General features: G+C 39.7%; 1 protein-coding gene across 3 annotated transcripts; it reads left to right on the forward strand.

Moving 5' to 3' along the window:
* Positions 1-44,390: 44,390 nt before the first annotated feature.
* Positions 44,391-121,630, forward strand: phf14 (PHD finger protein 14). 3 transcript variants are annotated; one of them, XM_062409754.1, is made up of 18 exons: positions 44,391-44,498; positions 45,955-46,065; positions 48,994-49,733; positions 50,458-50,590; positions 55,661-55,820; positions 56,656-56,767; positions 58,200-58,337; positions 59,326-59,472; positions 61,099-61,369; positions 62,715-62,821; positions 67,502-67,597; positions 72,391-72,497; positions 73,068-73,199; positions 76,672-76,822; positions 82,214-82,276; positions 82,799-82,920; positions 101,953-102,070; positions 120,447-121,630. In XM_062409754.1, coding segments are annotated over exons 1-18 (2,787 nt in total). In that variant the 5' UTR covers positions 44,391-44,497; the 3' UTR covers positions 120,525-121,630. The 3 variants fall into 3 exon arrangements, with proteins under 3 accessions (XP_062265738.1, XP_062265739.1, XP_062265740.1); XM_062409755.1 differs by lacking the exons at positions 101,953-102,070; positions 120,447-121,630 and adding an exon at positions 89,539-89,667; XM_062409756.1 differs by lacking the exons at positions 101,953-102,070; positions 120,447-121,630 and adding an exon at positions 84,913-87,139.
* Positions 121,631-127,726: the final 6,096 nt, after the last annotated feature.

Here is a 127,726-nt window from a genome sequence, read left to right on the forward strand (position 1 = left end):
CCTCAAGGTTGCTCACATGTTTTTCATTCTAAGATTATTTGTGTTCACCACAGTTAATATATCTCTAGAGGGGCCTTGGAGTTAATTTAGGAATGTTACACACAGTGTAGTGGAGGCGGAGGTTGTTTTAGAATATAAGGATAATGAAAGGGATTTTTGAAAACAACGCTTTACTTCATCCTAGATGCAAGAATCTTTCAGCAGCTTGGGAAATCCTGTCTATTGAGTTGGGTTGGCTGTTGCAAAGATCACCAACCTAAACTGAAGTTCATGTGTTTTGTCCCCAGCTAGGTAATTCTCAACCTACCTTTGGATATGTCTTTCATTTTGACCTTGGACTTCAGGCCCATGCTTGGTGCGGATGTTCCTGAACATTATGCCATACAAGTGATTCCTCTGTCCCATGTATCTTACACCCTGCTGTTGGCTGCATCTTGGCATAGTATTCACCTGGGATTCTTCCTGGTGTGGTAGGCACTATCGATCCTGGGCTCAGCACCTGTACTTGTGCTGTCATCATTAGTGAGTTTCTGCTTTCTTACAGACCAGCCTTTCTAGTCAATGGTATGATTTCTCAATATCTTCTACAGCTTCTATCTGTTGGTGGTACACACCTTCCTTATCCTTCTATTATGTTTCCTCCTCCTCTCCCCTCCGCCTCATCATCACGTTCCTCCAGTCCAAAGACATGCAGGTCAGTTGGACACTCTAAATTTCCCATTGGTGTGACTTCTTTGTCTCTATAGGCCTATGCAAGGCTTGCAATATGGTGACCCCACCTCTTGTCCAATGTCAGCTGAGATTGGCTCCAGAAGAAAGGACCCTCACAGGAAAGGCTGTATACAGATAATAGTTCAACTTTGGGTGTTGTTGTTTTTGCTCCAGTATAACCTCAGCTTATATCAGTTTTATTCTACAACAGCTCTTTCTGGAACAGATTGCTTTCACCCCTTCAGAGGGACTTGGACAACTGTCTGAATTTTACTTTCTGTCTACATCCCGCTGATTTTTCCTTTGAAGTGAGGTGTCTGATTATGTCTCAATCAAACACATCCATTGTACAGCAATCAATGCTGTGATTGCAGGAGAAACAGATCATTTATTTTGCAGTTTTTAATAATGGAGTAGAATTCATCAGGGGATATTCAGACATGGAAGTTTGTACACCCTGCAATCCTATCACAACTGGATCACAATGAGTATCAGTGGGTAGTTTGATTTGGCAAACAATCAAAATTGAAGAAATAAGCACCTCAAAGATGCTCATCACTGAAAGGTCTGACCTTGATTGAACGGAAATATAAGTGTAATATTTTCTTGAAAAATGTTAAAGCTTGTCATGAAGAATAGTAAAAACATATATGTATGCCAAACATTCAAACATTCCCACATAGACTGTCTGAACCACACACAATATAAATGACAAAGTGTATAAATCAAAACAAATAGGTAAATGTTCTCATCATATATGTAACTGTTAGATTGTTTAGTTTTGATTGTTTAGATGAAAATATTTAAAATCCCACCAGTGCCCCCTTGAGGCTGCTGCGTTATATTGGGTGGAACATAGCCCTGATCTTGCTTTTATCATTAGTGAGTTGGTTTGCAGTGTCTCGCAAAATACAAGGACACATAGAAATACAATTCCAATTCCTTTTGTTCATTAACATGTTTACTTGTGGTCTCATTTTGTACAGAAAGCCTGATGATGGGAGGAAAACGATGTTACGATCCATCCTCTGTTGATTAAAAAGATTCAGCAAATTTTGGGATAATCCAGCCATTGGTTTCCAAAATACCTTGTCATAAACCATAGTGTTGATAATGGGAATTATTTGTCCTTGATGGAGGGTGAAAAGAAAAAACAGAGGCTGAAAATATAAGTAGGAGTCATACAAACTGCAGATACTTTGGCCCTGGTGCTACTGGGACAAAAAGTTTAGCAATGTGGGTAAGAACTAGGGCATGAGCCGAGATCCAGAAACGATGCTCTGGGATTGGGAGTGATTATTTGTGGCCTGTCAATGTAAATAAAATCTGACTTTTATTTTGCCTCTGTTTATCAGGGGGAGGGAGATGATTAGATAATCCGGATTGTGAAAATTGCTGGATTACTCAGAAAGTCATCACAATAGGAGGTGATTGAGACTTTGCAAAACGCAAAGCGCCTTTCTGTCTGACAAGGAGTTGACGCAAGTACAGATCATCTAGCCAGATATGGCAAAAAGTAATTTAGACTTTTTGAATTTTAACAGTTCTTCCGTGCTAAGAGCTGTAACAATGACTTCTGTAATCCTCACCCTGTCTTCATTCAACATGCAAGGCATACATGATTGAAAAGATTATGGTGCAAGTTATTTGATGAAAAGTGCTGGCATATGTGTGCTGGAGAATAACCACATTGGTTTGCTCATGTGCAGGATATGGACAGTGTTTAACTAGAATCTTGAAGCTTGAATTATGAACAGAAATCATCTCCATTATCACCGCTCCTTTCATCTGTACAAACCAACAGAATCCTTTCCATCTCAAGCTCATCAGCTCATTTGTGATATGCTGGAAATTAATTTCAGTCCAGTCCTGCTGACAGTGATAGAGCACATTCACTAATTACATTGTTACCATAGTGACAGTGTCGGACAAAGCGCGATGCATGTCTAATGAACAATTTTTTCTTTCCAATGATATCTTTTCCATCAGATTCATTTAGCATGTGAGTATTCCAGTCTATGAGGTATGGTGTTTACACTGGTCTTGCACTTGGCTGTGTACAGTAACAAGTCTACATGAGACTTTTTTTCGCACAGGGTTGCTGTAGTTCATCTACAGTACTTTCGGAAATTATTCAGACCCCTTCTGCCCACTTAGTTACCTTCTCCAAGGAGGGTCTGTTATATTCTCCTTGGTCTGACTGTTACCAGGATTTTGTAGAATCAACTGGTTAGATTCCCACAGAATTTGGTGAAAGTATGTGGTAAGGGTCTGGACAGCCCCTTCAAATTTTAGTGAGGAAGATCCAGGAATTTCATTCAACATTTTTTGCAGCGTTTGCGAAATAATTTTTTCAATCAATAGCGGTAGCAGGGTTGCACCTGCAAGCACACAAACATCGCTCTCACAGGCACAGGATACTAAATGATTTAATGGTCAAAGGTCAAGGTCACAATGACCTTATGTTCAGGTGAATGTGATATATAGGAGAACGCATAGGGTCTGTAATGTCATCTTGAACAAACATTAATTTTGATAGCCTGATTAGAATTTGGAGGTCAATGGACAAGGTTTTTTTTTTTATCTAAAAAAAATGTGAAGGTGTATTCTTATGGACACCTTGAAAGAAAGTGTTCTGGGTGGTAGCAAGTCAAAGTAACAGTTTTCCAGCAAAAATGTTTTGGCCTCACATCTGCCTTCAGGAAATTTCTCAAAATTAGGACCAGGTCAAACATCACAGTGACTTGAAAGCTGTATGAAGATGAAAACTTAAATGTTTAGCAGCTACAACCTAATTGAACGTACTTAATGGCTACTGATGCAGACAGGATTTTTTTCCAGTGCTGACGATGATCAGTCAATACACATGTATATAACACAGAATTGAAAGGTTTATTAACAGATTGTTAAGAGCATTTCATCTGTCTAATACTGGAAAAATCTCTCTCTGTCTGTCGTCTGAGTCGAGCTTCACTGAACTTGAATAGATCTTTGAATTGCTCTTTGTGCAGAACCTATAGTGCTTCTTCAGCAGATTGATACCTGTACCTTTCAATGGCTCAATTACTATCAGTCACTATATAGCACAGAGCCTCAAGCTTTGCTTATCATCAAACATAAGGAGGCACACATTCCTGGCACATTGCGTCCTTATATGAATGCTGTATTTCTGCATGACATTTGTTGTAAAGAAAGGTAAAATAATTGCTGTCTAGAGTTGTTCAATCCTGTTGTTAAAAACTCTTTTGCAATGTTTTATCTTCTAATAATCCTTCAATTTATGAATCTAACACATTCACTCTCTCAGGCTTACACTCAACACTGGAAAATCTCCTGGTATTCCTCCGAGGGGCTATATGTGAGAACTCAAATGTCCCAGTGAGAGGCTTCGGACATGTGATATTTCAATAGGAAATCCTAGTGAGCGTGTGGATGACTTTTTAAGACCCGGTGGACGCAAGACAGAAAACTAATTGAAAACCAATATCTCAGGAAAAGATAGATGTGAAGAAGAGGAGTCACACATGTAGAAAACACACACAGAGATGTCAAGAGAGCTGTTGGTGATAAGGGAAAATGCAGCTGTTGATGTGCTATATACCAGTGTTAATTTCGTTGATGAAAACTATGACGAAATATATTCGTTAACGACCCTTATCCCATGACAAAGACGAGACGAAGACGTAACGAAAAAGAATCTTTGAAAATAAAAACTATGACTAAATCTATTTTAACTTTCGTTGACGAGACGAGACGAAAATGTTGGTGGTTGACTAAGTCACAATAATTTTTAAAACATCATCGTATCATGAAGTAAAAGGAGCGGGCGGGTGAGTCTGTGTGTTTGTGTGTGTGTGTGAGTGTGTGTCCTCCCAGATAGCGCTCCGGTCCGTAGCTCCACCCCCCGCCCCGCGCACTTGCTCAGAGAGACACAGTGAGAGCAGAGCTCGTTCACGTGGAGCAGCCGCTCAGTGACCGACTGCTTCTTAACTATGGAAACAGTGAAAACACAGAGTTTCTATGGTCTCTGCTGATCAGAGTTCAGCGCCTCAGCTTCTTGATCAGAGCAGAAGCTGCAGTTGGTTTCTACCGAGTTGCAGTAACTGTGTTCGCCTCCAGTCTGACCTGCTCTCCCTTTTTGTTTTCACATTTAAAATTAAATATATATTTTGAAGCTATTAGGCTGCAGCTATATGTTTTTATAGAAAAGGAGTTTAATGTGGCTATTAAATGTGACTAAAACTAGACTAAAATGTTCTGAGTTTTCGTCGACGAAAACTAGAGTAAAACTAAGAAGGATAAAAATTTCTAAATGTGACTAAAACTAATATGCATTTTCGACAAAAGACTAAGACTAATACTAAATCAAAAACTGCTGCCAAAATTAACACTGCTATAAACTAAAACAAGTGCTCTCCACAGTGGAATTTATATGTTCCCTGCCTCTGCATGCTTTGCCACAGTTTAGCTGAACACTCCAACTATCTATTGGTTGTTGAAAACAAGTCTCTGCATTTTTCATATGTGAAGGGCAAACTCCAGAGAAAGTCCGGACACACATTCTGTGGAGTTATTGTTGTTAAATAGCTGACAGCATTATAGCCCCAACACTAGATTTCTGTGTGAACAAATAAGACTGACCTCAAGCAGTGCAGGTTCTGACTGGCTAACACGTTTTACCTTTTAGGAGCTGCTGTGTGACACTGTTCAGTAACCATAACGTACAAATCAAGCCATATGAAAAGGGTATTTAATGAATTATATTTTGACTATATCATATTGTGAATATTGCAAAATGTGCTGAAAATGTTAGAAAACTAATAATACTCAACGTGAAATCATTTTGCTATTCATGTCCTTATTGTCTTATTATTGTTATTGGTGTAGTTGCACAATAAACAATTATCTTTTACTCATTAACTCACATTACATTGTACTTGGCATTATTTGCAATGAAAATGGTTAGCATGATCAGGGTTGTTGTTGCACATTAGCACATGAAATCACTTGTCTGAGGTTCACCAGCACTGAGGACCTTCTGCATTTCTCAGATTAAGTAACTATATCTTTCAAGGTTCCTAACTGTGAGTTTAAACTCAAAACAACAGATAATACAGCGGAAAAAATGAAATGAGAAACACAAATAATAATCATCACATAAAGGGTTATTTCACCTCAACAAAGTGCAATTATAAATAAATTAAATGTTTCATTTGTTCTCCCTCTTTTGTTTTAAGTGCACAGCAATTGTCTTACACAGAACCGTCATCATTTACCATTATGCTGATGGCCAGCTCTCTCCAGAAAAATTTAAAACAACGCTTGTGTCATTTATATGTATTTATGTCATTCATGTGTAATTTGATTAACACAAACATTCATAAATAAAACCAAATGAATTCATGTGTGAATATGTAGTGGTTTCATTATTTTTAATAATTGTCCCACATGACATGTTTTTTAATGCACACATGACTCTGATCCTTTTTGAAGAAAGGTCAAACACCAGACTAGGCTAAACGGGCCCATGCTTTTTATAAGCTTTTAGATATTATTAGATTGTAGCTGATGGTTAAGTGTGTGTTTGTGTGTGTGTGTGTGTGTGTGTGTGTGTGTGTGTGTGTGTGTGTGTGTGTGTGAGAGAGTGTGGTACTGTTTCTGGAACTGGAGTGCTTCTGCCTCCCAGTTAAACACTCTCCTGATAGAAGGGATAGAGTAGGAGTGGAAACAGATATTGAAATGGTGGAGCTGGGTGTGAGAACTAGAGCTACAACTGAGGAAGCCCTCCCTTGGACAGCTTTTTCAGGGGGTGTGGGGAGATAAACAGAGCAGCCCAGGGCATGATGGGAAAAAAGCTTTGTAATAGCAGAGCATATTCTCCTGTCCTCAAGTGCAGCTTACCATATTTGCATCTCAGCTGCATGTGCTTTGAAGATTCAAGGATTGCTGTGGTTCTGGACATGTAGCAGGGCTTTCTGTTCCTTTATTGACAAACAGGGGTGTATGTTCATGTTGGTACTACTGTACTGTATATGTTTAAACTGTGATATGTACAGCATGAATTATGAGTCATGCGTTAAATGGGTTTTGCTTTATCATCATTTCACCTTTTGTTCCTGCTGTAAATGGTCACACAGGCTGTGCTCTTGAGGATATGTGGAGCATTGAATTTGTTTATTTGCCCTGTCCAATGCGAAATATAATAAGAGCAAAGATTTAGCTGTTGAGTAATTAAAATGATTAATTATTGAAAGACTCATCGTCTGCCATACAATGACAAATCTCTAAACCTAAGGAAAGCAAAATATAGAGTACCTCCATGTGGAGGGCAAAAAAATCAAAGCAGTAAAATGAGGAATGTTACCACCATGCAGAAAATGTGCACATTTTATGTGCGCAAGTTAATTATGCCACTTCAGAGGAGCTTGTGAAAGGATAAGGAAAGCTGCATAAATTTAGCTGTAATCCAGGCAGGCAGAACTCATTTGCAGGGATGGTCTTATCTGGGCACTGCAGCTTTCTCACAAAATTAACCTTGGATATTTGGGCCCAATTCAGCCAGCGTTTGATTCTCTCTCTCTCTGTCTCTCTCTCTCTCTCTCTCTCTCTCTCTCTGTGTGTCTGTCCCGACCCTCCATCCCCCCACATTACTCACACACATTGCTTGCATAAACCCCTTCCCGTATGCCACTACACACTCCTCCCCTTCATACTCCCTTTTTGTTTATCTCTCTCTGTATGTTACAATGTGTGAGTCAAAAGTTTATTGTTTCAGTTTGTGTTGAAACAAATACATATGTAACAATAAACAGATATATTCTCCAGGCATATTATAAATATAATAACAAAAAAAACTTAGTTGGGTAATAAAGTAGAAAAATAAGTAATAATCCATATGATGACAAAGACTTAAAAAGGAAGGACCTAGGAAAGAGCCATGTGGAACTCCATATTTATTTCACGCTAAATGTATGTGTGTGTGTGTGTTGTGTGTGTAATATATTATTTTAATAAATAGGCTAAACAGCAATTAACTGCTGCCTAGCAGTCCCCTTTGATATTCTTTGGAGTACAGTCTGTTTATGTACAAGAAGTCTGTAACTGGTATCAGCAGACGCTAATATATTTAGTTAAACAGGTTTATAAGAGGTTTTTAAGGAGTCTGAATATTGGTTTCTTTGTAAAAGTAGTCAGATCTCACTTAATGTGTAAATAATCAACTTTATTAAAATCAGAGACAAGTCGAACAACAAATAATTTTTGGGTCTTTTTTCCTTATAGTGATTTATGAATCCTTATAGTGTGTTTCCTCTCCCTGACAGGAATAGGTCCCTATTGGGGCATATTGTATCTGCCTTACAATCAGTGCTATCATACAGTATGGTGCTGTATGCTGTCAACTGTATTTAGTACCAAAGTGACAGCAATCATAAAGCATAATAGGCCGTGAATAAGTCATGAGCTCACATGACGCAATAAATCTTGTCAGCATCTGGGTTTGGACCCAGTTAACTTATATTAGTTGCCTTTATCACTGTAATTGAGTTTTGCAAGAGAGAGACACTTTCAAGGCAGTCAAAATTATTGAATTATCATTTGTCTTGCTGCAGAAGTGTTTTTCCTCTGATGCTGACAAGGTAATCTTCCTCGAGGTGCTCTGAAAGCAAGCTTTTTTCTGATGCAACCCATAATCCTCACTGCTTGCTCTTCTCACATCATTTTGGCAGTGTGTCATCAGGAGACTGATGGTTCTGACAACGTCACCTGTCCCCATCTGTAACACTAATGTCCCTGTCAGGTGATGCCAGCAGAAAACATAAATCAGCCCCTCTGCCAGGCTGCTAATGGGACAACACCTAATGTATGTATATCCCCACTCAAATTCATTCTGTATGCTGGAAACATATGCTAATCATGGCTTGATGTCCTTGCTGCATGAGGCTTCAACGTCAGCTAAAAATCTAAATGAAAGAAATTAGCTCTCACATCACAGACATACTTTATACTCAAAGTATGTCTGTATGTCTTTGAGTGAATCTTCAATTTTGAATTCAAGATGTATCATACAAGTAGCCAAGTCTCAATGTCACTTGTTACCTGGTTTTAATGTGGAAGATTGTGTGAGAATTACCAATCAAAACATCTACCCATGTCTCATCGACGATCTTGCCGAGCTATTTTAGCAGTTTTAGCTCAGGTTTGGTGTTATGGCCTGCTACATTACCATTTTTGTTGATTCTTGGTGCTTTTATCAAATGTTTTCCAGCAACAGCAAGTAGCTGTTTTTGGTGAAATAATCAAACCATCTCATTTTCAGATTGTAGCCTCAACCAATTATCTAAATCTGATTTTAGCCTCACATTTCCACCTGTTTGTGCAGATCCAAGAAAATCAGGTAAAAAAGATCCATGAAACTATGTTATTTTGTTTTGTTGCTTTTCGATGGGTCTCATCTTTACTCCATTCACAGGTGTATGTAACCGCATGAGGACTGAGGTGAGGACTGCTTCCGGTGTTTACCAGATTATGTCTGCTAGCTGCCTAGCTGTTGCTACCTTATTCGTTTGGAACAGTCATGTGTGATTATTATTATTATTACAACCATCACTATTTGTCTTCACTAGAACAATATCATTCATGTAAGGTATGCTGCCCCCAAGTGGCCAGAAACAATAGAAAACAACTTACAAACGTGTCTTTATTTGGACAAAATATGTAGTAATGAGCACAACATAAGTCGCTTTTAGACATGACAATGTTCAGAGAATTGGAACTGGACTTTCTACTATGTTTGCCTTTCAGCACTGCTGCAGGAGGTTCTTTGCTCAGACGATTTCAGAACAACTCAGAGGTCTTCAGAAAGTTCAGGTGAGGGACTTTTTCATCCGAATTTTTTTCCAGAGTTTTGCATTTGTCGCGCGTAAGAAGCATTATTAACACCCCACCTGCTCTGTGTTCTTACATTGGCCCCAAAGTATTTTGATTGGTCTTCGGAGAGTCCACAAACGTCCAGAGACTCTGACTCAAACATTAATGTTCACACACACAGCCCCTTTCAAAGAATCTCCAGAGTTCTGTACAGATCTGGCTCTACAAATCATCCCAATACATTTGTTAAATCATATCAGCAATAGCTTTTGTAGTTTTGCTGCTTTGCTTCCTCACATACAATTGATTTTGTTATTTAGAGACTTACTCAGAAACAGACTGCTTTGATCCCACAGGTCAACCACTCACCTTTAAGTGGTTTGACATTTCAATTCGCCTCTTACCTCAGAAAAGGGTCTTCAATCGAATGGACTGTTCCAATCCTGTCAGGAATGTCTAGGTTTTTGTTTTAATTGCGATACACAGGCACTGCGGCTTCTACAATGCTGCCTTGTCTATGCCTTTTTCATCAGGGAGTTATTAGCCACCATATGAGCCAAACTTCATACTGCTAGAAGTGAAAATTAATTTATTAACCCTAACCCTTGTTGAGAAATTGTATAAACTCAAAAGAAGATTGTTTAGGACATAATGTTCGACATTGGAACATATTTGCTGAGCATGACTTCATGACAAAATGAAAGCTTGTCTGAAGAAAGATCCACCCATTAAAGATATTTTCTATGGAGGTACAGTACGTGCATAGCAATGAAAGGAATGAAGACAGTTCCTCGCAATTTTTTTCTCTAATTGGACTGAAATTAAGTGGAAGAATTGTGAGACAATTAACTGTGCTTTTTTATCAGGGTTGCACAGTCTGAAGGAGGTTCAGTGGTGGCCCGCCTGCGCTGCCAGCCACAATCTTTCCCACTGCTTTTCGCAGCCTTTGTTTATCTCATTTTTCAATTAACCTCCACGATTTAACTCCCTTCATAAAGCCGGGTACATGTTTGCTCCAAAGAACAAATAAAATGGTCTCTTTCTCTCTCCCTCTCTCTCACATGCGTTATCTTTTCTTTTTCTGTCTCCGTCTATCCCTCTGACTCCCCTCTCTCTTGGCTGCGGTGTTCTTTCAGCCCAGGATGCTGAGCTTCACAGCGCCTTGCAGGGTTTTAGCAGGCATGAGGCTGTATGTGTCAGATTAAAGAGAGGAAATCTGTGGCGTGCAGGGAGAGCTTTGTAGATATGGCAATTTGGTGATAACTTCCTCTTCTCTGCAGCCTCCCTCCTCCCCACCTTTCCCACCCCTCTACCGCGTGCCTTCCATTTGGAAGAGACCACTGGAAGGAGGGCGATCTGCTGCTGCTGCTGATGCTGCTGCTGGAAAGCCTGGACAATCTCTTCCCCAGATCTGGTCCATCCTGCCGGTTATCAGAGAGATTGGAATGCATGTTTATTTTATTCCGACTGTCTCCAAATTTATTTCGAACCAAACTGATTATGAAGTTTAAACTTGAAATAAAACTTGCTAAAGACAATCTGTCCAACAAAAAAATATTTGCAACTAAATAAGGACGTGTATCTTCATTACATCGATACCTTCAATCAAGCTTATGGATTTTTAACTGCAAAACAATGTCACCTAATCTCGGAGGTGAGGGATCACTCCTGCACCAACACTGGTTCAAAGAGACTGAACCCCAGGACACAAGTAGGCTGCTCTGTGATTCATCATTACTAATGAGGAAGGAGGCCCAAAAAATACACAGCAAATCAAAATGAATTAATTGCCTGAAGAACATACGGTAGTAGAATAATTGCATTGCTTGTTTTCGGTGTCACTTGGGTGCCATTCCCTTTTGCAATCAAAGGCCAGTTTGAAAATCAAATAGACTACCATCTTGGGGCTGCACCACTTCTGACAAGGCTGATTGAATGAATGTATTAACCAGTGCCCAAAGAAACGCACATTGTTTGTCACAGTGCCCCTCCCCATTTTTCCTCCACTGTAGGGGGATTGTTTATCAGTGCAGCAGGTCCATGGTTATGGATGATACAGGCTCGATGCAGCGAAGTCCCACCCAGAGGAGCCCGAGTGCTGCTTATTTCAGCAGAAAGCTTCAGTGGAGAGAAGGCATTTAGCAGCATAAGCACAGGACATGGTGGATGTGATGTCAACAGAGGGTATTTAATAGATCAATCTGATCCCCACAGATAAATACAGGGTTTTATGATCTTGAACAGTGCACCGGTCCTGCTCCCACAAGTCTGAGATTCTGGAGGAAATTGCCCTCAAGAATTAAAGTTGACGTGTCTGGTAAACATTCGCGGGTTGTGATACACAAACCATCATTCACTCTCAGCATGTTCATCAAATCATCCTCATTCAGTCAATATGATGGTAACATTTTGAGTTAATGTGTGTTTGTTATATCAATCAGCCTTTTAAGAACTCTGTTAAGCATGGTCATGACTGGCCATTGGTACAAGCAGGATAAATCCCAGCGAGCTGCTGCATCAAGTGGCTTGACCTGCAAGTTTGTTTATCAGGTTTCCTTAAGTACCCGTCATTCGGGTTGCCCAAGAGAGTGTGCTGCCAATCATAATCAAGTTTTAACCCCCACCATCACAACCTGATCATTGTTTTGGTAGCCACTCCATGTCCTCATTGTTGTGAAGACATGGGAATTCCTCCCTCACATTTATAAAGCGAGGTGGCTCCAGCTCTGTTCAGCAATTATGTAAATCTTTTAAAGCAGGCAAGTGACCCTCATGGTGCTGTTAATCCAGAAACACCAGGGCTGTGTCCCAAATCACCTACTAATCACAATAGGCCAATAGTCCTAGTACTATATAGTGAGTTTCACTATTTTGTAGTGGTGTCGGAATGTTTAGTGAAATGCTTTATATGCTATAAAGTGTTTCCCAGTGTTTCCCATAACATATCATGAAAAACAGTGTACAACCGATGGTCACTAACCAAGCGATATAGCTATACGAGGAGAGGAGAGCGGTACAGCCTGACCTGACGTACAAATGTAAATACGAGCAGAGCGTCAAAGAACCATCTGCGCCGAAAGATGTTGTTTTTACATTTAAAGATGGTCAATAAACATGTTTTTTACCTTAAAGTATTGTTGTGCAATAGTGCTTAAAAAGTGATACCATAGAATGGTTTGCCTTTAGGCCTTCAATAAATTTGGTCATCAAATAAAATTATAAAACATTAATATTTAAAATATTAATATTAGATCAAACTTTAGTTGGTTAAAGTTCTCACGGGGCATCACCCTTCAAAGAATGGAACAGATGGCCAATTTATTGATTAAGATCAGTCTCATTTAGATCTAGTCCAATTAGAAATTTCAATATTTTACTATTAAAGAATATATAATGAACAGTGAAGGTTATCGAGTTCTTAACAGTGTAACGGTTGGCAAAGTTCAATTATGCAACATTAATGACAGAACATTTGTGAAATAAGAACATTTATAATGAACATAATAAAGTATAAAAACACAAATTACTAAACAATCGAGCTAACTAACAAGGATATGTATTTGAGTGTGTGTGTGCATGTGAGTATGTAAATGAAGGTGCTTTCAAAATGGCTAACCAAGCTCACACCTTTGTCAGCATGCTTTCAAAATGGTGGTTTGGCCCACTAACGTTAACACACCTCTGTTTTATAAGCTATACACACAGCGCGCCTTTACTAACAATGCTAACTCGCTGCTAGCTGGTTTGCAAGTCCCCTGAGTGTGCTGTGCTTGAGGCAGGAATAGTGAGCGGAGCACTTAGGCTATTTTTACAGACGGCAATTAAAATGTGGTGTTTCTAACATACAATTAGAAACATCTCCTAATTTATAATGAGAAAAAAATGAAATAGTGCAGCTTTAAAGATAAAGTAATAGAGCATGTCCGAGTTCCTAACATAGTTCTGTGCCCCATAAGATTTTGGCATAATTCAAATTTCTCATGATATTGTTATAGCATATATCCCATTAAAGTTGTAGTTGCTTGGTGAAAGTGTCTGGTTACTGATCTGAGTGTTCAAAGTCTCCCATCTCTGTTCACACTGATTCTATTCACGCACAACCAGTGAAGAAGAAAAAAACTGCAGCTAGAGACTGATTACCACTCAGGCATAATCCCCTTTCCCTGATTTCCCCTGATTTTGCTTTAATATATATAGTTATATATATATATATATATATGTGTGTATAAGTATATAATAGGAAGGAAGTATATAATAGGAAGGAATTATTCAAATAAAACTGCTCAGTGGAAGTCTGTTCTGTTGCCACAGGCGTTTGGTGGAGAGGGGAGGAGTGATATTTTCCCTCTTCTATAGCTGTCCCGCCCGCCTTCTCTCTCTCTCTCTCTGCTGCAGTTTTTTCGGTTTCCTGTACGATGGTCGACATCTTAGATTCTTTAGCTCATATCCTAGTTAAGCTTGGTAATTGACTCTGGGTTGTTTGGGCTGATCTTCTTAATCAGACTCTTGAGCAGGGAGCTTTCAGCCAGCCAAGCTCACACCCCAGCTTTGAAGAGATGACTGATAGGCCGCTGTTAGTCGTCAGAGCAGTTTGCATTCATTTGTAGGAGCATCCGCCCCAGATCAACATGGTTCAGAAGATAGGGAGCTGATGCTTCACGTGCAGGTGTATTATAAATAGAAACAGCCCTGGAAGTGATGGGCATTATATTATTGTATGAATGTAAATATTTTACACCATATGAGAAGCATGTTACATAGACCAAACCTTATGTATCCTTGCCTATAGATCTGCAGTAGATATATTCCTGCTCCGTGCTAGGAACAGCTCCACCCAGCTGCCTTGTCTTAGTCGTGTTAGCCTGCATTACACTGGCAGGTAAGGGGCCTTGATAGTAGTGAAGAGGAATGTAAATTGTAAGGCAAATTGACACATACAAGAGAGTAAAATACATGAGAAATGCATCATTTCTATTTCTATTTTTTTTTTTACTTTATAAGCATGTAATAATTTGCTGACTGTTTTGCTTTCTTTGTGACATGACATAACTGTAGAGATCCTTGAGTGGCCATCAAGACTAGAAGAGCGCTATATAAATACAGACCATTACCATTTACCTTTATTACTATGAATGTGGCTGAGCTGAAGTGAAGAATGAAGAATTCCTCCTGAACCTTGTGCACATTTGTTTCATAGCTCTATTGGAGGAGCTGGTGTGAGGTTATTGCTGCCAAATAAAGTTCTACCAGATATAGAATCAAAGGTTTCACTTGATTTTTCCACAAGTGCTGTGAATGGATATTTTCAATAAATATACTTTTTACTTGTTGTTCATATCCCATTTCATGACAACTTCACACCTAAAAAGTAGGTCACTCTAAAGGGTTGTCTGAGTTTGTCTTGCCACTGTGTAATTCTTATTTATCTGTTTTCATGTCTGAATCTTCTGTTTATTCAGTAGGACATTCATTTATTTATCCTTACATGCATCAAAATTCATTGTATTCAACCATCCATTCACAATTTATTCATTTAATCATACATTCATCCTTGCATTGATTCAACCATTTATACATCTATTTTGTCCATCCATTTAAATGTCATTTACTTATTTTCATGTTTTTATAATGTCTTTGTGCCCAAAGGGCAAAGACACACACACAAAGGTGACAAAAAAATGTCAACTCCTCTGCAGTTCAGTGCACATTAACCCGAGCAGCCTCAGAGGTGTACCCACGTGGGTGTATTAAACCGTTAGTGCCTTCTGCATCACTTCATACAGGTATTGGTGATGTTTTGTGCATGTGTTTATACAATTTTTTTTTGTTTACACCTGTATATTTATTTACTTAAATTTATCTGCATAAATGAAACTAGTCCATACATCAGACGAAAGCATGTTGCTGCTGGGGCTGGGTCCATGCTGATGTCGTGTGGTGAATGGTGGTGATGCTGGGTGCATGGTGATGATCCTGTGAATGTGGTGATGATGCTGGGAAAGTGGTGGTGCTGGATTTTTGGTGGTGATGCTGGGTGTGTGGTGATGATGCTGGGAACGTGGTGATGATGCTGGGAACATGGTGATGCTGGGTGCATGGAGGTGATGCTGGGTGCGTTGTGATAATGCTGGGTGCAGGGCTGTTTCCTCCACTATCGCTCTCTCTCGCATATTAACACATTGACCTGTCACAGCTATACTTACCATTAGTGCCAAAAACTGCAATCTTGATGATGTTTTCCTACACCTGACATCTATTGCACTTCTGTCCGTCCTGGGAGAGGGATCCTTCACATGTGGCTCTCTCTGAGGTTTCTACTAATTTTTACCCTGTTAACAGGGTTTTTAGTGGTTTTTCCTTACTCTTGCTGAGCATTAAGGACATAGGATGTCACACCATGTTAAAGCCCTATGAGATGAAATGTGATTTGTGAATATGGGCTATACAAATAAAATTTGATTGATAGTGGCATTGGGAAAATTTCCACCAGCATTAGTGGTCAAATAAAACGTCCATTAAGTTTTTTTTCCTATCCTCGGTAGGCAGACTGGCAGGATTCAGCATAAATCCCCCCCGATCCCACAATAGGGGATTCTATGTAACAGATTTCAAATGTAATTCTCCGTTGACTTAATTTTAGATTGATATATCTATGTTATTTATTGAGTCCTCTTTTAGAGGCAGTAGATAAATAACACAGGCAGGATGAGACATTGCCAGTTCATGACAGATGTGTCCAGGGTCAGTTGCCGAGCACAGCACACAATGGAAGGCTCACAATGCTCACTGTATGTTTAGAGCCATTTCACTGATGTGTTGTAACATTGAAAACACTGCTGCATCTAATAAAAGTAATAGCTAATGGACGGGTTGGATTTAGGGAACATAATGAACAGGCATTTACAACAACAGTATTGTTTGGCAGTGCTTGCTAAAGTGATACAGCTTCATAAAATCTTCCCCTGGTTGATTTTATTAGCTGCAGCTTCGATCATGGACACATTTCTTTTTTTTAACACAAACTCATCCCGCCATTAACTGCATTTCAAAACAAGATAACAGTTCATTCAGTGTTCTAATTACACTGGTTATTAATAACACTGACAGACACCATCAAGAGATGCCTCTAGCTTCAACTAAAAATAACATGGACAAAGGATGATGTTAACCTCTTATTTTCACATGGGAAGGGGGTGGATGTCATGTGACTTGTGTGGACGAAATAATGTTCTACAGAGGAAAGCAAAAACAAAATATATCAGGTTTAACTCATTATGCTGACTGTATGATACACAATTTTCTCTTTCAGTTTGCCCTGTTTTTTTCATCAGTACTTTTCATGTAAGATTTGTGTGAGTTTTAAGGGGGGAGACAGCGTCATGTGACGTTACAGCTGCGGAGCCATAGGGAATGAACTCCGTTTAGAAGGGCTGTCAAACAGTCAGCAGATAAAGAGGGAAAACAAAGCTGAGGCTGAACCCACTGCCAGCACCAAGCTTTACTCCACCTGCCAATTTACTGATTGTGGGCAAGTGTTCAGCAGCGGCTGGCACCTCAACCACTTCTACATCTTCCGTGTCACAAACTGCTTAAGTCTGTTGTTCTCCTCACAAATACAAGTCGGCAAAATTTAGTTTCACTTAACACACATTTACGTTTCTGTTTAGAGGCAAACGCCGAAGTTGCTGTTCTTATCCACAGCAACTGACAGGTCCAGTAAACTTTAGTAAGTGACTAAACGAATATGAATGACACCACTAACATTTGTTATACGATACATTTCACATCTGGCCACTCATTTCTCTAGTTTTCATTCCATTCCCAGTGAACAAACTCACAAGGTACAAAGATAAGCAGTAAAAAACATGTGACAAGAATTATGAAATGGGTTCAATAGTTTTCCTGCAGCAGCATCAGTAAATGCATTCCCCGCAGGTGCCCCAGCTCATGTACAATCCCTCTGTCTGTACAAAGGCAGAGTTGGAACAGACTGTAGTAGATTTTCCATGAATCCTGTTTTTATTGCATATTTAAAGTTTGCGTACACGTAATCTTGAAGGGAAAAATCTGGAAATATCACATAAAAGATTTTTTCAGTGAGCAGGGGTGAAAAAGTATTGAGAACCTAAAAACAAAGTCAAAACATTCACATAGTATTACGAAAACCTAGAAGTGTTCACTATAGCAATGAATGAAGATAAAATAGTGCCAGATATGTGTCACGCTTTAAGGAAACTGGACTTTATAATTAATGCATAATAACAAAATAAATGTCACATTCCCATGATATTTTCTACATTGCTTTTCGCCATTGGATGTATGATTTGTTTACTGTCATAGAACATGTTCCTGCATCATTTTCTTCTTCAGTGGGTTTTATGGAATCTGCAACACAAACAGTTTCATTCTGCTATTGTTGACAAAACAGCAGTGGAGGGTAAAATGCTTTCATTCACATATTCTACGACTGATAGTGAACACCTGTCAACTGAGCTTGTAGCAAACTATTGTGATTTTGGTACATTGTAAAGACAAAGTTACAATGTAAAATGATTCCAGTTCCACTGATCAGATATCTGAGTAACAATTAATACTAATAAACATAGACCTGCATCAATAAAGATGTAGACACGACATGGCTCTCAAAATAACTCAAGTTTAAAAAATGGTTTAAGAATAAAATCCAAGTAAGACAACTCAGGTTTGAAATGTTAATTGCACAAGCAGAGCATAGAGATTGATGTCTAGACGCTGACTCCATCACTTCTGCAGTTAAGATTATATTAATATAATGAGGAGTGATGAGCAAATGTATTTAACCCCCCTGTTAAAGCCTACATGTGGATGTTGGGGCGGTGGAGGGGGGGAATGGAGAGGCAGCTAAACTGATGCAGGGCAACAGAGGCCTTGAAAGGGAGCGATGGGAAATGTTTGCAGCTTAACTAGACCACCAAATTGGGAGGGTTTGTAAGATAGAGGGTTGTGGACAGTGAGGCATGTCACACGATTAGAGCAGAGCAGATGGAGTTGCCTGTCTGGACTAGCGTTGTGGTTGTTAGGCCTCAAGAATGTATAGTCTGCCACACTAGCATAAACTGCTCCGCTTTGTAAACCAGCTAGTCACTAAGTGTGTCTGTATACTGGTGCTGAGCAGGTGGTGTACAGTGGGTTTATATGAGCTGCTGCGGCTGCTGCTGGGAACAAGTCGGAGACTGAGTTTGTAGTTGAAAACTGAAACAAAGAATTGTCAGTTGATCCATTATGATTATGAAAATATAAATGTGTGCATATTTGGGACCCAATGTATTTACAGCATTCACTTGTTTTTTTCTAATTGCATCTTTCATTCAAAATTATTTTCATAGAGATATTTCAGTAGGAGTATTTAATAGAGGGGGGAGCGGGCTAATGTGAGACATCAGGTAATGTGAGACATCCCCTGTATCTAGGCAACGGAACACATTTGTGGTCATGTGACCATTATGTTTTCAAGCCCCTCCCATCCCCCCCTTTCCATGAAGGAGAAGTTGGTGCTGGTGCTGTGGTAAGTATGTTTTTTCACCAAAATTAGTTTTTTGCATGTAAAGGTGCTTGCTTTGAACTTAATCAACTGTTGTCTCAAAACAAATTGAATCAGGTAGAAAAACTTAAATCATACATGTTGGTGAACTTCCAACATATAAAACCATGTGATTGATGCTAGCTGAAGATTAGCCTGAATTGCTAAGAGATGTTGTTCTTTCTAAAATGTTGGCTGTGGGATAAAGTGAGACAAATGGTGTGGGGTAAAGTGAGACATGAAGCACGAGTTAAGTTTAGTCTTAAACATATTGTAGTGTTGTGGAAATTGCGATGAAACACAAGAGGCAACTTCCATCAAGTTGGACACACAAATTGTGCTCCGTTTATTAGCATCAAAACAATAACAAACAAGATGGCTTTTAACATCCCAGCATGCCCTGGGGTCTCAGACGTCATTACGTTCCCATCATGCATTGGGAGCCTGACGTCATCACGTCACCCGGCATGCCCTGGGGTCGACGTCATCGCCCTCGTAGGAGACTGACGCCGACACATTAAGTAAACCACAGTGTGCCTATACTGAGCGCGAGGGTGAATTATGTAAGTCCCCTATTCACTACAGTGTTATATTACATTATATATGTTTAATTTTTAATGTCATAAACATTGTAGAAAAGCCATCATGCCAAGAAACTACACCAGGAAGACAACCTGGGGCCAAACACCCCTCGCAGAGATGGAGAGTGCAGCCGCTGAGGTCATGCAAGGAAAGAAGTCCTTAAGAAAAGCTGGAAGGGATAGAAATATTGACAAGTCAACCCTCAAAAGATTCATAAAGAAAAGAGAGAAAAGGAAAGTAAAATCAGTAGCCTGGGAAGCAGTAGCTGAGGCAAAGAGAATATTCACAGATGAGATGGAGGAGGAGCTTGCCAAACATTTGAAACAACCAGCTGACCAGTTCCATGGCCTTGCTCCAGTTAAGTGCCGTGAACTGGCATTTGAATACGCAGAGAAAAAAAATATCCCTGTCCCTGCCAATTCGACAGAGAAACAATGTGCAGGTGAGTTAGGGTGTGAGATCACATGAATCATAATAATCATAAATGTGCTTAAATGACCAATCCCCATGATTCTGTTACTATTCCAATATTAGTTTTGGAATGTGTGGTTGTCAATCTAGCTCTCAGGATTTTAACTATTACAACATGTGTTGTTATGGTAGTTTTAAAGTGGAAAAAGTATGTGGATCACTTTACCCCTAAGCTGGGGTAAAGTGAGACACAAGACCACTTTTTAAAAAACAATCATATTTGCTAGGAAACATCCTGAATTAATGGGAAATGTACATGTGACTGATATATCATTTTAGCTTGCCTAGAGGGGAGCAAATGTAAAAAATGTCTCACATTACACCACTCTACCCTACTATATTTATATTTATAAATGTTTCACAGTCCATCTTTTCACCCCGCAAATGTATCTGCAGAGCTCTTTGAAGGTCCTACAGTTAGAACAGTTAGATAAATAAAAAGTGACATTTCTGCACAAACTATGGGAAAATCATGACCCCAGTATTTCAGGACCCACATCAGTTGGACAAGGTTAAACGATTTTCTTAATTAGGGTTGGGGGTGGGGGGGACAAGGGTTTTTAGTCTTGTGTTGAGATAATTTAAAAGCAGCAATTTTTAAGCTTGTGAAAAGGTGGCTTCAAATCTGAGAACAAAACCATATTTAGGTATTATTTAACTCTCATGTGGCTGTTACAACTCAACTGATCTGACTGTCATCTTCTGAGTGTTGATACTTCCTGATCGCTGAACCCATCTTCTTTGTAGCCCCCAAGTCAAGTTAAATGTTGATGTCGTATTCATCTTCTCAGAAGCTGAGGAAATGTGTTTTTGTAGGCCTGTATGTGTGTGTGTGTTGGGTTTAATCAGTCCTGCCTAGTGAAGTGAAAATATGAAATTAACACGTGTGTGTGAGAGAGGATTTCGCCCCACAGATCAGTGGAAGAATGGCACCGTGTGTCAATTCTGTGATGCTTCACTCTCTATCAGTACGTTGAGATGTTGGGGTTTTGCTTTTTATTTGCTCTGGCTTACATCAGCCTTCAAGTTAGCTGTTAGTTCTACTGCCCTCTGCAGGACACCCGCACAAACCACATAAAAGCATGCACGCACACACACGTACACACACGCACACACACACTCTCTTCATCTCATTCAAAGTTCGGCACAGACCCATGACAATTAATCACACAATGCAACATAACACACGCTGCATGGTGTTCCTTGGGCCCCTAAATGGGGTAAATAACCTCAGCACTCACCATGCAGGGAGACGTTTCGTCAAACAAATATGATCAAAACAAAACTAATGACGTGTAAATTGTTTATGATGTATTCTGAAATGAGCAGGCCCAGCACAATGTTTGGGAGTAATCAGAGACACGAGAGAGACATAATCAGGAGGAAATGAATATGAACATAGGCGGAGTGCACTCTGACACTCTGCGCTGTGTTCGGAGCGGTCTGAAGGTGTGCGACACAAATGTGTTGTGTCTGACAGCGGGAAAACATGTGTTCCCTGCCATTTGTGCTCGGTGAGAAAAGCGCGGTTTGAGGAGCAAATAAGTGACAGATGTGAAAAGTGCTCGTCCATTTCATAAGAGAGCAATCACAACACGGAGGGAAGGGTTATTTGTAGAGTGGGGAGCTCTGCTGAATTTCCTGACCTGACTGATAGTGAACGGTGGCTCAGTAAATGAACTCCATTATTACAATACATTTCAGGTAGTTAACACACACTGGTTACCAACAACAGATTTGTACAAATCTCACACAGGCATGTACAGTTTATGCACAAACAATTGCTATATTAAATACATAATATGTCTGCGCTCTAAACAATACATATTATGTTCACACTATTTATCTGTAGGCCTATTGGAAATTACGTTTGTTCAATATTAATACAAATTTAACAAACAGGCGGCCAGTGTTCTGTAGCAGTCTGTGTGTGTGCGAATGGGCGAAGGCGGCGTCTTAACAGTCAGTCTGTGGACCCAGTTAAAAATGTCTTCCTCTATAGTCCTTAGATAAACTACAGCAGTTGTCGCAACTGGGTCAAACTGTGAGTAAAGATGCCTGCCAGATCATTTTCATCATATTCGTCTCACCATGTTGGACAGACACAGCCACACAGGACAGGAGCTCATGACAACAGTATTCATAGAATCATTTCCTATTTAGTAAGTTGTCCTCAATGTAAAACATGTTTATATTCTTGCAGTAAAACGTTGTGCCGATTAGAATTACAGAGCTTATATTTTGAAAAGTCATCAACTAGGGTCTGAAGATTGTGTCACTTGCTCAGACCCCTAAAATAGCCAACATGCAATGTATGAAATATAACAGTTTGATTTGATAGGATATGATTTGATTCAGGCTTGAAACCCCTGCAACATATATAAGAAACACCCTAATCAGTAGGGCTCCACACAATTCAAATAAGAATCAAAAGTAAAGGAAAAAAAACTAAACAATACTAGTTTATATCAGTAAAATTTAAAAAGAATCTAATCTACACAATTACTAAAAACAAAATAAAGTCTAAATAACCAAGTCATAATGTGGGTGCAGATTAAATAGAATAAACTAAAATAAATAGGATATAAAAGACCCACATAGATTAGGCAGATAACCCAAATCAAAACAAATGAATAAAGGAAATAAACGCCCCAGCCGGTGGAATGACCCGGCCAATGTAGGCAAAGTAAGGTAAAACACTGCAAAGAAAAGCAAATTAGTAGCGCTCTTGCATCGTGTGATGAGGAGCTGAAGCAGCTTTCCAGTGAAGTGGCCAAACACGGGCTGACACTCCCTAGGATCATAAATGAACCTTAAATTAATTCAAATTGTGTAAACACAGTAAATCTGGCACCACAGCAGGGCTGCATACCGATTAGTCATTAGCATCCGTTAGCTCAGAGGGGAGGGAGGAGGAGAGGGGGCCTGCAGTGCACAGCAATACCACCACCTACAACTGTAGGGCTGCTAAGTAATCCCAGTGCAAGGGAAGAGTGAACGTACCAACAGTGTCTTTAGGATCACTTCTGGTGAGTGGGGATCCAACTTAAACACCTACAAAGTCATAGGCTTTAATGAGGAAAGACCGAGGACAACAATGTGGTACAAACATTTCAGCCGCTCTCTTCCCTTTGTAAAGGCTGGAAGGCGAACAGACCTGAAACGGCGTGTGCCGTCAGGGGAGAGCTCATTAGACAGCTACTGTATTTAATGTCCCTGTACTGTGATTGGCTGATAAAACCGAATAATCAATAGCACGAAACACTATTCTGCCACAATAGGTTCCTGATTTTATAACCACAACATCATCTCACAAAATCACCAGAGAATATAGATACAAAGATAAAGACCGATTAGTGGGATTTTAGCTGAATTTGTTTTTTAAATCGTTGCTCAGACAGACATTTTAACCTGTAAAATCTCTCTCTTATTTTGTGTCTGCAACAGCACATACCCTCTGTCCAGCTAACAAACTGCTACTCTGCCACAGAGTCGAACAGAGACGAAAGGTGTTTCTCACTGCTGTTGATTGTCGTCACCAGAGAGTGGTGTATGTATGCTCTTTTGAAAAAAGCCTGTGAATCTAGTGTCAAAATCACTATGTTGACAACACTTCCTGTAAGTGCCCCCCAGAGGATGTGGAGAGACCTTTTTCTGCAATATCTTTTGAAAGCACAATGGCCAATGGTGATACCTCAGCTGGCCAATCAATGACGTATCTCGAAAAAACGCAACTCTATCACTCACTTGACTTGAGATAAATGTCCACAAACCTGTGTATACACTCCTGATCAAAATCTTAAGACCAGTTAAAAAATTGCATAAATTTGCATTTTGCACTGTTGAATCTTAGGAAGTTCTAAGTAGAGTTTCAAAATACAAAAAGAAGAAATGGGAACAAGAGCCCAAAAGTTGTCAAGCTGTCCAATCGCTTGCTGTTAATCTTCCCAATAATCACCTGCTGTAATTTCCTTCTGTATTTTGGCTCACACTGACACTTTACTAGGGGGCTGGCAGGAAAAGCAACTCACGTCAGTTCAAAAACCAAGTCCTGAAGTCCAGTAGACCAATGTGAGAAGACTGTGATGAGGCCCCAGTTCAGGACAAGTGCAAATATAAGATCTGAGGCTTGGTGTTCCGGAGAGGAAGGTGGTTACAGCAATTTCAAAGAAATGAAATAAGTTTGGAACCATTATTATCTGAAACTAGCATTCGAATAGTTTGGAGATTGAAAAAAACAAACAACTCGCCCAACCTTGAGGTGATGGTCAACACAACAGAGACCACATTAGGTTCCACTCCTGTCAGCCAAGAACATCTGAGGCTGCTGCGGAACCGGACTCACCAACAGAGCTGTTTATCAGCACTTACACCCTCTAACAGGATTAGCAAACAATCAGCTGAAGGCAACTTTCAGCCTCAGTAACTCTCACTAAATCTTTCTTTTTGCCACATCTTCCACCTGTTGTGTTGAAGTGTGAGGTGTTCCTGCCGCCTGATGGGCTTTGAGCAGGCGGTGTTTATCAGGATCATTCTCTGGTGTGCTTTATTACAGATATTCACGCATGAACACTTCATAGTAAACTATTTATTTTAATTTGTCTCAGACAGATGTGATCATTTTACTCTGCAGTCATCTGGAGGTCATTTCCTGTTGCTTCTGTGTAGAAGTAGTTTAATACGTACAGTCTGGAATTCACTACCGGGACTGTGTCTGTTCTCACAAGAAAAAGCACATAACATTTACACAATGTGAATATTAAAAGCTATTGTCTTTATTTCTATTTGTGACTAATAGTGTTTATTTTCTTGAGATAGCACATTATTAGACATAATTATTCAATATTGAGGAACCATCAGCCAGGCAAAGAAAAAAGACGAGATAAAAAGTTATAATTATGATGCAAAAAGGTCATATTTATTTGATACAAGATCATAAACATCACATGACATTCATTAAGTCATCTATTAAGAGATATTAAGTCACAATTGTGACGTAAAAAGTCATACAATAAACATATGATAAAGAAAGAAATATTGATAATAGATAATATATAATAACCATAACATAGTATAACAAATATTTCGTCGTAATGATGAAATGATGACATGATTACATATATGTGTTTCATCCAATGTCAGGAGGACATGTTAATCTACTACTTCATGTTATTATCTTTTATTGCTTTTTATTGGATTTGCTTAATTTGTATTATTATCTTGGTTCCGAGGTCAAGAGGAGGATGGAGGTTATACTGACTGTTTGGTTCTTGATCAAGTCCCTGACAAGGACCCTTAGAGTGATCAATTACCAACTATAGGAAGAGTCTTCATGGTTTCAATCTCCCTTCAATCACTGTTGTCCTGGGAACAATCAAAGCTTTAGAAATGTTTTACCTTTGCTCTGATCTTTGCTTCACCACAGTTTTATCACAGTCATCCAGAATGCAGCAGCTCGACTTGTTTTTAACCAACCTAAATTCACTCACACTACTCCTCTCCTCCGCTCCCTTCACTGGTTACCAGTGGCTGCTCGCATCCGGTTCAAAACACTAGTACTTGCGTACCATGCTGTGAACGGATCCGGTCCAGTCTACATCCAGGACATGGTCAAACGTTACACCCCACCCCGTTCACTCCGCTCTGCTTCGGCCAATCAGCTCGTTGCTCCCTCACTGCGAGCTAAACAATCATCAAAAACACGACTGTTTTCCGTCCTGGCTCCTAAATGGTGGAATGAGCTCCCCATTGACATCCGGACATCAGAAAGTCTACACATCTTCCGCCGAAAACTAAAAACATACCTCTTCCGACTTTACCTTGAATGAAAAAAAAAAAAAAAAAAACACTAACAACTTTTTGAAACTAACACTTTACTAGCACTTAAATGGCACTTACTTATAGCACTTTGTAGTTTTGCTTTATTTGAAGAAATTGTATTTTCTTGATTCTTGTCGTCCTTGGTATGTACCCTCGGGTTTGAATGCACTTATTGTAAGTCGCTTTGGATAAAAGCGTCAGCTAAATGAAATGTAATGTAATGTAATCTATACAGACTTCTTCTGACTTTGTGGCCTGGTTTAATTGTGGGACCTTGTATATTGGTCTGCTTTTCTAAATTATTCTCAATTCACTTTGGCACAGTTGGCCTTTGGTTCATAGGTTAATAGCCAAGGGTATGAATATGAGATTTCAGTATTTATCATTAATACAAATATAAAAATTCACTTCATTATATTTCATATCATCTTGAGTGCTGAATGGGAGGGAAACATTTTATCCAATTAAAAACCTAAGGCTTTATAAAACACAATTCCTGGAAACATATAAATAAAATCAAATGCATGTTAAATATTAATATGCTTAAAGCAGTACATTTAAATTTGAACACATTTCCATAATTGAATGTCCTGTAGATCGAGCAGATGGAGCATGTCAGCACAATGTGACTTTTAACAAAACCTGTCAAACATAAATCTCAGTTTGAAACTTTATTTAATGACTCTTAAATATCCAGGAGTGAACGTATTTGAAATAATTAACTGATTCATATCTGAATCGTCTGCTGGCTCAAGCTCAGTATTTATCATTATTCTTATCCAACTCTTTCCAAGAAACTATTTTCAAACATGTCGAATTTCTCTTACAAATAGTGTTGTCCTTAAAATGAACTATGTGAGTAACATAGAGGTAGACTCAGTGGTTCAAAATTCATCCTCACTACATGTTTGTCTAAAAGCAGTTTCCAAGATAGGTCTCTGATGGTCACAGTAGTTTCATGTATTGTACCGATATTTGCCAGGAACCATGTAGGTCCACCCCATGTGGGCCCCCTCACACAACCAAAGCAGTGGTGCTCTGCAGCCGCTGTGCGACGTGAAATACCAAAGCCAGCCCCTGCTAAAATGGTGAATTACCAGAGCTAATCCCACAGACGGAAGCTGCGGATCTTACAACAGGGAACAAAAGCTCTATTTCCAGTCTCAGAGGCACAGACACAGCGGAGGTTTAGCAGCGTCCTCAGGGTGCTGCCCAGGAGGGTTTAAGACAGGACGGAGGTACAGACACAATGTTTTTAAGAGAGATGATAAGAAAAAAGCTGTGGACTAAAGGAAAGCAAAACAAATAGGTGAAGTATCAAGACAGGTTTATTTGTTGTAACCCTTTAAGGGGCCAAGTTATGATACCATGAATCCTCCTGAATTATTGTCAAGGACGTGCTAACAAAACAATGGCTAAAAGCACAGACACCAATTATGGTCTGTATAGAGCAGTGATTCTCAAATGGGGGTACGTGGACCCCTTGGGGTACTTGAAGGTACTCCAGGGGGTACTTGAGATATTTTTTTTATATATATTTAAAATTAGCATCCATTCAAAATTCCTTGAAAAATGTTTATTTAACAAATATTCAATAAAATATAAGTGTAAGTTCATGAACTAAATTTTATATTCAGTAGGCTTTTCAATTTAATTATCCTAAAAAAACAGATTCTCCCCCATACCGATGGTTTGACCCAACCTGGCACACGCCACCTGTCATCACCTGTCATCACCTGCCTTGAAAACTCGAACAATGGAGTCGAGTTGAAGTGCAGCAGCAATGCTGCTGAAACACGGAGGGACAAGTACCAAAGAAGGCGAAACCAGAGCAGAGAGCCTTCCCTAAACAACACCGTGAGCTTGTGCCTCTTCGGAGGGGCGCTAAAACGTAAAAGTTTTCCGTTGTGAAGTTAATGATTCATAAGAAGAAGTCCGCGTCTCTACCGGTACCCTTTCAAAATAAAGCATGTAATACAAAAGCGGAAATGAAATTGTATGACCTTAAAGCGAGCAAATATTTCACAATAAAATAACAGAAAGACACTTCAACAATATTAACAATAACATAGATTGGGTTATTTACACTTTGTTTTTTCTGTGGGGAGAGATTAGCCAACAGTGGCATTAAGCCACCACATCTTCAGCGGTATCTCCAGACAAAACATGAAAGTCATGTTGGTAAGCCACCTGAGTTTTTTTAAGAGGAAACTTTCTGAATTCAGGTCATCTCAAGACACGATGCGAAAAGCCTCCCCGAAGCAAACGGAAGCAAGCTACCTGTCAGTATTCTTTTCGATCCTTAAAGAAGATATTTTAAGATGATAAATATTTAAAAAATATGTTTTGAGCTAATCTTTTATTTAAAACTAAGATAATGATTTATTTTTTGGGAAGAAGTGTTTAGCTATAATAAAGTTCATGAGTTCAGTTTGAGAACATATCTTCATTATGATCCCAAAAGAGGTCACTTTAAGTTGATAATTATTTTGAGGTGCACAAATCTTTATTTGTATTGAGATAATAATAAAAGTCTTTAGTTAATTTTATATCTTTTTATTTCCAAATAGTTCAAGAGCGACCACTACAAATGAGCAATGTTATGGACATTGATGGAGTTTTAAATTTGAATGTGTCTAGTTATAAGGCTTAATAAATCACATCACATCTTTCTTTCAACCAAAAATGCTTTGCGCTGGTTAGGGGGTACTCGGCAGAATTTTTTCACTGAAAAAAGGTTGAGAACCACTGGTATAGCGAATATATATTTAGTCTAGCTTGGACCAGAGACGGGAGTCAGAACACTTTTTTAAATTAGTATTTCAAATTAAAAGTCAGTATGCCTGCATATGTGTGTGTTCGTTTTTTGTGGCAAGAGAATACATACAAAAATGTATTAAGGCTAAACTAAAGCGGCTCCAACATGTTTCTTCGTTACCTGCTACTGCAGTTTTTAAAAGGTGCTATTATCACATGAATATAAATTTATATCTCAGCTTGACAAACAGAATACATAACCAAAATGTAGTTTTTTCTGAATTATATGATTATGATTATACTATTATTATTATTATCGGGGTAATTAGTGAACTTCAGTTATTGGTATAGCCATATTATTCACTTTTACTTTGCAGAGTGGAGCAGACATACATGGTATTGACCTGGTTGTCCATTCCCAATGCAATGCACCAGTCCAGTTCATTTCAATGCTTGTCATCACAAAGGTCTCAGAAACGTTTAACAGAAAAGCACTGTGTTGCTAAGTAGATCTCCGAAAACATTCACTGTAACCCAACACAACATCTTTCTATTAAATCATGTGCTGCAATGTGCAGCGTTGCCAGAAGTTAATTTACCGTGAACTGCTCTACCTGTTTTGATATCGATGTAAATGGCTGCGTTTGAGGTCTTGAGGAAACATGAATTCACCATACAATCTGTGAGCGCAACAGATGGATTTTCCCCTCCAGGAGCTGAATGAAGAAAAAGAACATTCAGTATGTAATTACCTTCCATAGACATCGTCACGGTCTCGTCAGGAATTCAATGTGCACCCATGACACTGGCGGTTTAATGCAAAATAAATAAATGTTTGTGTGGCGGAGGGCAAGAACCACCTCAGCTGTTCATCATGAGAAGCAGGTCCAACCTCCATCTGATACTGGGAGACGTCTCATCGTTCCAATGACTGTCGAAAGCATGCACACCCGCACACAAACACTCTCTCCCTCCCTCTCGCTCCCTCTCCCCTCCCAGCTACAGATATGTGGTATTTGTAATGGTTGTGTGAGACTCGATCGCAATATATTTTTTATTCTTATTAACTGCAAGGGTGCAATTTATTTTCCTCTCAGGCGATGAAGGTGGTTAGTAGTGAGAGTAACTCTGGTCGGAGCTGATAAGCTGCTGCTCAGACGCAGGCCTGCTGGAGGGACCAGATTTACCAGGAAGACAATGTCCACCAGGTCAGACGCACACATGCACAAAACCACAGGCACGTGTGCACACTTATTTGTATAAACTATACTTGAGAGGACATCAGCTCCATTTCCACAATTAACTCCAACCTTTACGTTCAAGAAAAAAATCCCTGTGGTTTTCAAACTGGATCTGGTATGAAAAACAATGACATGGATTTACTAAAGCCTATTGTCAACTAACATGAGGGTCAGTTGCATCTTTATAACAGCACCGACCTAAACCTGGTGTCAGAATTGGACTTTCCATTTGGCGGTTTAGTATCTATGTCTAAAATGAGCTGTCTGGTGAGTTTTGCAAGTTATTTCATTTGCTAACCAGCTTGGATGACGGTGGGCAGAAATCTAAGTGCAAAATGGGAAATCTTCTGCGATTATGTCCTCACCACACGGCTGGTGGACGGACCAGGGAAGGTCCAGGCAGCGACTCTGAGCAGTGACGTGGGAGCAGACAGTTGACATGTCGACAAATACTTCTTGCACCCGAGGGATGAAGAGCGGTCATACTAGAATAATTTGAACAACTTCAAACCACCTAAATGTAGGATATATGAGCGCTTCATTTTTGGCTGCTGCAAACCGGAGGAAGGTTACACAAGTTTTGGGACTGGACTGGAGAAAAACACTACATCTGATTATGGATCCTAAAGAGGTGTAGGGATATCACCAGCAGAACCGTGTCAAGGTCAGCAAGGTTCTGAGGAAAATTTGGGTGACCACAGCTGTCTTTGTTTTTGAAGAGAACTCAGAACAGATCATAATAATCACAGGAGATTTACAATCAACAGTCGTTGATTTGCATACAACTGGAAAAGGTTACACAGTCATCTCAGAGAGTTTTTTTCATCAGTTCATAGTTAGACAACTTGCCTTGTCTGTAGTTATAGACCTAATGCTTAATGTGGTTGGGAACATTAACCCAAGGAAAGACATTTGAAAGATAATTGGTAAAATGCATACATAGGTCTTTTGTCATCTACCACCACTTAAAGAGTATTTGTTTTCAGTACATTTGTTTTGCCACACAGACATTCATACATTGCATCTATGTGCAGCCACAGCTTTTCAGGGGCAATTTTGGGGTTCGGTAGGACACTACAGCATGTGGAAAGAGACGACTCGGATGAGCCACAGCCGCCGCTCATCTCGGTGGCTCCTTATCACAATCAATGAAGATGGGGAAAAGATTCTCAGCTCAGAGAGCCTTAGAAATCATTTTTGAAGAGAGAAAAGCTTTGGAAGACATTGACGAGGAAGATTTTTCAGAATAAGATTGACATATTTCTGTCAATTCAGATTCTGACAGTGAGTTTGAAGAAGAGGATGAGATTGACCATCAGCCAACTCCAAGAAAAACCTGTCATCAGCCAGCAAGTGGACAAATATGGACCAGGGCAAAAATGGATAGCGGTCAGTCTTTGAACTTTTCCTCTCAGATTCCATCCAGAAAATCATTCTGGATTCCACTAATTTGGAGGGACAGCGTGTTGTTGGAGAGAGGTGGAATGAGATGGACAAAAAAAAATACTGGCATACTTTGGGGTTCTTATCCTTGCGGAAGTTTTCAAATCCAAAACGGGAATCCACAGAATCCCTGTGGGGTGTAGAAAATGGCAGAAAACTTTTACGAGCAACACTGTCTCTAGAAAATGTCCAGATTATTTCCAGGATTATTTGCTTTGATAACAGAGACGACAGACCAGCTCGGCGGCAGAAAGAGAAGCTTGCTGCCATCAGGACAATATGGGACAAGTGGGTGCCCCGCCTCAACCTATTTTCCAACCCTTGGCCTAATGCCACTGTTGATGAGCAGCTGGTGCCATTTAGGGGCCACTGCCCCTTCAGGCAGTACATACCGTCTAAACATACCGATCTGGGCTGCCTGTGATGCTGCTTCATCGTGTGCATGCATGTAATCTTCTGACCAGAAGGTCGGTAGTTCAATCCAAGCCTTTTCAATTTGCATGCCGAAGTGTCCTTGGCCAAGATACTGAACCCCATATTGCACATCATAGAAAAAAGTGCTGCCCATAGATGCACTGTATGGATGTGTGCGTGAATGGGTGAATGGCAACAACCTGTACTGTAAAGCACATTGAGTGGTCATTAAGACTAGAATAACGATGTATAATACAATCCATTTTTACTAAATCATGTTTGGCGGTCCAAGCATCTGAACCAAACACCCTAAATAAACAAGTATCACCTTATAAGCAGCGACTGGATTGTTCAGGTATTTACAAACCATCATTTCACTTTCAGCATCAATTGTCCATTGGGGTTTTGTTCGCGTTGTGGCTTTTGCAGTTGTGGCTCTTTCATTTCTGTTTTTCCATTAATACAGTTGTATGAGACATTTCGAGTCCTAAGGTTCACTTACTTGTTAACTAGCACTGCTGTGTTCAGTAAAGACACAAAACGAATATACTTGTTTCTGTATCAATGTTAACGGAGAAAACTAAGTAATTCCAAAGAGTTTAAATGCTTTACTTGATAAATGAGTTTATATTTTACTGATGTGGATCGGGCTCTGAAGGTAACTCTTTAAAGACCTTACTCACAGTTCTGTAATTCTATCACCTAATTTACTTCTTATTACTGTATAAGTAAAACAACTCCAGTTGCACACTAACATAAAGCTCATGTATATCACTTTGACATCATGATGACGGAGGTAATTAACGTTCCTGATGAGGTAGAAAGTGATGATGATTACCTTACATGGTTTATGAGAACCACCACACTTAAACCCTCCCAAAGTCATGATTATTCAGTTGTGCTGACTGTTTGTTTATACAAAGAGGCAAGAAACAGCAGCGTAATTATACGGGAGAAAAACTACAGTTTGCAGTGCACAGTCAGGAGCACAGAGACGTCCATAAATTGAAAGAAGCACTGCACTGTCGAGATATGACAGCCAATCCATCAGAGAAATGGAGGCTGTGTCTAAAGTGCCAAGGAGACAGTGTCTGGAAGTTTTATAAATAGTTGCACCTTTTAAAGGAAATTGGAAGTTGTCAGACACATGCCATCTGCATTTTTTTCGGGAATATCTCCAGTCGAGGCAGTCTTTGAACATGAGTGAAACATCGTAACATGCAAAGTGGCAGAGCTGAAAGCCTATCTGAAAACGATTGGATTTCCCGCTGCACTGAGAGGAGTCTATTCACGACCCTGTAGTGTCAAGATACCAGGACTAATGAATAGACTTTCCATGACATCTATTTACCTTGCTTATACTTGTGCTGTATATGTGTTAATGTGTTTGGGTCCTAACGTTTGTTGTGAACGTTTACACTGATGAGGACAGCTGAAAAAACTCCTCTTAAGGGACTCATCCTTGATGTACATTCACTTTTCCTCAACCTCTGAGGTCAAGGACAGATGTGAAGGATCTGAGGGGTTAGCGAACCAGAATAATGAGAGAATTCAACACATTCCAACTTTTTTTTTTTAGACATGGAAGATAATGTCAAAACAGCTTTTTAAACAGTTTTTAATAGAAAACATTTAACCATGAATGAGGTAGTAACAACCAAATTGGTGTTGCTAATTAAAACAAAGCTAACAGGATTGAAATGATTGAATATGAAGACATAAATGGTCAGAAAGTGTATGTGTGGAGCATGTGTCTTTCTACTCAAACTTACACACAGATGAAGCAGAAGAGTCAGATTCATATGATAAAATCTTATGCATGTGTTCCTCCTCATTGACAATGAAGTTTGTCCAGTTAGAGAGTTTGCTGAATCTGATGTGAACCTTAATTGAAGCCTCCTACAGGAAAGAAGGCAATCATAGAGACGATTCCTGAGATCTAACGACCACTGTATTAAAAAGTGGAACATCTTATTCTGTGTAAATCAGATTACCTTATCAGACTGAAATTGTACCTGTGCTGAAGCTTTAGTGTTGTCCCTCAGTTGTGAGTCGCTTTGGATGAACATGTCTGACAAATGAGCAATTTAAATGTTAGTTTTGGTGAGGGCAGAAAATTACACTTACATATAATTTGTTTGGCGTGCCTCAGAAGTAATTGGTTGCGTACCAATGAATATATTATTGCATTAAGACATCCTCAGGCACTGCTAGTGGAGTAGTGATACAATTCACTGTCTAGAATGAAATGTTAAAGCGCTTTCACGAAAGATACAGTATATGCAAAACAAGGTGTCACATGATTTACATCATATAAATGGATAAATATTCCAATTTAAATGCAAACTCTTGGGCTGGAGGGGGCTGTACATCAACACAGACATTTGGTACATTTTACCACAGGGTGCATAAATAACGTCTAATGCAATTACTCCTCTTCAAATGAGGTTTTAAACCTTACCTGTCATGGTGCGTCCTTATAGTAATGTTTTTATTTGCCAAACCCTGTGTTATTCTTGCTCTAGGTGTAATTGCTTCTGTCCTCTGGTTCATCAAGCTGACTGATATCTGAGGTAGGACGCTTCCTCAAGATCTTTGCTCTCTGCATCGAGCCTGCACAGCTTTCTCTACTGCTCACTTTAAATCCAACTTCACTCAGGCCAAAAGCATCCCATTCTGCTGCATTTCCTTTTAGCCGTAGGGGTCATAAATGGTTGAGCTTAATTGTCAGTATGTGTACACTATCTCTCTGCACCTTATCTGTTCTTCCAATTAATAATCGTAATTTATGTAGCATCCTTCAAGAGACCCAAGGTACGTTACATGTGTCGCTTGGGACCAAAAAAAGAAAAGAAAAGAATCTATTCAAAACAGTAGAGAAATAAACAGCCCTTATAGCAGGGAGGAGTGACAAAGGCCTTGGTGAACAGGTGGAGTTGGAGGAGTATTTTAAAGACATCCAGGAGATGCAGCATTGCAGATTTCAGCGTGGAGAGTTCCAGAGGGTGGGGGCTGCGACACAGAGGGCTAAGTCTCGTAAGGTTCATTGTTTCCCATGACTCAAGCATTCAGAACGTAATTTTCAACGAAATAGAAAGGAATTTATGTCCATGTATTCCAGATTAAAATATGATCACTGTCAAGCCTGGCATTCCTGAACAACTTGACAAGCCTGGCATCACTGGATCCTGTATTTTATTTTATACTCTTTTATGATGTTTACTGTCATTTTTACTTGATTAGCCATATCTCGTTTCTTCTTTAGCTTGCTAGCTATGTATATTTGGGTTGGTCTAAATCGAGAAGAAGTCCTGTCCAATAACATATAGTCAAAGCCCAGCAGTGCAGGCAGGGGGTATGTGTTCGGGTTAGCAGGGTGGAAGTAGGGAAGTCAGGATGAACAGATTTTACAATAACTACGGTTTCATAAGAATTGTAAAAATTACGATATCCAACTACAGTGTCTGACTCTATGGTGTGTGTGAGGAGTGCGCTTGTTTGTGTATGCGAGCCATTTGACTGAAACCTTAGTTTAGAAGAGGGAACTGCAGTAATTTTATTTCTACCATCACTGGACCAAAAACTCTGAGGAGTTCACAGCAAGAGGAGAAATCCTTGTTTACTCTCGGTTGCTCAGCAGAAGTAAAGTAAAAGTAAAGTAGCTTTATTGTCAATTTCTTAACATGTTCAGAACATACAAGAAATCGATACGACGTTTCCCACTCTACCACAGTGAAACATATAAAGTGCACAGGCACAACAGATAACACAAGACATTTCCTAATACTAAGTAAACATACAGAATTTTTTAAGTACAGCAGCATAAGGTTCTCTAAAAGTGTAAACGTAGTGATTAAAGTGATAAAGTGCAAACAGTACAAGAGACAGTTTGTTGCAGAAGTAAACATACAGATTTTTTGTACAGCAGCATAAGGTTCTCTAACGTTTAAACGTAGTGATTAAGTGATAAAGTGCAAACAGTACTAGAAGTACAAGAGACAGTTTGTTGCAGAGTCCTGAGTGTTTTTAGTTTTTTGGGGGGGATTTCAGCCTCCAGTCAGACTAGAGGATATGGCTGGGGGGAGTGAGGGGAGAGAATTTAGCTTCCTGACAGCTTGGTGTATGAAACTATTTCCGAGTCTGGTGGTGCGTCAACAGAGGCTCCTGTACCTTCTTCCAGAGTGTAGGAGGCTGACACTATACAGTAATGATAATAGTGAAAACTGTAAAACTATTTCGGCCAATTATCTTAATTATCTTAAAAATAATAATATCGAGACATTCCTGGGTGGAAGTAATAGCAAAATACTATTTCCTGAATAAAATGGTTCCAACCTTTTATAATTCATATTGATGTTGTATTTTATCCTTATTAATGGTATTTATGTTTATATTTTGTTTTGTTCACCTGTTTCTAAATGTGCCTTAAACATGTTATAAGCAAACAGGTACACATTCTCTATTTCTATTCTATTGAGCTTGTTTGTTCGGTTTTTGGAATACTTGTGATACCAAGTAGTAGTAGTATCTTGGTGAGGACATCATCATTACATTAATATTCTAATTTTGAAGTACAGGTGCTTGTGATGAATGAGCAAACATGGTCTGATGTTCTGCTCATGGAGGTCATGTGATATCACCGTAAGCTTTCCGTCATATTGAGGTGAGATGTTCCTCCACCCTCAGTCTGGAAGCATGATCATTTCCATTTGGACCTGAAAGGAAAAATAGTACAAATTCCCACCTTGTGTCCTTCGACTGAGTTCAATGCAAAGGTTGAAGGAGAACAAAATAAAACTTTGTTCAAACAGAAAGCAAAGCAAGTTTTGACATTCCGCCTTTTGTGTGACTTTGACCAAAAATACTGAATGTTTCCTCTGTGCAAAAGTCAGGTGAGTGTGTGTGGAGTGTGTGTGTGTTTGTGTGCAGCCCAGCCTCTGACTGAACTCTGGTACTTTATGAAGACTCAGTGCTCAGGTTGAAAACGTTCAACTTGCATCGCTTTTCTCAGCACCCAGGCAGACTCAGCATCTTTCCATTCCACTTTGTCTGTGTTAATGATGCCTCCAAAATCCGCCTCACATTCTGTCTCAACATTTGGTATTAACCCCCGACCCTGAACTGAGTGTTCACCTGCTGTTGTTGAAGACACTGTTTGGATTTCTCTCTCGGGTTTTGTTCCATGAATTTCTGTGGGAAAGGAATAAAATAAAACATTCACCACTCAAACACTCAAATGTTATTTGAATTTTCATGCCATGAGACCGATAAAATGGTGAAGTGGGAAAAAGTAAAAAAACACTGCTTAGCACGACCCCTGTTCACAATCTGCATCATCATGAGGCCCAATCATTGCCATAAACGTACTATGTGGAATTAAATGTCCCATCTGAACCCCCCCTCTCTCTTTTCTCTTCCCTCTTTCGCACCATCATCTCCTCTCTCCATCATATTTCTCTGCTCATTCCAACCAGTCGAGGCTGGTTTTGCCAGAGATTTTTGCCAGTTCATAAGGTTTCTCTATTATCGTGTATGGTCTCAACCTTACTATAAAGTGCCTTGAGATAATGTGTGTTGTGATGTGGCGCTATACTAATAACATTGACTTGAATTGAACCTAATGTTAAGAAGTTAGCTTTCAATCAATCAAATTTTATTTGTATAGCCCATATTCACAAATTACAATTCATCTCATAGGGCTTTAACAGGGTGTGACATCCTCTGTCCTTAACCCTCAGCAAGAGTAAGGAAAAACTACAAAAAACCCTTTTAACAGGGTAAAAATATGTAGAAACCTCAGAGAGAGCCACATGTGAGGGATCCCTCTCCCAGGACGGACAGAAGTGCAATAGATGCCACGTGCAGGAGAACATCATCAATAATCAAAGTCTCTAGCAGCATTGATGAAGCACAGTCCATGCTCAGCAACCATCTAGACCACGGTCCACCATCCAGACCAGACACCACTTCAGTCCTCAGTCACCGTCCACCGCCGCCCACCAGGAGGACCCATCACAAGCAGCTTTCACTGCACTAACTACTCAGAAATTGAATAAACTCCTATTTTCTTGGGAAAATGTGACCGTACAGGGAATGTAATTCTATTAAATTCCCACCTGGACTCTCAAACAATAATACATTGGTTCCACTTTCAGACCAACTGCTTGTCATATCCCTATAAAAACTGCAGCGCTTCATCACAGGCTCGATGTTGATCAGAGCAAAAGCATGAGAGAAAACGATGAAAACACTGATAGTGATGATGACATTGATGGTTACCACGATATCCCCAAAGTGTTTTGATGCAAGCTGATTGAAAAAAAAACCTTCCCCTCTCCAGCACAATACAGGGCCATTTGTCATCAAGCAACGACAGGTGTAATCATCCTTTTTGTTTGCCTGGCCCATCAGTCTTCCCCTTCAATCAATCTAGGCTCATTTATTTTAATCGTTTCTTATTTGCTAAATTGGCAAAGTCGAAGGAGGACAACAGAAACAAAGCACATTTTCAACATGAGCCCAAGTACAAGTTTATGTGACTGCATCATTTAAGGAACTTTCCCATTTCTTCAGTTTGGGGGATTATATATATATATATATATATATATACAGTACATATATGTATGTATGTGTGTGTGTGTGTGTTTGCAAGGATACAAAACTAAGAAGCAACATAGAATCTAATTATTGGTGACAGGGATGTGTTGGACTTATCTTTAAGAGTATCCTTAAAACCTTCCTTATATGAAGCTTATAGTTAGAGCCAGTCCAGGCTTGTCTTAGACCTGCTCTTAGTTATGCTGCTATAGGTCCCTTTGCCTTATCGCGTGGGGCCGGTATTTCAAAACTTGTAATCCAGATCAGAATGATCCGGATAACCAAATCCCCCTGTCCTCAGCCACGGATCAACCTGATCTATCCCGGTATTTCAAAACTTTGCTGGATTGGATCAGAGTGATCCTGATACCGGCAGATTGGGATGTCCAAATCCGTCCCGCCCCCTGGATCACAGACAGGAAACAGGAAATGGAGCCAACATTTTACAGAAAAAGGAGAAGCTAGCTCAACTATTGTCTCTAAATTAAAGTATAATCTTAGCCAGTGTTGATGCGTCCTCAGACTAGATGAAAGGCAATCATTATATTGAGTTAACCAATTATGTAAATCAGCACAAAGTTGAAAGAAGAGCTCGGCGATCTCTAATTAAGCAGAGTTCGCGCTAATGCGAGCTAACGCTGCTCCATTGACTCCTGTGTTAAGGAGCTAACAAGCTAGTAAATAGGCTAGCGTCTGTATGTCGCGGTCCACAGTCCATTTGAATGCATTCACTCGCAAGGCATTGTGTGTAGATTTTAAAATGTGTTGTACATATCTTTTTAGGAAACAGTTGTTAACAAAACCTTAACATTAGATTTTCTTTACAGATGTCTGTGGGAAGAGACTTGCACAGACTTGCTCCAAATGGCATTACTTTTTGAGCTTTGGCTATGAAAAAAAGTGTGTGTGCTGAATGCATGTGAATAAAAACATTTGACAGAGTTTCAGTGGAGGCCTTTATCAGTGGGTAACTTAACAAAAAAAACTGTTACTTAAATAAGGCATTCATATTCAAACTTAAACACTAACACTTCTTAAACAAGAAGAAGTGAAGTTAAGAATTCAGTTGCTGGAAAAGCAGTTAAAAGACTGAAATGTATACTGCATAGTTTAACACTGTTTGTTTAATAAATCACATTGTTTTTCCTTCATAATTCCTTGTTAATTGGAGTTTGTAATGTCACTTACACGCAGTAGTGGAATGTTTATTCTGTGTTGCACTTCTGACGCCGATTTGTTAAAGCATTGCAGTGAACAGCGTGCATCTTCAGGATCAGATTTGCTTTGAAATACCCGTTTTTAGGATCTGATCAGGATTTAATCCAATCCAGGTGGATTAATCCTGTCGGATCATTTTGAAATACCGGCCCCAGCAGATCCAGGGCCGCGGCTGCTGCCACATCGTGAATTAAGATGGTTGATCACGAATCAGAGATCGCGATCATAATGGCAGATCCTGAATCGTGCTGGCTGATCGTGCTTGATATACAATATTTCTCCTCAGATACTCAACCATTACTGACAGTAATCCATCAATTCATTGACCTTCCATTATGCTACAAACTGTTTATTCTAACAAATACTTTAAATACCCTTATCTTGATGATGTTCTCCTTTACACTTGACATCTATTGCACTTCTGTCCGTCCTGGGAGAGGGATCCCTCACATGTGGCTCTCTGAGGTTTCTACGTTCTTTTTACCCTGATAAAACTTTTTTTCCTGTAGTTTTTCCTTACTCTTGTTATGAGGGAGTGGATGCAGGAATCTTCCTAGTGACTTTAAATGTGGTTTCATGAAGGTACTGTATGCATTATGTGCACAGTGCTATTGAAGTTGTCTGATGTATTGGTATGCATTACATTGTTTAACTGTTACCCAGGAAACAGATGTAGCCAGATGTAACAATGTAACATCAGTCTTCCCCTTATCATTGTTAAAAAAAAAGATATTATTGGATATGTTGTGATACTTGTTCATTTAAAATCAACTTATTGACCTGGGGGTTGTTTGAGATTCTCATGTAGTGATTTGTCATATAATTCTTGTAATGTTTCTCTAAATGGTGTTTGATTTAGTATTTTTTCCCTCTTTTCTTTTGCCCTGCTTTTGTTGTTTTTTCCTTTTCCTCTATTGTAAGCTTCGACATGGACTGATAAGCCTGAGTTATGTATTGCAGTTGATATCAGGGTACTGTATCTTGTTGTGCCAACCGCCAATATTGAACGCTGAAATATAAACTGTCTTCTGCAAATGCAACTAATTAAGATATGTTTATTTATACCAAACACATGCACAGACTACACACTCATGCAATGGTAGGTAAATTTAACCTCTGCATTTAACCCATCTGTGTGCAAGACACACAGAGCAGTGAGCGACCATGTACAGCCCTCGGGGAGCAGATGTTGTGGGAGGAAGGTGCCTTGCTCAGGGGCACTAGACAGGGTAGGGAGACTCTTGGATTTTTGGACAGATCAATCCAGGTTCGTCTTTTGTTGTCTCTCCGTGGAGTCGAACCAGAGACGAACCAGAGACCTTCTCTGCCCATAGTCCAAGTTTCTACCACTAGACCACCGCCTCTCAATATCTCATATCTATACAGTTGTATCAACCTCATTGCAGTTTTTTTTACAGTTATACTTCATTCTAACACACATTTTGAATTTCTTCAGGTTATCAACAGTGTTTACACTCTTGTGAAGGGGGGCTCCAGGCTGAAGACCCTGCGCCAGGCAGAAATCCAAAGCAGACGGATCCACCTGTGCTTAGACCTCCAAACTGATTGCTTATATTTTTGCAAACAAGCCACAGCTGAACACACACATAAACCAATGTTACTTGGCTGTATATTCATTAATTCAACAAAATTTAGAAACCATCTTACAACACAACACTCAACAGCTTAACCCTTACATAATGTTTGGGTCAAATTTGACCCTTTTTCACATCTGACAACAGTAAAAATACAGTATATTTCATTCTCTCAGCCTGAAATTTGATGACATTTCCTATAATGACCCTAAATAAACAAACAATGTATACTTACACTAGACGTAGAGGTGCTACAAATGTTTGTACATTGAGGCTGGATTTTAGAGCCACCAGCGTCAAATCAAGGTGGATGGTGGTTTAAGGGAATCTTGAAAGGGTGAACTGTACGAGCCATGTCTGTGTGTGTTTTTTATGGAACAGTGATGACAGAGTTCAGGGGGGGACATTGACACTCTCAAATTAAGTGTCTCTGTTCCCACCACATCTGCCCGGGTTCCTTCAGAGACAGGCACCTGCTGGTCTTTGAAGGGTCATGGGGGAATCTCAGACAGTGAAAGAGTAAAACAGCATAGGAGTGATCATATAGTCATACAGAGGTCAAAGGATGCCTTGCTCCTAACACGAGATCTGCACCTGCAAGCACAAGCAATCTAAAAATTAACTAATTTGAATCCATTATTCTGAGCTAACTGAGATCACAGAGGTGTTGGGTGGTCATCCGATTATAAAGGAAAGTTAGCTGCCATTTCAGTGACTGAGGTTATGGCAGCAAGTCATATTGTGCAACAGGCACTTGATCCGATCTTCCAAGTCGAGGAAATTGATAGGGATTTAGAGGAGGATGTGTCAGAGCAGGAAGACAACATGGAGGAAAACTCTGATTACAGTCCCTCTGATGAAGATGACTCTGAGGGAGAGGAGCAGGCAGCGTGGAGAAATTTATGTCGAAAAACAATGTTAGTGCACACTTCTACATCAACTTGCAGGCAGGATGGCAGTGAAAAATGTCATTTGAGTGACTCGGTTTTAACGATTATAATGGCTTCGTATGGTTATATAATAAATTCCAGAATATTCTTGCCATTTTCACCTTTAATAAAATGTATTCAAATCATTATGGCTGGTTTGTTGTCATGTCTTAGGTAAAACAGGACATGATAGATGTTGTTTGTCTCTGAAAACGGGTGGTGTAAAAAACAAAAAAATACACTCTCCCTGCTCTATGAAACATTAATTAAGAATAAATCATCAATTTATTAATGTCAGATAGTCTATTTATACATTCTAAATAGATCTGTAGTTCCTAATATGGCACAGACAATTTTTATTAGGAAATTCTTGGCCCAGGTCAAAATGACCCAGAATATGCTGTCAAGGCATGGAATATGAACAGTAGGGTTAAAAGAATAGCAACTGTAGTGATTGAAAAAGTCATTAACATTCCTCCACTGCTGCAGTGGATGAAGTAGAATAAATCATATATGATACCACATAAAGAGTAAATGAAAAGACAGTGAAGTGGCGCTCAATAAAATGCTCTTTGCTGGTCTATCAATCTTTAACCTATGTTAGTGTTTGTCTTTGTGAAAATATCCAAATTTTGATTCATATTCAAACACAGCTTCAATGCTACAGTCACAGGGTACATGTTTACAAGCATACTGGTTTCTTTATTCTCACGTCAATTGATTCATTCTCAGCAATTGTAACATATTTGGCGCTGATGTGTCAGATAGCATTCTCCACCACCATCAAAAAAAACAAAAAAAACATGAGGGAACATCTGTTGAGAGAATGTTGTTCATCTCCCTCAGTCAAGTGTCTGAAGATGATTTGGGGACTCTGGAGTTATGGTTTGTTTTCTCTGTAATCATATTGAGACATTGTATTTGACTCTAAGGATTCCAATACAAAAAATTAAAGTACATCAGCTCCCCTGGTGGACGAGCTGAACATCAGCTCCATCACCAAAAGAGGACAACAGAGGATGTTCTTCCTGCGGCAGCTGAAGAAATTCAACCTGCCAAAGACTATGATGGTGCACTTCTACACCTGCATCATCGAGTCCATCCTCACCTCCTCCATCACCATCTGGTTCGCTGCTGCCACCGCAAACGACAAAAGGAGGCTGCAGCGTATCATCCGTTCTGCTGAGAAGGTAATCGGCTGCAATCTGCCATCTCTACAGGACCTGTTTGCCTCTAGGTCCCTGAGGCGTGCAGGCAAGATTGTGGCTGATCCTTCCCACCCGGGTCACAAACTCTTTGAGGTTCTTCCCTCGGGCAGGAGGCTGCGGTCCATCAGGACCAGAACCGCCCGCCACAAGACCAGCTTCTTCCCGTCTGCAGTTGGCCTTATCAACAAGGCCCGGGACCCCCACCTGACTTTGTCTTCTATTCCGCCCCCTCACCCCAAGGATGTGTTAAATTAACACATTATATTATATCATATCATATTATATTATACTGCATTCATTGCATATTACAATCGGAAACACTGTTTACTGTTTTGCATTTTGCATTTCACTTTTTACTTCACTTTTTATCTTTTATCTTCTATATATTTTTATTCAGAAATGTTTATGTAAAAATAAATGTTACTTTGTATAAATATCGGAAAAAAGTGAGTAAACAAAAAGTAAACAGTATTAACAGTAGTAGCGTTTTTATGTTATTGTGTTTTTATGTCCTATGTTCATTGTATGCACCAACTACCAGAGCAAATTCCTTGTAGGTGTAAACCTACTTGGCAATAAAATACTTCTGATTCTGATTCTGATTCTGATTAGAGAGACGATTTATAAGCTCTCCTCTGTTATTGGTTGTGAACCGTTATCAGTGAAATCGTTAAGTCACAAGCTTTGAATCACATCACATATATAATATATGTTTATAAATAAAATATATTTTATGTTTCTGAATACACATATGATGAGATGTCTTTCTATACAGATTATACACTGGTTTTGTGTGGTTGCAATAATATATATATATATATATATATATTCAGTCTTACAAGTAAAAACTCTTAATACTAAAATATTAAACAATACATAACATACGTAGTTTAAAGTTATTTCTAGGCCTATATTGCTTGTCTGTTTTTTTTTTATCTGTAATCATCCTGTAGCTTCATCTTTTACTCTCCCCATGGCAACAACATCCAGTCGTGTGTACGTCACTGCCGTGTGTTCCATTGTCCACATAACATGCTGCTAACAGGAGATCTGCCTCGTTCCTTGTAGTAAAAACGAACCACAAAGTGAGTGCTGCTTTCGACGCTGCAATTTTCCTCCTTTGTACGATTGTGTGGATTTAGATTTGTCGTGTGCCGATCAATAACATAAATCCCAGGCTCGAACTGCTGCTAGGTAGCAGCTAGCTAGCTAAGCTAGACCAGCTATGCTTTGTGACTAGCAAGTGGGGTTGCTATTAATGCTAATACTGATGTGGTATACGTGTAGTGTGTGAATCCTACAATTTACTTTGTGCCCTTCATCATAAATACGTGAAACTGCCTCAATGGTGTACATAACAACGTTGTAATTTGAATGCTACAGTTACAGCTAATGCTAGCTACAAGTAGCTAGCTCCCCTGGTTGACGAGGTGAGGTAACAACGCAGCTTGAAGCAGACTGAATAACTGTGTACGCTGTAGCTTTTGCGGTCGACCTAGTCTCCGTGATTAACTTCTGTTTGAAGGAACAGGACATTGCTATCAGCAGTTTATAGTATAGTGTTGTGCAGTTGCTTGATAGCTGCGGATCTACAGTGGTGCGCTCTGTTTGCTAACACTATGCTAACGCTAAATGTAGTGTTCATGTGAGGAGTGTTCATGAATCTCACCAGGCTGTTCGGCGACATCCGATCAAACTTGTTACCTTTTTTATTAAATGAACCATAGTGCTTGAGCCTCACGTTAGCAAGGTTCGTACAAACATCGGTAGCGGGGCTGGTTGTACAGGAAGGAGAGCGATCAACACCCACCACCCATAAAGCACTGATGGAGAAAGAGCTTTAAGGGTCTGACTCAGGACATCGATGCTCAATAATAGAATTAAGAACAGGCAGAACAACTGTAAATGGCAATTAGAAAGACATTCTGACACGAAACACAGTATTCCACAAGCGACAGAGAAGTTTAGTGTTGCTCAGGATGTACCATACCATTGGGGCTACAGTAGATATACAGTGAAGTTTAGGCTGCAGATTCACCCAACTTCGAGAGATGCACGGAGCACAACATGGCTGAAGCTCTCAACATGTGGTATTGTGTGTTGTAACTGCTGTAGTCTAACCAGATGTGAATTTGCTGGCACACACAAACAATACTAATGTCCTACAAATGTTCACTGGAACATATATTCCTTCCCACTAACCCTCCATGTTTATGTTGTATGGTTTGTCATTGCTGGGGCTCTCTTGGCTTATCATTATTTTCATGCCCTCCACTATCAAATACTGATATTATGTCATTCTTGTTTTAATGTCATATAATCATCATTACTAGTATGCCAATTTGACACGTGTGCTTCTGCTCTTCACCTACAAACTGAAGCAAGAGGGTTCAATTTGTGTTTCAATGACAGTCACTACTTAAACCAACAAATATTGTTTAAAAACTGTTATCTGATGCCATAATGTTACACTGGAGGATCTGTGTTATCTACTGACATGCGTTTACTCAGACCTTGTTTTCTGCGATTCTCCTCTGTCAGTGGACCGCAGTTTGAAGCGCCGACAGGTGAAGCCACTCGCTGCCTCCCTCTTAGATGCCTTGGATTATGACAGCTCAGATGACAGTGACTTTGAAGTGGGAGATGCCTCAGGTAAGCATAGACTGTGAAACATCCTGTCGCCTTTTAAGTTGTACAGTATGTAATTTCATATTCGTATGAAACATTGCAATATATAGATATTGTGTACACATAAAAATTTGGTTTCCAAACATTCAGCTTGTGACAATAGTCTGTATCCTGCAACCTAATGTTGCAAGTGATGACAACACATTTTCCCCATGTTACTGGCACTAGTTTTAATGAAGACCACATTTCCCACAATTTTGCCAGTGATTTATTTACTGATCTTTGTCTAATGTAGTTGTCTCTCAAGTCTTTCAAGCACCTCTTGTCCATTACACCATGTTTAGGGCCAGTTTATACTTTTTTTGAGATATATATATATATATATATTAGGGCTGTGAAATGATTACAATGTTTAATCGAATTAATCACAGGTTTCTATGGATTAATCATGACTAATCACATTACCGATTTTCTCTGTATATTTTTGTAAAAACTAAAATTTTACGACAAAAGACGGATATATACATTTAACATGTTTTCTTTTTATATTCATAGATAAACAAAACAATGGTGCTGCAACTGAGCAGTTCTTTAGCAGTTCTCTTTGCTATTCAATATAGAACATTAATATAATCTTCATCCTAAACAGAATTCGGGCTTCTTAGCTATTGTATGGTTGAATACAACTTTTTTCTTTTCTTTTTAAATCAAACAGAAATTATTTGAGCTTCTTAGCCATTCTTTTTATAGGATGGTTGACATTTTGTATATTTTTTGTCAAACAACCATTAACCACACCATAACACAATATAATGCCTCTAAAGGTCCTCTTAGCTAGTCGTTCTTTAGCCAGTTGGTGAGGCAAACTACCTTGTTCACATTCTATGACAGTAAAGCTGACCGCTTCTTTTGCCCAATGTGTCCTGCGAGTGAAGCTGGTTTGGCGCATTCCACTTGAACGCCCCTCGCCAACCAATGCATGCTTCGCGTTGCGGTAAAACTTGAGGCTGGTATTACTACTGTGAAAAGGTAACGTCTTCCCACAAAGTGTACATATCACCTTGGTTTTATTGAATGTTCGATCTTTGTTATTTTGGAACACGATCTTCCCGTCTAGAAGGTTCTCAGGTTCATCAGAATTATCCATGTTGTTTGTTTGTTTGAATGCCAGCTGCTGTGTGTCTGCATTAGAGAGGCAACTAGTGCAAAGTGGGCGGAATTGTGGGTTTATTGGAAGGTCCTTCTGCGCATGCGTTAAATGCATAAAAAAAAAAAAAAACGAATTAACCCCTGTAATTTAATCATAAAGCGTTAACGCGTTATTTTTCACAGCTCTAATAATATATATTTATTTTTGCGTCTGTCGCGCGTTAAAAGCATGTAGACTATGGAGTGTCTCACTGCGTCATTTGCGATAACACATGCACCTCCTCTGGTGAAAATTATGGGAATGAAAGGCTCCCACTTTTGGATTTGTGGTTCGGACAGTCGGCATCCACTAAGACCTTAGCAGCTGACTTAACCCTTATTAACCCTTATTATTAATTGGTTGAAAGCCCTTAACCTACGAGTAGGCATTTGTAGGGCTGCCCCCAAATAAAGATTTTCCGAGTCAGCATCTGAAACCAAAGTATTGGACTGGATTATATTCTTTTAATTAATTTGTCATGTGCTTGTGGTTTATAGGTTCATTTATTCAACTCTTATTTGATTCTTTTTTTAACACTCAGTTCATCTCTGTGCACACAAATATAAGAAATGTGTTTTTCGCTGCCCTGCCAGTGTCAGTTCAGCTCACCTTCACTGCAGCCGCCCCTCACTAAACTCTCATATCAGCCGACATTTGTCTATTGTTTTATTGCATTTTTGCATCAGCTGTGATGTGAAAACAGCACAGTCAGAGAAAGGAGGAGTGTGAGTGCTGTTCTTAGCTCAATCATAAAATCCCAGTGCGCCGTGCAGCATTTGTCCTGCCTGGCTGCTGACCACGCTGTCGGCCCAATGCTCAGTCATTCTGGATGGCAGTAAGGGAGGCCGTACCCGCGTCTGGTACAGAAGTGGTTTTGCTGACTTCATTGAAAGTTAGCAACAGAGTAGAGATGGTTGGAGAGGCCAATGGAACAAACTGCCCTGCCAGTCAGTGTCCAGTGTCATGCTGCCTTCCTTTTCTATCACCTACTTACAGTGGCAAGAAAATGTCAGGGAATCTATTTTTCTGCATTAATTGATGATAAAATGTGCTCTGGTCTGCATCTATGTAGGATGTATTCACACATACAATGTGCTTAAACTGGCAACACACAACATTTCATTATTGAACACACTCACTGACACTGGCCACACTGACATTGTTCTGTAAACAGGTCATTCTTAATGTATCCCTAGTTTTCTCAGCTAACTGATGCCCTTGTACATCAGTTAGCTGAGGTTTGTTTCGTAAATTTAACACCCTGCTGTGGTGTTGCTTCTGCATTGCTCTCGAAAATATGCAGCCAAGAATAGTCTTCTTGACTTTCCTTGTATCATTTCGAGACTTTTCCAATAAAAACTGACACTGTGACCACAGCTCTCTGATAACATTATCAGGATAAATCGAGTGAGCGAGTGCCCGAAGTGTATATCATTATTTGAGACACAAAATATTCATAAAGGATAACCTGAATAGAATTTGGTGGTCAAAGGTCAAGGTCACTGTGATCTCACAAATACATGTTTTCCATGTAAATGCAATATCTCCGGAACGCCTTGAGGAAATTCTTTCACATTTGCCACAAGCATTCACTTGAAGTTGTATTTCATTTTTGTAGACAAAGCTCAAAGGTTAAGGTTGCCCCACAAAGTATGTTAATTGACGGAATGTCTTAAAAAATGTTTCTTAGTAATTATAGTTTTTATTTTGATTCATTTGATAAAAAGTATTAGTTCATTTGTTGTTGTTTGGTGTTCTGACAGGATCAGACGGCACAGGCAATGGCAGTGATGAAGAAGGGTCTAAAGCGAGTGCTGCAGGTACAGGAAGCGAATCGGACAATACTGCCTCTGCAGACGATGGTATAGACAAGGAGGAGGCCAAAGACCTGGCTGCTGATGAAAATTTAACAGGAGAAGAAGAGAAGACCAAACAGCACCCTTCGTCAGACAGCCCAACCAAAGACACACATATTGTCACCCCGCCTAAAGGCAGACGCAAGAGCAGGAAAACATCAGAGCCTGAGACGGAGACGGAGCCCGAGCCCACTCCAGCTTCTGATACCGCTTCTGCTTCTGGCTCTGGCAGTGTGAACACTGATGAGAGTCAGGCAGAGCCCAAGAAATGGAATTTCCGCAGGAACCGTCCCTTGCTGGACTTCACCACAATGGAAGAGCTAAACGAGATGGACGACTATGACAGTGAGGATGATAATGACTGGAGACCCACAGCAGGGAAGAAAAAAGGCAAAGCAGCCACCCAGAAAGGGGGCACTGATGAAGAGGGGGTTGGCAGCGCAAGTGACGATGACGACGACGATGATGATAATGATGATGACGATGACGACGATGACGACGATGACAAGGAAGAGGGTGATGACAACAACAACAGTAGCAGTGATACTGATAAAGAAGTTAAGAAGCCCATGAAGAAGGCGAAGAACACCAGTACCTTCGATGAAGAGCTTACGAATGACAGCATGTCCCAGGGAAAGGGCAATGAGGTAAAACTCCAGTCTCACAAAGGCTCAGTAATGGAATGATAGATGTTTGGTCGAGCGTAGAGAGAATTAACTCCAAAGCAGATTTAAGGCTGCACTATTCCCTTTTTTCACACAGTGGGACATATTGACTGTGCAATATGGCAGATATCACTTGTGGAGACAAACACAGAGAAACACATTTTTGAGCCTGTTTTAGGTCATCGTTTAGATTTTCATAGGCTGCAAGCTCCCTCTCATCAGCCTTGTTGCCAGCAGATATAAAACAGTGCTTTCATAAACAAACTGTCCTCTACCTGCCGAGCAACAAAGAGCAGATAGACACATTTAGCAATATATATTTTTCTTTGGAAGTGCAGGACACCAAACCAGTTCCAATAAAAGTTGTTCAGAGGCTGGGAAATTGTTTCCTGCCACAGTACTAGAGCAGCAAACAAAACACTTGTCAGACATGTGAGAAGATTGAGAAGTTAAAAGTATCCTAGAAAGATTTACATAGAAACGGCCATTTTACCAGAAAACATGGAACTGCAGCAGTGTCACAAAATCACATCTGAATGATAAAAATAAAGAGCTGAAATTTGCATTGAAACCATGGTGAGACTCTCAGGTAAATACAGATACTGTATTTACCTGAGAATTATAACTGACCTTTTAAAATTAATAATTATGTCAAGCAACTGCATCTTTTATTTCTTACATGTGTCGTTCATTTTGGATTCCCCAGGATGCCTTGCTGGACCGGTCCCAGACCTGGAGCACTCAGCACATCCTCATCTGTTGTGTCTGTCTGGGGGACAACAGCGAGGACGCAGACGAGATCATTCAGTGTGACAACTGTGGGGTCACTGTGCACGAAGGTATGCTACATATTTGGTTCACTGCATCGGTGTGTTGACATCCATAGAGTGCGCCTAAAACCATAAATATATGTCAGGCAACAACAGTCTGGTTAAAGATACCAGGTTCCTTAAACTAGATAAGCTACTAAAAGTGAACTCTGTGAGTACATTAATAATTCAGAGACTTGTATCTGGAGTTGGCTTGTTAGGCAGTATATATTCCCAGGCTGTCTATCAGCACTATGAAATTACCAGATAAATGTAATTTATTACTTCATCAACTTTGACTGTATTGGGACTACATGTGTCACATATAGGGCCTTGCTTAGCCAACGTCGGTCACACCACTGTCCAATACTCGAACACAAGCAAATGCATACTTCCGTTTTTTTTGATTTTCCAATTCATTCAAAGAGACAGTAATACACATTTTACTCTCAAGATATCACTTTTTATGATTTGATTGTTTATAAATCTAAAAATTAAATATTATAAAATAAAAAATATATTTTATAGGCATTATGTCTATAAGAGGCCAACGAATTTGATAGTCAAACGAATTTGCCATTTTCTGACCTTTTTTGAAGGTTCAGAAGGCTATTCACTCACTTTTTCAAAGTCAATTATTTTTTAATGAAAAAATGGTGATACAATCAAATTTGGAATAATCATTGACAGCCCTACTTCATCCTTATTTCCTCCAATACACCCCTTTGTTTATTAAAGGGACAATTCATTTGCCACAAAAAACAACCAATCAAACAGCAACAAAAATAAATCTAAGTTATTACCACTTTTGTAGTGGTATACATGTAGATGGTTATGATTCAGTATATTCAGGTTTTGAGACTTAAGTCCTGACTGCAGAGTGAGAAGCCTCCAGTCACATCCAGCTGCCTTCTTGACTCTCATTTACATGCTATTCAGCAGCTGTGTAAGCAGTTCAGAGATCTCAGACAAAAGAAACAAAAACTATGGCAAGAATTTCCCTGACTGTAGAAACTAACTTGTATTAGTGCATACTTGGCTTCTGACTCACACATGTATTTCTCTCTGTTCTCGTATCTTGTAGTTTTAAGTATTGCACTGTGATCTAAGGTGTTGCTAGCAGTAATGAATTTAGGCCATTCTATGCTTTTATTTTGAGGAGAGCTGAGCTGGAAGTTTGCCACCCTGAGATCGAGCTATTTGATTATGAAGAACTGCTACTGAGGCAGGGTCGTTTCACCTTGGCAGTGGAAGTGTGTTCTTTTCTAAAGTAACATTAATTGTTGATGTGGGCATGTTTTATAAGAAATTTATTTTAGTTTAGAATTTCTTGTGCAGGAACTCCTACCCCATGAACTGAATAAAAAATGCTTAGGTAAACGGAGTAAAAGGGGGTCTGCTTACATTTGGCATACTAGTTAGTGTAGTTAGAGGTTTATCGCACTCAATGAATATAGAGTGAATAAATCATAGTTTCCCCTACTTTCTCCATGTAATTATAAATTGGGTAAAATAATTATGAATTGGGTATCCTTGTACCATACTGTATTACCCTGCTGCATGTCCTCCCTGCTCAGCCCTGCTAACCTGCGCTCACTTTACCCGTCAACAATAAACACCATCACTAATCAGAAGTTATTAGGATCAAAACAGCATTGAGGTTTACTCTGTTTCACGAGAAGAGATGTGCACAGCCAGGACATAAGGGTTAAAGTGACTGGAACAATCCAGATTCATGATCCGACACTGTCAAAATAAATTATTGTTTTGTTTGTGCGAAGAGGGGCAGAGACAAGCAGAGATGCACCTCTGCTAAAAATGTGAACTAGGTCTATCAGACACAGTTGCTTGTATAAAATGAGGTCAAGAAGGACTTTGAAGTAGGGAAGAGGGCTGAGCTGTCTGTATATCGAGTCAGTCTTGACCCTCGACTCCACTGCTTCACTTTGTTCTTGTGTTCACACCAGTTTCCTTACACATCACTCTTTCTCAGAAGAGAAGAGTGACTGACATGAAAGGTAGGCACTCAGGACCTGGGTGAGAGATCAAAAGATGGAATGAGCAGGTGTCCACAAAGCCAGCATGTACATGGAGCACATGGAGAAGTTCAGTTCTTACTGACCTTTCTAACAATAATCAAATGCTTGCCAATACAGATACAATACTAGTGCACAAGGTCTTCATTTGTCTGTGACTCTAAATGCCAAAGAAGGCTCTTTTTGCTCAAATATTAAATAGAATGTAAATCCAGGTTGCTAATTTTGTCACTTATAGGACAACAGTTTTTGTTTATCAGTAATTGGTTACTATATACAATGTAAATGTTAATATCCAACCACTGATTTTCTTTTCTGATATGAAAATTAGGCTGACTTTTATACCCAAACATGAGTAAAACATTATCAAATGCGCCTTAAATGTATTTAGTTCTCTTAACGTTATCAACTTAATATTTATTATTACTTATTACTCATATAGATCCAAACCTTTTATTTTTACTATTCATAATATTATAAAAGAGCCCTACCTTTTTGTTATGTGTCATTGCTTCATAGTAGTGCTTTTGGGCCTCATCTTGGAAGCCTAGTTGGAAATTATTATCTTGAACAGTATTATTCTTATCCTCTGTGGTGGGAAGAAGGCAAAGATCTCAGTACATAAGAATCATTTAAAGTACAGCATTTATTTAAAAAATGTCAAAAGTTCATATTTACAGAGATACTATTGATATTGTACAGGTACACCCTTGTTTGGGCATTTCCCCTATTTTCCATAGATCTGAGTATTACATTTTGTATAAATCATTAAAATGTAGTTATACGACACAAACTGGCTTGTCAAGGTATTGTGTCCACACAAGCAGCTTGAGTTCTCCTTGTCATAGATTCTCCCAAGTTTGTTATTCCCTCATTTTGTTTGGCATTTTCATGTGGAAGAGCGTGATGTCAAATATGGGTGTTCAATTGGATGGAGATCTGATAACTGAAAGCCTCAGCACGATTATATAATTTTCTCTCTCAGCTAACTCTGAATGGCTCTTGAGTCTGTATTGAACCATCTGCATTTATTTTTGTCTTTTTACTCATTTATTCCTACAATGTATGCTTGCTCATAACATGGACATCCCCCTCATTACATTTATTTAATGACTTTATGCAAACATGCTTTTATATTTCTACTTCTGAATGCATCCACACCTGCTTTGTTGACGGCAAGCACAAATTTTCTTGTACTAAATCTCAATGCGGTTAAAAGTACTTCTCCTGGTCTGGTTGACTGTACCTTACCCCTTCTTTTTTCTGCCAAGCTCGTCATTTCTGACAAGGATAATCTTTCCTTGAGGGATTATAAAGCTATCCTGTAGTCATCACTTTTTGTCAGCTTAGCTCATATTAGCCAGCAACCCATGGCTTAACGGTCTGAGCTTTGTATCTCAGTTCAAAAGGAACATCGAAGATTTGTGCCACGGTTCAGCCCTAAGACGGTTAAGCCAGTATGGTGGTCATTCATAACCCCCAGTTCCAAGTCCAATCAGTGAAGACGAAGCATCCAACTGTTGCCAAAGGTATTTTAGTCATACCTGTTTACTATATTGGACCAGCACCCTGCTCTTGCCACACACTGTGGAGGAAATTGATGAAGAAGTAGGCAGTAATTACACCCACATCTTGGGTAATTCGATTCTAAGTAGGTCTTCTGTTTTGAAGGTCAAGATGGAATCCAGCTGTGACATAATTTGCACTGTGGAGTAATCAGCTTGATTGGTTAATCTCTTTAAGTTGACCTTAAGGAACGGACCAAAAACCTGGGAAAAAAAACAAAAATACCCCCAGTCCCAAAGAGGTCAAAATTAGTGATTCACCAGGACACACAGCAAGAGGTCTCTCAATCAGAAAAGGACATGAACCCCCAAACAAAGTTAGAGCGAAATAAATAAATCCGTCTGCCCCAGTGTTTGCTTTCGATTGGCTGCCCAGCTCCCCAGTGTGGCATATAGTGACAAGCATGCTGAACACTGAGCATTTGATTTGTGAGTCTTTCCTATTTCTTAAAAAGTCTGAAGGCTGGATGACTGAATTAGGAGTTAGAATGTTATCTCCCCTATGGAGGCAGAGTACAGATTGCTGCCCTCATTGGTAGGGAAGAGCACATTTGTCTGGTGTAATAGCTGCCATAGAAGCCACATCAGCCTTGTAATTGTTAAGGCAGCCTCAGAAAATTAAGAGGACAACATTGAAATGCTTTCACTTTGCTTCTTCTTGCTTCTCTAAGGTTACATTTTTTATTAAATTTATAATTTGTGGTGCTGCAGTGTCACAGGAGATGGACAGCTCTGGACAGAAAGCTGTTGGATCTTTTTCCAATTGAGAGAGAGAGAGACATACTTCCCTAAGAATAAAAAAAGCCCTGCTTTTGGTTATATGTTCTGTGGAGTACAGTAAACTATATAAAAGGGTGCAAATTTGTGACAATTTAATGCACATTATTAAGCAATACCAGTATTTAACTAAAGTGATTGGTCCTTAAATTGTAGCAGCTTCAAGACCAGCTCTAAAAACGCTAAACCAGAACAAAAATCAATTTGCACTGCAAAGACAGTCTAATGTAGGTACATTTTATTGAAAAGCTGAAGGGAGAGAGAAAGAGTAACATAGGGGGCAAGAGTGCTGCACATGGCTAGGGTAAAATACAAACATGTTTCATGTTATTTTGATAAATGTAAAAATAAAGTATGTTCGATTGTCAGTCAATCTCTATGGCTTGGCTGGCCCGCAAATTATATGAAAATGAACTTTACTCTAAATATAATATCATAAGCTTGGCTGGTACCCCTCTACTCTTAATAGAGACTATAACATTTTTATGACAATGTATTATTGTCATGGTTTTGTGCTTTCAAATGTGCTTATCTGTCCAATGAAACACTTAACTCACTGGCCAATGTTTCTTTTGCTTCTTGAGTGGTAGTGACAAATTGTGATGTTCACGTTACTGCTCTATATGAGAAGCGGTCAAATGGAAAATATTATGACTGATGTAACCTTTAATGAACAATTTAATTGACTTTGCCATACCGGCAAACCCTTTCTGTGTTTCCAGGGTGCTATGGTGTTGATGGCGAAAGTGACTCGATCATGAGCTCAGCCTCTGAGAATTCGACCGAGCCTTGGTTCTGTGACGCCTGTAAAAACGGAGTGTCTCCGAGCTGTGAGCTGTGCCCCAACCAGGATGGCATCTTCAAAGAGACGGATGCTGGGAGGTGGGATACAGCAACACACTGACCCGGTGGTCAGTTGCCAATTACGAGGCCAACTAGTTGAACGCGTTCAGAAACAAATATCACCTAATGACCTTCACTGGTCAAAATGCTGCAGGCAGCCAAAGGCTATCTAAATTGTATATATATATTCAGTGCATTGGAGAAAAGTGAGTTAGAGAGAGAAAGAACTGGTAGAGGAATGAGAAAAGGGGATGGAGGGAAGAGAAGAGATAGAGGAATAAAAGGAGTGAGAGAAAAGAGTGTGTTATGTGAAGCGTGGAGACTTCAGCCACGTTATCGCTGATAGTGCTCCTCAGCCAGGCTGCAGCCGAATTTACTACTTCACTAGAGCATGAAAAACACAGCAAATTAAACTGTGAAGCGGTTGCTTGCCAGAGATGGATATCTTTATATTGGACTTCGGATTCTCTTCCCTAAAGTCCGCATTTGAAATTGTGTCACAGCAAACTGTAGTCAAGAGTCTGGGGCTACATAAATCTATGAATCCATTTCTTTTTGAAGTGGCTGGGAAAGTCATTGCAGCCAATTTCATGATATTAAGTTTTTTTGTTTGCATTGATCCCTACATTGAATGCAAAAGTATCCATCATCATAGATTTTGATCATTTTAAATGACATTTATTGAAGTCAGCATGCAGTATTTGATTTATTTTAAATGACACCTTTTATGACTATATTTATTTATCTTTATCCTTAAAATAGCATTGAGGGACGGTCCTCATTTACTGTGTTTTTGAGTAGAAAAATTACTTAAAAGATCAGAAGACCAAACCTGTTTATCAGTCAATTTGATTGTCTTTATCTTCGTTTTCAGATGGGTGCATGTCGTTTGTGCACTTTATGTTCCTGGAGTAGCATTTGGAGACATTGATAAACTACGACCAGTGACGCTCACAGAAATGAATTATTCAAAATACGGGGCCAAGGCAAGTACTCTTTTTACATACTGATGCAGCTTATTGATGCATAGCTTCTGTTAAGTTTTACTAACAACTTTAACATACTGCAGGTCCCAGTTTCAGATGTCCTTTTGGATTACTTTATCCTGACTTATATCCTAATGCACTCACCAAGCAATTTATCGGGAACACAACTCTAGTATTAGACAAAGCCTCCCTTTACCCTCAACTACACTTGCTGCCAATCATCTCTTCTACCACATCCTAAAGTGTTCATGAAAGAGGGACTTTTGCTTTGTGACATGGAACATTAGGCTTTAAATTAGCCATAAAAATAGCCATTAGAAGATGGTAAACTGTGGCCATGAAGGAATGAACATGATCAGCAACAATACCCAGATAGGCTGTGACATTCAAACCATTAAAGATTGGTATTAAAGTGTGCCCAAAAGGCTGCAGAAATGGTTTAGTGCTCCCCTTATCAATAACATTTCCAGTAGATGATTGTGAGATGTGGATCAAACAAAGAGGAATATTTGTTAATCAGATCAACCAATACACTGTGCCTGGATGTAGGCAATCCCCATTAAGGCATCCGAAGTTTAAACTGACCATACACAACAGGATCATCAACTTTCAGGGCCTCCCCTCAACGTTTTCCTAATCTGGGTTTGAATTGGATAAGCAGTGTGCTTACCTTTCTGAGCCTCCAACTGCAGCAAAAGCAACTAATTTAGCTGCTAAACAACAAAAGAATTGAGAAAAATACAGCAAGAATATGGGCATATGCAAACATTATATACCAAACACAATGTACATTAGTAAGCGTACCACATGGCAAAACCAACAACTGATTTTCCTACAAACGTCTAATCAAATGTAATAGACCAAATCTATCAGCCTTGTGGTCGTTTTTTTTGGCACTGAAAAAAAAGTTTTAAGAGGCGACATGCAAACAAGCAAATGCACAAATTCCCGAGGAGACATTTGTCCAGGGGGGGCAACATTCACTTATTCTTCAGCCACAAACAGATCAGTACAGGCAGCAGCCATCACAAGGTAGCAGCAAGGTAATGTTAGTTGAAGAGAGAAGTCTGTTTGCATATGGTGGAAAAGCAGGTAAAATTATGAACGGCAGTCTACAGTTACATAGTTAAATTGTGGCATGCATGACAATGGTGCTGAAAGTGTGTTTGGACATTTTGAATGTCAATTAAACAGACTTTTTCCAGACACTAGTTTCAAGGAAGGACAGCATTTTTTTATATAATCCACCCAGATTTCATACTCGCATGGTGTTTAGTGACTGTTCATATAATGCATTATTTTGGAGGATGCATGAACTCAATGGCATATATTAGGATAAAAATGCAATCCGTGTGACAATGGGAGAAATGTTAAATGTTTGAATGTCGCAGATGGCACTTGAATTCTCTAAGTAGAACTATGTTGCCTGTAGGAATGCAGTTTCTGTGAGGATGCCCGTTTTGCCAGGACTGGTGTGTGCATCAGCTGTGATGCAGGGATGTGTCGCTCCTACTTCCATGTGACCTGTGCACAGAGGGAGGGGCTCCTGTCTGAGGCTGCAGCAGAGGAGGTAAGCGGAGCAACCTGGATATTCAATACATGATAGCCTATCACTTTGTGAGGTGTTAAAGAGTTTCAATGTTGTTGGTCAGCTGTCTGAAGGACACACTTAAGTGAAGCATCTCCTCTCTGTGTTCTCTTAACGTATACTATTTCAGGTGCAGTACCACTCAAATAGTCCTTTTTTAGCTAAACTTTAGTCACACCTACATAACAATCTCATCTTTGTTAGATTTACACATAGGATGAGAATCACAAGATATGTTCTACCTGAATATAATTAGTCTACCGCTAACAGACACTTTGGACATTCTGATTTATCTGTAAGTAACTCATCATTTGGGGTATTTGGTTTGTCAGAGTTAACAGAAACGTTTTAAGTTCCAGCAGCTCTGATGAAAAACGTACACGATAATGTGATCATGCTCATTTTGTCTGTCAGGTCACTGCTGCCTCAGTCCTCAGAAACCTGTTAGCTACAGGCAGGGTGATTAAAACATTGACCAGGGTGTACTATATGACACCTTGCAGGGATTCTTGATGCAGAACATCACAGGAAATACATGTGATGTATAGTTTTCTGAGGACGGAACTTGATCTGGTGGACTTGAGTTTGAGTTTTCACTAACTGCTAACAAGCTAATCTCAACATTAATCGTAACATTTCAGCAACTATGATACCTCACCAAGTTAGCCGATATGCTGCTGTTTTTCTTTTTTCAGAATAGCCAATTGCTTGCTTGAACTTTTAATTAGTGGACACAAGGTTCAGGTTATCAACAAGTCAAACTGTTGAATCCATCCTCTGCAGTCCATCTTAAATGCTTCCAGTAAGCCAACAGCTTTAACAACTATTTCTGCATATGTTCTTGTGTCACAGTGAGAAATGGAGGCAGCTTGGATGTGAAAGTCTGATGTAATAAAAGCCGTCCCTGTTTTCTTAATTAATTAGTCTTTCAGTTTTATTACGTTAATGTATATAATTTCTTCTTCCTCAGGATATTGCAGACCCATTTTTTGCGTACTGCAAACAGCATGCAGACCGCTTTGACAGGAAGTGGAAAAGGAAGAATTATCTGGCCTTGCAATCCTACTGTAAGGTCTCTCTGCAGGAGAGAGAAAGACAGCTTACTCCTGAAGCTCAGGTAAGGTTCATTCACTCATATCGGCTGCAACAGCCAAAGCCCACAACAACTTTTCAGATGTGCATACGTGTTTGTGCCTCAAGCCATTTGCCCAAAGCTTGGCCTTTTTGCTACTGGATAAGCGTTCAGTGGAGGAGTGGAGATTAGAACCAGGTTTGGTTTGCAATTTATGTTTCATCATAAGTCCATTAAATATTTATGTAGAACTGTTATACATGCTAGAAATTGTGACAATCAAATTGTATAATGATTCTGAGGGGCGAGGGTGTAAAACATCACTATTTCATTACAAATCAATATATACTAACAGGGGAATAGTCATTTTTGGAAAAGCAAGAGAGAAAAATAAAAAATCCTAAGTATGATTTTTATTTCTTGGAAACAAGTCTCCTTAATTGTCTTGGTTATTGATAATGAAATTTAGATTGTATGAAATCACAAGAAAATGCAAATATATTTGATTTTAGAAGTTTGGTTTAATGTATGGGTCTGAAAAATCACAGTTTTCGAGGGTTCTGCAGCCTTAAACACTTGCCCCCTCCCTCAAAACAAGAATCGGCTAAACCTAATCCAACACGAGAACACACAAAAACAGAGGGGAAGGGCTAAGGGGTAGGGAGAAGGGGTAGTGTTGAAATGTGATTTGGCCTAAAGGCCAATGTATGCTTCTCCGTTTTGACGGACACGGACAGATAGGACCGCCAACGTGGAACGCCCTCTCCGGGCCTCTCCGCGGAGAGCTTTTCGTGCAGCTCTCATTTTTCTAACTACACGTCGAAATGGCGGAGAGCCCAGGGATAGCCCTTGGCTGTGATTGGTCCGCTAATGCCAGCATTTCGGGACCTCAAACTTCCTGTTCCATTCCTTACATCACAATAAACCTAAATCACAACTACGACTCTATGATTAATGTGACAAGTGTGTTAAGCCAGCGGCGTTGTCCGGCTGATGGTGGCTGGTTAGAGCACTTACGGCATGTGTGTACGGTCACATACGGTTATAACAAACTTTCATAACGGGGCTAGCCACCATGCTAACTGCAGTGGGAACAGCGTTAAAACCCGCTGACTTTAATCCCACGGCTGTCATGACACTGTTTCTCAAACACCGTCAGACTAGAAGCAAACACTTGGTAGTAGTTAGTATCGGGTGTCCCTGCTGACTGTGTGTGGATCCGTGTAGCTTCAAGCTGTTGCAGCTGTTGAATTAGCAACGCAGCTGTTGAATTAGCAACGCAGTTTGGAAACAAGACCGGGGAACCGCTGCGTTAAGACACGATAACACAAGCATTTTGACCCGCTGGGTGTCACTTTATTCAGCAAAAACTGTCGCGTCATCAACATCCTTTTTCTGTTAGTTGCCATCGTTCACTGTGTGTGAGGAGCCGGGAGGACGTAAATAAACCAGCGTGGACTTCTTCTATATACCTCATGAGGTAGGCTTCTCTAAGCTCGACTTCAGTTGCGCCATCTACTGTTCTGGCGGTGAATTGTTTTCACAACAAAAAGGCTCGTAGAACTATAAATCAAAAAGGGTCCGTCCGATCCGTCTGTCCGTCAGTCCGCAACGGACTCGGAGAAGCATACTGAGGCCTTTAGTCTATGTAATTGTCTGTCACACCTGCAGGCTCGAATCACCACCCGCCTGCAGCAGTACAGGGCAAAAGCAGAGTTGTCCAGGAACACTCGGCCTCAGGCGTGGGTGCCCCGGGAAAAGCTGCCACGCCCTCTCACTTCAAGTGCCTCAGCCATCAGGAAGCTGATGAGGAAGGCAGAGCTGATGGGCATCAGCACCGACATATTCCCAGTGGACACGTCTGACACCAGTGCCAGCATGGACGGACGCAGGAAACACAAGCAGCCTGCCCTCACAGCAGACTTTGTCAATTACTACCTTGGTAAGGACTCATTCATTTGACGGTGGTCTTTTGTCAGTTATTCTAGCATAACGTTGGATAGAGATGTCGCTAAATTACTGCTTCCAGACATGCACTGAACTCAGCAGTGCATGTGTGAACGCAAATGTCCGAGTGAGACGTGTTGCAGTCTCTGCAGACTTTCTCCGCCTGGCCTCCAGGTATAATGTCCGAAGCAACCCAGGATAGGACACTGGCGTCAATAGACTTTGCGGTGTTATGAGCTTACACCGTTGACTGTGAATATCACATGATCTTCTAGGTTAAAACGTCACTTCATGCCTCGTTCTGCTGTACCTGGCTGCTCCTAATGCGGAGGATTTTTTGCTATTGTCAAAGCGTTGAGGCAGACAACCTCCCACTGTGTTGTGCATTTAAAGGCCAATTCTGTATAAACTCTGTAGCCGATTCTCCAGATTTTACCCTCTGCTCTCCACTTTTTAAAGTCTTGTTTACAGTGAATTAAAATCCTAATCGATGCTGTAGATATCTACAACCAGAAAAGCGCATAAAGAACATGGCATGGAAATTGAAAAAGCTTGGATCGGTAAAAATGATTTCTTATCAAGGAAAACTGAACACACTGTTGCTGCCTTGTTCATACGTGAAAGTCATAGTGCTTATAATGGTCAGACCCTATATTCCAGACATTATCTGGAGTTCATGTCTGAAAACAGCTATAAAAAATCCACTGACAACCAAACACAATCTTCTACAGTTTTGATTACTGAGGATCATCCTGCTCTTTGAGTGGACGGATATTCCCCTTTTCTGACAATGGATGTTAATTCTGGCTTTGGGTTGGTATAGGGTGTAATTAAAAACACATTACCAGGCTCCTACATTTTTGAAAATACCCCACCTTGCCTAATACAAAGGGTAAATAAAAAATAATTAAATCTGATGCATGTTTTTTTCCTCTTTTCCATCGCCCTTCATGGTAATTCTGAGCTGCTTCAAGAAGAGCACTGAGCTTAAAACATGATTCTTATGTCACTAAACCATCCTTACCTAATTCTTTTTTTAATATGAAGGTAAACTTTCTGATTTTGAGATCCAAAGAGCAGGAGTAATCTTTGACGTTGTGATTGCAATTTTAAGAAAGCTAAACACATTTATCTAATACTCTATAATGTTAATAGGTTATTCATAATTTTCTCCCCCAAAAGTGATTATTTTGCCAAATGTGGAGCAGACGCCATGACAGTAACCTTGAGAGCAAACTCTGCAGCAGAGCGCCTATCTGCCATCAGTACACTCTCTCATGTGCTCTTTCTTGGCTATAGATTGCGATCTTGCTATTGATTTTTGTCCCATTGATATTCAGAGCGGAACATGCGAATGATCCAGATCCAGGACAACATCTCTGAACAGAAGAACTTAAAAGACAAGCTGGAGAGCGAGCAAGAAAAACTGCATGTGGAGTACAACAAGGTGAGCAGCAGAATCCATCCTCGCCCAGTTCATTGTTCAAATGTTTGAAAACAAATTGCTCATCTGAAAATTGAAATGGACATTGATTGTGTTATTACCATTATTAAAGTAGATAATAATTATTACACTCATAATTAAACAAATAGCTATATAAACCAAGAGTAAACGAGGACACCTGTGGCGTTATTCATTATTATTTATTATTAAATTATGCTACAGCCACCTGTGTCATACAGTAATTAAAATGCAGATGAAGTGACATATTGATTCATTATGTGGTTCATTATGGCTTATTCATTTCATTTAACTACTTTAATATGGTAATTTTGATATTATTTATTCAAAATCTAATCAGAGCAATTATACAAAACAATTCAGAAGACAATGTTATTCTAATAACCATGCCTATGCCAGCAGCTCTACAACGCAAGGCTCAAGAGTGCTCTGAACCAAAAGTCACTATGCCTGCATGCTTTGTCTACTATGTTCGCCATCTTAGTTTAGCCTATTGGCATTTTAATGTTTGATGAGTAGGACTAAACACAAGTTCAGTCTGTGCTGGACGTATTTAGGATCATGCACCAATATGCAGGAAATTCTGACCTGATGATGGTGCAAGATAACAATTCAGAGAATCAGAATTCATCTTGAGGGGATCATAGGTGATTGTACCCAGTTTCGTGCTTATTTATCTAGAAGTCAGAAGATCACATAGTCATAAGGGTTTCTACCACTAGACTGCTTGATATACAATATGATTACTCAGATACTCAACCATAACTGACAATAATCCATCAATTAATTGACCTTCCATTATGCTACAAACTGTTGCTTCTAATCAATGGTGCAATTACCCTTATCTTTCTGATGTTCTCCTTTACACATGGCATCTGTTGCATCCTCTGACCCTTATCCCTTAACCCTCAATAACAGTAAGGGAAAACTACCAAGAGACTTCAGAGAGAGCTGAGAGTTAGGGATCTCTCTCTATCAGGACAGAAAGAAGTGCAATAGCTAAACACATCAACATGATTACAATATTTACAACATTCATGAGAAAAGAGGTTTATCAGTGTTAAAAGTATTAATATTAAAGAAAGGGTCTGAGAGAAATTAATAATAATCCATCATAGGATACCATCACAGACCACCATCTCGATCCACAATGTGGCCTCAGCCACGGTCCTAGTTCTGCAATGATAAAGTACTAAACGACTCTGGGGAGAAGTCAAGTCAATAACAATTATTGATGAGATGTTAATGTTATTAAGGAGGAGGAAAGATAATTTGAATGCGTCATATGTCTCCCGACAAAATTCAAGACTATAGCATCTTAACTAAGAGCAGATCCAAGACAGACCTGAACCAACTCTAATAATAAGCTTTATCAAAAAGTAAGGTTTTAAGCCTACTCCGAAGCGTACAGAAGGTTTCTGTCTCCCGAACTGAAACTGGGAGAGGTTTCCACATGAGAAGAGCTTGTAGCTGAAAGCTTTGGCTCCTACATGACTTATTGAGACTAAAGGGACGACAAGTAAGCCTTAATTGTGGGAGCACAGCGCTCTATTGGTGTTCTTTAAAAGATCAAGGCAATCGATTTTTAAGTCAAAGCTAAATCAATATGTTATTTCGTGAGGTGTTTTAATGGACAATGTTCAGCTCAGCTTTTTAGAACTGCTTCACCATTTTATTATGGCCTCACTCAGATACATGATAACACCCCTATAAACCCCTGTCTCTCCTCAAACATGACCTCTGTGGAGAGGCAGCCGCTCCATCTGTCAACATGAGTAAGGGAATACGACAGCAGAGTAAAAGTCACAAGAGCTAATGTTGCGTTCAGTCTTCTGCCGTGCTTGTTAAGAGTTATTAATGGAGTCTGTGTTGCTAATTGCACTGCTTGAGTTGGTTTTACATGGCTTTGGCCTTGGAGAAAATGCCAGTGATGAAATTTCATTACAAGTGTAGCTTTAACTGATATATAGTCATGGAGCCCAGTACAAGGTTTACTCATGACACAAGGCCCTACTCCTGCACATCATATGTAATGTTGACATTAAACAGTTACACTGACTGCAACATTGGTTCAAAGGTTCACCTGCTCCACTGTATAACATTTATATGACTAATAAGGTTTTATAATCACTTATGTTTATACCCAGCTGTGACCCTTCCCATTACTGCTGTACCCGGTCGACATTGAGCCAATTTAATTTTAAGCCAGGGGGGGACAGCATTTTTATATATTTTACACAAATCCAGGAGGGTTAATATTTATGTTGCTCCCCTGCCTGGAAGGTTAACTATAGATCTATTCAATCAATCAATCAATCAAATTTTATTTGTATAGCCCATATTCACAAATCATAATTCGTCTCATAGGGCTTTAACATTGGTGTGACATCCCCTGTCCTTAACCCTCAGCAAGAGTAAGGAAAAACTGCTAAAAACCCTTTCAACAGGGAAAAAATACGCAGAAACCTCAGAGAGAGCCACATGTGAGGGATCCCTCTCTCAGGACGGACAGAAGTGCAATAGATGTCAGGTGTTGGAAAACATCATCAAGATAAAAGTTTTTAGCAGCATTGATGAGGGTAAACATTTTGAAGGATAACTTCAATACTATATGTCAAGCAGTCCTGCTGCAATCATAGTCTATGGTCAGCAGCCAGCAAGAAAATGATCTGCCATCCAGATCGGATGCCACTATAGTCCACAGTCATTGTCCACTGCCGCTAATTAGGATCCATCATCAGCCGCCGCCTCGGTTGTGGTCAACCACTACTCTATGATGCCAACGCAACACAGGATCCGCCATTACCACTACGATCAGCACGCACGATATAGAATCCGCCATACTGGATCCACCATTGCGACCTCTGATGCGTGATCCACAAATCGTAATCCATGGTGCGGCCACAGCGTACCCTGATCTGCGGGCGATAAAGCAAAGGGACTCGGGGGAAGGGGTCAAGTCAGTAACATGTACAAGCTCTGTGTGTCATGTGTCATAAATTCCGTTTGCGTCTAAGCGTCATCAGGGTTTTTTGCCTTGCCAGGCCGAACCTTTTTAAACTAAACGCTTCCTATTTTAGAACATATGACAAGTAACGTTCTGCCGCACTAATTAGCTCTAACTATAAGCTTTATCAAAAAGGAAGGTTTTGAGCCTACTCCTAAACGAACAGATGGTGTCTGCTTCCCGAACTGAAAGTGGTAGATTATTCCACAGCAGAGGGGCTTGATGGTATCGTATATTTGATGCAGCCGAGAGGTCAATGATGTTGTAGAAGCTGTTGATGATGAAGGAAGGATTCCGAGGACCCAGTAGTTTCAGTGTAACAAAGTTTATTACAAGAAATTAAAGGTCAGGACAAAGGACATCCCCAAATAGGTAAAGTAAATAAGACAAACACCTGGTGGACACTCTGAGAATGTCTGAGTGTCCAGAGGGCAAGCCTCATAAATGTAAACCTGTCTTTGTGTTTTTAAGCATATATCAACATGTTTTACTCTAACGAATACACGACAATGGCTAAAAGCTCGGGCACCTACTCTACTTTTAGAGACTTTAGGGACGACAAGTAAGCCTGAATTCTGGGAGAGGAGTGTTCTAGTGGGTTGATAAGGTACTAACAGCTCTTTAAGGTAAAATGGCGCCATATTATTAAGAGCCTTGAAGGTGAGGAGGAGAATTTTAATTCTATTCTAGATTTAACAGAGAGCCAGTGTTGCAATGTTAATACTGGGGCGACTGTGGCTGAGGGGTAGAGTGGTCATCCTCCAACCTGAAGATCGGCGGTTCGATCCCCAGTCTGAACCATCTGCATGCCGAAGTGTCCTTGGGCAAGATGCTGAACCCCGAATGGCCCCCCATAGAATAACGAAAGTGCTGCAAGTAGATGCATTGTATGAATGTGTGTGTGAATGGGTGAATGTGAAACTGTAATGTAAAAGCGCTTTGAGTGGTCATCGAGACTAGAACAGGGCTATATAAATACAAATCAATTTACCATTTACTGGAGATGTGCTCTCTTTTCTTGGTTCTCGTCAGGACACGTGCTGCGGCTTTTTGGACAAGCTGTAGAGTCTTTAACGACTTACTGCTGGAGCCTGATAATAATTAATTACAATAGTCCAGTCTCGATGTAACAAAGGCATGGACTAGTTTTTCTGCATCTTTTTGCAAAAGGACATGTCTAATTTTTGAAATATTACGTAAGTGGAAAAAGGCTCTCCTAGAAATTTGTTTTAGGTGTGAATTAAAGGACAAATCAGGATCAAAGATAACTCCCAAGTTCCTGACTGTTTCATTGGAAGCAAGGGAATTGTCGTCTAGCGCAGCTATATCATGAGATAATGTATCTCTAAGGTGTTTAGGGCCAAGTATAATAACCTCTGTTTTATCTGAGTTTTATAAAAGAAAATTGCGGGTCATCCAAGTTTTTATGTCCTTGAGACTTGCTCGAAGTTTAGTTAATTGATTACTTTGTTCAGGTTTTAATGACAAGTATAACAGGGTGTCATCCGCATAGCAGTGGAGTGTAAAATCTGTTTGAGTAGGAATAGTACATAATGTGTATGTTTTACAATATTTAATTGTCTGTGTGTGTGTTTGCACTAAAATGGGCTGAGACACTGGTGTCCTTGTCTCATGTTGTCTCCTCTCTTCCACTGCAGCTCTGTGAGTCTCTGGAGGAGCTGCTGAATGTGAATGGAGATCTGCGGGGTGAAGGCCAGGCCATGTGGACTCTGCTGGGGGACATCCTCGGCCAGGTACTACCACAGTCCACTTACCATATCCTCCTTTCACCTCCAACCACTCTGCTCAACATTCACACACTCATTGTTGTGAACATTTGCAGAACACTCTTCAACACTGTTGGTAGATTTCCTTTTTTTCTGGTTGCACGTAGCAACAGGCATGGCCAACAGTGGTGTGATACTGAGGTCTGTAATGTAAAATGAAGGCAGGCTGCAGAGTCCTGAACGGATCCAACCTATTACTTGAACTTATTTCTCAATCAAATATGAGTCCCATAACCTGACCCATAATTGTTACGTTAATGTAACACTTTAAAACTTGTCCAAATATTGATTGTGAAGTTTATTACTTTACATTACACGTCATTTAGCTGACGCTTTTGTCCAAAGCGACTTACAATTAGTACACTCAACATTCATGAGGGGCCATTTAGGGGTTCAGTATCTTGCCAAGGACACTTTGGCATGCAGATGGGAGAGAGTGGAGTTTGAACCGGCAACCTTCTTGTTGGAGAACCACCACTCTCTAGGGCGCCCACACCGCCCTACAGTTTATGCTGTCATGGGTGGTCTGAAGTTCTCTCCCACTTTTTTTTTTTTTAATGCAATTAACACATGGAGTTTCAGTGGGGGTCTTGAAAAGTTTGAAAGCCTTAAAGTCTTAAATGCGTTTAAATAATACAAACTAAGTTTTAGGACTTTGTAATATTTCAGATATAAACATGTAATAAGGGTTAGGGTTAGGGTTAGACACAAAACCCTAACCCTGGTCAGAATACTTTGCTCAGATTTGGAATACATAGACACCTACTGTCTCTGACGGTTTTGTTTGTGAGATAAACGTGGCGTTTCAAGGGTTATTCCCTACTAAGGTAATTCACCTTATCTTTAGATATTGGGAAGTCAAAGTAAAGCTGGGACCCTGATATTCCTTCACATCAATTGTATGTGTCAATCTTTTCAAACATAAGTGATTCTTGTATCCAAAGTGACTCTCTGTTTTTATTAGTCAGCTGCATTCTAACCTCTTTCAGTTTCCTGTTTTTGCTCTCATGTTATTTCTCCCACTAGCTGCATTTAAACCGGCCTCTTTACCTGTGATGTAATATTAACATAATATTTTAGCCCCTACAAATAATTTCTGCACAATACCTGTTAGGACTCCCCTGATGTTCATAAAAAACTCATTTTATACTGTGCTAACTCATTGACCTGTCATTTTCCATAAACTCACACCTGACTGTGAAGGTAAAATTGCTCTTCCACTTCTTGTTCCTATGGCAACCAATTATCAAGACGTGCCGTAACAGTTTAAGAGCTATTTAATGTATTAAGAAATACAGAAATAGACTTTAAGGATATAACAGACTCAAACTTGAATCTACTCACAAAGACACTGTGAGGATTTTTATTGATTTTTATTTCACATATAATTTCAAAGCTCCTGCTCACAGCTGATACGTACAATGTATTGAGCTCAGTCTAACCACTGAGTTGCACATTTAAAATCTGTAGGTTTTCATAATTATTTATTGTTTAAAAATGTTATTTTTACAATATTGAATTACAGAATTTATATAACAGTACAACAGTCAACTTAAGACATATAAGAGGGACATTTTACAATTTAAAAACACAAGGCGGCTGTGGCTCAGGGGTTAGAGCGATTGTCCTCTAACCAGAAGGTCGGCGGTTCTGCAACATTTTATTTTATATTTTTTTCCGCATTTTGATTATTTATCCAGTCCTTTTATTTTATATTAATGTTTTATTAATTTAACAAGGATTGAAAGGGGATTGGTAATAAAAAAGGTAATTTTTTTAGGTTTAGTAGAGAGCTTTACCCGGAAGATATGCTGTTTGAGTAGGTGGACAGTTCATTATTCTTTTGTAGAGTTTAATGTGACTGCTCCCCGTCTGATCTACAAGGACAGAGCTGCTCTTCCACAGCAGTCATAAGCAGCATTGATCATTAAACATGCAGGGCAGTATGACAGGTACCAGGGAGTCAGGGAGAGGTGAGGGAAAGATGAGTTGCTCGGCTTTGGACTGTGTAGAGTCAGAATTTATGTAGTTTATTTCTGTCAACTGTTCAAGCAGCTCTGAGACGAGATAACAACCTGTGCAGCTCCCAGGTCATTTCAGACTGTGTACACATTAATTATTTTTAATAAGTTAAAAAAAATCACTGTCCGTATTAACAAGCCTGAAATAGTAATACAAATAACAGTAATAATAGCTTTATTTGTATAGCACTTGTCAATACAAGTTACAAGGTGATTTACAACAAACAATATGAAATTGCTAAAACAGATCAGAGTGTAGAAATTTGAATAAATAAAGATACAAATAATGAAAGTCATAGATGTCTTACAATAAAAGTTTGCTGTCGAGATGTGTTTTAAGAAGAGAGATAAAACAGTTAACCGATTCTGCTAGTCTGATCTCTTGGCACATTGTTCCAAAGGGGTCATCACTGCAAACATTCTATATTCTTTGGTTTTCAGCCTTGATTTTGGAATGGCTAGCAAGATGGTGGATGGATTTGATTGATAAAGGGAGCTTCAGTAGTCGAGGCGAGAGGCAATGAGGGCTTGAATTATTTTTCCAGGTCTGTGTGAGAGATAAAAGATTTTACTTTGTGCAACTGCTCCATGTCATCACTGGGTGAAATGCTCATCTTGAGCGTTGCTTATAATTATATTTATGTATTAGTAAGGGATAACCTATAGTTCAAAATAAAACATAAGTAGCTTTTGGTGCAATGGTTGTAGCAAATGGTGGCAACATGCATGATCAATAAAGACAAGGATCAGAACATAGTTTTAACATATTAATCTTAGGGTCTACATTCTAGCTTTTCCAGATTTTTCAAAAGCATCTCCCAGTTACCCTATGAATATATTATATTGTATCGCACAGCTAAATCCCTTAAAAGACTCATTAAAAGTAGAATCGCTGAGAGTATGAGCCGTGTAGATAAATGGTGAAATGATGTTAATATGGCGGGGAGGCAGCAAAATGGACAGGAACGAGAAAGAGACTGGCAGTGAATCTGCAATGACCACCATAAATCACCTAATTATGAACACACATGGTTTAAGTAGCAACATCAGTCACAGCACGGCCTGCCTTTGTGCCATCTATCTGCCACATTTTCATCTTCTATTTGTCATCCTGCCTGTGCATTTGCAGAAATTATTGATGTCCTCAACTGGGACTCTCATCCCTCTTCCAGTACACAGTCAGTGTTTTTGTTTCTTATGCTCTTCGAAGTTTAGCACTACTGGCAACTTCACAAAAAAAAATAAACACACACATCCTCCTTTTCCACCAACCTAGATATAATGCTTTGAGGCTCAAACAGCTAGGGTAGGATACAACAGTCATATGTGTTACAATGCACTCTACTTCTGTATTGATCAGTAGAAAAAAAAATGCTTAATAGACCTTCAAGCAGATGGTGGAGGCTGAGCATACAATACTCATTACATTTTAGAAATGCCTCTTAAAAACAACATAACACTATAATCATACAAATGTTAATTACATTGTTCATCCTTGTTAAGACAGTATTATCGAGAAATTTAGTTAAGACATGATTCAGGTTTTTACTGTCTACAGAGTTGCTCCTGCACTGTTGTGTTTTGATATGTTTTCCCTGAGACACTCAGCAGAGTGGCAGGAGGCCACACAGCTTACAGCTTGTCTGCCTTCCTGACTGCCTCCACTCACTGTTTGCTGTTTAAAATTTACCTTTAAACTTCTTCATCTGTCCGATAAAGCATGTTAACAACGTTGAAGCTGTTCCATATCAGCAATAGAGGGTCTTGTGGTTGGATGCAGGCAGACTTGCAGTCCTGGTCGGAGAGATAACCCCAGTAGCCCCTTGTGCTTTGGTCACTGTTTCCCCCCATCTATCAGGTCTCCCTGCGGTGACGCTCCCTCTGTGCTACAGGCAGAGGGAGCATGCTCAGATTAGAGCTTCCTCGGGGGAAAACTTTGTCTGTTTAGTGTCACACTTGGTCCCTATGAGATAAGTTTTCTAATTAACCTGTATGGCAGCAATGCACCTGAGATGCAGTGAGAATAAACAGACAATCTGCTGCTGCTTTTCACTTGCCACATACAGCAGGTTCCCCTCTCCACTCAACACTGCTGTAAGGGAACTTTACAGACTCTTTATTTTGACTGTACAAACTGTGCTAACAGTCAATAAGTGTCACTTGATTCTTGTTGAATCTTTATATATCAGTAACTTCAACACTAACCTGAGCAACATCTGCATATCATTTCACTTTTCTTCCTCGGGTGCAATTAATGATGAAGGATAAAGTTTGTTCTTTCAGCGGCACAAACTCTTCGTATTTCTGATCGGATGAGCAAACTACCTGCTGAGCTGTCATTGGTTCATATTTTTCAAAAATAGATAAACAGTAGTAGCTATTTCTAAATTGTTTTTCCCAAGCTATCCATGGAAATCCGGCTAGTGACAATTGGTTTCATTGTGGGATAAATGATTCCACTACATGGGGATTGATAATTATTACAAAGCATTTGGACAGAGCCCCAGATACATCTGAAGGATAATAAAAGCAGACAAGATGCACTAAACTACAGGGAGTGTCAGAATAGGCTTTTGAATACTGAAAAAAAAAATCTTTTTTTAATAAATTTGCTATAAGTTTTCACATTGTGGGTCATTTCTGTAGAAAATGTGAATTTCACGTCATTTATTACTGATTGCCGTTCATTGCTATTAAATTCAAATATTAATGAAACAGTTTTTTTGTTTGTTTTGTTAGAAACTAAACACTCCAGCTGTTCTGAAAGCCCCAAAAGAGAGGAAGCCAAGCAAGAAGGAGGGAGGAACCCCAGGGAAGTCATCCAACATGCCAGCAATCCTCTACAGGTGAACACAAAGGGTCCAAAGATATGCAAGGGCAAAGGCAGATTTAGCAATGATGATTAAATGATAAAGTAATGACAGTGAAAACCAGGGTGCACTTGTTTAATGTGCTGGCTTTTGTAGAATATCAGGGGAATGTCCCTGGGCAGAAACAACATGCTTCATTGCATATGTCCATTGTTAGGCCTAATCCTCAAAACATTCTTCGATTCAAATGTTTCCTAAAAACCCACCAATGCATGTCACAAGAAGAGGCTGACCTTCACCAACATAAAACTTACACACATCTGGATGAGACATATTTGTGCAAAAAATAACTGGTATTGTGTTATATAGGATTTAAATAACAATAATATAATATGATATAGAGTGAGCAAATCTGCAGTTTAAGAACGCCATAAATCTGTTTCTCAGGAACTTCTTGAAGAGAAACTCATAAGTGAATGTGTGAGTTTGAAATTAACGCTTGTGGTTTTTTTTTTATAGTAAGACAAAAACATGCTTTCTCAGATGCTAATTTAATTATTAAATGATGGATTGTACCTCAGCATCTGACCTCATGTGCTCCTGCAGCTGTGGCATCTGTAAGAAGAACCAGGACCAACATCTGCTGGTGCTCTGTGACACCTGTAAGCTTTACTACCACCTGGGCTGCCTGGAGCCGCCACTTACACGCATGCCCAAGAAGACCAAGAACAGCTACTGGTGAGACATTGAAATACACTTTGCACCGATTTTTAATCAAGAAATCCACAGGAAATAACATGGTCTTTATATCATGTAAGCTTAAAACTCTACGATGAAAAAATCTGTAGTGTCAATTGTCATAAGCTGAGAAGTTTCAACGTATTATAGTTCTTAGCTCTGTACAGACCAGAAAACCACTCTAATCTTGAGGTAACTGCGGCATAAACCAGACTGCTCTAGGAAGCCATTTGTGAAGGTTAAGATTCCACAGAAGCAACATTTGCATATTAATGTGGTGCTCCGGGAGGCAGAGGATGTCATGATTGAACATGACAGTGAAAACGACACAGTGTATATAAGAGAGACAGGGCAGGTAGAGGCAGGGCCACTGTATGTAAGCTGTGTTGTTTTTTTTTTACACAAAGCTTGAACACAACATACGAATTAAAGGACATAAAGCAATAGATAGACAGATCACAACATATATATTTTAGCCAGTTAAACACTTTGTTCTTCAGCCTTAGTTTCACTCAATTCAGTTTGAAATGAAATAATAGATAATACATTAAAGTGACAAGTCTCAGCTTTCATTTGAGAAGGTTTAAATTAATATAGAAATAACTTTCCTCAGTTTATAGTTTCAAAGGTAGTGTCACACATAATGAAAATCATCATATTTTATAATTGGTGTAAAATACCTCTGAGTTCAGTAAAGTCTTATCCCTATCCACTCCTCAGCCCTACCAATTGCCCCTCCCCCTTAGTTTTGTGCATGGCCGTGAAGGGGTAGAGTTGTCCCGTTTCTCCATGTGATGTAGCGGTGGTGGCCATCTAGCCCTCAAACAACCCTTAAACCGATGTGTATTCAGGACCCCCCTAGAAATGAAGGGATAGAAAGAAATACCTTATATACTACTATAATACTTTACGCACAAACAAAGCGAATCAAGATGGCAACTGCTGCAGGTAAAATGCTCAGAAATGTAAGAATTAAATCTTGCGAAACAACCACACATTTTCTTTGAAACCCTGCGAAATATCTTATTTTAATCCAGTAGCAATTGAGATGTCATTGAATCTCTCTGTCAAAGGTTGCAGAAAAAACGCAATTCACGCTGTCAAAACAAGCATGCAACAGTCTGAGTGAGAGCGACGTCTATAACTCCTGTGTGCCGTGTCTATGAATTAAAGAAAAAAAATCCTCCTCCAATCATGTTATAACGTTTTTAATACTGGGCAGAAGTTTCTATGGACAGGATAACATTACAATGAAAAAACTGATGTAAATACGCTGACTGACTGTGTATTGATCAATAGATCAATTGTTGTCACGTGTCAGTATAATAGCGTTGGTTGATATTGTTTGTCCCTGTCATAATGTTGGTTGACTGCTGATTATGTAGCGAGTGATGGCCTTATTATTGGGGTAAGATTAACTCACCCTCTCCCCTGTGGCTTTGTTTGGATGGGGACCGTCCCAGCGAAGGGCAATTCATATCTAGGGATAGGGCCAAGACAGAGGCATTGGGACAGGGCCTAACTGTCTAAAGTCATCGGTCATCAGCAGACACGTTCCTGGTGATTGTCTCATTTTCACTGCAGCCTTTTTCAGCTGTAGCGCTCTCTTGTTTTGATGTGAAAATACAAAAATAATTCTTCTGACAGTTCGAGTCACAGAGTACTTTCATTATGTGAGTGTGAACAGGGTTTGATTCTCATTCTCCGTCAGATTTGAGCTGTAATATATCATGACGTTAGAGTTTGTTTATTCATATTAATCCTGACATGTGAGGCCAGGCAGTGGCAGTAGGATTATCAAGTGATGGATGCGGAGATGGAAGAAATGTTAGAGGCTCTACTCTCGATTACAGTTCCTTATCTAGAGAGGAGATTTGGTGATGAAAAAGGAAGAAGCATTTCCTCTTGCTCTTGTAAATTGAAGAAATGCGGAGATCACTCTGCAGTTACATGTCAGGGTATGTTTGTGAGTGTGTAGCATAGTTTGTTTGTACATGGACTAAGCCACTTGCATTCAGAAGAAAATGAGCACAAAGCTCTTTTCATTTATTAGAAACAGTTGTAAATAATAGATCTGTGGATGCCAGAATAATAAGTAATAATATAATTGACACTGTGCCGTTATGGCACACAAACAGAGGAGGCAGAATCTTATTGTAAGGCAATGCTCATTCTCGGGTCTCACTTTGACTTGATGCAGTAAATATCAGTATTATCTGGTTGTGTGGGTTGTGTATGGGCAAGGACCTCCGATAAGGTTTGTTTATAGTTTCCAAAGGGTAAAACTAATCCAGGAGGTAAGGATGTTTATCTCCATTTCTCTTCACCTTGTGGATGAAATGTGATGGGATGTGTGATCCATTGTTGGCACTAAATCACAATGACGACCCCCATCTCCTCTAAAAATATGCTACAGTTTCCGAAAAGGTTTCAGGATTTGACCTTCGGACTTAAACTAGAACTTTAACTCCAAGTACCCTTACAATGCAGTGTACTCCAACTCTCCTACAATAAATTCTACCTGGAAGTAGTTTATTACCTTTTTAGAAAGATTCCACTTTACTTTACAATTTGTGAGTATTAATCTGTTGATCTTAATTTATATACACTTTGTATAAAGGCTATTACAAATGGACTTAAAGGCCTTCACAGTTAACCCAGGATTACTTCCTGGTACTGTTCGTCAACTAGAAATCATTATTCTTCACTGACAGCAACAACATCCCGGTCCTCCTCCTCATCAGTTTGTCATTAAGAAGAGAAATATCCCTGCTCCTTCATTTCACTATTGCTGTTCCTCATTCTTAGTATTTTCTGTAACAAAACAACCTTCTGTAGAGTAAACAATCTGCTTCCCCTTTACACTGGCATACACATGAAAGTGTATGTGAAAGTGTATGTTTCTGAATGGACAGTGCTTATTCCTGATTTCAATTCACTCATTATCTACTGACCACTATGCTGATGGAGGCTGCATAGCTGTTTACCCCTTACACTCCACAAGTTTGTTGTGTACTCAAACTTTTCAACCTTCGCTGGCATAGTGGCGAGTAGATAATGAGGGAATTTTCATTTTTGGGTGAACTATACCTTCAAGGGCTTGTCTGGATGAAGATTGCTTTCATTTTAATTATCCCAGGTTTACTGAAGTGTTTCCCCTAAATAATCTAGACTGTGGCAACCTAACATATTTTAATTTGTCCCGCCAGGGTTTTATAATGAACCAAAACATTTATACACTTCTCATAATAACAGATAATAATAATAATAGTGTGTGCAGCAAGTGTAGTAAGTGGGCAGCACTATTTGCTGTTATGCCACTGCATGCTCATGCTACCAGATACCTTTGTTATGGTCCATAACGTTTTTAATGTCCAAGCAGTCAGTCAGACCTCATATTTTCAGAGGACAGTGTTATGTATTTACAAGAACATTTTATGACATTAGCTGCTCTCTTCCTCCTCCTCCTCAGGCAATGCTCCGAGTGTGACCAGGCCAGCAGTGATGAGGCTGATATTGCCATGGAGACGCTACCTGATGGCACCAAGAGGTCCAGGAGACAGATCAAAGGACCAATCAAATTCATCCCACAGGAGATGTCGCCAGAGCCCAAGAAACAACAAGTGAGAAATGTTTAATGTGATCAGCAGAAACAAATTTCTTAAAGAAAACCTGTTGTTTTATTAACTAAAACGTTATGCAGGCAAGTTAGCATCGTCTAATCTAATCAGAGTTTTACTGATGAAACTCTTTTCTAACTTATCGATATTTATTGATTTCCAATGATTAACTCGAGTTTTCATTAGTCTCAGTCTTTTCTTAAGGTCATCACAAAGATACACAAGGTGGTAGTGTTTCCCCAGAGCTCAAAATCAACATTTGTAAGCTTTTGTTGCAGAAGGCAGTGTGGAGGAATATACAAGTCAGTAACTCACAATCACAAAAACTAAACAAAATCTATAAAACTTTTGTATTATCTTTGTAGGAGGGTCGGGGGGTCAGATGATTTTATATAATCAATCTTTAGGAGATGGACACATTTACTCTCAGTCTGCCCCAAAAATGTGGACCCACAGTGCATTCACACACCAAATAGCGGGAGAGCGTGGCCTAGGGGATAGAGCGGGTGCTCTGCAACAAGAAGGTTGCCGGTTCGAATCCCATTCTTTCCCATCTGCATGCCTAAGTGTCCTTGGCAAGATACTGAACCCCTAAAATTGCCCCTCATAAATGCTGAGTGTTCTAAAAATGTAAGTCGCTTTGGACAAAAGCGTCAGCTAAATGACATGAAATGTAATGTAATGTAAATACTAGATCTGTTGTTCCCTGACAGAGGGAGCTGCTACAAAGATCAAATCAATCAAACTGAATTCAGTATTGCCTATTTCAGCCAAATTTGTTTTAAGCTAAAAAGATAAAATATATAGTTGCATTTGAAATAAAATATGAAAATAAGGTAATCAGACTATACATTTTCTTGATCCCCTTGATATCACGACTTGAGATGGGCGAACTGGACTAGATATCTGTTTGGATCTGCAGATTATTTACAATCCTCAGTCAGAACTCAGCGCAACATTCTCAGATTGAACCGATATCCCGAGTATACTGAGATGACAGATGAATGTTTAACTGTTCAAATTTCTAATTGTTGGTTAATGGTCAAATGGTCTCTGATTGACATCCCTAATGCACATTAATCATAAGCAGGTTTTTGGGGTTTCTACCAAATAATCAAAACTGAATCCTTTTGGTTTATCTGTTCATCTTCAAGATTGAGTAAAACCTAATAATCTGACTCAATATAGAATAATGACAACAGATACAAAATAGATATGTTCATAATTTTAGTTTCATGCGCAAAGAGTGTTAGTTCAGTGTGACAGATAATCACGTGATTATGAAAGTCATCCAGACTACGACTGTGTCCATGTGGCCATTAATCCTCTGTTAGTTTCCATGTGACTTTTTCCATTGTCCATAAAAGAGCGACAGCGTGAGGACTGTGTCGACTGGTGGTGTAATGTTTGGTGTCAGCTGTGAGAGGGAACAGAACCCTCTTTCCACCCCTCACTGGCTCTCACTTATCTCTACCGACCATACTCTGATCTTGTGATACTGAGCTGCCTCCTCGCTCCCTCAAGAAAAACCCTCCAGATTGATATCCGACAGCCTGCTGGTGAGGAGGGGCCTGGTACGAGGGGGGCTGGGGTTGTCTGTCACTTCTCCTTTGTTTTTCCACTGTCAGTGTGTGAACCGTTGCCACTCACCTGGGATTTGAGGGAACTTTTCTGTTGTAACTGAATGCTCTCAGTGAGAGCCACTGAAGCTGTTCCAGTCTATAGTCTCTTGTTACAAATAGAGAAATTAACAAAGAGAAGGAGTGTCCCAGACATTTCTCCACACTCTGCACTCTATCTGTCTCAGAGGGTAATATAGTGTAGTGTCGGAGCACAGTGTCAGTCTGGGTTAATTTGTTTTTCTGTTCAGGTTTAGAAACCTGTGTCCAGACATGTGCTGAGGACTGCTGGAGCTCTCAGGGATTAGGAGGCTGTTTCTTTTTTTTTTATGGAGCCACAGCCACTCGGGCGAAGTACTTCAGTGCAGCATTTATCTTCAAATGCAAGGCGTGCAATGGCAGCCGCTAAAAGGGCCCTGCTTTGCATGTTTAATGCTTTTACCAGGGCACCCAAAGGCTGGCACTTCTCTAAAGCAATGTTTCAATTTATCAGGACTGGCTAATCGACCTCCTGCTGGCCTCCGCGGCTGCCGTGTGTCTGTGTGTGTGTGTGTGTGTGTGTGTGTGTGTGTGAGTCAGGCAGTTCATATGGCCGATAGGACTGTGTGCGTGTATAAGTGTGAACACACATGCATATCCTGGCTAAAAAGGCTAATATGGCCCTCAGTTAACAAGTCTGACTGTAACTCATTGCCTGTAGTTAGTACTGCCTACTGGAGTAAAACCTCTAAAGTCAACCTGCGAGCTGGATTCTAATTTGCATGTTGTGTGTGTACTGTCGCAGCTGTAAAGTCTCATAATGCTCCATGAGACTGTCAGATTTTACACTACCCTGCTGAACGGTAGCAAGCCTGAGCTTCATTCAAGCTCAGTCCATTAACATACATTTGTTCTTCAGTGTGGGATAGTTAAGTGAAACATGACCTGTGCCTTGGGAACTTTATCATGGATTAGTTGTTGAGGGCGAGGGAGTGGGTTGGTTGATGACTTTTTTAACATGCGACAGTTCAAGAAATGAAGAAAAAAAAAAACGGTGCACACATTGACGATACCGTTGAAGATGTTAAGAAAGCTTTTGGTGATGAAAGCCGATGTCGGTATCAATGTGCAGTAAACGAAAAATACGTAATCTCACGTGATAGTTAGATCCTGCCTCAGCTTGCTGCACTACCCCTTGATTGACCACTCCCTAGATTTCTATGTTGTGAATGCGTCTGAGCCAAGAATCTCCCGCTGCTTGTTCATGTGTGACGGACAACCGCCAAAGACAGTCTAGACCCAATAATGCGGACACCATCCGGAGGTCATGTCTGAAAACAGCAATTGTGACTTTTCCATACACTTGTAAATAAAGATAAACAATAGGTTCAGAGGGTTCAAGGTGGTCCAATCACGAGTAGCTGTGTTCAGTTTTAAATACACCCATGATCTATTGAGGACTCGTATGAGATCTGATCACTTAGACCACATTCAGAGGTGTCTGGGATGCTTGTAGCCCCATTCTTCTTGCTACGTGAACGCAAATGTGTCCTGGGGGCAATCTTTCAAATTTTTTGCCCATTTATCGACTCAGCCCTCCGTCTCTCTCACACACAACGCACACACACACACACACAGATATAAGTCTGAGCGGGACCTTTGTGACATTGAACATGGATGCAGCCATTCCATTTGCAGCAGTTACTGTACCTTCTGTGGAGGGTCACACAATCTATAGTTTTGATATAAATTATTTAAAAACAAATGGGCAAACCTAGGAATCCAAATGATGAGTTCAGTTATCTTTGCTTCTTTATATATTCAATATTAGTGTCCATGACTTGATCGAGGTCAGAATTTGTGGCAGGACTTAAAAATTGTTGTTCCAAACATGAGTCCAACAATTATTTGCAATCATAAATACGTATATGTAAATGCTACCATAACTGCCCTCAGTTAACATAAGGAGGAGTTGTTTCACAGCTTTTTTCCCACCTCATCCTTTAGAATTGTTGCCAATAATTCTAATTATTTCAGCTGCAGTTAAATGGTTCTTAAAAAGAATAATATGCAGAAATGTAGAAATGAGACTCTATTTGTGCAAGGATATAAAACCATTGATATATCCGAGGGAATTTAAAATAGAATTTTGGGTTTGAGAGCTTACTTAAGGTGGAAACGAAATAATTCTGCTAATGGGACCTGTTTTGCTGCTGCAGCAGCCCACAACAGCGCTTGCATCAAAACCTCCCATATGAACATATGCCATTAATCATTTAGAAATTAGGAGAATTAAGTTAATATATCTAGTTACTGCCGCTTCCTATGCTCTGTTAATTTCTCTAATCCTGTGTGAAATGATTCATGCTTGTTAAAGATGCACTGATGTACTTAATTAAAAGATTGATTTTGCCTGGTACTCATAAACTGCCTGCAGTTTTAATTTCCTCACCTGAGTAGAGCCTGAGATTAGCTGTGCAGTGGGCTGAGCTTCATTCAGCTGAGCCAGCTCTCACTGGCCTTATAGATTACCTTCACAGACGCCACTTTAAAGCAGAAATTATTAAATAATGTCGTGCCTTTTGTCTGGTGCTGCTTTTGCATGAGATACGGTGAGGGTCTGCGACTGCCAACTGGCAGCATTCTTACAGTTAGCATTCTTAATGATAAGTGCTCCATCTGGCGAGCAGTGGCGAGCCAAAGGCAACAGATGGAATTGTTTTCACAATCTGTTTAAATATGTTGTAGATTTTTCTAGCCCTTTTAAACCCTCCTTAGCAGCTCCAACATTTGCTTGCTTGCTGAAAGGAGATGTTTGATTTCTTTTTCTTTTCATGCTTGGTTCTTTGTCCCTCAAACCTGTTCAGTAGATGATGGCGTTTCTAGATGTTCATCCAGTACTGTTTAGTTTTCACAGAAATAATGAAGTAACATTCTGTGCCACAGCATGAGCAGCAATGCAAGTGATTTGCTGTCAATGCTGCTGAGTACGGCTGCTTTCATGTGTTCAAATCAAGAGATTAGTGGTTACAACACAGAGGGGCGCTGAATCGATAAGCTCAGCTCCTCACAGTCAAAACCACCAAATCTTCGCAAACGGTAAAATATAAAATCGCATTTCATATGAACACATATATTTACTCCCACTGACTCAGTGGAATGTGGCCCTCCCAACATAAGGGCTTCAGAAGTGGGGGGTCAAGGTTTTTTTCCTCTTACGTGATCGAAGAACAAGACTCGATTAAATTGTTTTAATCGATCGTCGGAGAATAAACGATCGATTATCGATTCATCATTAATATTTTTATATTAAAATTAACTGTTTATAGGGGCTATATTAAAATGCAGTGAAAATAAAAAAAATTACTCATTAAGGTCTTTAATAGAAGATGAACAACTCTTGTGGCAGTTAAACGGGATCCGTTCAATGGTTACACTTGAAAATATGCGCTGCTGTACTCTTAAGCCCTGCTGAGAGAGCAGCGGCTAGCCGCTGAGAGCTAGCTGGATCTTGGGCAAAAAAGTTTATACAGAAGTCGGTGCAACTTGCAAAGCTTATCACTGTGAGTGCATTGTAATAACCAAAGGCAGCCTAGATCATAATTTTTATCAGCTCAGACCTTTGTCAGCCGTACACTGTTTACAGAGATTGTAGAGAGTAAATTAAAACTGAAATCACAAAGATGAAAATATTACACCTTAGCTCTGATCCTAAGAAGTTGTTTAGTGACTAAGCTGAATGAGTAACTTTGCAGGGCCTTGTGTGTCTGAACTCTGCTTTGTTTGTGTTTCACAGAGAACCAGAGGACAGAAGAGGAAGAGAGTTCCCATCTGTGAAGACAAAGAAGACAAATTAGAGGTTTATCTCTCTATGCTGCTATTCAAAGACACTGCTGTTGTAGTTTACATTCTACTGACATATTCTGTTCCTCATAAAGTAGTTCAGCTCTGATCAGAAACATCACCCGTATTTAACCTCCTTTACTTTCTTGAGCTACACAGGCTATTTTTGTGTCAGGCCAATTTATTTCCTCATCATGTTTTTTCTTGTTAAAACTAAGATATCGGTTGATGCATTTCATCAACCCCGGTCAGCTCAGTAAGTTTTTAGTATTTGTTAATATCAAGTCAGATAAATCACTACAGTGTAAATTAAAAGCAAAAGCTCCATTAATTTGATCTCCAGTCTTAGAGATTACACCTTAAAGCTGCAATTTAAAGTCAGAAAATGTCAGTTTAACCCTCATAGTCACTTTGATGAATTGCATTCAGGAATTGTAGTTTTTGTATTTTCATAGATTAACATATAATTTCTGTTTACATCCCATTCTCCAACAAGTGCCCATCCAGCTCTCGATTCTAATCAGCCGTGTTTCCATAGGAACCACTGCCACGGGAACGCCGTCAGCGGCAGTCTGCACTGCATAAAAAACCTAAAGCCGAAGACATGAGAACCGAGTGTACAACCTGCAAAGGACCGGGCGACAATGAAAACCTAGTGAGGTGAGAGAATGTTTGTGTGCGCGTGTGCATGCTATTATGTGATCAGAGAGGGAGCAGGGAGGTGGGGTTATTTTACATGACGTGTAGGTGCGGTGATGTGATGGTGTGTGTATGTGTATCTCATGAGGCAGCCATATCCTCCTGGTGATTAAAGTTCAGTCTTCATTAGGCTCTGGCCGCCTGTGCTGTGCAGACTGAGGGGGCTGAGGGTATCTTCTCCATAGGCCTCCTATATTGACCTGCCACATACATTTGAACAGTTCATTATGGCCTAATGAATAGCTCAGTTTATTCTGCTCCTGCCTTGGGATTTCAGGTGTCAGGCATCTAATCAACAGGATTATTTTCTGATATTGGAATTCTGTGGAGGGACAAAAAAAATCTAGATTACAACAGGCAGCCTGTCAGCCCATTGTCATGCGATGAATCTCGTACACAAAGATTCTCTCCAATCTCACCAGACCTCTGACTGAACAAAATTCACAACCACTTTACTGGGTTGAAACAACTCACCATTTGAGTGCGATACTCTTTTCCCATTTTTTTCCCATTCTACCGATTATTAAGCTGCAGTCAGAACAGCAGTTAAACAGTTATTTTACTACGTCATCTGCCATTTATCTAACCTCTGTTGATGCAAACCCATCACATCCACCATCTTTACAAGATGTTTTTATAAATCCAGAGTGTTGTACATTCTGCAGAGCTGATTGCATTACTTCAACAGTCCTGTCATGCTAACACCACCACTGCTATCACTTAAATCACAAATTCAGTCCAACTTCATCAACTTTTTTCAGTCTAAACTAAATCTCCCTTTGTTCAAGTCTTTAACAGTCTAGAAATAACAATATTCCAATTTAGTGAGTCAGCAGAAAATTAAATTGCCTTCTCTTTTAACAATTGTAGAATCATCTAAGTTGCATTTTTAAGCAAAAATTCGATATTCTCATTATTTTCTGATGTTTTTTTATGCCAAGTGATGGACCAGTTATCAAAAAACAATCAAGGGATTAATCATATTAATCCTAATTAATTGCAGCACTAAGTCCCCTCATTTACAGGCAGACTGTTAGTGTCAGATATTTGCAGGAATTGTTAATTGACTTTGCTCTGTTAAATTTATCCTTTCACAATAACGCAAATGCAATGACACAGTCGAGGAACTTTGAATCATTCTGTGTACATGTTTGTGTAAAATGGAGAAACTTCAGACCAGCCTCATCAATGAATGAATCAATCAAATTTGATTTGTAAAGCCCATATTCACAAAACACAATTTGTCTCATAGGGCAGAGGTGTGACATCCTCTGCCCTTTAACCTTATCAAGAGTAAGGAAAAACAAGCTTTTAACAGGGAAAAAAAACTTGGAAACCTCAGAGCGAGCCACATGTGAGGGATCCCTCTCCCAGTATGAACAGAGGTGCAATAGATACCATGTGTAATGAATATGTAGTGTAATGCAATATCATATGACCCTTATGTCTTACTAAATTAAATTAACGCTGTCAAACTGTACAATACGCTGAATTTAAGATGTAAGGTAGGTCATTTCACATTACCTGCCTGATGTTATCAGCAAGCCTTTATTTTTTCTTGGTTTATTATTAAAGATAATTCATTATTATAATGTTTTTTTGAATACTGTTTTTTATCGAAGATTTCAGATATGAAATCCTATGTAAGTCTGCTTTTTGAGTTGACATAGCTTTAAGTTAAGGCCACTTAAAGATAAAGGCAATGGTCAAATCTAATCTACACAAGTGAATAAATACCTAATCGTAAACTTAATTTCTATCCTTACAGTGACAGCTTGTTCAGACTTTTTTAAATGAACCTGTGTCCATTGAAAGACCATGAAAACACTTGAATACCAAAGTGTTTGTGTTGTACTTGTCGTGCTGTTGAGGCAGCGTTTAAGTTGTGAGGGTTTTGAGGTGTCGTGGTGTGAGGTGTGCTGCCCTGACTCTTTCTATCTTTGCATTGCACAGGTTGTGAGAGCCGGGGCAGCCACCTCACCTCCCATACAAACTTGGGACAGATGACCGTTGGCTTAGAGACAGAGAGAGACAAATTGAGGCGTTTGAAGAAAGGCTCTCGGGTCAGGCTGAAGAAAGAGACCGTCACGCCACCCTTCAACCAACCCTGACCCAAACTGGACCAACAACTGTCCAACGAAAATTCAGCGGAACTGTCTAAATATAGATTATGGAATCCAAACCTCGAAAGGTTGCTTTTAGCCAATAATGTTTGGCTTCTGTTCAATTTCCATCTGCTTTTTATCCACCACAAGTATGTTTTATTGTTGTTTTTTTTAACAGTTTTGGCTTCAGTTGCATCTATGCAGATGTCTGCATCTACAAAGTTCTGACTAGTTTTCTATTTTTACATTTCATGTGTTGAAACCTTTTGGTGACTAAACATAAAACTGTTCTGCTTGTCCAGTGAAGTTAGAACTGATAGATTGATGCAACTATTTAATATATATCATTTATTAGACACTGAGCCCTGTAATCTTTAACTCATCATTGCTTCCTTAAATTATTATGTTGGGGTATTAGATGGTGTCAGTGAGCCATTAGTCTTAAGTATAAACCAATGTTCTGTCAACTATGGTCAGATTGCTATGGAGTACATGTTATACAGGCAGAGGCTTTACAGTTAAGGAATAACACCTACACACAATTCAATATAAAGTCACCACTGAAGATCGACTGGTTTCTAGGAAGGTTACGGTTTTTAGGTCTTAAGATATTTTAAATGTTTTGAAAGCTGGTTTTGCATAATTTATGTATGGCAGCTAAGTTCCATTCTTTACCCGTGGCAAACAGAGTGGCTTTTTGGTGGTATTTTAGTGTGGAAGCACAGCAGAAAGTGTCAAAGTCACTGCTTGACTCTTGACAGCAACTGATTTCCGACTCCTGAATCAATCCTCTCTATGCCTCTAGGAGCTCACTTGCTTCCCCCCACACATGTTGAAATACCTGAGATCAACAGATTTCTTTTTGTCATTGCTCTCAGTCTGCTTCTCTGCACTTGTGACCTCCCCGTACGACTTCTCATCAGTGCCAATCAGTAGTATTGATTGAAGATTTTTAAACCAAAACACTCGAAGAATTTCAGTGTGAATTTGGTTAATTGCAGACTCACTTGAACCTAATCTTTCTAAGATGTGAGTTTTGTGTTGTGTTTTTTAAGTAAGTGAGGGACAAGGAATATTAAGAAAAGTAATTGTTTATTGAAAAGCCAACTCTTTCTCGTCTTACCAGTAAAGTAATAATACCATAAAGCATCTGTAGTAGATACAAACTAGTGTAGTTAGTGGTAATAGCACCTAAATATTAGTCCAAATGTCTTAAGTGTCTTTAGGCATTTAGAAGTCTTCCTCTGTCTCCATATCTTAAAGTGACAGTTAAACTGACACGTCCTCAGACAGAAACCAAGCTTTGTCTCCACGTCCCTGGTGGCCCATAGTCAGTGCTGTCAAAACAGCTACTTGCTGCTCTTTCAGGGCTCATGACAAGTGTCACATTCTGCCCTCATGTGCCACTCTCTTGCCTATCCAGGGCCCAATATGCATGCTTTTGGGAGCAGTCAGACTCGTACAGTTGTGCTGTCTTTTGCTTCTCCGTTGTGTGTCCATGAGCACCACCACAGTGGGTTTGTCCTCAGAGATGAGATGAAGAATGACTTGCTGACTCCTGACCAGTTCTCTCCCATCACTCATGTTCAGTCTGTCTCAAAGACCATGTGCCACTTCTACAATGCATGGCTTTATCTGTTTACCCAGGTCTGTATAATAACTACAAATAAGTGGCGTGGTCTTGTAGAAGCTGAATGCCAGGTAGTTGCATAGAGCGAGGATGTGTACAGTATTTATTGAAGAGGCCAAACGTGTTCTTTTCTTTTTGTACCTTCATACTTGATTATACGTATTATCAAACACTTGCGTTGTGAACAAAGTTGAACTCTGATTTGTGCTGGAGCCTTGAAGCGACTACCATATTTTCTTTTAATTGTCAAACATTTGTTTACATTTGTTTACAGAAATGCTTCGGAGGGAATTTTTCAGACTAATGTGTACTGTGTTACTGTGATACTGTGTGAAGTAAGAATATGAATGTTGCTGCTGTTGTGTATGTGAAGTGTCTCATCCTCTGGCCTATAGCTCTTGAAAATTAAGCGGAGCTTTAATAAACTCTTGACTTTTTCACCTTATTGCTGCAGTGATATATGAGTGTCAGCCAGCTAATTAATCGTTCCAAAGGTGCAGCGGCGGCGGTCCATTTGTGCGTGTAATGCCCTCTGTCATCTGTGATTTATCACCTGGGAAGTGGCCTTCTTGTTGGGAAACGTTGCCGCTCAGCTCACATAGAGTACGGTCTAATTCTCTAATTCGAGTCCTGAAAACACACATCTGAAAATGAGACTTAAGACATAGGATGCAAAAGCTGACAGTCCAAAGATGAATAATAAGAATTAATCAGTTCTAAAGTATTTATCAAGTCATGTAATGATGGAAAATGACAACACGGATAAAGCAAAGATGAAGGAACCTGTGTGTGAATTGAAAGTAATAGAAATATTAAAATTTAGACATACCTGTGAAGTCATTCAAATAGTTAGTTATCCTCATTTTGGAAGATATAGAAGCTTGAAGATGCTTTTTTCGTACCCAGTTAAGAATTTGTCTAATTTAGATTTAGAAATAATAATAAACAACAGCCTCCCTACACACATAATATGTTTTCGATTCTACCCACAGATTCTCAAAGGATTTTGTAAGTGGTTCATGGTGGTTTGGAAGTCATTTAATATTGTCCTGTTGTAAAAGTCAGCCTTCTCTCACTTTCATTTGCTTGACTGACTCAAGGGAATTTGCATCAATTACTATACACCGTGTGAATAAATGTGATGTGTAGCATGTTGGTTGGCTGTTGGATAAACAATGAAATTGAACTGAACCAATATGATCCAATAATTTGAATTATTTTAAGAAGCTTAAATGCGCTTGGTAATTGTGTCAGAGGGAAGTTAGAAATGATTCACAACAAAAATTGTATGGCATAGGATCAACTTGAATGTTCATTACTGCTCATGGAAATTTTCCCCAATATTCTCAGCACCAGCTGTTTTTCTGGAACAGAGTTTTTCGAGTTTTACCAGTTGATGGAGCCCAAAAGAATTGGCTGTTGGACTTAATGCATATCTTTTTTGGGGCTCTTGAGATATGTTTTTGCTGTCCACCGTCGAGTATAAAGCCAATATCCACTTGCAACTTTGTTTTTCAATTGGATGGGCACTTTGCTCTTTAAACAGCTCTGGGAGAAGGCGGAAAGAGATGTATTTTGGTTTTCAGCAAGGTGTCTGCATGATTTGGTGGCATCTCCACAAGATGGGACTAACTGACCATGGCAAACTGTAGATGCCCCAATCCCTCACTCTCAACCCCAGGGTCTCCGGGGACTGAACAGCAGCTGACAAACCATGAGATGAGCTCAGCTACAGCTGGTTCCTGGTTAGGGGATGAGACTGAGGCCACAAGGTCCATGAGGAGGAGGGGCCCAGGGATAAAGAGAGAGAAAAGCTAGCAGGGAGGTTCTGGAAAGCAGTAACCTTTCCGATGATGAGTGCGTTTCCCATTACTGCTCTGACACCGGATCCGGGGAGATGATTTAATGGCGGCATTTTGTTTTTGCTGACTTCACCCTTTTTCGTCCCCTATTAAAACAGAAAACACAGGAGCTGGTACTGTGGCTGTGTAGGAAGTGTGGCCAAGCAGCTAAAATCTATTACTCCCCTGCTTCTTCCCCCTTCTCTTTATCCCACTGATTCTGCCAGAGTGTAGCTCTGCTCAAATACTTCCTGGGGTACATGCTCTTCCCTGCTCCTCCTTTAATGGTTTCTGTCTCATCCTCTCTTGCACTATTTCCTCCTATCCCAATTTTTAATCATTACACACAGAACATGAACCACAAAAGCCGATGGGTGCTTTATATATCTTAATTGAGTGTCACATCTTAGACTTGTTTTAAAGTTGCTGCATGTATTTCTCTTTTAATTTCTTTAGTGATGCTCTGGTAGAGTAGACCAAGCTTTTTCGGCGAGGTCAGAGTTTCAGTGTATCCCGTGGAGGTGAGGACAGGAGGCGCTGCTGAAAGACAGCCAGCTCAAGCCTTGTACTCAGTTCACTGAGGCCCCCTGCTGGAAAACATGACAAACTTGAGCCAGACACAAAGCAGCAGGAAAAGACTGTGGAGATCCCTCTCTTTCCCTTTCATCCCAGCTGTGAATGAGTTGTGTCCAGATGATCTTATAGAGGCAGTCGCTCTGCCTGGGCTGTCTCCATAGGTCCTTCTCCAGCAATCAATTTGTTACTTCCCCGTCTTGTAAAACAATGGCTCTTTTATAATGTTGCAATGACCCAACAGTAAATCAAAAAGTAGGGGCCTCACAGAGTCCAATAATGCACTCCTTTCTACGGAAAGACACCAGCACACTTTGTCATGGATGAGAGTCAATGGGTAAGCGCTTTGTGTCATATTGATTCCTGTCACGTGAGCAGCCCAAAGGTAATTGCATTGCCCACTTGTGATACATTTACTGCCTTGTTTCAGCCACTTTGTTGCAGACACCAAGGCTGCAGGAGACAAAAGAAGTTCTTGAAGCCACAAACCTACTATCGATACATGGACGGAAAAGTGAGGGTACAAAGTGTTGGGCAAGCAACAACCATCGGTACCTGCATAAGTTTTATATCTCATTAATCTGTGTTTCAGCGATGTTGATTTTGGTCATTGTTTTTGTAATCTGATTTGATTTAGAAAATAAATTGAAAACCGAAGTATAATATACAAACTAAATATCTCCTACTTAATAGGTTCAGGCACAAAGAAGCTTATCACAATAGTTTAGAAAGAATTGAAGAATGATTAATTCCTTGACAAATACACATTTTACTGATATGTTAACATGAAGTGACAAAAGGGACATTTTTTACAGTCTAGGATAACAAAATCTTCTCTTACAAATAATGTTTTATAAATCCAAATGAATAATTTAAACAAACTCATTCGCAGTTTGGTACACTGAAAGGCTTTGTTCGGGCATTTTCAGATTTAGCATCATCACATAATTGTTACATCCGTCCACATGTAAATCGCATGTAACAATTTAGAGCGTAGCTATTGATAACAGTGTAGAGCAACTAGCACATCTGTTGACATGTGGACGTGTTTGTGTCTGACAACAAAAGGGTAGCAGCTGTTCTGAACCTCTGCTGTCAGAGGCGGTGACAAAAGGCCCTGCATTGTAGGGTTAAGATGTGATCATCTTTCAAATGGGAGTGCACGTGTTGGAGCAGTCTCAGGAAACCATTCATGGACTGTACACAAACAAATGACAGGAGACATATTTTTCTCTACATTTGAAATTAATATCATGTAGATCATTTGTTTGAACACAAAAAAGGTTTGCTGGGAGCACTTCCTATCCTAAACCTATTATAATGTCACTAAGTATTAGTACAATTTGTTGCTTTCCCCTGCTTCAACATGTTTGTTGTCCCTAGTTGAATTATCTTGTCATACTCAACATACTCAATCTAATGTAGTTTTATCTTTGTCCTCGTCAGTGTGATTTAGTTATTTTGATACATCAGTGAATGTTTCTGCAGGCTATACAAATTAATGGATGCTCTGTGCATTTGCTAGAGTGATGACTCTTTACTCGTCATGAGACCTAGACAGAAATGCGACATCGATGTTGAAGAGGTAGATGAGATCGAACAAATTCGGCTCCGATTTGCAGGCCATGAGACCCATTCAGCGAGGAACGGGTCCCAGGGTGATGCTGTGGGGGCGGTGGGTCTGTGAACTTTACTCAGAGATTAAACACCAGATGAGAGTGGACACGAATCGTCAACTCAGAGCAACACGTGTAGCAGACAAAAGCGATCAATCATGTCCCCTCCACCACCTCACCTCCAATAAGATTACATCAATCAATAACCTCTCTTATGAGTGATTGGATTTGTCAACTTCAAAAGTACAAGGTGTGGTGTGAGGAGGGTTTGGGGGGTTGCTCAATTTTCCCAATGATTAAAGCAGGGCCCAATTGCTTTGATAACATCAAGGACCTTGCAGTGGCTGGTTGTGTAAACCAGATAGAGGCTGCTGGTAAGGCTGTGTGACTCAGACACTGTCTGAGAGACTGAGAACATGCTACGGTGAACAGCCAGAGAGGCTTCAACTTTTCCACCCTCCAAAGGAGCAATGTTGAGACAGCAAGGTATCTTTTATGAATCAAACACTGGCCAGATGCATGTTTCCTCACTACCATCCATAGTTCAACACCCTAATGCTGAGTGAAACCACAGACTGTAGGAGAACGTGGACAATGGCTGTATTCAAAATCACTCAATAATAACTTCTAGTGCTGTCCCTGTGTGTAGTGACGTATTTCATCGTATTCTACCCAGTGGGGATTCTCAAGTCTATTGGGAACCAAATCAAAAATTTCCAGGTGGGTCCCTCAACAGCATTCGTCAACATCGTGTTAGAAATAATATTACACCGACGAAGGGTAAAGTTTTAACCTTTTTTTGATTTCAAATATTTCACCTATCTAAGTTAATTAAAAAAAAAAAACAAGCAACATTAAAACCATCTATTTTTCATAATATAAATATAAAAAAACAATTATAACGCACATTATAAAGCCAGTGCTCATCAACACTGGCATTATATAGTGTTGATGAGCACTGGTGCTTAAGGGTTTAGATTCAACAACATGTTAGCTAGGGTTGCCAACTCCCTGAAAAATAAATAAGGGACACCTCATTGGCAGGGCCAGTCGACCCGATTGCCTTCACCCTTCCTGATGTGCGATTTTTTAACTATTTGACCCTGAATCAAATTAGATGCAGATTTTGGAGTGACATGAACACATGGAAAACAAATTATTGTCCAGCAATTCACTTTAATAATAAACAAAATTAACTGAAAAAAATAGGAAACCTTTTTGAACAGAAACCTGTCTTGCTTAACTTAAAACTGTATACATTAATATAAAACAATAGATAGAAAGCAGAACATCCATCCTGAAATAGTGCATATTTGTAGTGCCTCAGGCGTTGCCTGGGGGCCAATAAATTGGTCTAGGGTTCCCCTAGACCAGAACTGAATGATCTTCTTTTGGGACAAAACGTCCCTCTTCCAGCTTCCAGCCAGTTAGGTTTGTGCCTTTGGCCTAGATCTCCCTCAACATCTTCTATAGCCTCCTGAGAAATGCAAGGCCTTTTTTGTAAACCTTATATGGTATACCACTTGGGCCTGGGCCGGCTGGAGCTTTGGCCTTCCGGATGATGGCTTGAATTTCCTGTAATGTCCGCTCCTTCACATTTAGCACAGTTGATGGTTCTCCAGGTCTGTGAATGGTCTGATTGGCACAAAGTTCTCTGCACCTGCCTGGATCATTGTGAGCTTCTCATAGGAACTCCTCTACCTCTGTTCTTGAACTGGTTAATATGCCAGACTTGGGCTGGCTGAAAAGAGTATGTTTAAAAAAGAAAAAGTGCTGGTCTTTTTCCTTTTTTTTTCTTGCTTGTTAAGTTCTAAAAACCTTCTCTTTCAGCCGGCGAGCTGGTTTTAAACAGCTTTTTGAGCGCTTTTATCTCCCTTCTCAGGTGGTTCATCTCCCCTCTTCTCCTGTTGGTTGCGATGGTGGTTGGGGCTGCCTTCTCTGCTTGAATGCTTGAAGTATATGTGTTCCACACATATACTTTCTCTGGTGTATCTTGAGCACTCTTTCTGTGGATTTAACCCGGTCAGTGTTGTTTGCTACAACTTTCATGAAAAGTAATGCACAAACAACAGTCACTTACCTAGCAATATATAACTTCATGCATTGCACTCTCTATGTTGAGGGTAAAAAAAGAGCTTGCAGAACCTCTCTCTCTCTCTCTCTCTCTCTCTCTCTCTCTCTCTCTCTCTCAAACTCCTCCTTATTCTTATCAAAAATAACAGAATTATGTCCTTTATGTAATATTTAAGTAAGATAGGCATTAGATGGCTATTAGTTTGTAACAAGCAAGCAGTAACCATGATTCCTGTGAGTGTTGGGCTAAGACACTTTGTAATCAAGTGAAAATGCCTCAAAAAGCCACATTATCTCACACATAGAGAGACGAAAGCCTGTCTGCGTCAGTGAGCAGTAGGTGCTTTAACTCAAACATCTTCCCCGTGATACACAACAGCCATTCCCAAGGCATCATTAAGGTACAGTAATCAGGGCAGCATGTGGGCAGTCATGACATTTTTGCGTAAATGAAGAGAGCACTCCTGTGAAGTTTGGAAGGTCTTTGAGAGTCTCCAGCAGCAAAACTGAACAGTTTGTCCCTTTCCTTTTTGCCTTAGTTGGAGATTCATGTGAAATCAATTGCCAGTTTGTGTGCAACAATGGGAGTGTGCTCATTAGTGGAGCTTGTGGTCTTTGGTCATATTTCTTCTATTTGCTAGGTGGCCAGAGGGCACTTTAAATTCCCATCGTTCCAGGGCAGATATGCATGCTCAGCCTATCAAAGATTCTTTCTATGTGTGTGTGTGTGCGTGTGTGTGGGGCTTGCAGTAAGTGTGTGAGAGAGATCCACCTGCCTCGGCATATTTGTGTTTATGTGCAGCAGCTGTTTGCTTATGCGCCTACAACTCATAAGATGCCAATTATCTATGCCAATTAAATTTATAGTCTGATTTGAGTAAATCTACCATGCTTTATGTGTAAACACTACAGGTATAATATTAAACCTGCTTTGCACCTTTTTTGAGTCCAGTGCCAGAGGGCTGCATTCCATGACTTAATGTGAATTAAAGTTGAACTATTCTCAGTCTAAATGGTGGTTAAGTGCTCACTGTTGGTTGATCATTCTGGTTTATTACAACACAGGTGTGATTTTTGTGTTGTGGCCACCGTCCTTAGTGATAACAAGTCACCACATGTTTCTCAGAGATGTGGGATCGTTGTGTTTACTGTTGCAAGAAACATAAACAGTCAAAAACGCACCCCCAGGTAATTGTTTAGCAGGAAACTCGTGATTGGTAGAAACGATTGCCTTGCCTGTTGTAAATGTTCTCAGTTTACAGACCGATTCTCCAGTTCACTAGGATTCTCTGGTTTACTGTAAAAATGTTTGATTTGCTCACTTTCAGTTGTATCTTCAGAAAAATCTGACTGACACAGTATACAAGGCTTTCAATTATCTGCATCATCTATTGATGTTATCAAACCTTGTTCAGTTGAAAAAAGCATGTTTGCAATGAAAATGACAATTTTCACACAATGTAAACCTTTTTAATAGAGATACAGTCACACAAACGCACACAGTTATGTTTTGGAACTTGTCTGTGATGAATACATTGCACATGGAGCAAAAGATGTCTTCTAATGAGGAAAATCTGTGAATTGCCTCACATAGTCTTTAGCAGTATTTATGAACTGTGAATGTGCAACATTAGTGTTAGACATGCTGGGATTTCCACAACCACAAGCAAGGAAGTATGCTGACTTGAATTAGAAATGTTGGAAATCAGAATTCTTCTAGTCCTATCGCCCACTCAAAGCACTTTTCAGTACAATGTGATATTCACTCATTTACACAAAGACACACACACACGCATTCATAAACTGTTTGCACAGCGATCAGGGACAACTTGGGGTTCAGTAATCTTGCCCAAGGACAATTCCGAATGCGGACAGGAAAAACACTAAAGAACCCCAGACCTCCTGGTTAATGGACGACCTTCTCTATGTACATGTAAATGACTTAGTATATTGCAAGACGGACTGCTGTGATTGGTGAATCTTGCATGAAACCTCAGTGATTGGTCAAATATGTAGAAAAGTTGCTGTGATTGAAAAAAAATTGCAGGGTCGTGCAGAATGAATTTGCGTTGATTATTCCGATTGTGACATTAAATCTTCCAAAGCGACTTACAATAAAGACCAGAACACTAGGTGGAGTAACGTTTTTTTTCTAAGACGACCTTAGAGACGCCTTCTTTGTGTGTGGCAGTCGTCGTCGACTGTTGATTACTTAATTACTTTTTCTGGAGAACAAATTTATCCCTGATCTGTCTCAACAGCTTTGTACCTTTGTCATACTGCAAACCGATGTTAGCTGAGATGTCCTTCCAGGAATTACAGGCCATCTGCATTTCCTTGTATTCCGTCAATTACGGGTTTTACAAGTGGTCATACTTTCAGATCTCTTCTGCCAAACGCTCTTCTATTTGGTCCATATTCGTTCTTCTAAATCTTCCCTGGTTTCTGCCGGTATTATGAGGCATGAAACCGGAAATGTGACTCCAGAAAGGATGTAGTTAGCGGACCAATCACAGCCTTGCGGGCTGCGTGAGGCTTGCACGCAAGGGGCACGCAAGGGGCTCTACAGCGTACCCCTTCTTGCATGTCTCTGAAAACGCAGAAGCATGCGTCAGCCTTTAGTGCATCAACCCCGAGGGTACAAACCCAGAACAACAAGAATCAAGAAAGTAACATTTCTTCAAAAATAAGATTAAGATTAAGATTAAGATCCATTTATTAGTCCCAAACACATGCACAGACATGCAAAGGCACACTCATGCAGGTAGGGAAATTTAATCTCTGCTTTTGACCCACCTGGTGTAGGACACACAGAGCAGTGAGCAGCCATGTACGGTGCTCGGGGAGCAGATGTTGGGGGAGTAAGGTGCCTTGCTCAGGGGCACTAGACAGGGTAGGAAGACTCTTGGATTTTTGGACAGATCAATCCAGGTTCGTCTTTTTGTTGTCTCTCCGTGGAGTCGAACCAGAGACGAACCAGAGACCTTCTCTGCCCATAGTCCAAGTTTCTGCCACTAGACCACAAGCAGATGATTTACTCTTTGTTTAGATTGAAGATGAGTGTCAGCCTTTTTATCAAAGCATGAGACACCACTGCTATCCACTATAATGCTTTGGTCTTTAGATCCATTAAATCTGGTACTGTCAAACTACCTAATTCCTTTCTGCACACACGTCCAACACAAAGCTGGCTTCACTGGTAGCTGATATCAAACTGCTGTACTGCCATAAATCATTTACAGACAACTTCTTGGACAAACTGTACAATGATTTCACAATATTCATCCTGAAACCACGGCATGAAAAGCCTAAACAATCTCAATAAAATGAAACCGAATCATAGTGAGGTGAGGAGGGGGGGATCAGCCACTTCCTTTACTCTACAGGGGTGTCTGTTAAAAAAAAAAACATAATTTAAAGGTATAGTTAACCTAATTTTGTACACCGTTCAATTGAATTGCTTATTGCACTATAGGTCCATAAAGTAAAACCCATGGTAACCATAGCAACTCTACTCACATCAATTAATAGTCACAGTAAAAAGTGTACCTGTAGCTATTATCTTCATTTAAATGATGGAGTTCTTCTCATGCAATATTTTTTATCTCTTATGGATATGTAATAGCTATTTTTGACAAGACTGAGCTACTTACACTCATTTTACGCTGAGACTGCTGCAACTCCGTCCTGGCTGGTCTACCTGCTAGTGCCATCAGACCTCTGCCGCTCATCCAGAATGCAGCAGCTCAACTGGTCTTTAACCTACCTAAGTTCACGCACATTACATTGCTCCACCGCTTCCTTCACTGGTCACCAGTAGCTGCCTGTATCCGCTTCAAAACACTAGTATTAGCGTACCGTGCTGCCAACGAATCGGCTTCAGTCTACATCCAGGACATTGTTATTATAGGTTATTATCAACCCTGTGCACAGTACTTGAGTTGGAAAAGGAATACTATTCAAAAACAGCAAAAACAACAAAACCAATGTAGACATGGAGAGAACATACAAACTCAACACTGGCCCTGGTCGGACAAGCATTCAAACCAAGAACCTTCCAGCAGTGAGGTGAAAGGGCTAAGCACTGTCCTACCGTGTCACCCAGTTTACAATTTATAACACATATGTTATTAATTGACCCTGTTTACAGTTTTAAATATGTATTTTGTAATTGCAGATTATGGGGGAAATTATGCACAGGATTATTTAGATGTTCAGCGAATACAATGTTACAAAAAACATTTTCTCGATTTCAGTTTAGCATCTTGGCATGCTAACTTTACCCTACAGACGATGTATGACTCAGGACTGCTTTATATATTAAGTTGTATTGTGGACTACTTCAATAACTGCTTAATAATAACAACAACAACATAATAACACTAGCAATATTATTATTGATGATAAAGGCAATCAATTCACAATGTGTTGGTCAATGTACTTCACAAGAAGAGAGTAGGTAGGACACTTAATATGCTTGAAAACCGAACATATTAAGACAATGAAGGGCATTCAAACAAGAACATTTTAAAAAGCTGATAAAGGGATAATTTTTATTTGTTTGGTCAGAACAACACAATGTCATTCGGGCTTGTGAAACATCCAACAACAGGAAGATTTGCTTAAAAAACAAGCAGCATTGAAACACAATAAAATACATCAAAGGCATGGGTCTGAGAGAAAAACGAGGAAATTGACCTGTGTGAGAGCAGATTTTTTCTTTTAATCACTTATGAGGCTGACTGCCCTTCAACAAGCTCCCCCAGCCCGGTAAACACACACAATCCACAATTAGAGGCAGTTATGTCCTAATCAATGAAGCAGATTCACATTCTTCAGTGGAGATCTGATAACAGCATTAACAACCAGGAGGTCAACCTGAACCCTCTCTATTCATCTCCATTACTGAGGGGCTGAAAGACAGTAATGACAAGTGTATGTCTCTGGTTCAAAGATAGTTTTTAAGCCTTTAATAATCTAACCAGGACAGAGTTTGAAATCAATTGCAAATGTAACATTATTAATGAGCACCACGTGTGAATGAAATATCAAATTCAGACTTGTAGTGCTTGGAAACCCTCCATTCCACAGTGTAAGACATTCTCATCAGTGAATTTACTTTTAAGACCCTGTGGGGTTATAGTGTAGCTTTTATCAGATTTATTTAAATATGTATTCAATTGAATAACTGAATGAAATATCTCAAGAGCTATTGGATAGATTAATGAAATGTGGTATTGATTTTGTATTAACATCTCCTTATCACTTTGGTACAGGTCTGGAGTTGACGTCCTCATGACTTTCCATTTGTTTCAGCTGTACCTTTTGTTTTTAGACAGCTACTGCTTCTTCTAAAACCAGGCGGACACTGGGCATATTTCTTAATCTTCTAAATCGTGTAAACTCACATGGCTCAGGGGTAGAGCGGGTAATCTCCCCCATCCAGCTTTTAGAAGTGGCCTTGGGCAAGTGACGACTGTGTCGGGAGTGTATGATTGATGTATGATAGACAAATGCTGCACATAGATGCACTGTACGAGTGGGAGTGTGAATGGGTGGGTGGTAAAACTGTAGAAGGGAAGTGCTATATAAATACAGGCCATTTACCATTTAGACCATTTACTACGTGTTTTTAAGTTTATTCAACCACACAACTACCAATGTTGAGCAAAGGGTAAAATAAGAGACAATATTGTGTTTTTACTCTGCTGGTGTGATGATTTCATTTGGGGTGAGTTGACCTAACTCGAGGACAATAAGATTTAGATAAATATGTGTCTGAAACAGTGTCATGTGGTCCTATTAAAAACATCCAGGAATTTTCCAAGCTATTTGTAGTTTTCTTTAATGTTTAGTATTTGATTTGCAAGATGATGTTGTATTTATATATATATAAAGTGCTGTGAAAAAGTATTTGCCTCCTTCCGGTTTTCTTAATGTTTTGCATATTTGTCACACTTAAATGTTTCAGATCAATTAACCAATTTTTCTATTAGACAAAAGTAACCAGAGTAAATAAAAAATGCAGTTTTTTTATGAGGATTTCAATTATTAAGAGAAAAAAGCTATCCAAACCTACCTGGCCCTATGTGAAAAAGTAATTGCCCCCAATGATAAATCATGAATGAATTGTGATTCACAAAATTTTTTGAAAAGCTGAATTTAATTTCACCAGCCACATCCAGGCCTGATTACTGCCGGACCTGTTGGATAAAGAAATCCCTTAAATATAACCTGTCTGACAAAGTGAAGTAGGCTAAAAGATCTCAAAAAGCAACACATCATGGCGCGATCTAAAGAAATACAAAAACAGATGAGAAACAAAGTAATTGACATGTATCAGTCTGGAAAGGGTTACAAAGCCATTTCTAAGGCTTTTGGACTTCATTTAACCACGGTGAGAGCAATTATCCACATATGGAGAAGACGTGGAACAGTTGTGAACCTTCCCAGGAGTGGACGGCCTACCAAAATTACTCCAAGACTACTCATCCAGGAGGTCATAAAAGACCCCAGGCCAACATCTAAGGAACTGCAGGCCTCACTTGCCTCAGCTACGGTCAGTGTTTGTGATTCAACAATAAGAACGAGACTGGGCAAAAATGACATCCATGAGAGTTCCAGGGCAAAATCCACTGCTGACCAACAAAGCATTTCATAAAAACAACATCATACCAACAGTCCAACATGGTGGTGGTAGTGTGATGGTCTGGGGATGCTTTGCAGCTTCAGGACCTGGACGACTTGCCATAATTGATGGAACCATGAATTCTGCTCTCTACCAGAAAATCCTGAAGGAGAATGTAAGGCCATCAGTTTGTGACCTCAAGCTCAAGCAAGGTTTTGGAGTGGCCTATTCAAAGTCCGGACTTAAATCCGATTGAGATGCTGTGGCATGACCTTAAACAAGCCGTTTATACTAAAAAACCCTACAATGTGGCTGAATTAAAACTATACTGCAAAGAAGAGTGGGCCAGTTATCGCAAATGCTTGATTGCAGTTGTTGCCGCCAAGGCTTGCAAAACCAGTTATTAGGGTTTAGGGGCCAATTACTTTTTCACAAAGGACCAAGTAGGTTTGGAAACATTTTTTCCCTTAAAAGGTGAAGTCATGATTTAAAAACTGCATTTATATGTTATTATATATCTCAGGTGAATAGAAATGCATACATTCTGTTTTCTTTACATTGATAGTTAAATTATTATATTTCAACCAGTCATAAATATTGTCGACTGCTTGTTGGACTATTTGCACAAAGATCCCTGATATGCAAAATAGAGAGAGTACACTCCCTTATTGCAGGTTTAGGGGGAAATGTTACACAAGCAATTCAACCACCTATGAGGAGAGCATCTTTACCAATGACGAGTGAAGTTGAAATTTGTTGTGTCGAGTGTATCCAAGACTTCATTCAAATAAAATGGAGTGACAGTAGTGTTGTTGAGTAAAGGTACATATTTGTTCGGTAAATTATAATAATGCAGACATGGTTGATTGGGGAGATCATGAGCTGCTGAGGAGATAATTTTTTTCAAGTTGATTGTTCAGTTGGTTTGAGAGAATCTTGTCCAATAATAGTATTAACAGGAGAATGGTCTGGAGTGGCCTGTAATTCCAAACACGAGTTGGATCCTCAGATAATCAGATAATCCGATATTTTTTGAGACGACAGGAAAGATAGAAAGACTGATCGGATGGTGGGAAAGAGGAATAGAACTGTCAGCTTGAGTTTTAAAGAATTTCATATGTAAACCATAAATATCACACACATGATAATGTTTTTTAAAGAGTTCAATGTATCAGACTACTCATTCTGTGCAACCTCAGAGAAGAAGAACAGAAGGGAAGTTAAATAATAAACCACTTCAGGAGGTAAAAATATACAAATGAGATGGTGATTTTTAACAGATGTAACTAAATAATCATCAAAAGCGCTTCAGTGATTAGAAAGACAATAGGTGTCAACCTTAATGTTTTAGGAATTGATTATGTAATTTGTTTTTGGTGGTTCTTTTTTTATCAAGACAGCCGTAGCTGCTTAATTCAGCAGTGCATTGGTTTCTGATCACTGAGAAGACGTGTTTTACTCTGGGAAGATCGGTGCATTTTGAGAGTGAGCCCTCTATTTGAGTAGCTGCAGAATTTCTGAATTTATCCCTAGTAAATTTGTTTGCTGAGATTGTACCTGCAGGCAGTGGGAGGTTAAGTGTGGAGTGGAGATTGATGGACAAATTGGCAATTTAATCCATTTAAAATAAATCTACAACACAATTAGCTACTCTACCAGTGAGGAGCTGAAATTGGGTTATGCTATTTTCTGCATAAATAACTGTAATTTTGTCTGCTCTTTTTCCATAAACAAACAGCTGAAACTTTTCTTTTAAAAACATTTTATTCCCTTTATTCCCTTTTTTCCCCCTCAATAGTATTGTAGGAAACTTTGTCACAGTCATTGTTTAATAATCATCAGAGTAGTTTCTGTCATGGGGGAAATGTTTTTTGTTTACAACACAGTGGGACAGAATGGAAGGAGACATGTAGAAAAGGTTTGATGAAATTAGGTTTTGTTTACTGTGTCAGTCGACTTGTGTGAATGGCTGCTTGCAGGGTTGCAGCAGCCTCTTATTGGTTACACACTTCCACACTCATACTGTAAAATGTACAGTTTAGGATACAATAAGCTGCCTTTTCGTTTACTTCTACACATATTAAACCTGCACTGTTGATTTTCAAAGTGTCTGTTAATGCTTTAAATTTAATTCATATATCATCATACTGTGACACCTCTAGATATTAGCATGGTAATCATCTTCTGCAGGCATGTTGTCTGTCAGTGTGTGTCCTCTGTGTGGTCTGACCCATGTTGAATCATCTGAAGACAGAGGCTGTCCAGTGTTAGGAGACCTGACAGGCACTAACAAGGCCTGTGTTTATCTGGTCACAGGAATGAACCATTGCACATTCAATGGCCGTGTAAGGTCAAGGGAGCGGAGGCATTAGAGGGACTTTGCAATGCATTAACAAAGTCTGACTGACAGACAACTGGCTGCCTTGTCATCATCCATCAGTGCTCTGGAGCTGGCCTCCTCACTGAAGGAAGACCCTGGCTTCATTTATGTGACATGTAACATGTGCCTTTCCTGTCTGTGCCTCAGGTGTGACGAGTGCCGGCTCTGCTATCACTTTGGGTGCCTGGACCCCCCACTGAAGAAATCCCCTAAGCAGACAGGATATGGCTGGATCTGCCAGGAGTGTGACACTTCCTCCTCCAAGGTCAGTGTGTGCATATATATCTTTCAGAATGCAATAGATGAGTCAGCTTGTGGTTTAGCTTCCTGCTTGGACAGAAATTAAAACCTGCATCTTTCCTTTTTTGGCTTGTTTACTTGACAATTAAAATTGTTATGCCACATCACAACAAACTTGTTGTGATTCGTTATTGTTGATTTGTTTTTTGTTTCATTGGTACCGACTGAAATCACTTGTCTGTGTGGAATTAATAGTTTGTTATATCACCTCCAAAAGTCTAACAGGCCTCACTTAAAACTGCAGCACTGCTTACCTTGTTTTTATACAAATAATTAGCTTATATGAGCAACTCTGAAATAGCTCTGTTATATCATATTAAACCCACTGAATTAGAATCAGTATAATGACTGTGACTTTCAGAAAATTATGTGTACGGTCCAATAGTATAATGTGAATTGTCAATCTTAGTCCCTTACAATCAAACAATTATCTAGGGCAAACAAAGCCATCTGACACTTATAGACCTCTGACTTCTAATAAGTCATATCCAACACAACAGTATCCACTTGCTACCAGTGAGTCAGCAGGTGTAGAAGTAACAGGATAGAAAAGGAATATCTAGTAAACTCATCGTAGTAGAAAAATAGGGGCTGAATAGTTTAAATTCACTGAGTGGATCACAGACGTGTTGGTCATGCTGGTCCTGCCAAATGTTGAATATTGTTATGTGATCATCTGGTTGAATAAATACTCATAATTCATACAGTATCATGTTCACTAGTTAGTACTGCACCAAGGAAGTTGGCTTTGTTTCTCCTCATAATTCTGGAATTGGGGAGACTTGTCTGGTGAATAAACAACAAAATAAAGGTTCTGCTCATGGCTAGTACTTGAATGAAAAAGGAATAGGACCGCATCATGAAAAAAACGTCATTTCGATGAAACCAGCAACATTTTCCATGCAATTTCTTTGAGTTGGTGAATATTTTGGTGTAAAGACATGCAGATAAAATTAATTAAAGGAACTTAATTAGTAACCAAGTAAATTTTATCACACATACATGCAAATAATTACTCAAAAAAGCTCAGTTTGGGACTTGAGATTTGACTTAGTTCTCACCTGACTTGACTTGTGACTTTTTCCAATGCTTAAATGGAAAGATTTGAGAATTCCATGTGATATATAAAACAATGACTTCACACCTCTGCTCTATACCTGGTCCTCTCTGTGTAATGAGGACAAAAGTCTTGTCCTCAGTCACTCTCATAAATTAGCAATTTAGTAGTAGTGTGTAGTGTGTATAGTGTATAGTGTAGTGTAGTGTAGTGTAGTGTATAGTGTGTGTAGTGTGTACACTACCGATGATGAAAACAACTAATAAACACAGCACAGTACTTGTTCATATTTGAAAGCAGAATTAATATTTTTTTTCCTACTTGTTTGCTTGTTTTTATTGAATTATTTTGCAATAAAGGGCAACATTTGGCCGCCTCTCAACCTAAGTGATAAATGTATCCCAATTTCCAGCTAACTAGAAACTAGCAGTCTGTCCTGCCTGGCTAAATCTATGTGGGAAATGGGGGCTGATTGATGCTGGCAAAGAGGAGGGGAATTATAAAAGCCATATTAGAAAAGATAGATGTTCTTTTATGAAAAAACCAAAGGTTAAAGCCCTCTTTCACTGTGAAGTAGTCATCATAAAAAACGTGTCTCAATATGTACTACTAGGGTTTTTACCTGAATGTAGGCAACAACTCATTTACGTTTGTGTTTGAGATTCAGTAGTGTTTACACACAACACATATTTGCTGATATATTAAATTATATATTGAACTGATTAAGAGAAAAAACAAATTGCTGCCCAGAGATGTACTGTTTAAATGTGTGTGTGAAGGTGTGGATGTAAAAAAGGAACTGTAAAGCGCTTTGAGTGACAGACCATTTACAGACCACTTACCATTAAGTTATTCCAATTTTAGCTATGCTGAAAGTCTTATATGTGCTCTTTTGTATAATTGACCTGTACTCATACCAATGAATAACACATGAAGAAAAGATGAATGTCGTCTGATTATGGTTCCACTCAGTTGCAATTTGTTGCAAACCCAAGAGAAAGAGGAGCAACATAAAACTGGATGGAATAGCATAGAAATAGAATAGCAGCTGGGCCTCCTGGTAAGGGGTTCAAAGTAAGCCTGAAACCACACAACCAATGACTGAAAGAGAACCCACTTGTGAATTTAACAAAGTAAGGACAACCAGTTCTAGTTTTAGCCCGACACAAGCTAATCCCAGCAGGTCCTCAGCGGCACCATTAACACAAGCAGGGAGGATCCAGAGCAGAGCTCCTCAGCCTGAGGAGCACGTTACACAATCTATTGCATTCACGTGGGGGGATGCAACACAACAGTAGTTCAGGTAAATGTGTCCTCTAAAAAGTAAGGTGCTGTAAGTACAAACTTCAGTAAATGTTATAAATCTTTAATATGTCTTGCTAAGACAATTTTCCACTCACTCCAGTCTGGGCAGACATGTCAGTCATCCAGATTTCTAAAACTTAAATGTTAAAATTATATAACTTACAAAGTGAGTTTGAGGGCATGCAAGTAGCAGCAGTTGGATTACAATTATGCAGCCACCCAAAGAGCAAAACACAGACAAAAGGTAGAATATACAATTTCTGACTTTTTCTTTTGTAGACCCCTTCACTTTTAGATGACTTTATTGTGTTATGGAATCTAATTTTAAATGAATATATTTGCTTTTCTTGCCTGTCAGTTTGTAACATTTTTTTTGGTTGTTTTTCTCAAACTTATTAAAACTGAAATCATTCATATAAAAACAAATTAAGACCCTTTGTCCCTCCAAACTGTGGTCTGGTGCATCCTGTTTGCTTAATTTACTTTTGAGATTTCTGTAACTGTCCGCGTGGGACATTGCAATTGATATTAAACATTATGTCGGCGGTGTTGTCGTAGGTTTATATAAGACAAAACACAAAAGGAAGTGCTTTATTTTGGTCACTTGCTGGTACGTGCGAGCACTTACCAGACGTGGCAGAACGATAGCTAGAACAGAGGCAACAGCTTTTAGCAGCAGGAGTTGAAGGAGGAGGAGGATAAAAGGATTAAACAAAACTGTTTGGAGATGTTCTTACTGAGAGCTTGAAGAGACAGTCGAGCCACCGAGAGGAGCCTCAGGTCCAGCCCTATTTAATCAGACCTTGCCAGAACATACTTATACTTTGATATGTTTGCATTTTTAACAGAAATTTAGTATTTGATGACACAAAGTGCAATGAACACTTCAGAATGCCTACAGTTGTCAGGGTAACATATGCACATAGATCAAAGAAAATACATTGTTATCTGAAGTTGTATTGTTTTGAGTAAAGCAAATTTCATTTCATGGATTTAATGCTGATTGTCTAAAGCAGGGGTTTTCAACTGGTTTTGTCCCAGGGACCGCCATTCTGACTAGAATGTTATCCGTGGCCCACTGATGTGTATACGCGCCTGCGCCTACGTGTGTGTGTGTGTGTGCGTGTGTGCGTTTTAACATTTGTTTTTCCATGTTGGTTTTATTTAAAAACCTCAAACAAATCTACAAAAATGTGTAAAAACAACAAAAACGGTTGATTTTCAGTGCTTAAGAATTGAAAACAAAATTAAAAATGCAGTTTGTAGTTGTACTGCATCTCAGAACCATATGTACGTCAATATATAACGTTCATGACTTAAATGTACAGACATGTAGCTGACATGTTGAGAGAACGTTAAAGTAACGGTGATCAATAACAATCGACATAAACTGGGGATACAACTGAATAGGGAAGATGACAAAGTAATGCAGAATATGTCACAAATGATAATCATACAATATCACACAAACAATTGAGGCCTACTTAAGTTTAACCTCATGATCACCAGCAGGAAATCCAACCTACTGCGTGAGTAGTACTTCTGTGTGTGTGTGTCTAGAGCTCTCCTAAGAAATTGTTTCTCAACCAGCGAACGTGGTCAAGTTGACTGTTATTGCAATTAATTTTTTTGGCTATTATGCCAATTTATTTGTCTTATTACAAAGTATTTGTTTTTCGCTCTTTTATTTTATTTTATATTTTCATTATTAATTCTGCCCTTTTGGGCCTTCTTTTTGGGAAAATAAAAATTCCCATCATACAAACTACATCTCCAAGACCTCCTGAGAGGTTTTCAACCTAGCTCAACCGCTCTTCTACGTCTACCTTTAACACACATCTACAGGGGGAAATTACTGGCAGTTTCTATCCCCAAGACAGTTTCAAGGTTCCCCTCAAAACCATTATATTACTTTAGCCATATTTTTCTTATTTTAAATATTTTTCACGATATTCAAGAGTAATCTAGAAATGTATGGAAATATCCAAGCGAATTTCGCGGACCCCCTGGTTGAAACCCCCTTGTCTAAAGCATTAAATGCTGGCCTGTGATGGGAATTAAGGAGGGAAATCAAAAGTAGTACGATTTATTATCTGCTCATGAATGCAAAAAGTCATGGCAGTCATTTCAATATATGTCACATTGTACAAAATATGATTTTAAAGCAGTGCAAGAGTAAACCTTTAAAAAACGTATTGTACATCTTCCTGTTATGTCAGGCTGGTAGATTTGCAGATACTATATGGTTCAAAGCTTCACTGTACATCAGGTTTTTTTCAACCTGATGTATGGATCGGACTGTTGAACAATTGTCTTACTACCACCACACCATCTCACACTCGACCACTTTACTTGAGGCCAACGTAATTGACCAATTGCCAGAATTCAAGAATGTGGTTTGAGCTTCACTCTGATGCTTGACATTTGTTCATACCAATGCTGTGCCTTTCAGGTTATATAACATCACATTGAACATGACATTTGGGATGGTTAAGAACCCTCTGTCAGTTGCATCATTGCGTTGTGATGATAGGTCATAACTACATTATTGACTTTTGGTTGGTAATGGGAAGGGAACTTTGTTTTTCTGTGTCAAAGGTTTCATGTCATTACATATATATATAAACATAGCAATTGTAATTGTTAATAAGACACTATATAAACTCAGAGCGTTTACAATTTATTCTATAGATCTTTAACAGTTAAAACGAATAGTGAGATTTAAACAAGTCTCTGCTACTTCCGCCCCCTTCTTCCATCTCATAGACTTAGTTTTCATTCCTTCTGGACTTTCTTGTCCCTGCGAAGTTGCTCCCATCCTCCTCCCCCTCCTCCCACTTGTTTACATCAAATGAAAGGACTTCAGGGCTTCAGCTCTCTCCGCCCCAGAGCAGTTCGACATTTCACTGGTGACAAGAGACAAGGTTTTCTGTGTTGATGTGACAAATTAGTGTGAACGTTTTCTCCATTTCTTTAGCAAGCGAACATCAATAACTATAGGCCCCCCAGTCTTTACCAATCATTTCATGTTTTACTTTAGAAATTATCTTATATGTATACATAAAGGGGTAAAAGATTTCTGATTCAAGAGAATTTTTGGTATGTATTCAGCACATTGAAGAGACATGTTTAAGCAATAAATGGATGAAAGAAGCCAACACGTGTACAACATCTCTAACATTTCAAGGGCTCCATTTTGAGAGACAGTAAAGAATGTGACATTTTTGAGAAAGCGTGGTGTACAAAGTGTCTCTGTAATAGCAAGTGTGTGGAGATAATTGACTCTACTAAGGGCATCTAAAAAGCACTCTGAAGATGAGAGCAGTATTTAAGGAAAGTTTTATTATCTACTTTTAAATGCCAAGCCATGCACCGTTTTTGCCTGTGGGGGGAGAATGTTTCGTAAATGTCAACATTAAGTGCAGAATATTACCTGATCATTGCGACTGAGATTCAGCTGCTGGCAGAGATAGTGGGCGGTGAGCCCCTCTTCCTGACAAGCTGCTACAAAGAACGGTACAGGAAATGATTTGTCAGAGCACCCTGCAGCCCTGCTCTTATCTGAGAGGGAGATGCATGATATCTGAAGGAAGAGGTGCAGGAAGGAGCAGTGAGTATCTTATAGTATGTGATGCTGACCACAGCTCTGGTTCAGGTCTCTTGTTTGAAAGCCAGCCAGCTTATGTTTTCCACTGAAGATTCTAAAGGTTTGCTTGAAATATTGGCAAAAAGGGTCTATAGCCAGAACCTGTTGCTACTCAGAACTGATATGATGATTCATATATGGTTGTTACATTGTTTCATTGTATCATAATGGGTTGCTGAATTGATTTGATAGATTGATTGATTGATTGATTTGCAAAATTTCCAATTTCTGCTAATCCTGTAAAATTAAATCTACAGCACAAAATGTAAAGTGATTTCTGAAGCCAATGTTCTGGTATGTGAGAGGGTTACATCCTCATTCTTCTACAAAAGTGCAATCAATTGAGCGTTCCTCCAACTTAACGCCATTATTGAGACGCTACCACATATTTTTCATTAAAAAAAAAAAGAAAAAAAAAAAACATCTTTATTGCGATTCTCAGTTCATTTGTTGAATGTGTGACCAGCCCTTATACAAATACACCAGAATGTCATTACTGTGGTTCTGCCAAAGAAAACAAACCCTAAGACACAAGCCTTTGTGTTACCGTGGGTGTTCTCTTATTGTCTCTTGCTTAAAGGTCACAGTAAATGGGATTCGGTCTGTGAGGTTGTGATTAATAACAAAATATCTTTTTGATGAGGCTTTGTGTCTCTGATTTGTGTTGTTGTGCTGTTTGTCCAACAGTAGAAATTACAGAGGAGCTGCTGGTTTACAGTGTTGCGGCAAAATGCAGGAGCTGAGCTTTGGTGCTGTTGCACACATTGTAGTCGTGCAAAGGGGCAATAAAAGGTTTATTAGACAGACTTGAGTTCATAATAGACGCTGTGTTTCTCTCAGCCTGCTCGACTTAGATAAACCTCGCTCCGACCAAGGCCACATCCCTCCCGCTGTCGCCCCTAGCCCTCACAGAATTGATTTCAGTACTAAAGTGACAGTCTTGCCATAATATACGGATGGCCTTTAATTCAAGCCTGTTACCTTGCCAAGGGGTGCTTGTTTAAGGCTTTATTTACACCCTTGCAGCGCTGCCTGGCATGCTGGGCTCCACGGTGAATCACACCAGAAGATTTGGATAAAAGGTTTGAAATGCCAAAAGCTCTTAAAGTAGCTCAGGCAGTGTTTAGAGTACTCAACTGTGAACTTGTGTGGGATGCACTACTTTAGCTGCACTCAGACTTGTTGTCATCAAAAGGATTGGAACTGTGGAAATTACTGTCCCTAAAAGTTTCATTTTCTCCACTTCCTCCACAGACGTAGGCCTACTCCTCCTCAGCAAACAGTTTGTAAGTTCTGTCATGACCTCAGAGAATGCAGCTCTGTTTGTGCATGTAATGACAGTTATGTGCTTTAGGTTAGTTTTTGCCTTTTCACACAACATTTATTCAATAGTTTGTAGCCGCTAATGTACATTTTAATGTGAAACCCAATTCAGTGAAAGATTACCTTTACAAGCTGTGCCATCAATCAGAGGCTTCATCACTTGACCTGTGAAAGAATGTAATTAAGTTAGCCTAATTGAGTTAATGAAGTGTCACACTTGGCTGACTTTACTATGTGGAGTAAATTGAAATAAAAATAGGCATCATTACTCATCACATGGTCTGGTATTTAGAGTGCAGGGCAGGGAATGCTTTCTTTACCAGCTCCTTGTGTTGTGAGTGTCTATCTTAGTGGAACATTCTGACCTTTAGCCTGTTTTTATTTTCTCAATGAGGAATTATTCCTGCCCCGTCTGATTGGTTTAATCAGGAGCATTGGTGCCTTCATAGAAGGAATATAAATCCCTGTGTGGGATTTGGATTTGTTTCTCCCTAAAATGTTTTATCTGTATTCACATTTAATCTTAATGCCATAAGGGATACGCAATCGATAAGCACCGCAGCCGAGTTTGCTCGTTTACTCAAGCGAATGAGGTACTTATAACATGATGACCTTGTCAATGATGGTTATTTTTAAACGTGGCCAAAGTTTAACTACAGTTTAATATGATTTAAAGGCGAGCAGGGGCTGCTAAATTAGCCTGCAGGGAGAGCGCGACATGGTCAGTGGTGGCCAGGCAGGATGCCAAAGACGAAGGGAAAAATCAATGGCTGGGAGTCACCTCAATCACTTTAACTAGGCGCTACAGACGCCCACGCACCTCTCAGGGGCCAATTTGTGGAGTAAACAGGAGTGTGTGATTGCTGCTGGGGTCCCTGGTGGCCCCGATAATCCATTTCTCTGGACCATTCTAATAACCCTCTTAGCGGAGAGTGTACATGAAGCCACTTTTTGGACCCCCATGGTATTTTATGGCAGTGTAGCAGGCGCTGAGCAGCCACACCAGCAGCCTTCGTTAAGATAACAGGGCTCCTGCTGCGTGGGTAGAAAGCATCTATATTCTAGGGGTATTCTGCATCCACACAACAACACTTCTATAGAAATACATAATAAAGTTTACTTTAACATTTCTCTTTCCGAAACCCACCACAGTTGAATATGGTGTTAATAGATACATGTTTAGCCTTAACCTCAACTTTGAGTTTCACGTTTGAACTTAAATTGAAGTATTTAATGATTCCTCAAAACGTTTACAACAGTTGTATTTATCTCCTAGTTGGAAATGAAAAGAAGAAAAGCACATTTGTAAAACAATCATGCACAGTGACAACTCTCACACATAACGTGATCTTGTCTAAGCCTCTGTCTTCACTGATGATCACAGGCAGTGCATCTTTTGTCCTGCATATGTATAAGTAAACATGAGCTAATAATGAACCCTATAAATAGACAGGTCATTAATTATTGATGCAGAGTCATGTATGAATGAGTTTATGACATTGTTAGGGAACTGGTCTAATGAGGACTAATGGATGTGGGACCTGTACATGAGACATGAATGATAAGTATTTTGGCCCATGATCTTCCAGTTTTTTTTATTTTTAGCTCTAAGTGGTACATGTTCGAAAACACAACGGTGCCTCATTCCCTCCAATGAGACAACACAAACCGGCACGGACACAGGTCGCAGTGAGCACATTACACGGACACCAGCCAAATTTTCCATTTGGCTAGTTCTCAAATTATGGTTATGATTAGATGTTTGTCCTTTAAGGTTTCCACAGCTATAGCGGAAACATGAGAAGCCTGCTAATGTGGCCTGCAAAATGAGTGCACCGCTCTTTGTAGATAAAAAAGAAAAAGGAGAGATGCAAGGTTTCAATAGGATATTCATTCAAATCCTGGAAAACAGAAACCGAGATGGAGCCAGCTATTGAAACCCAACCTGCTCCAGAGGGCAACACAGTCCAGCTTCATCAAGGAATGACTTCCTTGAACCAGCCAAAGTAGAAACTAAATAGAATACACATAGGCATAAACCTCATGGCATTGTTCTAATTAAGCTATTAATCTAAGACTTGAGACAGACGGAGAATATAATTGTATAATATAATTTGTAAAATACACACAATTTCTGGCTTGATGTTTAATTCAGTATGCATTTGTTAGATTTTTCTAAATCAAGTTAAAATGTTCTCTCTTTATTCTTTAAATGAGACCAATTCATAATGATGTGGGATAGGTAAGACTGAACTGACTTCCTCATACAAACATGTGTCGAGCCACACACTTACTGTGCAGACACAGATACATTTAACAAAATGGTGGTGTGCAGGACTGCGTCTCATCGGTGCTATAAATCACACTAATGGGAATGAGCAGAAAGCCTCTTGATCATAACAGAAAGGTCTCATAAACTGCAGCGTGCTGAAGTCTTCATTCCTCTGCTACCAGCTCGGCTTTTCTCATTGCTCTGTACATGTGCTGTATGTCAATGCTGCCTCCTGTAGACCTCCCTTCACCACTCTGGCTCATTACTGGAGCTGTTACTTGGAGGATATGCCATCACTGAGAATGTGGACGCTTCAATCTAGGAAAAGCTCTTCAAAGCAGCAATCTTGAAGATTTTCATTTAAATGGATGTCTATTAAGACTGTCGCTGAAAGAAGTAACACAGTGGTGACTGAGGTTATGGCCAACAAATGAAAGTATTGTCTATATCTAACTTTATATTTGCAGTTTTATGAACTGGATGACTGTGGCTACATTCCCAGATGAACAAGCTGTGTAAATTTGCCACAGATGCGGCTTCCCATTAAAATAATTTAAATGACTAAAACAGGCTGACATTTATTATGAAGCGGTTTCAGGAAATGTAATGTGTTTCTCAATGAGCTCAGCACTTTGTTGCTATCATTCATCAAAAACCCCAAACCACAACAGCCATTGCAGATCAGTTTGAAGCAGTGAGGAGGAGCTGCAGTGAGCTGCTGGATGAAGAGCAGTAAACCTCCAACTTCAGCCGCATCAGCATGATAAGCAGCTCCTCTCCCTGTGCCCTGCTGTTCACACACTGCTGCCATGTGCAACTTTAAAATCAGAACACAGAGTGCTGGAAAAATGATTAACCATTAAAACCACAAGAATTTTTTAATTCCCCAAGAACCCTGGAAGCTGTAGTTTTAAACCACGGTTTCTGTAACAACCAGGAACTACAGGGGTCACCTAATCAATCAAGACTGAAATCTGCAAGACTGCCACTTTATTTAATTTGTTTAGCTGTTTGACTTGAAGCTGCAGTTTAAACAAAAGAAGTTATGTTCAAAAGGTTGTGGAGGCTCAGTTTGGAAACCTTTGTTGCATCAAACCCCAAGAGACTGAAATACTGGTTGTTGCACATGAATGATGGAATGGAGTTTAAAAATAAAAAATGAGTTAATACTTACTCAATAGACTATTAAGAAAGAATTTTTAATGATTAAATGTATAAAAGCTACTTTTTCTTCACATGCCAAGAAATGAGAAGAAGGGCCAATGAATTGAATGCCTCTAGGAATCTGTGTTTCCTGTGCCTCGTCATTTGTGCACTTATAGAGTAAGATTTGGGGGAATCTGCAAATTTACCTTAATATACAATATAAACAATTCCACCACCCTCTGTATTCATCATAGGAGAAGTTGAAATTTTGAGAGGAGTTGTCAGCACTGCTTTACATATAACATAGAGATACACGGCCAGTTTCCCCACAGTGCCTTAACACGGAGAGCTGTTTATGAGTCTCTGCTCTAGTCTAAATGCTTCATATTGGAAACAGAGTAAGTCGCTTTCCCCCTCCTGACTCTATATCCTCTGCTTGGATGAATCTGTAGTTATTGAGGCAATAAAAAGGAAAACCTGCTTGTGCATTTTACCTCTGATTAAATTAGCCGTTGCCTGGTAAGTTCACCTCGGTATCAGTCATGCCTCACTAAAATGGAAATACGTTTTGTGAAAAAAATTGGACATTAAAGAATGCCCTTTGTAATAAATGAAATGGGAATTGCAAATATGCACCGTCATGAAATTTAATTGTGCTCTCTGGTGACTGGTTTGTGGGTGCTAAAGCAGAAGTGCAGGAGAAACGCTGGGTGCAGAGGTGGTTAAATGTAGCGAGTAACGTACTGCCAGAGCAGGCTAATGAAGCCACTGTTTATGACCCACTGCAACTGTGTCATCTCTTGAATGGCAAAAATATGCCAGTGCACACTTAGAGGCACTCAAACACACAGGCACACGTTTAGTACAGCCACCAAACCAACAGGGAAAATACAGTTTAAAGACAATGGTCATATAGAACAAGTGTGTCTATAGTGAGATGCAGGATTTATGATTTGCTGCCATGGCATATTTACCAATAAAATCATTAGCAAGCTTATATACACACCAAGTGCACCAAATTTTATACATAAATTGGGCATCTTGCAATTATTCAGAGACAGATTTCTTGAAGAAAATGTGTGTGACTGCTCAGACTGTTCATGTGCCAACTAATTCATTAACATATGGAAATGAACTGATGAGTTATAGATGCAGTAAACACTTCATTACACTTACAGTCAATGCATGACTCTACCTAACTAGCCTACAAAATGTACATGTCAGCATAATAGGCTCTTTCAAAGTTGATGTACAATCTGATGCAGAAGTTTAATTTGTTGTGTACACAGCAGTTGAAATGAAAAATAATGTCTGTGGTTTTGAGTAAAACACCCACAGAAAAATTCTCATCCAAAGAAGTTATTTTAGATAGAATCAAATCCAATGTGTTTGGCATGCCAGTCATTTAAAAATCATTAAGAATATAGAAAGAATTGCACCTACTAATTAGAAAAAACATTGTGATTCCAGGAATATGTCATCAAAAGTGTGAAATGAAGATTAATCTGCTTGACATAAATATAGGGAATCAAAGTGGCTTTTTAAAATGAAAATATACATCAGTAATGAGCTACAGCTACCTAAAGTAATGATGACCACTTTAGATCTAAATGTTTTTGCATTTAAACTGGAATTTAAATAATTACACTGACCCTCAAACCAAGATAAGTTTCAAGCCAAATCTGGTTTTATTATAAAACCCAAATTAAAACTGTAATTACCTCTCACATCACAATAGTGCTTGTTGGTTCCACTCAGCCTAATTTGGTAGCATTGCACTGTGCATAGGTCTGCTATCATGGGTGCAGCTCAATATTCAGCTTTGAGAGCAGTGAATCCATCATAGGTGAGAGGATACAACAAAGCACACGCACGTCCGTGATACGCTCATAAATAAATACAACGAAAGCAAAAAAAACATGATAAGAAAATCTGTCACACTAATTAACTGCTAATTCTTTTGAGGACTGTAAAGGCTTGATAAAGGACGGCAAAGCTTATTAAAGTACACTCAGTGTTGCACATTATTCCTTTACAGTGGTATTTTAATCCCAGCCTGTGAGGTTGATTGCATAGGGTGAGGTGTTAGCAGATCTCTCTCTCTCTCTCTCTCTCTCTCTCTCTCTCTCTCTCTCTCTCTCTCTCGCGCGCGCGCGCGCGCACTCTCTTGCTCTTTCTCTCTGTGTGTGTGTAAGTGTGTGCACATCTTCACATTCAGGAGTAGCAATTAATGTTGTAGGCAACAGGGACCTGAGGCTGAGCAGCGGTAGAGCTGGATTGGTAGTTGTTGCCATATAGAGCTCAGCCCAAGCTCTTCTCTCTCTGCGTCACATGACAGAGACGACGCTCTGCTCCTGCCCTTTAAAATGGCGACCTAAGCTCCAAAGAAAAATGTGACATTTCCTTATCATATTTGTATATGCTGGTGCCAGAGGGCCTGCCAGCCTATAGAAAGTAAGTGGGGGAGACAAAACCACCCTCCTTCTGTCTTCTCTCCCTCGTTTCCCCAGAGGGATTCAATGGAGATATCCCACAATGCCAGAGCCCATCAGCTCCTGTAGGCCTGACAGTGGGAGAGCGTCTGACTCTCCGCTTTCCACAAACCAGATGTCTCTAGCAGTGGCAAGTGATGCAAAAAACAGTTCCTCACTGCAACTTGAGCAGTCCACAAAAGGCTCAACATCGCTGCTATGTGTGTCTGTGGATCAGACACTGTAACTTCACTTTTAGACCTGCTACATATTTTAACACAATCCTCAAACAACTCAAGCAGGAAATATCAATGTTCAACTTTGTAACTACACAGGAATAAGGACATGCATTTGCAAAAAAATGACATAACTACCCTAAGATTATGGGAAACAAGTGTAAATATGATAAAATATGTATAAAATATAAAATATCTGTAGTGAGCTACAGAAAAATAAATTAACTGCAGTAAATATCTGAATTAATTAATGGGCATTGATCAGCATCTGGTCAACTACTTATATTAAATAGAATGATAAATGGACTGTATTTATGTAGCACTACTGAAGTCTGTACTCAAAGCACTTGGCAGTTTAAGTCACATTTATACAACGCTTCTATTATCTAACATCGTATAATGTCAATCCCTCCCCATCATTTGATGTTCTGACCATCACAAAACTTGGTTGAAAGATGCTCTATGAGTCAGGAAAGAATTCATTACATTTTGGTCTGTATCCGGATCAGTATGTGGATCCAGGATTTATTTCAACTGCCGTTTTTCAACATTTTCGTTGATTTCTCAGGCAATAATTCACCAATCATTATGGGGGGAAAAAACAGACATCATGGAATTCATACTCAGTAGTGTCTGCAATTTGGGTTAGATACAAATATAAATCTCGTACAACACTGACCAGATGATCTCACTCAATATGGACAGCATGGCAACAAGAGCAACAGAAGTCAGGAGGAGGACACAGAGTATTCAGATTCTTGGCCCAGAAGTCCACTGACGAAACCACAGGTCACTAGATTCACTTGATCAAGATTTTATGTTGTATCTGCACTCACTCGTAAATATCAGTCCCCTAAACATCATAAGTATTTATAGTAGATTTTACTTGTTTACTCGGCAATTCGTATAGAGCACCTTCCCTGCAGGGATCCATAAAGTTGTCTGGTTCAGATTTGTTGGCTTAGTCTGGTTAGTTAATTAAGAGAAACAGACTTGCCTTTAGCTTGAATTGCTAATTCACACCTGATTGGCCCCACAAAAGGCGCTCATGTGTGTTATTTGATATGTTTAAAGGTGAGAAGTGAAAAAAGATGGGAACCCTTAAATGCAGATATGTCAGAAATCTAAGTTGATTTGCAGAAATGTAGACACAGAGAAGCATCAAGAGGTTAAAACGTTCAGCTCCAATTGCTTTGGAGAGGAGATCATTAATGTCCTGTCAAAAAAGGCTCCTGAATGCTGAGACTGAAGGAATTCTAACCTAACAATATAACTGCAGTGAGCTATTTATTAGTGAAGACAACAGGAAGTGCTGCGGGTTAGCAAAATGTAATATTAATGCAGTTTATTACCATAAAATGTGAAATCATAGACAACTATAGCTCAAGTTGTTGCGCATACATAAATTACAATATGTATTCCCACATTGTGGTGAGTGACAATGAAGTGGCAGGATGCAGTTGTAAATGATGGGATTATTCTCAAAGAGGTTTAGATCATCCTTAAATTCTACTGTAGTTTACTTCAGTGCAGCGAAATGATACTATGACACGTGGTGGAGCTGTTTTGAAGAATTAAAACCTCGACTGACTGATAAAGGCTTTCCACCAGCAATTACACCCCTATCCAAATAACTCGTCCAACACTCCCCAGGTGACATGAACATTTCAAATATGATTAACAGCAGTCTGCTCCATCTGTCTGAGGCTTTAAATTGCATGCTGCACAGGCGATATCTGTAGACTCACTCCATAAGCCTGACTATAAGAGCAGATAAATGAGGATCGGCTCTAACGCAAGGCAATCTTCAGATGTACTATCACCACCCACACTGCACTTCATTGGCATTCAAGGAAACATGAAAACAGATGAAGATTGGGCCGTGTCTGTCTCCGCTGCTGGCCTCCCACCCAGACTGGAGGAGGCTGCTCTGCATCCAGATAGACAGCGGGATAATACCAGCAACAGTGACGCTGCAGAGCACTTAGACACGTCTGCTTTCCCTCCAGCTGAGACGCGACTGATATGTGGCTGAGGGGTTGGAGCGAGGCAGATAAAGTGCACGTGACATATCCAGAGAAGGCCCTGAGAGGCCAGGAGGACTGTGTTACCCCTCTCCCCGGGGACACACGCTAAATCAGTGGAGGAGGCTCTGGAGGCACATCTCTGGCTTTATGAGATAGTTAGCATGCGCTGGCCCCTCCTCCCCTCTTGTTTCCCATTTAAGAGATGACTGGTGCTCTGATAACGGATGGTGCCACAGGTAATTGGAAAATTGGCAGGCCTGTCAGGGAGATTTGGTGGATGGCATGAGTGTATACGATGGCGGAGTTCATGAGGTGTCACCCCACAGCTAGATTTATATATCAACCCTATGGACCATCACCCCTAAGTATCCAGAGTTCAGGAAAAGTGGCATACTTTTCTCGGGGGGAGACTGCATATCAAGACGGCTTCAGAAGACAAGGTTTCTGTTAGTAAAGAGATGATATATGAGCCGCCCTTTACATTACCCCGGACCTTAATTCACTGTCTACACACACCTCAACAGCTTCTGCAAATAGCTCTGTACAGCCACCACTCTAAAGTATTTACATTAGATTCCAGGAAATAGACCAGTTCAGCTTATCTTCATCCCAGTCTCTGACAGATTAATTCTCCATCTGCGAATCAGAGGTTTACATGACAGAGACACTGACAGTTTGGGTTTAGATAACTTCAGATATACTTATTGTACCTGTGTGCCACATATTGGGGCGGCTGTGGCTCAGGAGGTGGAGCTCCTGGGTCCTCTAACCAGGAAGTCAGCATTTTAAATGGTCATCAAGATTAGAGTGTGTGTAGGTGTTTGTGTGTATACCTTCATTAGGCATTATATATTCTAGGTAATGCATCAGAAAAGTTTTTATTTAAGTCTTTGTGATGATTTAAGATTAAAAAGTGCTCATTGTACCATCCAGAGAGTTCTAAGTTGTTAATGACCTTGTGATACCCTGTGTAGAGTGTAGCCGTGACTTGTCATGATGACAGTGTATCTGTATATAGCTAAAATCAAGACATCAAAGCAATCAATGAGCTGTTTGAACTTTGAATTAATATGCTAGATATCCATTGTCCTCCAAAAAGCTTTTGTTTCTTAAAAAAAAAAAGAGTTTGAGTTCAATCGTTAGTAATTTCACCGGCAGAACACACATTGCTTTGGTTTTTGACCAAATTTCTGCAGAGCTAAAATAATATTCCCATTAACATCAGATTTACTTCATGTTTAGTGCTGCTTAGAAAGGCTAGCATGCTAACAACAAACACATAAGAGCATTATATCTGCTCACTGAAATTGCACTGACTGAGGGAATCTGCATTGTCCCACAGCTCCAGTCACAATCACGGGAGGTGTCACCACAATATGGAATTAACTGTACAACCGGATTTCATTTGGTGTCGGGAGGCAAAACACAATTTAGACTGGAAAAAGGCAAAGACATTTAGTTTCAATTTGTAGTTATTTATTTGATTTGGGGAAAAAAACTAAAAGCTGAAACATTTAAACGACATTGCAATGCATCTCTTAAACACAGCTGTAGAGTTTACACACCCAGTCCCCTCAGCAACATGGCTTCTGAACCTTTTCAGAGTCTAGTTTGTCTGTGTTAAAAGGACAGATTATGAAATTAGCAATATTTAACTAACAATATATGTGAGTAAACGCATATCTGCATAAAAGCAGGCTTAAATGGCTGGGAATTACAATCTGCCCTGTGTGGGCTCTGCGCTGGAGGAATGTGGATTCATGAGGTGTTGTGGTCCTCAGATCGTAACCTGGTAATCACACATTCTGGTGCGTAGATGTGTTTATTAACCTTTGGAGAGGGGATAATTGTATCTGTCAGAGTCGTTTAATCACCGCTGCAGCTCTCATCACTGTCACTTTCACTTAGTCTGCTTTACTAATTCTGCTGGCTCCCGAGCTGCCCCACCGTGAATTCTGCTCTGTGCTGGGGCATTGGCTGGACTGTTAACCATCAGGGGCTGAGTCCTACACATTCCTCTCCATCAAAACACAAATACTCTTCTTCATAAACTGTTTCCATGAATTTTCTTTACATGTGATGGCTCAACATTGCTTAAGAAAATGTAAACATTTGAGATGGAGGGAGACATTATGCAGTGCATCTGTGTGCAGCATTCTCCGTATCACATATCACTCATACACTGCTGGCACAGCGGTAAAGGCCAACTTGGGGATCAGTGTCCTGCCCAAGGAATGCAGACCTGCTATTGAACCAATAACCTTCTAGTTAGATAACCTGCTCTACCCCCTAGCCACAGCTGCCACTTTTCAGAAAGACGGTTGAAACAAAGCGTAGATATTGTTGAAGCAGAACCTAGATTTCACTTTCGGTCTTGATTAGCCAGTTGACGAAACAGCCACATTTAATTCCCTAAAAAAAAAATGTATATGTTGAATTACTTACCCGATGCTCTTCGTAAGCTAACGTTCAGGTTTTATAAGCTGCAGCTGCAAGAAAACAACATTTATTTGCACTCCCTCATTTCAAGAAATACTGCAAGTGTCAAAACAGCAAATTTATATATTACACTCTTGGAGAATATGTGTTCTTGAGTATGAGCTCATCAGAATCCGAAATTAGTTTTCGCTGCTCCAGCCATAAAACCATTTATTTTATGCCAGACTCGACACACATGTATACATCCATCGGTGTGCCTACATCCATGCAGTCGCTGGAACAGACATGGATCATACAGCATCAGACTTTACTTCTAAGTTGCCTCTCACCCACAGTTTTTCTCTGTGAATCAAAAAGGCTGATGTAGTTCAGACTGCCTGTGTGTAATATATAACGTGTGATGTGTCCTGTGTTTTCAGGAGGAAGAGGAGAAGCAGCACCAAGAGGAAGATGATTCTGTTAAAGTGGAAACGGCCGAGCAGGAGATTCCAAACTGAACCCCATAGTGGGACGTAAACGCTCTGTGGCTTCACCCTCAGTTGATAGCACATGCAACTTTCTACTAGCCTCCCAAAGTTTGTAGACAGCCAGCGTTTGTACTTTTTATGGATGTGGCTCAACATACTGACATCTTCTCATTAAAGCATCCAGCTGCAGGTGCACACACACACACACACACACACCACAGTGCTTATTCTGCAGCAGGGATATGTGTCTGACTGTTCCCGCCCAGCCACCTGATGTACTAATGACACTTTCCATGCAATCTATTTTCATACACTAATGTTCATCAGGCAGTGTATTCACACAGAGTGTCCTGTTTACAAGGAGAAGCTGGCCGAGCGGGGCTGAGACCGCAAGGCACACTCACACCGGTTTGACGGCAGCAGTGACGTGAATGCATCTCACTCTACATTCGACTGGCGGATTTTATTTTTATATTTTATGTATATCTTCTTACTCCCCTCATTTAAAATATATACTTATTTTCGCACTTATTATTTAAGCTCATGTGAAGTATTGAGTTTGTTTTCCAGCATGAATATCTCAGTGCTTTACCCAATATGCTATCATTCGATTTGAAATAAAGTCCTCTATGTTTATTAAATGTGACCACTGAGAGATTATATTCATGTTCTTTGTAAAGTCAAATTAGTTTGGGGCACTTTTTCTTTCCCAGATGGTTCTTTGACCTGACCGTGGGCTGTGGTCCGTGGGCTCCGCACTCTCTGAGTCTCATCACTCACTCGTCAGCAAAGTGTAGCAGAAGAAGTGAAGCCACAGCAGAGAGAGCCAAAGTCTCAATAGTCTAATTATCAAATCAACCACTTCAAATAGTCTGATGCTACATCAGGAGGACTTGCCTCAAAAATAAGAGACGATGTAAAGTTGATTTTAAGTAACCACATCTTTTAATTTATCAAAGAGCCAACGAATGACTGGATGTCTCCTCTGCTGGAGTATTCCACTGCTGTCAGGCCAAAGCATTCTCACAGTGTCACACTAAATTTGACCCTTAAACTGCCAATAAATCTGAACTGCAAAAAAGTATTTCTTCTCTATCACTGCTATTTGATGCACAATAAATGTCAAAATTCTCTCAGTCGCTGTGGTTTTCTGCATTTGTGGTGTCTGACTGTAGTGACTCAACATTGGCAGATGGTTTCATTCATTTCATGTGTATACACTCCATCAATTTTTTTCTTACACTGAGTAAAATATGAAAGTACATTTCAGGCTGCTGTCAGCATATATACAGATGCAAATGCATGTACAGCTGTAAATACAACTGTATAGCCATAAGATATTTTTCAATCTATGTAAGATTCAGGTCTGGTCTATATTCTTGAAAGCTGCAGAGATACTTGAGAACATTTAGTTTTTTAACCATGCGTAATTTCATTTTATTACACTTATTCATGACATCAACAGATATCTTGGCTCCTGATAAGACTTGTTAATCACATTCGTCCTGAGTGATCTGATCACAGGTACGACTCAAGTACAGGTCTTAATTCACCCAGTTGAGTCCTCAATCCCGACCACTCAGACCACCTTCAGAGGTGTGAGGCCTGCATGTAGCCTGATTCTCTTCACTGTGTGAATATGAATGCATCCTGGGCCACATATAAAACATTGGCTATTCAGCTGACGTCTTCTGATCCGCTACAGGTTCCCAATTAATCTATAAGTGTCTTTAGTCTTCTCAGAGTTCCTATGTTGATTTGTTTGTGGCCATGGCCACAACAACATTAATGACCAGCACCTATTTGTGTCAAATTGCTAAAATCTTTCATCATAGAAGAGCTGCAAGCAGTGCATTTATTAATTCAGCCCCTTCTCACTCTCTCTCTCTTTCACACTCAAACTAGCAGACAAGTTGACAACAGACACATCTGTAAAGTCAGACTGGGTAAAAAAAGAAATATATACATAATGATACAAATTAAGTACACGTGTATTGCATGTAAACATATGCGTGGGATGAGTTATTTTGTACACACACACAAACACACACACACAGGGGTGAAAATAGCTTCCACGTGTGTGGGGTAATAACCAGCCCTGTAATTAAACTTTCATCCATGTGCATCAAACAAAATGGTGACATATTTCAAAGATATATTTCCCTACCTCCACTACTCTCAGCTGTCAAGCTGTAAGGTGCAGGGTCATGTGGGTTTGGATTTTGCCTCCTTGAGTCGATCCAAGGAATTTCATTGAAATCAACTGTTATGGTTTTGTAATGACCATCGCTGAAGAATGACGGATTTGCAATGTATTCTGGGTAGACGTACATGAACACAGCTACAAGGGAATGAGTGTGACAACATTTGAAAAACATGTCATTCTGAAATAAAAATTTGTGACCACTGTGGACTAAATATCAATCCTGTAATTGAGAGGAATCTTACACATCAGATCTTTAAAACATATGACAGGAAGTAAAACATTATGAACAATAAAAGCTTTGCAGACACCTCCAAGTTTTTTTTCTTAAAGTTGTTCTGTTTCCACATAACCAGCTCGATTAAAACTGATCAGAATCACACAGTATGGTTAATGTGCCATGAGCTTCCACTGCGTTTCACAGGGTTGGTTTCCCTCTTCAGGTTTAAAACTCTTCCTTCAGTCTTCACTCACACAGACCACAGAGCACAGTATAGGTCCATTCTGAGTAGCGGGGGGGGGGGGGGGGATATGTGAGCGAGGGGGCTCATACATATCTTTACACCCCCTCCCCACACCGCGCTCCTCTGCAGTGTGTTTCTCAGATCTTCATATTCCATCAGCAGTCAGAAGCGGGACATCAACACTCTTGCATTCTGACATTAAGGCATCGAGGGGTGTAATTCCAATTTGTTTCGAAGGAACTATTAATTTGCCCATTTCAAGGCCAGACAGGAGGGAAGCCCTGTAAGACTGCTGAACCGTGAAAGACATTATCTGTAGAATTGATGATGGGAGGCGCTGGCGCCTGCAGACATTTGAGCCGGGCTCCCCGCGGTCGAGCTCCCAGCATGCCGTCTGAGAGCGATGTCATTAGGCGTGTGATAACAGCGATGGGCACGCTGATGATAGAGTGGCCGCTCTGCCACCCAGTGCCCCGCCAATCTCCCATTTACACCCGGAGCATACTAAACAGCTCCTGATGGCGAGAATAACGCACGGTGCTTAACAGGCAGCTTCTCGCAGCAACAAAGAAAGACCAACACTAGACGCTTTGTTGTGTTTCCACATCCACCATGCATCCTTACCATCACAGGACACACACCTCAGGATGCTGAAGCTGCTGCTCCAGTGCAAACACATCTGTCTGTAACAGTCACACAGTCCTATACGCCTTTTATCGTTGAAGGGATTGCTTTGTGTTCCACTTCACGTCTTAGATCTGTATTGTGCAGTGTTATTATCGTATTGCATGACCAAGATCTCTATTTATCAGTTGCAGTACTGGTAATAGAGACATTTTCCACGCCATTAAAATAATCAGTGTTATTTCATGGTTGCCATTCATAAAATAGAGACATCTTTTGATTGTACTTCACACATGCATTTGGGAATAGTAGTGTCATTTTTTGTTATTGTGTAACTGTTCAACTTCTCTTTCTCTGCTCATCAGAAAGAAGCAGCTTTATTCAGTAATTCCTTCTCATTGTAAATGTATTTTCCTATGAGCCAGTAAAGTAAAAAACACTATCGGTTTCTGTTATATTTTGTTTGAATTAGGAGTTTTCTGTTGGTTTGTTTGATAAGTTTCTTATTAGTGTCATTGCCACACAAGTGCTTTACAAACAAGGAAAGATAGAACACACAACATAAATTGAGATGAATTTAAAATTATATTTTGTAATATCATGGTGCCCAGAAGAATCATTATGACATTGGTGACCCTCTGGCTTTTCCTCTGGCACCATTAGCAGGTAATGTGTTATTAAGGGCCACAGGGTCACACGCAGAGAATCATGTCTTGAAAGCAGGGCTGTTCAGAGAATGGGAGACGGCAGTCAGATTAGCTTTATACTTGTTGCATCCAAAACACAAAAAACTTTTGGACCATGTGCCCTGTGCAGTGACTTTTTTTCCACTATTAATCTTGCACCGACCTAGTTTAAATGTACTTAAGTGCTTTGAGTATGTTCTTGTTCTGTGTTTCTCTGTTTTAATTGTAGAGGATACTTCCCCCAGATAACATCTCCTCCCATCATCTCTGAATGTCGTCTCAGGGTCGCAATTGAGGACTCACAATCTCTGTTGTTGTATTACTCAAGTTGCTGTGTTTACTGGTGTGTGTGTACGTCAGTGTGTTCTGTAGACAGAGTGTGGTACCGTTCTACAGTCATGTCCGGTGTGTATTTTCTTATGTATACTGAGACGTCTGACTTCATACCAACACACTAATGATCAGATCAAGTGCGTTCATCTTCTGTAACACAAGGGCCTAGTGTGACGTAAGGTGCTGGCACACACTGCAAATCACCACGGAGCAGAGTGATGAGGAAATCACTGTGTTAAAACACAACACGCCAAATATCACAATTACACTTAGTGTTCACGTAATCAGTGAGGCATTGGTATTGATATGTGATTAATACCAGCTCACAAAGATACAGTCAATTATGCTCTTTATTTGTTTAGCTTTGTTCATGTTGATGCTGTTGACAAACTGGATTACCAGGAGGGTGGAAGGGTGTTTTATGATACTCAGAGGCAGAATTGGTCTGTAACCACTGTTTAGCCTCTTTCCTAATGAATGAACAAGCAGACATGAACCCAATCGTCCCACTTTACTTACATTCTAATTTAGGTACACATATCGTGTGGGTCCCTTTCCCACATTCTGGGTTCAGCATCCATCAGGAACCATCACCCGTCATAGCAAAGTAGTTTTATCTCAGATTTGACCCACATCAAGTCCATATACTGTGTGGATGATGGCACTTGGGCGGTCTGCTCCTGTTTGCCAGCTCTGGGCCACAGGTTAGCTATAGCAATACCGCATGTCATCCACAGGTGCTAAAGGCATCCTGAATTGTGCTTTAAACCATATTTACCATTTATCACATGGGCCACTATAGGTTCACAACCAGATTAAAAGTTGCTGAGAGCCTTGCATGTTTGCCAGAAACGACCCACATTTATTCCTAGATATTTGGGCCACATTTGCTATTTTACAAGCCGACAACTTTAGGCTCAAATCCATTTTGTTTGGGCCACAAGAAGACCAGGAGTGATGCATCATTGCCTGAAGTTGCCACATATGTATGGTGTCTGAGATTCTCTTCATTTTGTTCCAATATGAGGCAACTTTTCAGGGACAGACTGTTGCTGATTGATGTTCTGAAACTAAAGAGATGTTAGGAACTGTGCATACAATGCTACACTTTTGTCTCAGAGTATCTCATATAACCCTCATGTGTTCAGATCCCCTCTCCTTCAACAATATTAGGCAGGACATCTACAGCGTGTTATTACTAATAAAATAATAATTGTTAATTTTACCACTGTAAAGTACCACTGCTTGACATTGTATTTGCATAGCCCATATTTGCATATAACAACATCCTCTGCTTTGAAAGAATAGTGATTGTAAAAAAAATGTAGAAACTGAGATTCAGATGACAATAACATATGCAATTTGTGCTGAAATATAAGATGAACAGAAATGGATAGAGAACTACCTGGAAATTGGGAAAAACAGCACAAACCACGAGGATCTATGACATGCTTTGAAAGTCCATGTGATTCAAGACACGTTGGTAGGTGATACTTAACATAACTGATATGTCTTGAGGGCATTGTATGGAACACTACGTCCTACAGGTTCATGGTTCATGGAAGAACATAGAAATAAGCTCAAGGTAACAAGGTTTAATTCCACCTGTGCAGTAGGTGCTCACCACATGTGGGATAAGACCCTGACATTTTCACTCACCTCTGTTCTTTTCCTGATTAGACCAACAACCCGCAACTCAGTAAGTTCCTGTACCTGCAGCTGTTCTGACAGATCCAACAAGCAGCAATCACAGCTCTTAGACAGCTTTATCATTTTTTACATTTATGTAGCTGTGTTTATTCACAGTCCATTTGAACGGAGGAGGCTCATTAGTTTAATTATATATTCTTTGTATGTGTAAAAATATCCTGGCATTTTTATGCTAGTTACTGATTGCTTTTTCGCTTGTGTGGTGATTTTATGTTCATGTTAGGATTTGACAATTTGTGTCATAATTTCCACCTCAAATGTGATCTTAAAATACTTGGATTTGACACTTTTATTTTGTTTTTGCCTCTGAAAGAGCATTTAGATAATACTTATAATATAGTTATATGACCCTGACTGGCCCAGGTCTTTGTTTTTCTGGGGTTTTTTTCTACAAAATGTGGCCCTCAGAGCCAATACAAAAATGAAAGACATCTGGTAAGAGCCTTGTCCTTGGCACATGTCAAATTTACACCCACATAAAAAGGTAAATACCCTACAAGGCTGCACAGATACAAGCTGCCGATTGTCCTTCCTATTACAGCTTTATGGAAGGTGTAATTCATACAGCCATCACCCACCAGTGAGCCTTAACCGAAAATGGTCTCCCTTCTTAAAATGATCAGCCCATATACCTCCAAAATACCTCAGCCCTATAGAGCACTGGATAAGATGATGGAGAATTATATTCCCACTCGTGTTATCTGTTGCTGCAAGTGGAGGTTTCTTATATAACTGATTCTCTTTCATGGGGAAAAACACTGTGGTAAGTCCGATCTGTTCTGCCTCATTGGTATACTCTCAATGAAAGTGTTTAATCAAACCTGTAAATTCAACGATGAATGATGAATGCATTGTGTTTGTATGTCTGTGTGTGTGTGTGTGTGTGCGTGTGTGTGTGGTAGGACAGAAGCGCTTGGTTGGGGGTCAGCTACACAGTTTCACCCCTATCATAAAACACCTCAGAGGACACTGCTGCTGCTGAGCACTGCAGACCACCTCCTGCCTCTCAATCCCTTCACAGACAAACTCATCAATTGTGTCCCTTCTCCCCTCCCGTATGCTGCCTAAACAAGAAAGGGAAGGGTTAATATCATGTAGATATCTGCACATGTGCAAGCGTGGTCTGCTGCTGATATGACCGAGGTGGAACAAAAGCTTTAGCAGTGTTGAGGTCTGTAATGAAAGCTGCTGTGATTGGCCGTTAACAACTGT

The sequence above is a fragment of the Platichthys flesus genome, chromosome 17 (assembly GCF_949316205.1).
Source record: "Platichthys flesus chromosome 17, fPlaFle2.1, whole genome shotgun sequence".
In the NCBI taxonomy this organism is placed as follows: domain Eukaryota; kingdom Metazoa; phylum Chordata; class Actinopteri; order Pleuronectiformes; family Pleuronectidae; genus Platichthys; species Platichthys flesus.

Coding starts and splice junctions, on each gene's coding strand:
- phf14 (XM_062409754.1), top strand. Junction 72,498..73,067: donor ATGCCAGCAATCCTCTACAG/GTGAACACAAAG, acceptor GTGCTCCTGCAG/CTGTGGCATCTGTAAGAAGA. Junction 102,071..120,446: donor GTGACACTTCCTCCTCCAAG/GTCAGTGTGTGC, acceptor CTGTGTTTTCAG/GAGGAAGAGGAGAAGCAGCA.